This window comes from Halichondria panicea, chromosome 4 (genome assembly GCF_963675165.1).
Source record: "Halichondria panicea chromosome 4, odHalPani1.1, whole genome shotgun sequence".
Lineage (NCBI taxonomy): Eukaryota > Metazoa > Porifera > Demospongiae > Suberitida > Halichondriidae > Halichondria > Halichondria panicea.
The window spans coordinates 1,402,261-1,513,319 of record NC_087380.1 but is presented as its reverse complement, the minus strand read 5'-3'; the positions used below and the strand labels follow the sequence as shown (position 1 = coordinate 1,513,319).

The 111,059-nt window shown below is 40.6% G+C and overlaps 15 protein-coding genes and 1 long non-coding RNA gene across 17 annotated transcripts in view; 10 read left to right on the top strand and 6 right to left on the bottom strand.

Moving 5' to 3' along the window:
- Nucleotides 1–3,351: 3,351 nt before the first annotated feature.
- LOC135334964 (uncharacterized) lies at nucleotides 3,352–7,415 on the top strand. Its single transcript, XM_064530354.1, has one exon. The coding sequence runs from the start codon at nucleotides 3,455–3,457 to the stop codon at nucleotides 7,316–7,318; it is 3,864 nt and encodes a 1,287-aa protein (XP_064386424.1). The 5' UTR covers nucleotides 3,352–3,454; the 3' UTR covers nucleotides 7,319–7,415.
- A 127-nt stretch (nucleotides 7,416–7,542) lies between these two features.
- On the top strand, nucleotides 7,543–68,607 carry LOC135334955 (HEAT repeat-containing protein 1-like). 2 transcript variants are annotated; one of them, XM_064530334.1, is made up of 39 exons: nucleotides 7,544–8,487; nucleotides 8,646–8,731; nucleotides 8,816–9,043; nucleotides 9,098–9,199; nucleotides 9,397–9,523; nucleotides 9,902–10,012; nucleotides 10,653–10,757; nucleotides 11,043–11,361; nucleotides 13,027–13,151; nucleotides 13,625–13,804; nucleotides 14,227–14,377; nucleotides 14,649–14,794; nucleotides 15,589–15,838; nucleotides 54,865–55,244; nucleotides 55,518–55,569; nucleotides 55,629–55,789; nucleotides 55,967–56,098; nucleotides 56,160–56,257; nucleotides 56,384–56,542; nucleotides 56,800–56,921; nucleotides 57,173–57,294; nucleotides 57,472–57,600; nucleotides 57,742–57,987; nucleotides 58,108–58,234; nucleotides 58,442–58,587; nucleotides 63,292–63,456; nucleotides 63,606–63,758; nucleotides 64,168–64,314; nucleotides 64,446–64,618; nucleotides 64,908–65,007; nucleotides 65,064–65,128; nucleotides 65,316–65,403; nucleotides 65,678–65,806; nucleotides 66,091–66,275; nucleotides 66,440–66,537; nucleotides 67,351–67,541; nucleotides 67,751–67,909; nucleotides 68,004–68,112; nucleotides 68,408–68,607. In XM_064530334.1, the coding sequence occupies exons 1-39, from the start codon at nucleotides 7,627–7,629 to the stop codon at nucleotides 68,494–68,496; spliced, it is 6,516 nt and encodes a 2,171-aa protein (XP_064386404.1). In that variant the 5' UTR covers nucleotides 7,544–7,626; the 3' UTR covers nucleotides 68,497–68,607. The 2 variants fall into 2 exon arrangements, 1 of the variants encoding a protein (XP_064386404.1); XR_010394405.1 differs by lacking the exons at nucleotides 64,446–64,618; nucleotides 66,091–66,275; nucleotides 66,440–66,537; ... (2 more) ...; nucleotides 68,004–68,112; nucleotides 68,408–68,607 and having other exon boundaries at nucleotides 7,543–8,487; nucleotides 65,678–65,730.
- Nucleotides 33,180–43,399, top strand: LOC135335005 (merozoite surface protein 2-like). The gene is made up of 2 exons (XM_064530407.1): nucleotides 33,180–33,261; nucleotides 42,668–43,399. The coding sequence occupies exon 2, from the start codon at nucleotides 42,680–42,682 to the stop codon at nucleotides 43,313–43,315; it is 636 nt and encodes a 211-aa protein (XP_064386477.1). The 5' UTR covers nucleotides 33,180–33,261; nucleotides 42,668–42,679; the 3' UTR covers nucleotides 43,316–43,399.
- Nucleotides 33,253–33,975, top strand: LOC135335008 (merozoite surface protein 2-like). The gene has a single exon (XM_064530409.1). The coding sequence runs from the start codon at nucleotides 33,272–33,274 to the stop codon at nucleotides 33,878–33,880; it is 609 nt and encodes a 202-aa protein (XP_064386479.1). The 5' UTR covers nucleotides 33,253–33,271; the 3' UTR covers nucleotides 33,881–33,975.
- Nucleotides 35,135–35,820, bottom strand: LOC135335021 (uncharacterized). Its single transcript, XR_010394416.1, has 2 exons — nucleotides 35,670–35,820; nucleotides 35,135–35,366 (listed from the first exon to the last, which is right to left on the bottom strand). It is a non-coding gene; the product is annotated as an uncharacterized LOC135335021 (long non-coding RNA).
- Nucleotides 43,963–54,399, top strand: LOC135334995 (uncharacterized). Its single transcript, XM_064530393.1, has 2 exons — nucleotides 43,963–51,231; nucleotides 51,395–54,399. Exon 1 carries the CDS (start codon nucleotides 44,317–44,319, stop codon nucleotides 45,238–45,240), a length of 924 nt encoding a protein of 307 aa, XP_064386463.1. The 5' UTR covers nucleotides 43,963–44,316; the 3' UTR covers nucleotides 45,241–51,231; nucleotides 51,395–54,399.
- On the top strand, nucleotides 51,553–54,399 carry LOC135334996 (uncharacterized). Its single transcript, XM_064530394.1, has one exon. The coding sequence runs from the start codon at nucleotides 51,610–51,612 to the stop codon at nucleotides 52,462–52,464; it is 855 nt and encodes a 284-aa protein (XP_064386464.1). The 5' UTR covers nucleotides 51,553–51,609; the 3' UTR covers nucleotides 52,465–54,399.
- On the top strand, nucleotides 53,456–54,399 carry LOC135335002 (merozoite surface protein 2-like). The gene has a single exon (XM_064530402.1). The coding sequence runs from the start codon at nucleotides 53,456–53,458 to the stop codon at nucleotides 54,137–54,139; it is 684 nt and encodes a 227-aa protein (XP_064386472.1). The 3' UTR covers nucleotides 54,140–54,399.
- A 20,143-nt stretch (nucleotides 68,608–88,750) lies between the features above and the next one.
- LOC135334991 (ELAV-like protein 1-B) lies at nucleotides 88,751–90,146 on the bottom strand. The gene is made up of 2 exons (XM_064530389.1): nucleotides 90,056–90,146; nucleotides 88,751–89,971 (listed from the first exon to the last, which is right to left on the bottom strand). The coding sequence occupies exons 1-2, from the start codon at nucleotides 90,093–90,095 to the stop codon at nucleotides 88,920–88,922; spliced, it is 1,092 nt and encodes a 363-aa protein (XP_064386459.1). The 5' UTR covers nucleotides 90,096–90,146; the 3' UTR covers nucleotides 88,751–88,919.
- Nucleotides 90,147–90,183: 37 nt separating this feature from the next.
- LOC135334992 (probable peptidyl-tRNA hydrolase 2) lies at nucleotides 90,184–92,117 on the top strand. The gene is made up of 3 exons (XM_064530390.1): nucleotides 90,184–90,445; nucleotides 90,712–90,846; nucleotides 91,267–92,117. The coding sequence occupies exons 1-3, from the start codon at nucleotides 90,250–90,252 to the stop codon at nucleotides 92,004–92,006; spliced, it is 1,071 nt and encodes a 356-aa protein (XP_064386460.1). The 5' UTR covers nucleotides 90,184–90,249; the 3' UTR covers nucleotides 92,007–92,117.
- Nucleotides 92,118–92,195: 78 nt separating this feature from the next.
- LOC135334986 (iduronate 2-sulfatase-like) lies at nucleotides 92,196–93,940 on the top strand. The gene has a single exon (XM_064530383.1). It carries the CDS (start codon nucleotides 92,254–92,256, stop codon nucleotides 93,826–93,828), a length of 1,575 nt encoding a protein of 524 aa, XP_064386453.1. The 5' UTR covers nucleotides 92,196–92,253; the 3' UTR covers nucleotides 93,829–93,940.
- A 71-nt stretch (nucleotides 93,941–94,011) lies between these two features.
- LOC135334984 (iduronate 2-sulfatase-like) lies at nucleotides 94,012–95,741 on the top strand. The gene has a single exon (XM_064530379.1). The coding sequence runs from the start codon at nucleotides 94,023–94,025 to the stop codon at nucleotides 95,604–95,606; it is 1,584 nt and encodes a 527-aa protein (XP_064386449.1). The 5' UTR covers nucleotides 94,012–94,022; the 3' UTR covers nucleotides 95,607–95,741.
- A 138-nt stretch (nucleotides 95,742–95,879) lies between these two features.
- On the bottom strand, nucleotides 95,880–98,834 carry LOC135334972 (CUB and sushi domain-containing protein 1-like). The gene is made up of 9 exons (XM_064530365.1): nucleotides 98,643–98,834; nucleotides 98,402–98,584; nucleotides 98,159–98,341; nucleotides 97,915–98,097; nucleotides 97,676–97,852; nucleotides 97,384–97,560; nucleotides 97,008–97,280; nucleotides 96,286–96,868; nucleotides 95,880–96,151 (listed from the first exon to the last, which is right to left on the bottom strand). Exons 1-9 carry the CDS (start codon nucleotides 98,707–98,709, stop codon nucleotides 95,974–95,976), a joined length of 2,004 nt encoding a protein of 667 aa, XP_064386435.1. The 5' UTR covers nucleotides 98,710–98,834; the 3' UTR covers nucleotides 95,880–95,973.
- A 1,354-nt stretch (nucleotides 98,835–100,188) lies between these two features.
- LOC135334982 (iduronate 2-sulfatase-like) lies at nucleotides 100,189–102,182 on the bottom strand. Its single transcript, XM_064530377.1, has one exon. The coding sequence runs from the start codon at nucleotides 102,146–102,148 to the stop codon at nucleotides 100,562–100,564; it is 1,587 nt and encodes a 528-aa protein (XP_064386447.1). The 5' UTR covers nucleotides 102,149–102,182; the 3' UTR covers nucleotides 100,189–100,561.
- Nucleotides 102,183–102,596: 414 nt separating this feature from the next.
- On the bottom strand, nucleotides 102,597–106,449 carry LOC135334983 (P-selectin-like). Its single transcript, XM_064530378.1, has 9 exons — nucleotides 105,556–106,449; nucleotides 105,259–105,441; nucleotides 104,796–105,204; nucleotides 104,550–104,735; nucleotides 104,325–104,501; nucleotides 104,098–104,274; nucleotides 103,677–103,949; nucleotides 102,988–103,549; nucleotides 102,597–102,829 (listed from the first exon to the last, which is right to left on the bottom strand). Exons 3-9 carry the CDS (start codon nucleotides 104,827–104,829, stop codon nucleotides 102,655–102,657), a joined length of 1,584 nt encoding a protein of 527 aa, XP_064386448.1. The 5' UTR covers nucleotides 104,830–105,204; nucleotides 105,259–105,441; nucleotides 105,556–106,449; the 3' UTR covers nucleotides 102,597–102,654.
- Nucleotides 106,450–107,220: 771 nt separating this feature from the next.
- LOC135334994 (uncharacterized) overlaps nucleotides 107,221–111,059 on the bottom strand; it is a 4,552-nt gene continuing 713 nt past the window's right edge. The window contains exons 2-8 of the mRNA XM_064530392.1: nucleotides 109,080–109,179; nucleotides 108,874–109,031; nucleotides 108,663–108,804; nucleotides 108,379–108,552; nucleotides 108,149–108,261; nucleotides 107,941–108,018; nucleotides 107,221–107,499 (exon numbers count right to left, since the gene is read on the bottom strand). Of these exons, the coding sequence (XP_064386462.1) occupies nucleotides 107,374–107,499; nucleotides 107,941–108,018; nucleotides 108,149–108,261; nucleotides 108,379–108,552; nucleotides 108,663–108,804; nucleotides 108,874–109,031; nucleotides 109,080–109,179 (891 nt within the window). The 3' untranslated portion in view covers nucleotides 107,221–107,373. The remainder of the gene's footprint in view (nucleotides 107,500–107,940; nucleotides 108,019–108,148; nucleotides 108,262–108,378; nucleotides 108,553–108,662; nucleotides 108,805–108,873; nucleotides 109,032–109,079; nucleotides 109,180–111,059) is intronic.

The window sequence follows — 111,059 nt, the reverse complement described above, 5'->3', positions numbered from 1 at the left end:
GTCTTCCTGTAATGCTCGCATGTCAACTGTCCGAATGAATAAGACTGTTTTGTGCAAAGATAACAGTTCACCGACAAATCTACCATCTCAACCAACAAATTGTGTGAGACCGGCAAATCTTTTGGAAGCTGAAAGGTGTGGCATATCGATACAAAGGGTTTCAGATTTCAATGCTGTATTTAAATTGCACGGTAGTACTTTCTATATCGTAAATTCTGAGTTCTACAGAAACAAGAACAGCTTTGTTTTCGAAGCTATTGCTAGCGACATGTATTTTTCTGGGGAAAACAAATTTGATGGCAACACTCGTGTGATTAGTGCACGCTCATCGAGATTAATATTTGTAGACTATTTGGATTTCTCAAATAACAATGCTGATGGAACCTCAACATACAGTGCTATCCACTTAGATCATTGTCAACTGCTCCTTTACGCCAACTTTACGTTCAAAGGAAACACCAGACCATACGCAGATGGAGGAGTTATATTTGCTCAAGCAAGTAGTAATATTATTGTCGGAGGCAATGGAACTTTTGAGGGAAATTCAGCTAGACTCGGTGGAGTGTGCTATCTTCAAGATGATTCTTTCGTAACTTTACTACCATATGCACATGTCTCTTTTGTTCGGAATTTTGCTGAGAAACATGGTGGTGTAATGTACATATCCAAATTCAACTTATTTTGTGGCTACAATACATTTTCATTACAGCTACCTTGTTTTCTTCAATTCGTCGATGAAGCAAGCAATCAGATAACATTTTCAGAAAACTTTGTGCATAATAATGGTACCGGGAGTTTGCTTTACAGTGATGTGCAAGCTGATGTACTTGAAAATGTCCAATTATACAACTATACATATATAAATATAAATGCAACTGACCTCAACAACACAGTTCCATTGCTAGACTCGGAGTTTTATCGACTGTACTTTTGTGACAATGAGACTAGACTGAGCAAAAGAAAAATCAGTAGAAGTCATAAAAGAGGTGAAAAGTTTAAACTTACAATGGCTGCTTCTGCTTTTGCTTTTGATAGGAACAGTAGTAGTGAAACGACCGAACGTGAGGTTAAAAGTTTTTTAAACGATTCTAGCAGCACAACAATTCATTACATCTCTATGTTGTCTCAAATGGTTACTGATAATTGTTCTGAGGTAACTTTTCAGGTATTCTCACCTCATCCGTTTGAAGAAATAGCAATCACTGCAAATGGTTACTGTAGATCTACCGATGATGTGTATTGCCTATTATTGAATCTCACATTTACAGATTGCGACAATGGATTCAAGCTAGCAAGTAATAATCTGTGCGAATGCGACAGTAGACTTCAAACCTACAACACTTCCTGCGATGTTAACACTGGTGAAATAAAAAAGTTTTCACTAAATCCCTGGATTGGAGCCCACTATCAAAACTCGTCTAATCCAAACTCCACTTATCTAGGTCTGATTCTCTACCCTAAATGTCCACCTGACTACTGTCAAAATTCAACAGTGGCTGTAAGCTTGAATAATCCGGATGCACAATGTATGGAAAATCGTGGAGGTCTACTCTGTGGAGCATGCAAAGGCACTACAAGTCTAAAATTACACTCTTTGAAATGTGCTGACTGTAGAGACAACTCTGCATTTGCTGTCATAATTGCAATGTTTGCTCTCGGTATTCTCTTTATTGCTTTTCTCTCTCTTGTTCAGTTCACAGTCTCAAGCGGTACAGTACACGGACTTTTATTTTATGCCAATATTCTAAGTGCCAACACCTTAATGCTTGGAACACAAGCATTTGATGGTGTCACGTTTTTTGATGTGTTTATTGCTTGGGTCAACTTGGATTTTGGCTTTCATGTTTGTTTCCACGATGGCCTAAATCAACTTGGTTACATCTCCTGGCAGTTTGTGTTCCCTCTATACTTGTGTGCTATTGTCCTGATCATTAGTATCATTTGTCATTACTCAATCAAGGCTTCGAGTTTTTTCGCTAAAATACATGATCCTGTAGCAGTGCTCGAAACTGTTCTATTGTTCTCATACTTCAAGTTTATTCGAAATGTAATCGATATCCTCTCCCCTGCTCACATGACGTATCCACCTAACGCTACTAATCGTACTGTATGGTTACGAGATGGAAATGTGCATTTTGCAACAGATCTTCATGCTGTCTTGGTGATTATAGCAGTTATATTTGGTGTGATTATGATACTGGGAACAATTGTGACCTTCCTCTCTCAGTGGCTTTACAAAAGTGAGACCATCTCTAAGTTATTCAGTCGGTACTATATCACAGCATCCCTTAATACCTATCATGCTGCTTTCAAGCCTGAGAGTCGATATTGGGTCAGCTTCTGTAACATGCTCAGATGGGTGCTCATGCTCACCTTCGTTCTCAGTGAAGATTTTAATGTCAGTCTATTGGCTATCTGCACAGTATGCACTCTACTACTGAGTATTATAGGTGTGTCAGGCGGAATCTACAATAGCCGATGGTTGGATTTACTGGAAGTGTCATTCATTGTCAATTTGCTTCTATATTCTGTCGGTACTTATCATGCAAGAGCAACAGTTGGTGGTCCGTCTAGATCTGTTGTACTGACTTTCTTGTCAGTTGGATCAGCTTTTTTGATATTTGTGTTAGTCGTTTGTGTACTATTATATCAAAGACTCCAAAAGGCGTGTAATTGGGAATTTCTAAAACGATTAAAAAAACCAAACAAGCAAATCGATGTTTCAGAAAGTTTGAAAAGTGACTCTGGGATTTCTTGTGCTAATTCTGTTGAATTGAGGCAACCCACGAGTCAAACATATCATCTGATGCGGTTTTCCAAACTCAGAGAGACATTGCTCGAAGAGTCAGTGTGAGAACTATGAACCAATTAAACAGTTTTTTTACAAAGGTTTACAGTTTTGAAGTGTATGTAATAATTATATAATTTATGGTGTTGATAGGAATGTACCAGCTCTGAGAAAAGCTTATCAGCGTCATTGTAGTCTCCAAAGAGGGCAGCTAATTCTTAAGACTACAATGGCGGCGCCCTATTCCAGGCCGAGGCTGATAACGAAACACATATGGGCGGCGTTGTACTGAGCACTCACGTGATCCCGGACCGAGTTTCGCTTTTATAACCTAACCGTTATAAAAGCGAAAACTCGGCCTTAGATAAAGGCTAGCACAGGAGATGACCATTGCCTTCTAGTGTCCGCGCGCACAACCAGGCCCAATGTTGTGCGCTTTTCAGTTACCTGTATAAGACCATTGTGACAATACACATGGACACAGCTGGCAGCAGTATTGTAACAATACAATGCAATGGTTCCTGTTAGGGAGAGTCATGTAAACCATATAGTATGCTCACACAATAGGCAGTGTCATTTATAGTAGACTGCTTGTTATCAGATGATGTATCTTTAAGTTTACCTCACATTGTCGTAAAGTATTACACTGTTCAACTTTTGCAAGCAATGAAGCTAAGAATTGGAATACTCTGTTTTATTGTGATTGCTAGCTACTCTTGTTTTGCTGAGGAGATTCGTGTTGCACCAGATCACAATGCTACCAACGGTTCAACTTGTGTCTCCCTGACAGACTGTGCAAAGCAGAACCACACCTCTCACACCAAGTTCATTTTACTACCAGGGAACCACATTTTGGAGACAAATTTCTATATTTTCGGCCTTGATAACATCTCGTTTAGTGGTGAGAATGTAACGATAGACTGTGGCTATCAATTTGGACTTACATTTGAGAATATTTATGGATTGAGAATTGAAGGCCTTTCGTTTGTTTCTTGTGGCAATTCAGTTAATCCTGGGCTGCTAGTCAGTCATGTGCAGTATGGAACATTCAGTGACATTGTTATCATGAGCAGTACATCCACTGCAGTGAACATAAGAGATAGCACGGACATTGAATTTTCAAACTTGTTAGTGACAAACAACGAGATTTCGCACATGAACAACTCAGTAATTATGTTGCTTCAAAATTCTCAAGTGAATTTCACAGAGACCACCACTTTTTCAGACAATCTCTTGGGAAATGTTTCTCCTCCAAACAATGTAACTCCGATTTGCCTTACACCCTCATATGAACGAACAATGTCAGCTGTCTTACTGGCAGGGAGGTGTAATATTTCTATAGACGGATATTTTATGGTATTCAACAATACTAGCCCTACGGCTATCATAAGAATCAATGAAGCGGAGTCATTTCAAATTATTGGAATCAGTGACTTTAAACAGAATAGCGTGGGTATTTATGGAGTGTTGTCTTTGTTTAACTCAAAAGCAATAATTGCCGGGTCGAGTAATTTTTCTTTGAACACTGCCACCTCAAATAATATCATGGAATTTAAAACTGTGGCCGGTATACACATCTCCTGTAGTATTTTGAATGTCACTGAGCACATCGAATTCAATAGCAATACTGCTGGTGTGTCTTCCTGTAACGCTATCAACTCAATTGTCCGGATGAGTGAACACGTTTTGTGCCAAAATAACAGTCCACCGACAAATCTGCCATCTCAACCAACAAATCTGCCATCTCAACTAACAGATTGTGTGAGAAGAACCCTTTTCAATTTGGAAGCTGAAAACTGTGGCACATTGATGACAGATCTCAATGCTGTATTTAAATTGCACACTAGTATTTTCTATATAAAAAATTCTGAGTTTATCAGAAACAAGAACAGCTTTGTCTTAGAAGCTATTGCTAGCGACATGTTTTTTTCTGAGGAAAACAGATTTGATGGCAATTCTCGTGTGATTAGTGCACGCTCCTCGAGATTAAAATTTGTGGACAATTTGGATGTCTCAAATAACAATGCTGATGGAACCTCAACATACAGTGCTATCCACTTAGATCAGTGTCAACTGCTCCTTTACGCCAACTTTACGTTCAAAGGAAACACCAGACCATACGCAGATGGAGGAGTTATATTTGCTCAAGCAAGTAGTAGTATTATTGTCAGAGGCAATGGAACTTTTGAGGGAAATTCAGCTAGACTCGGTGGAGTGTGCTATCTTCAAGATGATTCTTTCATAACTTTACTACCATACGCACATGTCTCTTTTGTTCGGAATTTTGCTGAGAAACATGGCGGTGTAATGTACATATCCAAATTCAACTTATTTTGTGGCTACAATACATTTTCATTACAGCTACCTTGTTTTCTTCAATTCGTCGATGAAGCAAGCAATCAGATAACATTTTCAGGAAACTTTGTTCGTAATAATGGTACCGGGAGTTTGCTTTACAGTGATGTGCAAGCTGATGTACTTGAAAATGTCCAATTATACAACTATACATATATAAATATGACTGCCCCCAACAACACAGTTCCATTGCTAGACTCAGAGTTTTATCGACTGTACTTTTGCGAAAATGAGATGCGTAACTATAGCAAAAGAAAAATCAGTAGAACACATAAAAGAGGAGAAAAGGTTAAACTTATGATGGCTGCTTTTGCTTTTGATGGGAACATTAGTAGTGGAACGGCCAAACGTGAGGTTAGGGGCCTTTTAGATGATCCCAGTATCATCACAAGTCATTACATTTCTATGTTGTCTCAAATGGTTACTGATAATTGTTCTGAGGTAACTTTTCAGGTATTCTCACCTCATCCGTTTGAGGAAATAGCAATCACTGCAAATGGTTACTGCAGATCTACCGATGATATTTATTGCCTATCATTAAATCTCACATTTGCAGATTGCGACAATGGATTCGAACCAGCAAGTAATCCTTGCAAATGCGACAATAGACTTTTGACCTACACCACTTCCTGCGACGTTGACACTGGTAAAATAAACAAGTCTCCCCTAAAAAATCCCTGGATTGGAGCCCACTATCAAAACTCGTCTAATCCGAACTCCACCTATCTAGGTCTGATTCTCTATCCTTACTGTCCACCTGACTACTGTCAAAATCCAGATGGGATTGAAACAGTGGCTGTAAGCTTGAAAAATCCAGATGCACAATGTAGGGAAAATCATGGAGGTCTACTTTGTGGAGCATGCAAAGGCAATACAAGTCTAAAATTGCACTCTATGAAATGTGCTGACTGTAGCGACAACTATGCATTTGTTGTCATAATCGCAATGTTTGTTCTGGGTATTCTCTTTATTGCTTTCCTTTCTCTTGTTCAGTTCACAGTCTCAAGTGGCACAGTACACGGAATTTTATTCTATGCTAACATACTAAGTGCTAAAAACACTCGGTTTGGAGTTCACAATGAAGACGACATCATCAAGTTCCTTGACATATTTATCGGCTGGGTTAATTTGGATTTTGGGATGAATATTTGTTTCTACGATGGCCTAAATCAACTTCAATACATCTCCTGGCAGTTTGTGTTCCCTCTATACTTGTGTGCTATTGTCCTGGTCATTAGTATCATTTGTCATTACTCAATCAAGGCTTCGAAATTCTTTGCTAAAATACATGATCCTGTAGCAGTGTTCGAGACTGTCATATTGTTCTCGTACAGCAAGTTTATTCGAAATATTATCGATATCGTAACCCCTGCTCACTTGGAGTATCCATCTAACAATACTAGCACTGTATGGTTACGAGACGGGACTGTACCATTTGGAACAGGTGGTCATACTGTCTTGGTGATTATAGCAGTTATTCTTGGCTTGATTATGATATTGGGTACAACTGTGACCTTTCTCTCTCAGTGGCTTTACAAAAGTGAGACCATCTCAAAGTTATTCAGTCGGTACTATATCACAGCCTCCGTTAATACCTACCATACTGCTTTCAAGCCTGAGAGTCGATATTGGGTCAGCCTCTGTAACATGCTCAGATGGGTGCTCATGCTCACATTTGCTTTAGATGAGGGCTTTCATTTCAGTCTTTTGGCTATATGCACAGTATGCACTCTACTACTGAGCATTATAAGTGTGTCGGGTGGAATCTACAATAGCCGATGGTTGGATTTACTGGAAGTGTCATTCATTGTCAATTTACTTCTATATTATGTCGGTGTCTATCATGTAAAAGTGGCAAAGTTGGAAATGTGGGATTACTACTCTTTTTTTGTGTTGCATAACTTGTCAACTGGATCAGCATTTCTGATATTTGTGCTAGTCATTTGTATGCTAATATATAAAAGACTCTACAAGGTGTGTATTGATAAGAATTTGGAACTACTAAAGAAGAGATTCAAAAAACCAAACAAGCAAGTCAATATTTCAGAGACTTTGGAAAATGACTTGGAGATTTCTCAAGTTAATGCAGTTGAATTGAGGCAACACACAAGTCGAACATATCGCTTGATGCGGTTTTCTAAGCTCAGAGAGACACTGCTCGAAGAATCAGTGTGAGAAAAAAACTATAAACTTACTAATTGTTGTGTGTGTGTGTGTGTGTATAATTATAGAGTGTTTACAATGTATGAATATCGAATGTAGCCTGTCAGAACGCATTTTTTGTAAGCCGCGCAAGAGAGCGCGCGAACTTTAGCCTAGCTTCAACTAGCCTCGAGACCAGGTTGATTAACTACCTAACTGTTATAAAAGCGAAAAATCAATGCTATAACCACACATGAGCGGCGTTGCACTGAGCACTCCACGTGGTCGAAAAAGCTGAATTTCCAAGATATAATACCAATTCTGGCTATATATCTACTACAATGTCTTCATTGGCTAAACAGTTACAAAAGCTTGCCATTCCTGGTCAGCCATCCCTCCGTCAGGTGATCTCCAAGAAGCGTCCCTCTCTGCTGTTCGACCGAGATGTCGCCGCGGATATCGACATCGACTCCATTCACTCCCTGGGTATCAATGGACTAGAAGAACTCATCAGTATTGATCAAAGCTTTGAACAGTTTGAGTCCACTCTTTTCCAAGACAGCTGCAAGGACTTTGAGCGTACAGTGCAGACGAAAGAAATTCTAGAAGAAATCGACAATATAATAGCGACGTTTCTCCAGAAACTTTCCCCATACTTTCTGCTCAAGCCTGCTCAGAAATGTCTCGAGTGGCTTATTCGTTCGTTCCGAATTAATTCATTCAATGTCGATTCTCTCATGGAATGCATCCTCCCTTATCACGAGACAAATCTATTCGCTCGAGTTCTCCAGCTGCTCCCAATCAAGGACCCCACCTCCCCCTGGCATTGGTTGCGTCCATCACAGAAGGCTGGCTCTCCCCTATCAAAGCTCACTATAAAACAGCACTGCATCTCAGTCCCCTCGTTTCTAGTGTTCCTCTGTGAAATGGTAAATAAATCACTCAAGACGCTTCGTACCTCAAGTTCTACCACAAACCACCCCCTGCTGGGCCTGTATACATCCACAGTGTTAGCAGTGATGGAGGACACGGGTACCATCACTGAAGAGTTGTTGTCCCGTCTGCTCCCCTATCTGGTGAAGGGTCTGAAATCATTGAATGCAGACTACAGAGCTGGAACTTACATGGTGGTCAGTCAGTTGGCTGCTCGATCCACCCTGGACACGTCACTGTGTCATTCATTGCTGGAGGTTATTGCTAAGGTACCGATATATAATTATAGTTACCAGTTAACTTGATAAATTATTGCACTGGTTTCATTATAATGAATTTCCCATGCACTTATATTACTTAATAGTTAGGTCCCATATTTTCATTCTCTAATAATTAACTATAATTATTGTCGTTCTCCTACTGACAGCACTTGGGTCCAGAGCTACTCACTGAAGGTGTTAGCTCTATTGCAGTGATCTGCCACACACAGCAAATCAAGACTCTCACTAAAAGGTGCCACAATTAACTCACCAACCTAATAATTTATACTCTGACATAATCAACTGTTGTCCAGCAATTAATTATTTTCTCGTTTAGGGCTGTGAGGCATCTTGGCCAGTGCCATTCCTTGGTTCCTGTGCTGGCTGAGCTCTCTCAGTCTTACTACATAGCACCATTCCTCTCATCTCTCCTGACATCACTACTGGCCTCCCACTGCGAGGGTCTCCATGGCGATGGTGACCACGACGATGGATACTTGACGATGATTATCGGCATTTTGGACTCGATGCGATTGGAGGAAGAAACAGTCAGCGACTTCCTCAAGTAATTATCAAAAATAGTAGCGAGTTAATAATTTATTAATTTATGTTATTACAGGGCTCTCTTTGAGTGGTTTCTGGAGGTCAAAGGTCAGGACGTCTTAACGGAGGAGACTGTGCGCTTGTCAGTAGCTCCTTTAGTGCAGTCAATGGATGCCAAGTAAGTGTGTGTGGGGAGTCAATATACTCTATTGCACGGGGTAACTGCAACTAATAAGAGTTATAGTCTATGATGAATTTTCCATGTGAAATGTTTGGTGTGTGAGGACAACCCATGCAATAATTATTCGTTCAAATTAGGAAAATGTTTTGTTGTTCTCTGTGAAAAAATTACTTCATATAAATCACTCCTTTCAGGTACCCTGTGATCATGGACAGGGCTATTGAGGGTGCTCTAGCAGCCACTGGTGACTCCGCCCACTCAGGGGGTGTGGTCAACCTCACTGGCCTTCTCACTACATCACTACCACACTCAAGACATCAGGTACGTGTATACTCACCCGTACGCCCATTTCTTTCTTTGCTGCCTCAAAACATCAGGTACATGCATGTATACTCACTCGTATCCTTAGCTTGTACCATCCAGTCAGTATTCATTTAGCTAGTACCTGCAAGACTATAATTATAATAGAGAGAGAGTATTGAAGTAGGCATACTGTGCGTCAGATGTACGCGGAGAGTGATAGATAACATCACCCACGCTTGGATTGGTCAGTGGGCAAATTCCAAGCCCATGACAGATACAGGAAGTTACGTTACTCTCTGCATACATCTGATACACAGTATGCCTACGTTCTCTCTATTATAATTATAATACTCCTGATACTTGTTGTGTGTGACTGTGTAGTTACAATCATTGCAGGTGATGACTGACCTTGGGAGTACCCTAGCATTGAGTGTTCACCACAGCAACCCAGCTCTGAGGGCAGCAGCTGTCAGGGAGATGGGTCAGAGCCTCAAGAACTCAGCAAAGGTGAGGGGATGCCTGGTGCAGTGGTAGTCTTACAGTAGTGTAGTGTATTGTGGTTCGTATGATGGTACCATTTTCCAACAATTGTTCTTCATGCTACGGAGACTTGAGGTTGTTTTATATCTTAAGTCAAATTGATCCCAAAAGCAATATTTGATTATTATCTGGGATCAGGGATGTGCCCTAGGCTGAAGTTTCAAGTGACGGCTATTTCAATCCCCAATCTCGATCCAACACACAAATTTGCCTTTTGTTATATCGTAGGTGATTAGTACCCACATATCCATGTATTGACACTAACCCTTGTGCCCCCCCCCTCCAGACCTCCCCTGCTGTGGGGGGGGGGGTTAGTACCCACATATCCATGTATTGACACTAACCCTTGCCCCCCCCCTCCAGACCTCCCCTGCTGTGGGGGGGGGGGGGGGTTAGTACCCACATATCCATGTATTGACACTAACCCTTGTGCCCCCCCCCTCCAGACCTCCCCTGCTGTGGGGGGGGGTTAGTACCCACATATCCATGTATTGACACTAACCCTTGTGCCCCCCCTCTCCTCCAGACCTCCCCTGCTGTGGGGGGGGGGGGTTAGTACCCACATATCCATGTATTGACACTAACCCTTGCCCCCCCTCTCCTCCAGACCTCCCCTGCTGTGGATAGTGACTTCCTCTCTTCTTCTCTCCTAGCTCGGCTCAGAGATGATGATCCGTCAGTTGTGGCAGCTGTACTCGCTATAGACACACAGGTGACCAACCTTGTTGCTATAATTATGTATTGTCTAAAACTACCTCAACTAGTTGTTGCTCTTAATAATAATATAGAGACCAAATGTTTGTATCTATCTGTATTATTATGAATAGTACTGTTACAATAGTTAAAACTTGCTTGTGCATAAGTAGATTGTACTTTACAATGTACCGTACGGTAAACAGTACAATGGAATATTCTGTCTCTATACAATGTAGTACTTTGTGTGAAATCTATAATCATTGCTGCTTATAATACTCCATTCCCCCCTCTCAAATCATAGGACCTATTTGCAATCCTCCCCGCTAGTCAACTGGTGCCCTCCCTCCTCTACCATCTTCGTAGGAGGCGACTGCACAAGTTACCCCCCACAGTGCAGGAGAACGCACTGTCAGCACTCAGTAAGCTGCTCTCTCCGAGTATGATGGACTGCCACGCCCCCCAGCTCGTGGGTGATGTCATTGCCACGGTGATTCCGCTCCTTTTCACCGGTCGTCATAGCAATCTTCTCGCTGGAAAGGTCGGAGAGGTGATAGTTCAGAGTGCAATGAGTGGCGTACATCATGTGCTGAAAGGTCTAACGGACATCTTCAGTGAAGAAGGTCAGAGTTGGTGTTATAGATGCTGTGGTTTTTTTCTATCCCTTGGTTTTCTTGCCTTGGGAGAATATTAATCAGACTGTGGCCTGTGGTATTTTAGACTTCAACTTTTTAATACAATATCCGAAAGGGCTTATTCTAAGCTTCCAAAACATTAATTAATGTGATGCAGCCTTGTATCATAGTGTATCCACATTATTGGCCTTTATTCAAGGCCTTACAATCTCCATCGACATTTAACCGCATAAATTATTAGTAGCATAACGTTTTCGTAGCCTTATAATTGGTCAAAAAGCAGCTATTTTATAGCCTCGATCCCAGGCCTTACTTTTTCTTGCTGTTGTCACTGTTCATCCATATGGCCATGAAAGACATAGTGAGGCAGCAAAGAAAGAAATGAGCGTACAGTTAAGAAAAAGTAAGGCCTGGTTTGGGAAATCGCGTGATCCACAAGGATTTTTATGAACGTGGGCGATATGTAGCCCACAATCGGAGTTAATAAAACTGTACTGAGACAACCACCAAGTTGTGCTGCAAGTCAGATCAGAGAACCAGCGTGGCCAGCTCTGGTGGCAGTAGCTACCTGCTATATGATAATGATGACTAAGCTATTCTTGATCTATACTATCAGTAGACTATATAATAGCATGACTGTAGAAAGACACAAGAAAAGGTGATAGTCTGATAGAATCTGAACACATAACTAGTAGATCATCTAGCTAAGCCTAAGGTATAGCTAGCTCTAGTGCTTGCAAACTTCCAGTTCCAAGTCCATGTCCAGCTTGCTGCAGGCAAAGTTTTATTAGTCATAGATCTCTGCGTGGGCAGTCCAACATCTCTAGCTCAGCATGCCCACGCTCATTTTCACCCTTCTACCACCCTTCTACCCTCACGCGACTTCCCGATACAGGCTCTCCTTTTTCCTAACTCTACCTCTATTTCTTTCTTTATTCCTCCAATTAATACCGTATTTTATCTCATTGAACGATATAATACAGTATTTTATCTTATTGAACGATTGTGATAAAGAACAGAAAAAGGAGAGCCTGTGTAGAGGCTAGCTATTTTATGCCTGCACACAATTATTTCTAGCACTATGGAGGTATTTACATGTATTAACTATATTCAGAGACCAATTTCCCCATTCTTGTGTTTCCACACATATGTGAAGAGAGCCTTGCCTATAAAACTAAGGCCTTTGTTTAGCAAACTTCAGTTATGACGAGAGGTTAGTGAACACTAACAGAATTTTTGGAAGGTTCTCTCCCTAGTAGCTCAGGCACAGTGTAGTGTGTCTAGGCTTAATGGAGGCCTAATTGAAGTAATTGAACAAAATTCTCAATGTCGTACTGATGTCTGGTTTAGTGTGGGTATGCTTATGATGACAAGTGCCTTGATTTAGGAATTAGCCTCTGCAATAATGTGTGTGAGCATCAATTATCCGCTCAACCTTGTTATTTCAGTGGCAGTTGCTAAATCAAGGCACACATGTGTCGTGTCGTACCTCCTCTGGGGTACCATGTATATTTCGAGGATATAAATGTTAGTGTTTTCGCATGTACCACAAACATTTATACCATGCATGCTGCAAAAAAGGCTGCCATTCTGTGGAAGTTTATACCCTCAAAATAATTACCCTGTACTGTATACTGTACTGATTGTGTGCAGTGTGGAGAGTAGCGGTGGTGGACACTGATAGGGACCCGGCTGTCCTAGCAGCTGCCTGTGAGGCTGTCTTTGATCGGATTGGTCGGCAAATAGTCACCATGGGAACTGACGAAGCTCACAACCTGGTATGTTGTCGTTCACTTTACACTACTCTACATGCATGTTGTCTATGCAAGGGCTATGTAATCATAAAATTGTTGACTTTGGATCAACGGTACTAAAGTTATGACTGTTGAATGTTAAACTACAACCCTTCCCCGTTTAATCAACGGTTCAGAGACTATTTCAGCTGCATTAACTTGATCCAATTTCACCGATTAAATGATTTTCTGAAAGTTTAAAAGGAAACCTTTGAAATGGTGTCACCAAAATCGATAACAGCTTTGCCAATTTGGACATAATACCATGGTGGTCCAATTTAGACCAAATTTTGGCCCCAATGAAATTTTGGATTAAAACACATCATTTATTTAAGATGTTTTCTAACCCTTTCAGTCACTCAACTATCATTGTGGCTATTACGCACTTATTGATACACATAATTATTAGTGCCCTCATGTGACCCCCCCCACACACACACACACACACACACATGCAGTTGACTACGCTACTCTCCACGCTGGCAACGGCTAGTCCTGATCAGCCTGCCTACTTTGCACTGCTGAGTGTCCTCGGGTCGGCCGTGAGTCACATGACCTGTGATGACATCATTACACAGCTACACCTCATCTGGTACCTACTGGATATGACCAGGGACCAACTCTCTTGTGTACCCGAGGTGTGCGCATGGAAACGTGCTGTACAGACTATTGTCAGCCAATTATTTTTCTCGTGCACTTGCATGTGTTCATCAATAATTATTGTACAATTTATTTATTCTCGTTACAAACATTGTGCATTTTTTAAAGCATTGGAATCAACATTACTGTTTTCTTTGATACATTTTATGGCTGTTTTTGCCCCCCCCCCCCCCCCCCCCTCTGAAATGTTATGATAAATATGAAATTTGGTGCATCTACATGATTGTAATAATATAATACCTGCAGGCTGCATAAACATGTAGACCACTCCCCCTTTTTTAACATGCCACGCCCATTAATTAACCACGTTCTCCCTTCAATAAATTAAACACAGGAGAACTAGGACATTATTTAACTATTATCGACTAATAAATGTTACGCCTCTCCCCTCCCCTCCCAGGGTGTGAGTGTGAAGGTGTGTGGATTGTCAGAGTCCCTTCAGCCGCTCATGTGGAAGCATCCCAGCAAGAACCGTAGCCATGGCAACATGCTACTGTGGGTCCTGAACATCGTTACAGAGCACCTCCTGACACCAGACAATCTAAGCACAGGTATATTTCAGCAAATTGATCAATTAACCCTCACACAACATTCTAGTAATACGGTATTAACGCTAGAAACGTCAAATATGCAAAACTGAAATATGCACTTAGTAGCTGTAGTACTACAATAATATTATGGTACGTAATGTGACCTCTCTCACCGCCCACACAGCAATATTGTGTGCAGTGTTGTGTTGAAGTGTGACCCCTCTCACCGCCCACACAGCAATATTGTGTGCAGTGTTGTATTAAAGTGTGACCCCTATTACCGCCCACACAGCAATGTGGCTGGAGGTCCCTCGCAAGTGTTGCAAGGTAGAGGACCTCTACTATCAAGTGTTGCTATCACTGTTCTCACTCATCACTTCCTGTGTGGAGGGTGTGGTCTCAGAGGCCGCCCGACCTCTCCTGACCAAACTCAACCAGGTGAGTGGTGGGCGGAGACTAGAACTGAGAGATGAGATTTATGTTTCATTGCTGGGGCTGTATTATATACTAGCTATTCACAGCATAGATTGAATAGGGAGAGGGATTGGAAACGAAAGTTACCTTGAATTATATCCGCGTTACGCCGGGGTGTAATCGAGGCTGTGTATCTGAAAGTAAAATCTAGGCTAGATAGTACCTTGCCTTGACTGTCTGCTACATTTGTACTAAAACTTGCACTTCAAACTGACACTTGAGACCATATGATGGGATACAGTACACCGATGGGTTGCACAGTCTTAGCTATAATTATTAGAAGCATTATATATAGGTACATAAAGATCTCAAAGAACGTTTTGTACCTCTAGCTATCTTTACAAAAGTCAAAAATGTGTTTTTTCTTTTCCAACTGATGCTCACCGTTAGGAATGACATTTTAGGGGGGCTCTGAATATCTTGTAGTGATCATAATTCATGAAACATTGCTTCCCGCGTGTTGAGCAACCGTAACACGGATTGACATCAAAGGCTCTCCGGTGCCATGCTGCAAATTCAATGTAAAATGTCACGTGACACTACTTCCGTTTCAAATCCCTCTCCCTATTCAATCTATGGTCACAGTAATGTTAATGGTATTAATAGTGTAGTATTTCAAGTGGTTTGGCGTAGGAAACTGCACATGAGCACTTACATGTATAACTAGTGGGGTTTACCTATTTTAAATACTTGCATATGCATGCTCTGTACAGAGATTAAGGTTATGTACTGTTCTATTACGATATCCCATTCTTTAGAGGCAATTTGGGCAATCTGGCTCATTGATGCGATTCCTAGCCATGATCTGGACCACACCCACATTTGGAACGGAACCTGATCATCTGTCAACACTCCATTCCGATCGATTCAGATTTCGAAAGCTGCCACATTCCAATGTCCAGTTCCATGTGACCCCGATCCTTCAAGCGAGGGCTCTGGCAGTGGCAGCTGCTTACGTGAGGTCACTGGGCGGAGGAGCTGCTCATCTTCTAGGATCACTCTGTCCTAGTGAGTGGGTGTCAGCATGTAGTGCTTATATGAATATAATTATAGACCTTTTACACGTAATATGTAATTGGCATGAGGTACATATGTACTGTACGTATATATGGGTTATACTGTCCCAAAGTTCAAATTGTAACGTACGTAAACCATAAAGTTATAATTGGTTTCGATATTATTGTGGTCAATTGTATACTTGTGGTGCGCTAAGCTAATCCTATTTGCAGATTAGCCCATTATCACTAAATTGGTTAATTTTTGGTAGCCAACGAATAAATTTCGATGTAATAATATGTAATAATGTGTGCGTGCGTATATGTATAGACATCAATGTTCCTAACTGGTTTACAATGTGTGAAACTAGATATATATGTTGTGTTCTCTTATTTCTCGATTTCTTATTTCCCATTCTAAGTTCATGAAGCATAATAATAGTATAAAAGCAGGAGAAGTCAGTATGATTAATACTTAAGTTGATTGACCTATAAGTCCATGAAACAAATATAGAAGTCAGTATTGTCTTTCTAACGTATTACTCCTGGACCATCAGTTCATCAGAACTCATACGCCACAATAGTAATACAAATAGCGTATAATCATAATCATCAGGTGCTTTCTAACAATCATTGTCAAGGTTAGAAAGCACCTGATATATTCGGCTTCACATGACAATGCACATTCATCTATGATTGTACGCATTAATACTTTCAGTACACATGCTACCTACAGGTTTATAGTTAAACTCTTTTTAACATAATTTGATAGCTTTAATCCTCCTGCAATGGCTAGTAAGGTCAAACCTGTCGATATTGAAGATGCACTCTATTTTCTCATTTGCTCTTGATAATATTAATCAACAAAGAGAATTAATGACAAAACACTATAGCTGCCTACAATCAAGTCACAAACAACCTCTGAGACAATAACTCACTTAGTGTCTCAGAGGTTGTTTGTGACTTGATTGTAGGCAGCTATAGTGTTTTGTCATTAATTCTCTTTGTTGATTAATATTATCAAGAGCAAATGAGAAAATAGAGTGTATTACTACGTGGAGGTACGACATGCAGGAGCAACTAGGCTTGATTGAGCATTAATTTTTAATGACATTCCATTCATGTGTAGGCCTAGGTCTGAGTCAGCTAATCAAGTTTTATAATTAGAAAATTGATCCTGCATATTGTACCTCCTCTGCGTGGATTCTGTATCTCCTGCTGTGTACAAACATTAATTGCTATGTCAAACCGCTTAGTGCTGTACTCATTGTACTTAATGATATTCACTATTATTAGATCAACCACGTTATCAGCCACACATGTATAGAGCACTTAGCACATTACACAAAATTAGTTGGCCATATGGAATCCGCAATACTGTGTATAGTAAAACACTTCATCTCCTCATAATTATGCTTCTGATATTATACATGTGGAAATGAACTATTGGTACATGCAGGAGCCCATAAAGAGAAGGAGCGGCTAACTACGGGATCACGTTTCGTAAGTGGTTATGACCGCATTTCCATATATGCAGAGTCACTAAGTGGTTGAATCCCTACACGTGTTATACGCAATGCAGGGATGCGGTTTGCAAGCACTTAGTTGCTTCCATACAAGGAAGTGCGGTTTCACCGGCAATTACGAAACGCGATCCCCGAGTATACGTGGAAGTTAGCCGCTCCTTCTCTTTATGGGCTCCTGCATGGTACATGTATATGCATGTGCATGTGTAAGTGTGTATGCGTGCAGTAATTAGATCACACTTGATCAGAGTGTTTAGTAGTGAATTATGAGCTATGTATAACTCCCAGGGAACTTGAGATGTAATGTTGCTTCTAGTTAGTCAATGAAAAAATGAATTAGTTAGATCATGGGCGTGCATGACTGCGGTATCCATGGGGTTTAATAATGTCCCTCAGCTTATTGGTAACTATTACGTAGCCACTTTAAGTATCAGAGTATTGTATCCCCCTGCCCTATATAGAGGTCTGTTGATTCAGGCAAAGAGGTCCATTGTTGTTCTAACCCCAGCTGTCAGTTTTTACGTATAGGTACGTCACCAATATACTTGATTATGTAATGCATATAACGTACAATCATGTAGATTCCTAGGTCTGCTAGCAGTATTAAATGGCTAGTAACAAAAACAGTCTCATTGAGTACGAAGCTAAAGTATACAGTTGCTTGGAACTTGCTCTGAAAGCCACTGGTACAAGTCTGCTGGGTGAATATTACAGTATCAAGACGTTACAAAAGGAACAATTCTTTCAGAATGTATCTATTATCTTACTTGATTGCCAATTCAAGCTCTTTATTCCATCGAAAGTTTACGAAGAAAGTAACGGCTTAGACACTGCCTTATAGGAGATCCCATTCGTTGCAAAGGATCCAAGAGCAACGAACTGCAATTAAAAGGTGATGTTAAAGCTGGTGTTCCTAGTTTTCTTGCGAAGGTTATAAAACTTGGTGCTGATATCAATGCTTTTGTGCACAAGAAATCGAGTGAAGAAAGCGTTGTCAGTAGTGAGCCCATTCTCCCTGGGGCAAAGCTACGTCGAGAGAAAGGATACGATGTGTTTGTCTCTGTAAAGCTGAGATATCTCTTCGTGCTCCGAGCCTGCAAGTTGGTTTCTATGTATGGAAATTGTTTAAAGAGGAGGTGAAGACTGCTCCTGCTCGCACCATACTTAGTAAGCTGGGTGGGATGAATCAAGAGGTACCGCTATAATCGAGATTGAACACCAAGTGGAAGCTGAGCGTCATGTGATTACTAATCTTGAGACTTAATGCAATCTGACCACAACACTGATGCAAGCGTATATAGACAAACTGTGTATTGTTCACTGTATGTCTCTGCTTGTTAATGACATAGATTGTAGTCAGTGTTTTGTCATTCACATGTAGGCCTGAGCGTGTGTTGCCTGAGCGCGTTGCCTGAGCGTGTCTTTTAGCCGTGTGTTGACATGACTTTATATAGGAAATAAATTCTTGGTGTGTGTAAGTGTGATGTGTTGTGTAATAAGTATACTTGAGTGTGTTCAGTATAGGGAATTATGAGCCATATTATAGTTTCCAGATAACTATAGATTTTTCTTGTGGTCACAAAGTATAATAATCAGGTGAATATAATGTTATTGAAACTGAATCGGTTGTTGTATCTCAATTTGTTAGTACTCGATCACTCGTTACTATAGAGCTCCACAGCCTTTAAGCAATATTATATGGCTAGAAATAATTTGATTGACTATGAAGTTTGGAACTTGCTCTAAATGATTACATGATCAAGAATTCACAAAGAAACAATTCTTTGAAAAGGGGGAAGCACATTTCGTTCGAAAGAAATTTAAAAAAGAGGGAATGACCTTGGCATCGAGTTCCAGCTTGCTTTTGACATAATATATGAACAAAGACACATGGCTGATATGAGTTTTAGTGCGCATATGCATCGATCATAACTATGATCTTTGGCCTGCAATATTTGCTAATGAAAGGAGACTGTGACCGAGCAAGTAGTTAAAATGGCCGGTCAAATGGCTAATTAGTCGGAAATTGACTGATGACGTACTGTTATTTATACCTCTTTAAAGGATAGCTGTAGAGACATAGTGGAAGATAGCCTCGTCCCCCACGCCCACTTGAGGTATGTAGCTCCTGTGGAATGTTTACCTCATTAGCTAATTAAGTTACTTTCTAAGGCCATATGGGTTGTGGGGGCCTGTGTGTTTTTGGCAGAAGTCATTTTATAGTTCTAACTCTTGTTACATATTGATAGCTTTAATCCTATGAAATGGCTAGTAAGGTCAAACCTGTTGATATTGATGCTGAGTTCTCTCCTTTCTGAAACTTGCTCTGGATACCGTACGTACCGATCTAGGTGAAAATTACTGTATCGAGAAGTCACAGAAAGAGCTATTCTTTGAAAACATATCCATCAAGGAACTCGAACATGAACATAAGTGTTTCCGTTCGATTAAGGATGCCAACCAGAAGAATGAAACTGACACTGATTTCCATGTTGAAAAGGCACCAGCTATTCGCACAGGATCAACAGGCCATGAAGTACAAGTGAAAGGTGGCTCTGAATCTAGTTTTCTCACTGTCATGGACCTTTGGAAACTATCTGCTAAAGCTAGTGGATTTATGAATAAAAAGTCGAGTGGTGACTATGTCGAGTGTAGTCAGGCCATTCCCGGTAAGGCAAAGCTACGCCGACAGAAAGGATACAGTACTTATGTCTGTAAAGCTGAGGTATCTCTTCGTGTTCCAAGCCAGCAAATTGGTTTCTATGTGAAGAAAGGGTTGGGAAGAACGGCGGTGAAAAGTGTTCCTGCTCTTGCTGTGCTTAGTTTGCTCCAAGGATGGGACAAATTAAAAGGTATTGCTGTGGTCGAGGTTGGATACAAAGTGGAAGCTACTCAGAATGAGATTGTTGTTGTCAAGGCATAATTTGATAATTAATGTGATGTAATTACACCAATTTTGTTTTTAGATTGCTATAGTGATAATTGTCTTAGTTTGTTAATCACTGAATCACGTAGACTGTAGGTGTGCCTAGTATTCGTAAGCTAAATATGCTCTAAAATCAGTGATGTCATTGTGTAATCGCTTATTGTTTTATTTTTCATGGGTTTGCAAAAGTTAATTGTTCTAAGTGTTTATTAGGTCATTGCTAGCCTGTCAATTTCAAGCCACTTACTATAAGCCACTGTCATTTTTAATTCGATTTTTGTTAGTGTGGCAACCTTTAGCCTTCAAGCAGTGTCATGGGTATTATCATGGCTATTGTTTTGGCCAGTGCTATGGCTATAATTTACCCAGGGCCCTTTTTTGCCTTCGGAAATGAATCGTGTGATACTAAATTTACCTCTTTAATGGAAGCTGCTCTGAAATATGCTGGTGGCAAAGATTACCATGTAACATCAGCAGGAAAGGACAATTTCTTTAAGAGTCTACATCGTAAGACGATTGGATGCCGAGAAATCGAATTCGTTCCTTCGTTTCAAAGTGTCAAAGTGAACAACCTAGACATTGAGTATCAGCGTGAGTCCATAAAAACAGTCAGCAATGAAAAGCAAGTGAAACGTATTGCTGCACATTCAGCCAATGGAGACGTGAAAGCATTGTCAGTGGTCAATGCGGGAGTTCACAATGGTGCCAAGGAATGTTCACGAAGTAAGTCGGGTGAGGAGTGTGTCACACATGGTCAATACCTCCCCCCTAAGACGATGCTAAAGCATATGACAGGATCCACTCTCCTTGACTGTAAATTTGAGGTGTCTGTAAACGTTAACTGTGACGTTACATTCAGTCATTCGTCGTTAATCTGGAGCTATTCGAAAGAACTTACTGCTCACAGTGTGCTTAGTAACCTTAAAGGGTGGGACAAATCAAGAGGCACTGCTGTAATCTATTTAGAATGCGAAGCGAAAACTATGTGGGATATAGTTAGTAGCGTATAGAAACAAAGAAGTTGTAGCAAAGAAGTGTGTTATTTTATATTAAGTGCATGTAGTGAGAATTATATCTCAGTTTGTGTATCGCTTCTATGACCAAGATTACTTTTAATTTATAGCCTTGACTAATTCATAACAGTGGTATATAATTTATGTTTGTAAATCAAGTGTTGTAAATGAGAATTTTGTTACTAACGTACCTGGTGTCAGTGTGTGTGTTTTTCATTCTCTTTCTTGATTGGCTATGTGTGTGTTAATTGTGCAGTAATTAGATCCCACTTGAGTGTGTTCAGTAAACTACGTATTATATAGATGGCTTGAGGATACAAATTATTGTGCTGCTGGCTCTAGTTAGCCAATGAAAAGTACGTAGGATCTAGTTAAGTCATGGGCATGATGTATCTATGGGTTATAGTGTCCCTCATCCATAATTACTAATCATTACTTAGCCACCTAAAGTATAAGCGTATTGTACTAATACAGAGGTGTTATAATTATGCAATCTAGCGCTCGAGGGGAGTACCCTAGACTACTATTTATAGACACAATAGGGGCGTGTCACCAATGATTATGTAAACAAGCACACATGCATGCAGTGTTAAATACAAGCAGGTCGTTCTCCACCGGCAATGGCCACGGCTCTAAAACCAAAGAGGGCTACAGGACCTCAAGGCAAAGGCCTGGACCAAGGTGTTGGCTGCCTTGGAAACGTTGAGTCGTGGTCACTATCCTAATTATGCCCATGTAAATATAAGAGACAAACAGCAGCTGAAGGAAATTATAACGATCACGGTTAAACTGGAAGCTGAGTGTACTGTTCCTGAGTCACAAGTGGTAGATGCCAATCACTTGTTGGAAGGACACAAGTTTGCCCACCACCCAACACGAAAAATTGAACATGTCGACCAAATTGATGTAGTGCTAATGGTGGCCTTGTCAAGCTTCTAAAACTTGTCAGTCCATTTGCTGCGAAGGCCGGCATTCATATCAAGAAAGGTCAGAAAGAAGAGCAAAAGTTGAATAGAGAAGTTCACCCCCTGAGGCAATATTGGAACACGCACAAGGGAAGAACTATTGCAACTATCGAGTTAAAGTTTCTGTTTAAGGGAATTTCCCAATACGTGTGCATCAGCACTGGCTGTCTAGACATGCAACGACAATATTAGCTCAAGAAGTGCTGGCTTCCTGAATTCAGCTGTGACGAAGCAAACAATTTAGCTAGTTGTGTTGTCGTAGTTGACTCTATATGTTCTTGCGATAGTACTAGGATTAGACCAGTGTATGATTAGATGTTTGGTAACTCTGACAGTGTGTGTGTGTTGTGTGGTTATTAATTGTTTGTGTGTTACGTATGTGCGTGATGTGGCTCTGTGGCTACTGTATATTTTATGGTGGTTGTCATTTCCTGCACTGATCAATGATTTTACCGTATATAGCGGGCAATTTCCAATGGTTAATATTCTAAATTGGAACATTTTTGTGAATTTCAAGGATACAAAATTACCTGCTTATACGGTATGTACTATCATGTGACAGCGTAGCTTGTTTCACTGTGCGTGTAATACATCTATAGCTGTATAATTATAGGAACTCCACAGAACTTGCTATTCTCATAGCACTGAATGAATACACTTTAAATAGTGGCTTCTACGGAATAGTTAGATCATGGACACGAGGTATTGTATCGTTGTGTTGTAGTGTCCCAAAGTCCGAGTAATGCACATAACGTACAATCATAGAATTATGATAGTGGTTTCCATGCAACTCTGAATATGGTATAGGTACATATTATTCTCACAATGATATTCTATACTGTAGATACATATGTATTCCAGCGAAAATGTTATGTATTTAATACTTGCGTGTGCTTGCCATTGCCTCGTTTACTGGTATCAGGCTCGCTGTGTTTATCCCATCATTACCAGCTTGTATTTGGATTGGTAGCCATGCAACCATACAAAATTGAATGCATGTTGAACTGAAGTTCATGTATTGAGTTACTTCCTCCGCATATGCCTCGTATACAAGCTAATTTTAGGGCACTGACTAGTCACTGCTAGCCTGTCAATTTTTTCAAGCCATTACTGTAAGCTGTGTTTTAGCAGTATTATGGTAGTGTTATAAATTACCCAGGACCGCGTTGGTGGTGCATGTGTACAGTATAATTTTGTTTGCAGATCAACTGTTGTAGTGAGAGTTCACTCTGTTTGACAAAGCACAAACACTGCTCTTTATTGATTACCTAATTATGACAATGAAATGTGAAATGTTGTTATTGTTTATAACCGTAATAACGCATGTGTTGTATTGTGGACTAGTTAGTACCAGTGTGTGTGTTCAGTAGTGAATTATGAGCCATTATTTCCAGAGGTGGTTTAATTGAGGATATATACAAGCCAAACCCCATTTATGTTTAGCTCTGAGGGGAGTACCCTTAACTGCTATTTTTAGAAACAAAAGAGTGTGTCACTATGATAATGTAAACAAACACACAATGTACACATGCAGTGTTTTGTTGTAACAATAGAAGCTCCACTAGTACTGCATGGCAATGGCCACGGCTCTACCACAAAAGAGGGAAGTTGACCTCAAGGCAAAGGCTTTGATCAAAGTGGAAGCTGCCTTGGAAACATTGAGTCGTGGTCACTATCCTAATGCCCATGTAAATAGAAGTGACAAACGACTGCTGGAGAAGATCATGATGATCACGGTTGAGCTGGTAGATGAGTGTACTTTTCCTGAGTTACAAGTTGTAGATATCAATCACTTATCCGAAGGACACAAGTTTGCCCACCACCCAACACGAAAAATCGAACATATCGACCATATTGATGTCGATGTTACTGCTAATGGCAGCCTCATCAAGCTTTTAAAGCTTTTGAGTCCACTCGCTGCAAAGGCTGGTATTCATATCAAGAAAGGTCAGAAAGAAGAGCAGAAGTTTGATAGAGAAGTTCACCCCCCTGAGGCAATATTGAAACACGTACAAGGGAAGAACTATTGTAACTATCAAGTTAAAATTTCTGTTCAAGGGAATTTCTCGATACGAGTGTATCAGAACATGTTGTCTAGACATGTAACGACAATATTAGCTCAAGAAGTGCTGGCTCAGCTTCCTGAATTCAGCTGTGACGAAGCAAACAATTTAGCTAGTTGTGTTGTCGTAGTTGACTCTATATGTTCTTGCAATAGTACTAGGATTAGACCAGTGTGTGATTAACTCTCTGCATGTGCGTGGTTATTTTATTGTGGTCATTATAATGTGCATTCATGCATATAATTATGTTATGTGATAGTGGCTAAGAATTCCTAGCTTACATTCATTCCTTGGCTCTATATGGTATCATGTGACAGTTTGTATGTTTACCTAGTATACCTACCTAGGCTGAAGTTATAATAACTGAGCTGTTGCCATTGTTGGGACATCTTTACGAAATGTTTGACTCCAAAGAAGACATTAAAGCTCGCATTCAACCCAAGATACTAGCAGCTCTAGAGACAGCTGCAAGAGAGAGACATCCTAATGGATTCCGCATAAACACAGTTGACTTTGAGAAGTTCATGGAAATCATCACGATTGAAAGGATAAGATCTAATGAGAACTGTTGCTCGTCAATGTCCCCACACGCACACAAAGTGGATCTCAGTGTTCAAGCTAATTTCGAAATTGGTGTATATCCACCAGAAGTAATTATTGGAGGTGTTGCTGGTGCAGCTGTTGGTGCTGTCGGAGGTACCACTGGAGGGGTGGCTACGGGGGCTGCGATAGGATCGATTGTGCCTGTGGCGGGGACCATCATAGGTGGATTTATTGGTGGGATTGTCGGTGGTATAAGTGGTCTTTTTGCAGGGGCAGGTGTTGGAGTAGGTGCTGTTTCTGGTATTAAAATGATTGGCACTAAGTACAGAGAGGATTTAATTTTCGTTCCCATTTCTGAAGTTTTTGCAAAGTTTGAAGAGTATTCAAGTGACAAGACTCATAACATTTGTCGCTGTGTACTGACCGCACCCACCCAGTGCCCAAGTGGCGACAAGGGACCAGACATTGAACGATACTAGCACGAACTCTAAATGTTGAATTCGTTCTCACATGCATGCTTGTATGTTTCGTTTTGTATTTGGATAGCTCAGCAAGTGCTATTAAATCGTGTGGAAGTGAACTATATATATATTATATAGCTAGTTATGTTGTCATAGTTGACTCTCGCTAGTCTAGCATTTATGCTAGCCTTTCAATAGCTATTACCGTAGGCTATTGTTATGCTAGTGTTATTCCCAGGACTGGCTTTGGTGGTGCATGTGTACAGTATAATTTTGTTTGCAGATCAACTGTTGTAGTGAGAGTTTACTTTGTTTGACAAAGCACAACACTGTTCTCGATCTTTATTGGTTGATATAAATCACCTATGAAATGTATAACCGTAATAACTCATGTGTTATTTTTTATATCGTAGTGATAATTATATCAGTTGCTGTCGCTTCTATGACCTAGACCAAAGAGATTACGAAGTACATGTACATAACTGTGACCACAAGGGCTTTAACCAGAGGAGGGTTGCATGGCCACGCCTCATCATTCATGTGACATTCCTAAGCCTAAGATGTCTGCTCTCTGTACATGTGTAACTATAATTATGTACATATGTACTGTGCAATAGATACAACTATGTAATCTTGCTAGTTTTAGTTAGTCCATGAAAGCTAGCACCTAGAATTGATCATGCATGCATCTAGGAGCAATTAGGCTAATTAAAACACTTAATTAGCTGGCTCAGCATTAACAAACCTATAGGCCTACACGTGAACGGAATGTAATTAAAGTGCTCAATCAAGCTTAATTGCTCCTTCCTGTCGTACCTCCTCTGATGGATATCTGTGGGTGTATTGGATTTGTTTACCCTAGTACAGTTCTATGTATTCGAGGGAATACATAGAATTGCACGAGGGTAGTACAAGTCCAATACACCCACAGATATCTATGGTACATACGCATAATGTACATCAGTACATCATTGTAAACAATATGAGAGTGAATAGTGAAAGTAAATTGTTTTGTTCCTAGGTCTGTGTACTATTTATTTTGCAAACCCTGCAGGAAACCACCAATTGCACGGTCACTGGTTTAGAGCATGTGCTGCATGTGTTAGAGCAATTAGTTCTCTGATTAGCTTCAATGTTCATAGTACATGAGTGGAAGTTACATCCTCCACACATGTCTCATACTTCCTTCACGTGAGTACAGTGCTTATTAGGGAACTGCTTAGTCATCGCTAGCTAATCTGTCAATTGTTTTCAAGCCCATAAGCCAACTGTCATTTCTAAAACTCGTTATAGTGCAGCTATCAAGCAGTATTATGGCTAGTAAGGATACATGCCCGGCACTGATGCCGATTATGGGTGATACTGAAATTTTATCTGATCTGGAAAATGCTCTGGAACGTGCTGGTGGTGAAAGTTACTCTCTCTTATCAGAAAACGAAAAAACTAAGCTCTTTAAGAACCTAGATCGAAAGTTTATTAAAAAAGAAGAAATAGATTTCATTCCTTCAAAGATTTACGAAGAAACAAACAACCTTGACACTAAATTTCAAGTTGGAGGTGATCACACTGGATCAGACAGCAATGAACAGCAAATGAGTGGTTCCGCTGAAGGCTCAACTAACGGGTGTGTGATGGCAGCTAGTACTAATATCAGTGCTTCTAAACAAATAAAGTCGAGTAGTGAGTGTGTCACACGTAGTCAGCCCCTCCCTGCTAAGTCATCACTACGTCGTGAGACAGGATATTACACCTATTCCTGTACATTTAAAGTATCTTTAAGAAATGATTGTACCGTTCGTTTCACCAAGTGGAGAAATTTGCATTGGCTGTACTTCTGGTTGTGGGGGAGCTCTTCGATTGACCCTGGAAATTTAGTTGACTCTGTGAACGTGAATGGCTATATAAAGACTGTTTCTGGTCAACATGTGCTTAGTAAGCTCAATGGGTGGAATAAAGAAGACAAAGCTGCTACAATCACGTTTTATACCATAGTGGAAGGTGATCGTAATAAGACTTATGAACTTGACGAGTTCGGTAAAATAAAAAGCGAGAGCATATGGAGGAAAACTATATAGGTAGTTGTGTTGTCTTAGTTCACTCTATAAGTTATTAATTGTGCTATTACATTCACCAGCTAGTACCGTATAGCGGGTATATTTCGAGGGTATAAATGTTCGTGATTTTCGCGGATTAGGCATGTACCGCGCACATTTATAACCACACATTTAATATCGTATGCATGCAGCCACTATTCCACTAAATCCGCAAAAACCTTTCTGAAGGCATTTCCGCGAAAATTTCTACCCTCGAAATACACCCGCTACCGTATTACTAGAATATTTTGCGGATGAAAAACCTTTGTGAATGAGCCAAATCAGCAGAAAAAATTGACCTTTTGCGATCTAACTATTGAGTTCTGGCAACGATCGTATGTATTTACTAGTAATAATGTAGGTTTTGCGATTGTTGCGAATTGATCTAAGCTCGCATATATGTTTGATGCTCGCAAAACATTCTAGTAATACTGTATACGATTGTAACACTGTGTGCGTGTGGTTATTTATTGTTTGTATGCGTGCGTGTGGCTTGTGGCTATGTATATCTGATGGTGGTTGACATTCCTTGCACTGATCAATGAATATAATTATGTACTGTTATGCCATGTCATGTGACAGTTAGCTAGCAAACAAACTAGGAAATCTATTCACGGTTTTATACTAGCTATAGTTGTATCAGTCTGCCCTAAGACCCCAAATGTTGTAAGACAGGAAGTGCTACAAGTTGCCTCATGAATATATTAATGAAAACAGTTTTTCTTTGTTTCTGATAAAAGTAGAGCTATCTAAGTTGAAATATGTAATAAGAAGACAGTTTAACATACGATAAACACTTTAAAATATGAATTTGGGTCAAACTGGCATTAAGTTGTGAAAACGATTGCGGAAAGTTCGAGAGTTTGAGCAAGCTGTTCACCATCAACGTAGCAAGCTAAAAATTGGTTGATCAAATCAAAAGGATCTAAATTACAACATATTCAAGGTAAATGCCATACAAATGAATGGTGTTTGCAAAGCAGTTACACAAACTTTGAAATAAATACACAACTTGGCAATAGCATAGAACACTTCATGAATGACTTCAAGCCTTCTAGTTTGCTGCTAAGCATGCACATGCATCAGATGCACTAGTTGATACTTTAGGCAGTCACTGGTTCCATTTACATCTGGAGATATGCAGCCATGAGTTCCACCAACCACAGAGATTATTCAGAATGAGCTAACTTTGAGAGTTTGCGCAAGCTGTTCACACTATCTCAATCCAGTCCAAACTTGCTGAGGCAATACATTCCATATTGAACTAATTTATCTCCTAGTAACAGGTTCTAGTTCAGTAAATGGTCTGTGTTATGAGCTTTGGAAATTCAGAAAAAATCACCCTTCACTACAATCTGACAGAGTTGTAGGGTGTCATCATTATGAATCTCATTATATAATTATGAATTTCATTAAAACAATGTTTTTGTGATGTCATCCTTATGAATACCATTAAAATACTTGTGGTATGTATATTTCCTGTCTTGTCTGGGGGTCTTAGGGCAGACTGTATAGGAACTCCACAGTTAGAGAACTATAGTCCTGAACTGAACTTTTGGGACATTAGTTTACAAAATGTCTGATCCTGAAGAGGATGTTAAAGCTCGCATCCAACGGTGGGGACCATCATAGGTGGATTTATTGGTGGGATTGTCGGTGGTATAAGTGGTCTTGTTGCAGGGGCAGGTGTTGGAGTAGGTGCTGTTTCTGGTATTAAAATGATTGGCACTAAGTACAGAGGGGATTTAATTTTCGTTCCCATTTCTGAAGGTTTTGCAAAGTTTGAAGAGTATTCAAGTGACAAGACTCATAACATTTGTCGTTGTGTACTGACCGCACCCACCCAGTGCCCAAGTGGCGACAAGGGACCAGACATTGAACGATACCAGCACGAACTCTAAATATTGAATTCATTCTCACATGCATGCCATATTTACTTGTATATTTCGTTTTGTATTTGGATAGCTCAGCAAGTGCTATGAAATCGTGTGGAAGTGAACTAGTTATATATATGGCTAGTTATGTTGTCATAGTTGATAATTGCGCTATTGCTATTGGATTAGACCAGCTAGTAATATGTTTTGTAACTCTCTGTGTGATGTGGTTATTTATTGTTGTGGCTTGTTGATGATGGTTGACATTCCTAAATTTAATTTGCACTGATCAATGAATATAATTGTAATGTTACGCTATATCAACCGCCATAGATTGTAAGGAGTTTTTTATTTATTTATTGTCATTCTTTTTATAGATTGATATTATAATTATGTGGTATGTATACTTGAATTGTATATATAATTATAGCATGCATGTGTTGTGTATAGTAATTCATTTGAATGTGAGTAAGAACTACGAGTTGTACATACAGACCGTGTAGTGCGAACTTTTCAATAAATTTCGTGCTACCGTTTACTAGAATGTTTTGCAGGTAAAACCTTTGCGAATGAGCTAAATCAGCAGAAAATTTGACCCTTTGCAATCTAACTATTGTGTTCTGGCAAGGATCGTGTGTATTTACTAGTAATAATTTAGGTTTTGCGATTTTATTGTTGCGAATTGATCAACCTCGCAAAGTTCGCATTATGTTTGATGCTCGCAAAACATTCCAGTAATTAATACGGTATACGATAAATAGCAATGCACGTTGCGTCCGTCCGCCATTAGCTTAATGTCGTGGAGCCATTAAATTTTTTTCTGGAGGATTATGTAAGTTAAGTATGTACGCATGTGTTGTGCACTAATTCAATCGTGTGCTCAGTAGCCTGCAGGGATTATAATATGCTAATAACTTGTGAAAAATTAATAGCTTAGCTTTCAAATTTCTGTAGTAAGTTTACAGATAAATGGGCTACATTTTGATACCAAGAACATCCCCTATGCTTATTCCATTGCTGAGATAACACTGAAAAACTACATATTTTTTACTGTTTTGATGACATCAGCAGCTGCAAGCCACAAACCATAAGAGTAGGCGTACAGTTATTGTACGCCCACTTACGTGGTTAATTAAAGTGTCATTGGTTTGTGGTTAGCAGCTTGTGATGTCATCAAAACGATAGAAAATAGTAGAATATATAGTTTTCAGTGATATCTCAACAATGGATATCTGTAAACTTACTACAGAAATTTGAAAGCTAAGCTATTAATTTTCAGAAGTTATTTCTCTAACCAAAAGTGTACCTAAAAACCAGTAAATCATGAATTGCATGCACTGCGGAAATTATGTAAACATGGGCTTAAATTATGAGAAGAGGACATGCAACTCACTATCACATTACACGATAGAGTAATGGAATGTTAGGAAGAATAAATGAATATCAGTTTAACTGAACCGATATTCATCCTCCGCACGTGCCTGGTACAAGCTAATTAGGGCACTGCCTTGTCATCACCAGCCTATTAATTTTATTGCTAGCCTGTCATTTTTTATTTACTCAATTCTCCTTAGTGTAGGCAGCCTTTAAGCAGTATTATATGGCTGGTATAGACACAGGCAAGTCTCTGGGGCCAACTGTGGGTGAGGCTGAAATTTACTCACTAATGGAGGCTAAAATTCACTCCTTGCTGAAAGTGGCTCTGAAACGTGTTGGTGGTGAAGGTTAATTACTATTACGTATCAGGAAAAGAAGATTTCTTCAAGAGTCTATCTATTAAGCTTGTTGAATGCCAACAAAAAACATTCCTTCCTTCAAAGACTTACGAAGAAAGGAACGGGCTAGCATTTATGTTTCAAGTTGTAGGTGATCGCAGTACTGGATTAGACATCAATTCCACTGGATTAGACATCAAAAAAGAGCCGGTGAGCGATGCTGCTGAAGGTTCAACCAATGGGGCTGTAACAATTGGTGCTAATAATGACAGTGCTTCTGTACGTAAGAATGAGCATGCCATGAGTAGTAAGCCCCTCCCCCCTAGGTCAACACTACGCCGTGAGACAGGGCACGAAGTCTTTGCCTGTAAGTTTGAGGTCTCTCTAAAAATTTGCTGTGACATTAAATTCAGCAACTGGACATGGATTAATGTGTTGGCCTCTTCGAAAGACCCTTCGAAATCTAATGATTCGTTGAAATCGAATGACATTGCGAAATCGAACGACTCGTTGAAATCGAATGATATTGCGAAATTGAATGACTCTGTGAAAATGAATGGCCATATGAAGATTGTTTCTGCTCGCTATGTGCTGAGTATGCTCGAAGGGTGGGATGATTCAAGAGGTATTGCTATTATCGAGTTACCATGCCGAGTGGAAACTGAGCGTCGTGGGATTTATAGCCTTGACTAATTCAATGTTTCTAACAGTGGTATATAAGTTATGTTTGTAAATCAACTGCTGTAAATGAGAATTTTGTTACTAACGTACCTGGTGTCAGTGTGTGTTTTTTTTTCATTCTCTTTCTTGATTGGCTATAATTATATGTGTTAATTGTGCAGTAATTAGATCCCACTTGAGTGTGTTCAGTAGAGGATTATATAGATGGCTTGAGGATACAAATTATTGTGCTGCTGGCTCTAGAATGTAAAGTACGTAGGATCTAGTTAAGTCATGGGCATGATGTATCTATGGGTTATAGTGTCCCTCATCCATAATTACTAACCATTACTTAGCCACCTCAAGTATAAGCGTATTGTACTAATACAGAGGTGTTATAATTATGCAATCTAGCGCTCGAGGGGAGTACCCTAAACTACTATTTATAGACACAATAGGGGCGTGTCACCAATGATTATGTAAACAAGCACACAATGTACACATGCATGCAGTGTTATAATGCATGCAGTGTTTTACAATACAAGCAGGTCGTTCTCCACCGGCAATGGCCACGGCTCTAAAACCAAAGAGGGCGACAGTTGACCTCAAGGCAAAGGCCTGAACCAAGGTGTTGGCTGCCTTGGAAACGTTGAGTCGTGGTCACTATCCTAATTATGCCCATGTAAATATAAGAGACAAACAGCAGATGAAGGAAATTATAACGATCACGGTTGAACTGGAAGCTGAGTGTACTGTTCCTGAGTCACAAGTGGTAGATGCCAATCACTTGTTGGAAGGACACACGTTTGCCCACCACCCAACACGACAAATCAAACATGTCGACCAAATTGATGTAGACATGGGTGCTAATGGTGGCCTTGTCAAGCTTCTAAAACTTGTCAGTCCATTTGCTGCGAAGGCTGGCATTCATATCAAGAAAGGTCAGAAAGAAGAGCAGAAGTTTGATAGAGAAGTTCACCCCCCTGAGGCAATATTGGAGCATGCACAAGGGAAGAACTATTGTAACTATCGAGTTAAAGTTTCTGTTCAAGGGAATTTCCCAATACGTGTGCATCGGCACAGGCTGTCTAGACATGCAACGACAATATTGGCTCAAGAAGTGCTGGCTCAACTTCCTGAATTCAGCTATGACGAAGCAAACAATTTAGCTAGTTGTGTTGTCGTAGTTGACCCTGTAAGTTCTTGTGATGTTACTAGGATTAGACCCGCTAGTGTATGATTACATGGTCTGTGTTTGTGTGTGTGTGTGTGTGTGTGTGTGTGTGTGTGTGTGTGTGTGTGTGTGTGTGTGTGTGTGTGTGTGGTTATTTATTGTTTGTGTGCGTACGCGTGTGTATGCATGTGTGTGGCTTGTGGCTACATTGTATTCTATGATTGACATTCCTAGAATTTGCACTGATCAATGAATAATTATAAACTGCATGTGATGTACTGTAGTGTTTATATGCCATATCATGTGACAGCTAGCTAAGCAAAAAAAGTACACGTGTTTGTGTGTTTTCTAGCTGTATAGGACTCCATAGTTAGAGAACTAGTCCAGAACTGAACTTTTGTTAACTGTTGGGACATCTTTAGCCTTGTTTAAAATGTCTGACCCTGAAGAGGACGTTAAAGCTCGCATCCAACCCAAGATACAAGCAGCTGTTGAGACTGTAGCCAGAGAGAGGCGACCTAATGGATTCCGTGTAGACAAAGGTGACTTTAAGAGGCTCATGGAAGTCATCACGATTAAGAGAATAAGATCTAATGAGAATTGTTCCTCGTCAATGTCCCTACATGCACACAGAGTGGACCTCAGTGTTCAGGCCGATCTACAAATTCGTGTATACCCTATGTCTCCAGTCAAGAAAGGAGCGGCCATTGGAGGTGGTGCTGGTGCGGCAGTCGGTGCTGCCGGAGGCACTGCTGGAGGCATAGCTGCGGGGGCTGTGATTGGCTCTGTTGTGCCAGTGGCAGGGACGATTATAGGTGGAATTATCGGTGGGGTTGCCGGTTTCTTTGGTGGTCTTGCTGCCGGGGGAAGTGTTGGAGCAGGCGCAGGTGCGGGGATCGGAGCAGCTGATAGTAACAACAGACACACTATTATTTGTGCTTCTGAAGTTTTTGTGAAGTTTGAAGAATACTCGACTGGCAAGAACCACAACACTTGTCACTGTGTACTGACCGCACCCACCCAGTGGCGACGAGGGACCTGACAACGAGAAAAAATAATGATACTGTAGAATCTAGTACAGGACTTAATTGTATATTGTGCTCACATTTGCCTCATTCATGATAATTATTATACGAATGTGTTGACTGCATGTGAATCAGTAAATTTCATGACAACGTAAGCACTAGCTGGAAGAGCTCTTAATATTAGCTTAGCAATTGCTGTGAAAAAGCTCCTGAATGAATACATGTAGTTTTATCGTTTAAGAGCTTAATTGGAATTTTGATTGGTTTGGAACGACCACTAATTACTTCCGGTATAGCTTCCGCAGTAAAATTTTGCTGCAGTTAATTGACCAATCACACTGTTTGTATGGATATACAGTGCATTCTACCCTCGATCAGGTATTGTGCACCATACAAACGTTTTATTATATAGTCTGCTATAACGTGTGCTAATAATTATATAATAAATTATATACCTTTAATAGCTGTTGGATTGTTACTGTGTATGTTAATCTAATTGCTTGTGTGCAATGTGGAAGCTGAAAATTAACCTTGACGATTATTTTTCATGTGTACCGATATCAATATCGTTATTAATTTCGGTGCACGTGCTAACTTGGAGCTGCTACACCATAATAATTATGTATATAACTAGACTGTCTGCCAGTATAATCATTATGCCGCAAGCGAGGTATACGGTAGTGTGTTTGTGTGTGTCTGTGTGTGTAGACTGCTACAGCTGCTCAAGGATCAATGAAGTGCAAGTATAAGAGTTTCTATAGGCTTCTATAGTCATGTTTTCATTCGTGGATTTGCAAAATAATGCTTCGTTCTCGAGTTATGCCTAGTTTTGCTTACTTGGAATGCCATTGCAGCCTTTTCAGAAGAGCACGTAGCCAAACTTGTTTACCGAGTGTTGCTACTCTACTTAGTAGTTAGCTCTGCACTAGAACGCTAGCTATTGGTAGCTGCAAGAGTGAGAAGAGAGCTGCAAGGCTCTGCTACTAGCCATTAATAAGAGAACGGTTAGCCAGGCAATTTAACCGTTTCGCTACGCACGATTCAGCATGAAAATTAGGAGGTGGGGCTGGACATTACTGCACACACATTGGCAGCTTATGCAAGTGAATTCCATGACTTGTACATGTAAGTCTTAGCTTAGGCAAGGGTGCAAAGACTTCTAGTGGTATTTTTCTTCTATAGAGGTAGTCTTCTACGTCAGCAGACCAAAGGAATCCAGAATGCTGGAAATACTTATGCAAGCAGTGTGTTTCAGTGTTTAGTTAACCATGCATGGGCATCAATTTTTATGAATATATGGTGAGGCATATTGCAGAAAGCCACTGTGCAATTCAGATAACACATGCACAATAATTAATTATAAGGAAATTATAATTAAATCTTAGCTAAGACTTAGCGGCTATACAAATGTTATGTTGTAGCATAGCTACAAACGTTTTGTTGTATAGCAGTAAATCCACATACAGTGCAGTAGAGTTTCTGAGTGGCGTCGACAATGTGTACCTGAAAGGAAAGCAATAAAGACATCAAGTGTTTTTGTGTAGTCACTGTATTTATATACAGACATTAATATTTGCTTGTTGCTGGACGTCCTGACAATGCACATGCTTTTTTAAACCAAATGGACAGTGCAGTTTGTGCAGGGCATAACGAAGGTAATAAGATTTACGTTACATACGAAAGTGTTCGATAATGCTACGTCTTTTAGATCAGAGAAGGTGCTAAGGAGTCTTGCTTTTTATGGTACATACAGAACTAATCTACAGACACACATGCACACGTGCAGACACACACTTTAAAACTTACTTTAATACCAAAATTTCAATCCATCAGAGAGTCCAGTAGATACAAGGGCTTAGCCTGTCCATACAGTCATAGAGATGACTAGCTCTTAGTAACAAGAGCAAGCTGACGCCTGGCTATCTCCCAGCTGAGCCCAGGGCTGAGACAATCTCCACATACACACACACAATGCACAGAGACATTCCAGAGACATTCCATGGTAGTGCTGACTCAGCGTTGAAAAAGGGTTAAATTGCCTGGCTATATAACCGTTCTCTTATATGGCTAGTGCTCTGCTGATGGCAGCCATTAATTTTAGACTTGAACTTTGGCATCGATCGTTTTTAACAACAATCATGGTCAATCATTACCCACTCTTTGAGTTTGCATGCAGCAAATTGTTCATCATGTGTAAGCATTAGTAGCTTTATGTTATGTAGCTTTGGCACCTCCACCGAGGCATCAGCACCTGCGGTGCACGTGTGTGAGATTAAATGTATAGATAGTAGGAATTGACAGTAATAATATTCATATCAAGGGTATAAAGTCAATGAATTTCACACTTGGTTTTAGGGCGTGTTTCAGTTTATAGATAGTTTAAACCCCGTTATAAAGGAGCCCCACCTACCCAGGTTGAGGAATTCCCTTACATAAACAACAAACACTGAACAAGTTTATTTTGAGCCATAGAGTTATTTTTCCTATGTAGAATCTCCATTGTTTATCATGCTAGAATAAAATGGCTGAAGATCGTATAGAGCTCGGATTAATGCTGAAATCAAAAAGAAAGTGAAGCCTACTGTCGAAATTGTGGCCAGAGAAAAATTTAAATCATGTCACATTGACAGAGATGACTTGCAGACATTCCTCGATGCTATTAGTGTGACAAGAATTGAGCCTGCCGCCCCATCACGTGTACTCCAGGGTCAAAAATATGTTGAGACAAATCTAACTGGTCAAGAATACTTGTTTCCAGGCAACCCCTCACGACAGAAAGAGAAAAAGTTTAAGGCGAGTGCAGGAGCACATTCAAACTTAACTCACCCAGTGGTAGGTGCTAGAGCTAAAGGTAAAGCCAGTTGGACTGCAACTGAACAGCTTCAAGAGCAACCAATAACTGTTTCACGTATGGCCCAAAGGACACTTGCTCAAAACTCCGTACATCACGCTTATAAGCTTCATCTAACGGTTAAAGCTGACTGTGAGATTCGAGTGTATTGTACTACGCCACTTGTGATTGGTGCTTCAACAGCTGGTAGTCTTGGTGCTGTCGGAGGTACTGCTGGAGGGATAGCTGCAGGGGCTGCGGTTGGATCGATTGTGCCGGTGGCAGGGACGATTGTGGGTGGAATTGTTGGTGGTATTTTGGGTGCTGTGGGTGGTCTTATTTTAGGCAGCTCTGCTGGAGCGGGAGCAGGTGTGGGCTTTGGAGCTGTCCATAGCAGCAGAACATACAAGGTGATGCAAGCTAGCGATATTTTCAAAAAGATGCGTGATTCGCCAGGCAACAAAAACACCAGTGCTTTGCAGTGTACTATTGTTGCTAACTTTGTTGACCCTTTAGAGGAACGTGCATTAACACCTGCTACAAATAAAGAATAACTTTTGAACTATTTTACGCTGCTAGTTATGTTAGGGCTATTGAGTTAGCATGCTAATACATTCATAGGAATTCCTGCACTTACGTATACTGTTGAGCATTATGTTCATTGAGTATAGATAGCCTATAATAATAACTAATGCCCTAAGGGACTTGAGATTTCAGGGAATTCATTCATATGCAGACATGCATCTATCTATTAGCTTGTAGTTTCATAGCATGTGTTAGCATTTGTACTGTGTTATAATTATAATTATTAAGTTTCAGTGATATTGTTAAAGTTCTCCAGGTGTGCAAACAAAATAATGAACGATACTAGCACGAACTCTAAATGTTGAATTCGTTCTCACATGCATGCTTGTATGTTTTGTTTTGTATTTGGATAGCTCAGCAAGTGCTATGAAATCGTGTGGAAGTGAACTATATATATATTATATAGCTAGTTATGTTGTCATAGTTGACTCTCGCTAGTCTAGCATTTATGCTAGCCTTTCAATAGCTATTACCGTAGGCTATTGTTATGCTAGTGTTATTCCCAGGACTGGCTTTGGTGGTGCATGTGTACAGTATAATTTTGTTTGCAGATCAACTGTTGTAGTGAGAGTTTACTTTGTTTGACAAAGCACAACACTGTTCTCGATCTTTATTGGTTGATATAAATCACCTATGAAATGTATAACCGTAATAACTCATGTGTTATTTTTTATATCGTAGTGATAATTATATCAGTTGCTGTCGCTTCTATGACCTAGACCAAAGAGATTACGAAGTACATGTACATAACTGTGACCACAAGGGCTTTAACCAGAGGAGGGTTGCATGGCCACGCCTCATCATTCATGTGACATTCCTAAGCCTAAGATGTCTGCTCTTTGTACGTGTGTAACTATAATTATGTACATATGTACTGTGCAATAGATACAACTATGTAATCTTGCTAGTTTTAGTTAGTCAATGAAAGCTAGCACCTAGAATTGATCATGCATGCATCCAGGAGCAATTAGGCTAATTAAAACACTTGATTAGCTGGCTCAGCATTAACAAACCTATAGGCCTACACGTGAACGGAATGTAATTAAAGTGCTCAATCAAGCCTAATTGCTCCTTCCTGTCGTACCTCCTCTGATGGATATCTGTGGGTGTATTGGATTTGTTTACCCTAGTACAGTTCTATGTATTCGAGGGAATACATAGAATTGCACGAGGGTAGTACAAGTCCAATACACCCACAGATATCTATGGTACATACGCATAATGTACATCAGTACATCATTGTAAACAATATGAGAGTGAATAGTGAAAGTAAATTGTTTTGTTCCTAGGTCTGTGTACTATTTATTTTGCAAACCCTGCAGGAAACCACCAATTGCACGGTCACTGGTTTAGAGCATGTGCTGCATGTGTTAGAGCAATTAGTTCTCTGATTAGCTTCAATGTTCATAGTACATGAGTGGAAGTTACATCCTCCACACATGTCTCATACTTCCTTCACGTGAGTACAGTGCTTATTAGGGAACTGCTTAGTCATCGCTAGCTAATCTGTCAATTGTTTTCAAGCCCATAAGCCAACTGTCATTTTTAAAACTCGATACTTGTTATAGTGCAGCTATCAAGCAGTATTATGGCTAGTAAGGATACATGCCCGGCACTGATGCCGATTATGGGTGATACTGAAATTTTATCTGATCTGGAAAATGCTCTGGAACGTGCTGGTGGTGAAAGTTACTCTCTCTTATCAGAAAACGAAAAAACTAAGCTCTTTAAGAACCTAGATCGAAAGTTTATTAAAAAAGAAGAAATAGATTTCATTCCTTCAAAGATTTACGAAGAAACAAACAACCTTGACACTAAATTTCAAGTTGGAGGTGATCACACTGGATCAGACAGCAATGAACAGCAAATGAGTGGTTCCGCTGAAGGCTCAACTAACGGGGGTGTGATGGCAGCTAGTACTAATATCAGTGCTTCTAAACAAATAAAGTCGAGTAGTGAGTGTGTCACACGTAGTCAGCCCCTCCCTGCTAAGTCATCACTACGTCGTGAGACAGGATATTACACCTATTCCTGTACATTTAAAGTATCTTTAAGAAATGATTGTACCGTTCGTTTCACCAAGTGGAGAAATTTGCATTGGCTGTACTTCTGGTTGTGGGGGAGCTCTTCGATTGACCCTGGAAATTTAGTTGACTCTGTGAACGTGAATGGCTATATAAAGACTGTTTCTGGTCAACATGTGCTTAGTAAGCTCAATGGGTGGAATAAAGAAGACAAAGCGGCTACAATCACGTTTTATACCACAGTGGAAGGTGATCGTAATAAGACTTATGAACTTGACGAGTTCGGTAAAATAAAAAGCGAGAGCATATGGAGGACAACTATATAGGTAGTTGTGTTGTCTTAGTTCACTCTATAAGTTATTAATTGTGCTATTACATTCACCAGCTAGTACCGTATAGCGGGTATATTTCGAGGGTATAAATGTTCGTGATTTTCGCGGATTAGGCATGTACCGCGCACATTTATAACCACACATTTAATATCGTATGCATGCAGCCACTATTCCACTAAATCCGCAAAAACCTTTCTGAAGGCATTTCCGCGAAAATTTCTACCCTCGAAATACACCCGCTACCGTATTACTAGAATATTTTGCGGATGAAAAACCTTTGTGAATGAGCCAAATCAGCAGAAAAAATTGACCTTTTGCGATCTAACTATTGAGTTCTGGCAACGATCGTATGTATTTACTAGTAATAATGTAGGTTTTGCGATTGTTGCGAATTGATCAAAGCTCGCATATATGTTTGATGCTCGCAAAACATTCTAGTAATACTGTATACGATTGTAACACTGTGTGCGTGTGGTTATTTATTGTTTGTATGCGTGCGTGTGGCTTGTGGCTATGTATATCTGATGGTGGTTGACATTCCTTGCACTGATCAATGAATATAATTATGTACTGTTATGCCATGTCATGTGACAGTTAGCTAGCAAACAAACTAGGAAATCTATTCACGGTTTTATACTAGCTATAGTTGTATAGGAACTCCACAGTTAGAGAACTATAGTCCTGAACTGAGCTTTTGGGACATTAGTTTACAAAATGTCTGACCCTGAAGAGGATGTTAAAGCTCGCATCCAACGGTGGGGACCATCATAGGTGGATTTATTGGTGGGATTGTCGGTGGTATAAGTGGTCTTGTTGCAGGGGCAGGTGTTGGAGTAGGTGCTGTTTCTGGTATTAAAATGATTGGCACTAAGTACAGAGGGGATTTAATTTTCGTTCCCATTTCTGAAGGTTTTGCAAAGTTTGAAGAGTATTCAAGTGACAAGACTCATAACATTTGTCGTTGTGTACTGACTGCACCCACCCAGTGCCCAAGTGGCGACAAGGGACCAGACATTGAACGATACCAGCACGAACTCTAAATATTGAATTCATTCTCACATGCATGCCATATTTACTTGTATATTTCGTTTTGTATTTGGATAGCTCAGCAAGTGCTATGAAATCGTGTGGAAGTGAACTAGTTATATATATGGCTAGTTATGTTGTCATAGTTGATAATTGTGCTATTGCTATTGGATTAGACCAGCTAGTAATGTGTTTTGTAACTCTCTATGTGATGTGGTTATTTATTGTTGTGGCTTGTATATTTGATGTGGTTGACATTCCTAAACTTTGCACTGATCAATGAATATAATTGTAATGTTACGCTATATCAACCGCCATAGATTGTAAAGAGTTTTTTATTTATTTATTGTCATTCTTTTTATAGATTGATATTATAATTATGTGGTATGTATACTTGAATTGTATAAGTATTATATAATTATAGCATGTGTTGTGTATAGTAATTCGTTTGAATGTGAGTAAGAACTACGAGTTGTACATACAGACCGTGTAGTGCGAACTTTTCAATAAATTTCGTGCTACCGTTTACTAGAATGTTTTGCAGGTAAAACCTTTGCGAATGAGCCAAATCAGCAGAAAATTTGACCCTTTGCAATCTAACTATTGCGTTCTGGCAAGGATCGTGTGTATTTACTAGTAATAATTTAGGTTTTGCGGATTTAATTGTTACGAATTGATCAACCCTCTATATTATATAGATGGCTTGAGGATACAAATTATTGTGCTGCTGGCTCTAGAATGTAAAGTACGTAGGATCATTCTAGTTAGGTCAGGACATGAGGTATCTACGGGTTATAGTTTCCCTCATCCATAATTACTAACCATTACTTGGCCACCTCAAGTATAAGCGTATTGTACTAATACAGAGGTGTTATAATTATGCAATCTAGCGCTCGAGGGGAGTACCCTAAACTACTATTTATAGACACAATAGGGGCGTGTCACCAATGATTATGTAAACAAGCACACAATGTACACATGCATGCAGTGTTATAATGCATACAGTGTTAAATACAAGCAGGTCGTTCTCCACCAGCAATGGCCACGGCTCTAAAACCAAAGAGGGCGACAGTTGACCTCAAGGCAAAGGCCTGGACCAAGGTGTTGGCTGCCTTGGAAACGTTGAGTCGTGGTCACTATCCTAATTATGCCCATGTAAATATAAGAGACAAACAGCAGCTGAAGGAAATTATAACGATCACGGTTGAACTGGAAGCTGAGTGTACTGTTCCTGAGTCACAAATGGTAGATGCCAATCACTTGTTGGAAGGACACAAGTTTGCCCACCACCCAACACGAAAAATCGAACATGTCGACCAAATTGATGTAGACGTGGGTGCTAATGGTGGCCTTGTCAAGCTTCTAAAACTTGTCAGTCCATTTGCTGCGAAGGCCGGCATTCATATCAAGAAAGGTCAGAAAGAAGAGCAGAAGTTTGATAGAGAAGTTCACCCCCCTGAGGCAATATTGGAACACGCACAAGGGAAGAACTATTGCAACTATCGAGTTAAAGTTTCTGTTCAAGGAAATTTCCCGATACGTGTGCATCGACACTGGCTGTATAGACATGCAACGACAATATTGGCTCAAGAAGTGCTGGCTCAGCTTCCTGAATTCAGCTATGACGAAGCAAACAATTTAGCTAGTTGTGTTGTCGTGGTTGACCCTATAAGTTCTTGTGATGTTACTAGGATTAGACCTGCTAGTGTATGATTACATGGTCTGTGTTTGTGTGTGTGTGTGTGGTTATTTATTGTTTGTGCGTGTGTATGCATGTGTGTGGCTTGTGGCTACATTGTATTCTATGGTTGACATTCCTAGAATTTGCACTGATCAATGAATAATTATAAACTGCTGTGATGTACTGTAGTGTTTATATGCCATATCATGTGACAGCTATAGCTAAGCAAAAAAAGTACACATGTGTTTGTGTGTTTTCTAGCTGTATGGACTCCATAGTTAGAGAACTAGTCCAGAACTGAACCTTTTGTAATACTCATCTTTAGCCTTGTTTACAAAATGTCTGACCCCAAAGAGAACGTTAAAGCTCACATCCAACCCAAGATACGAGCAGCTGTTGAGACTGTAGCCAGAGAGAGACGACCTAATGGATTCCGTGTAGACAAAGGTGACTTTGAGAGGTTGATGGAAGTTATCACGATTGAGAGGATAAGATCTAATGAGAATTGTTCCTCGTCAATGTCCCTACATGCACACAGAGTGGACCTCAGTGTTCAGGCCGATCTACAAATTCGTGTATACCCCATGTCTCCAGTCAAGAAAGGAGCGGCCATTGGAGGTGGTGCTGGTGCAGCTGTTGGTGCTGCCGGAGGTACCGCTGGAGGCATAGCTGCGGGGGCTGTGATTGGCTCTGTTGTGCCAGTGGCTGGGACGATCATAGGTGGAATTATCGGTGGGGTTGCCGGTTTCTTTGGTGGTCTTGCTGCCGGGGGAAGTGTTGGAGCAGGCGCAGGTGCGGGGATCGGAGCAGCTGATAGTAACAACAGACACACTATTATTCGCGCTTCTGAAGTTTTTGTGAAGTTTGAAGAATACTCGACTGGCAAGAACCACAACTCTTGTCACTGTGTACTGACCGCACCCACCCAGTGCCCAAGTGGCGACGAGGGACCTGACAACGAGAAAAAAGAATGATACTAGAATCTAGTACATGCAGGACTCTGTTTCATTGTGTGTTGTTCTCATAATTATTTGCCTAATTATTATACATAATTATTGTGTTGTCTTATGAATCAGTTTTGTTGTGTTGTGTTTAACATGTACAGTTATAATTATTAACACTCATGACAACGTAAGCGCTTGTATTGGTATAGTATTGGCGCTGCAAATGCTGTGAAAAACTTCCCAAATTAAACTGATGACATAATGTATAATTATAGCATGTTATTATTAGTGACTGCTTGTGTGTAATTATAGGATTGTTGTATTTTGTGTGTATGCGTTTTATGTTACGTACCATCTGTGGCTACTGACAGGATCAATTTCTCCTGCTAATGGCCATTAGATAAACATTAACTTCCTGGAAAGCCTTTATTGTGATATTAATATAGACTTCCCTAGTGTGGAATCTCTATGCATTGTCTATATATATATATATATATAATTATATAGAACAAAATGGCTGAGAATGAGATATCAGAAAGAAAGTGCTGGCTGCAGAGTAAATTTTAATGAGTCATCTCACTCGCATTGACAGAGCTGACTTGCAGACATTCCTCGATGCTATTACTTTAATGGGAATTTAGCCTGTCAATTGCCCCATCATGTGTACTCGGGGGTCAGCAGCACGTTGAGACCAATCTTACTGGACAATAATACTTGTAACCCCTCATGCACGACAGGAAAGGGAGGAGCTTAATTTAATGTGTCTATACTGGCTGTTGGATTGTAGCTATGTTACATTCCTAGACTCTAATTCAGACCCGCAGAGGAGGTTTGGTAGTGCACGCTAAGTTCTAATAAATTATTCGTATCAAGGGTATAAAGTCAATGGATTGCACACTTGTTTTTAGGGCGTCTGTAAACGTTTGTGTTTGGGCTAAATCAATTTATAGATAGTTTAAACTATTGCTCCAGTATACATTCCTATATGTATATGTGCATGGAATCTCCATTGTTTATCATGCTAGAATAAAATGGCTGAAGATACGTTTAGAGCTCGGATTAATGCTGAAATCAAAAAGAAAGTGAAGCCCACTGTCAAAGTCGTGGCCAGAGAAAAATTTAACTCATGTCACATTGACAGAGATGACTTGCAGACATTCCTCGATGCTATTAGTGTGACAAGAATTGAGCCTGTCGCCCCATCACGTGTACACCAGGGTCAAAAACATGTTGAGACAAATCTAACTGGTCAAGAATACTTGTTTCCAGGCAACCCCTCACGACAGAAAGAGAAAAAGTTTAAGGCGAGCACAGGAGCACATTCAAACTTAACTCACCCAGTGGTAGGTGCTAGAGCTAAAGGTAAAGCCAGTTGGACTGCAAATGAACAGCTTCAAGAGCAACCAATAACTATTTCACATATATCCCAAAGGACACTTGATCGAAAGTCCGTACATCACGTTTATAAGCTTCATCTAACGGTTCAAGCCGACTCTGAGATTCGAGTGTATTGTACTAAGCCACTTGTGATTGGTGCATCAACTGTTGGTATTCTTGGTGCCCTCGGAGGTACTGCTGGAGGGATAGCTGCAGGGGCTGCGGTTGGATCGATTGTGCCGGTGGCAGGGACGATTGTGGGTGGAATTGTTGGCGGTATTTTGGGTGCTGTGGGTGGTCTTATTGTAGGCAGCTCTGCTGGAGCGGGAGCAGGTGTGGGCTTTGGAGCTGTCCATAGTAGCAGAACATACAAGATGATGCAAGCTAGCGAAGTTTTCAAAAAGATGCAGGGTTCGCCAGGCAACAAAAGCACCAGTGCTTTGCAGTGTACTATTGTTGCTAACTTTGTTGACCCTTTAGAGGAACGTGCATTAACACCTGCTACAAAAAAAAAAAAAAACTTTTGTGCAATTTTACGCTGCTGGTATATAATAGTTATATCAGGGCTATTGAGTTAGCATGCTAGTATTTTGTGAGATGTTAAAATTCTGCTTCTGCAAATAAACTAACTCTGTATATGTGGTTATTTAGTGTATAGTAAATTTAATGTGTGCTGTTGGATTAAATGTTCATTAATTATTATATTGTTTACATTCCTATAGACTCCGCACTTTTTTGTATTGCTACTGGGCATGGGAAGCATATATGGTATAGCGGAAGGTATAAACTTTCGCGGAATAGCAGCCTTTTTGCAGCATGCATGCATGCGATATTAAATTCATGGCCACGGAACGCTTCCCGAATTCAGCGTTGGTAGTTACCTCAATAATTATGTTATTGTGATATTGCTAGGATTAGACTGGTAAGCCAGTAGAATTTTAACCGTGATCAAGTAAATAATTTAGCTAGTTGTGTGTCATAGTTACCTCAATGCTATTACAGTTAGAACAGTGTATAATTATAGATGTTCTGTATTTTATAACTCTGTGGGTGGTTATACAGCGTATATAGGGTGCTGTGATTAGAGATGCTGTATTGTTACCATGGAGTTTTTTGTAGTTGTAATAACGACCATCAGATATGTACATGCTAACTCCATAGAAAACCTTCTTGGGGCATGTGCTATTGTTATACTAACGTTGTTTGTTTGGCTTACATGCATATGTGAGATTGATAATTCTACTGGCGTGCAAATAAATGTTGTCATAATTATAATGATTGAGTTTGTCATTCTCCTATTATAATATGAATAGCTATTGAGCTACTACCGTATATACGTACATTTGTTGGGGCATGGGAGTAGCTATAGCCTACAAGTAATGCCCTAAGGGACTTGAGATTTCAAGGAATTTAATCACGCAGGCATACATTCATCTATTAATTGTGTCTATATCTCTATTGAAAAGTACTTGCTACCTATAAGCTACCTCACCTTGGATACAACTAGCTAACAGTCTCAAAAACTATTGAAAACGAACAAAAAGCTTGTGCGTATATATAGCTTGAAGCCAGTGCTAAGCTTTTAGCTCTGCGCACTAACTTGTTAATGATAATACATAGGTATAATTATGATGATAATCACCTTAATAAGTGTGTGTGCGTGTGACAGAATGGAGTAGCAGGATTGTTAAAATACTACGGTGAGCAAATAGATTTTGTAACTGAGTGTGTCATTACATATTTAGTGTGGTGATAATCACCTTAATAAGTGTTTGTGCGTGTAACAGAATGGAGTAAAGATTGTTAAAATACTACTGTGTGTAAATATTGGAACTGAGTGTGTCATTACATATCTAGTGTGGTACCTTTAACGTGCACGTGTTGGGTTGTGTCTATAATTATGTTAATGTGCTTACATCTACAAATTCCTGCACTTAATGTGTTGGCAGGAAGTGGATGTGTTCTTTCACTATTACTAGCTATATACGTATCTGTGTTCACTTTAGGCTACAATTAAGGAACTCTACGTTAGATATCTGTTAAGAACTGAGCTGTTGCTACTGTTGAAACATTCAGTTGTGTTTATAAAATGTCTAATCCTGAAGCGGATATTAAAGCTCACATCAAACCCAAGATACGAGCATCTCTTGAGACAGTTGCAAAAGAGAAGCATCCTACTGGATTCGAAATATTAGATGAATTCGAGGAGCTCATGGAAATCATCACGATTGAGAGGATAAGATCTAATAAGAACTGTTCCTCATCCTTATCAATGCCTAACTCCCCTCTACACGCTCACAGAGTTTGTATTAGCGTTCAAGCCGATTTCAAAATTCGTATATATCCCCTGCTTCCAGCCGGAGTAGGAGCGACTGTTGGAGGTACTGTTGGTACTGTCGGAGGTACTGTCGGAGGGATAGCTGCAGGGGCTGCGATTGGCTCCATTGTTCCGGTGGCGGGGAACATCATCGGTGGAATTATTGGTGGGATTGTCGGTAGTTTAAGTGGTTTTGGTTTTGGCGCGGGTGTTGGAGGTGGAACAGGTGCTGCAGTTGGATTAGTTCGTGTTACCACTGTTTGCGCTTCTGACATTTTTCTGAAGTTAGAAGAGTATTCGATGGACAAGAACCACAACATTTGTCGCTGTGTATTGACCGCACCCACCAAGTGCCCAAGTGGCGACGAGGAACCTGACAATTCGGGACCATAAAAATAATTATGTTGCAGAATGATTGTGTTGTTTTCGAATGCCTCAAGTATAGTTGTAAGTTAGCACTCATATAATAACGTGAACACTATAGAAGAGTAGGATTGTCTCAGCAAGTGCTGTGCAAAAGCTTCCCGATTTCAACTGTGATCAAACAAACAATTTAGCTAGCTGTGTTGTCGTAGTTACTTCAATAAGTTCTTGTGCTATAGAACAGTGTATAATTATAGAACATCTATAATTATGTGGGTGCATGGTTATATAGCATATAGGGTAGTGTGATTAGAGATGCTGTATTCTGTGTATAGGTGTGATGCTGTTACCATAGAGTTTTTTGTAGTTGTAATAACGACATCAGATATGTACATGCTAACTCCATAGAAAACCTTCTTGGGGCATGTGCTATTGTTATACTAACATTGTTTGCAGAGAACCATGCATGCGCCTTCTATCAAGGCTCTTGGTCTGCTAACCAGTATGCGCCTATTTGTTGATGTGCGCTTGACCAGATTATACGTTATGTACTTACTGTTGTTGGGGCATGTGAGTAGTGATAATGGTGATTGTGTGGTAGCTAGCTAAAATTAATTATGTTCATTGGGTAGATAGCCTATATAAGTAATGCCCTAAGGGACTTGAGATTTCAGGGAATTCATTCATACATCATCTATTAATTGTGCCTACCCTCTATATTGTAAAGAGCCATGCAGGTTAATAGGCTTCAAAGTCTCCATAGCAGCTTGTAGTTTCATAGCATGTGTTAGCATTTGTACTGTGTTATATAATTATTAAGTTTCAGTGAGATTGTTAAAGTTCTTCACGTGTGCAAACAAAATAATTTTTTTGACTCTGTGTAATTATTTAGCAGGTCATAATTTATACCATAATCGCATGTTGTCCTATTATTCACTGTGATTCGTACAGTGATTAATCGCGTATCAGTAATTGCACGTCGTCAAGGCAGTAATTGCACGTTGTCATTAACGACGTGCAATTACTGCCTTGACGACCGCACGTTCGAATAACGGCCGCGGTTAATCTTTTTACTGAAACTGTAGCTAAAACCTTAAAACTGCATCACAAACGATTAACAATCAATAGTATGGCTACTCGAGTAACAAGCACTGGCAAGGTTAATAGCACTACTAATTATATTATATCCCATGCATGCAGGGTCTTTTCCAAAACTAGGAAATTATGGCCCATTCCAAATTTGATACCATCTAAAAGAGCTCCTTCTAAGCGATCATAAAATCGTTGAATTTGACTTTAGACACTAGTTGATAAGATCTACATGGGAAGTACATGGGAAAAGTGCCGCAGAGCAGGTATACTATGTAACTTACTTAGTGTATACCTAGTATTCCGTTGTCAAGTAATTGTATTGTAGTCAAGCCTCGAGGGCAAGGTTTAAATGAGTTAGACACTGTTTTGTCAGTGTCCATGTGATTTATAGTACTTTTGTATAATCTGTTGGATTGTGGCTATATTATTATGCTGTTTACTACAGAGTCAGGTGGCTGGCTATAACCATCAGATTAATTATAGTTTCAGTATTTCTTCTTAATGTGGAATCTCCATAATATTATACTGCTGTTGGGTTGTAGCTATGACATTCCTAGACTCTGCACTTTTAGGGGGAGCGCTATTAATTACAGCAGCAGGAAGTAGATATGAGTGTATGTTTACAAGCTACGTATATATATATGTGTACTGTCTTAGAAACTCCACAGTTAGAGAACTAGCCCAGAACTACACTGTTGCCTGCCACTGCATGTTGGACATCTTTAGCCTTGTTTACAAATGTCTGACCTTGAAGAGAACGTTAAAGCTCGCATCCAACCCAAGATACGTGCAGCTCTAGAGACATCTGCTAAAGAAAGGCATCCTAATGGATTTAGGATAGACAAAGATGACTTAAAGAGGCTCATGAAAAACATCACGATTGAGAGGATAATATCTAATGACAACTGTAAACCAAACGCCCTCCCACACGCACACAAAGTGTGTGTCAGTGTTCAGGCGGACTTCCAAATTCGTGTATATTCTTCAATTCTGGTCAAGAAAGGAGCAGCTATTGGGTGTTGTGCTGGTGCAACTATTGGTATTTTCGGAGGTACCGTTGGAGGGACCGGTTCAGGAGCATTTTTTGGATTGGTGGTCTTAGCATCGTATAGGGTATTATTTGGACTTATTGGTGGGGTTGTCGGTGGCATAGGTGGTGTTATTGTTGGCAGTGGTTTTGGAGCTTATATTGGTGCGTATGCAGGGGCGGTTAATGGAGCAGCTGATAGTAGCATGGTTTGTGCTTCGCAAGTTTTGGTGAACTTTGACGAGTATTCGAGTGACAGTAACACTTGTCACTGTGTACTGACCGCACCCACCCAGTGCCCAAGTGGCGACGAGGGACCTGACAACGAGGTTCAGAACGATACTAGCACAGAACTCTAAATGTTAAATGTTGAATGATTTTGTTATTATGGCAATAATGATATTTGTAATTGTCCTACCCAAATAAATAAAACTATTATATTCACCTTGATAAGTTAATATCTGGATTAGACAGGTATGCCGCGCCAATACATGTTCTGTAGCGGTTGTAATGTGTGTATGTGATGCCACCATAATTATGTATTTACTTTTCTAACTTCCTGGAAACCGCGGTATTCTTTATTGTGGTATTCATAGACATTCCTCATGTAGAATCTCCATTGGTTATCCTCAGGTGCATTAAGGACTGGGACCAACATAAAAAAGACATTTATAAGAGGCACTTCAACCTGCTGCTGTTTACTGTGTATATTAATCTGTGCAAAACTTTTATGATGAAATGAAACACTGGCTTCCATTCTCTAGGAAAATATTAAAATGAAGCCCCGCCCACTAATTGATCAGTGGGGGTGGTCCGTTTTGTCGAAGCACTATTTCACTTTTCTATTGAAAAATCGGCGTTTAAACACTAAGTCTACTAGCTATTGCTGCTGCTCATTATACTTAGTTCTATCTAAGCTAACAACTCACTCTAGCGCTTAGCCCTCCTGGTCTTTGCAAGGGAGAAATAACAGAAAGTTGTTTGATGTAGCAGTCTCATCTTGGATAGTAGGCTTCCCAGGGACATGGTCAACAATTTTTTGACAAAGTACAGGGATAAATCAGCTAAGGAAGGTTTATGGAAGTCATCTATTGCCTCGCAAGCTTTACTAGAGGGTGTTTTAAACGCCGACTAAGTCACTTCTCTAAACTAGCTGAATAATAATCAAGCTGGCGCTGTGCTAATGCCTCTCGCCATGTTTTTGCTTTCGCTGAAAAGTATTAGAGTGTTATATTAGTTTCTATAATGAATATTAAAGTTAGCTTATCTATATAAAGTCACTGAGAAGAAAAGACTTATTTACATGCATCTATTGCTGTATTATGTGGCTTACCAGGACCTCAAGAAAGAAGAAAATTGATTCTTCCAGGATCTATGTAGTTCAGTGTATATAATATCTAAGAAGAAAAGACCTGTGTACATGCATATTGTTATCTATATTGTTATATGGTGGCTTACCAGGCCTTCAAGACAAAGATGATTCTGCCAGGAGGATCTGGATCTGGATCTTGGATATTATTTCTCACACATGGGGAATGAGCGCGCATGCGCATTACATCCACAGGAATAATTAAAGGGTGTGTCCAAAGAGATCAATTTTCACAAATGGCTACTGCATGCTAGCTAGCTGTTTTAACAGATATTTTCTGAGTATTGTAGCTAACAAAAAGCTAGCGCTTTAGTGCAAGGCCAACTCATATGTTGAATAGAAAGTTTGTGCGGACAGATGATGCTATGAAAGATTCTGAAGAGACTGCAACAGCCTTCAATGTGAGTCAAACTAGCCATAACTCGAGAAAGAAGCTTTAGTTTGCTAATCCACGAATCAAAATCCAAGAGAACGTGGCTAGAAGCCTATAGAAGCTGTTAGCTTTCGTCGCATTGCAACCGTTGAGCAGTTACAGCTGGAACAGACACACACACAGACACACAGTCAGCTTTACCGTATCCCTCGTGCGGCTACGCCTCGAGGCATAATTACTGCAAAATGAAAAGGGAGTTGTATGTTGAAGTAATGAACGCGTGGGCGGAACCATGGCGACCGTGTGGGCGGGGCTTATAATTTGCAAATTCAGCAATAATTGAAGGTCCCAGTCCTTAGTGCACCTGAGTCATGAGTTCCTCGAGTCATTCTAAGTATAGAACAAAATGGCTGAAAATGAGATTACAGCTGAAATCAGAAAGAAAGTGCAGGCTGCTGTTGAAGCTCTGGCCAAAGAAAAGTTTAATGAGTCATCTCACATTGACAGAGCTGACTTACAGACTTTCCTCGATGCTATTAGTGTGATAAGAATTGAGCCTGTCGCCCCATCTTGTGTACTCGAGGGTCAACAACTCGTTGAGACCAATCGTACAGAGCGAGAATACTTGTTTCCAGGCAACCCCTCATTGCAGAGAAAACGGGAGAGTAATGCTAATGCAAGTGGACATTTAAACTTAGTTCACCCACCGTTAACTGGTGCAGTTGAAGGTAGTGTCAGTTTCACTGCAAAGGAACAGCTTGACGAGCAACCAAGACCTATTCCACCTAATGCCCAAAGAACACATGAGCAAAATACCTCAACTCACATTTATAAGCTGTATCTAACTGTTCAAGCCGACTGTCTGGTTCGTGTGTACGGTAGTAAGCCACTTGTGATTGGTGCTTCAACTGGAGGTGGTGTTGGAGCTGTTGCTGGCACTGCCACAGGGATTGCTGGAGGGATAACTGTGGGAGCTTTGGCTGGTTCCGTTGTCCCTGTAGCGGGTACGATTGTGGGCGGAATTATCGGTGGTGTTGTCGGTGCTGTGAGTGGTCTTGTTGTGGGTGCCAGTGCTGGAGTTGGATCAGGTGTTAGCGTTGGAGCTGTCCATAGCAAGAGAACGTACAAGATGATTCAAGCTCGCGAAGTTTTCAAAAAGTTAGAGAATTTCTCAATTGACGGAGCCAATGCCTGTCAGTGTACTATTGTCGCTAACACTCTTAGCTCTTTGGATCACCATATCTTAGAACCTGCTACATGATTAACTTTGTATTCTCCTGAATAAATTGTTGTGTTAGCTATTGAGCTGCTACCATAATTACATTTGTTTGGGCAGGGTGTAGTGATGATGACAATCATGTGGTATATACAGCTTTAGCTAATTATGCTCATTGAGAAGATAGCCTACAAGTAATGCCCTAAGGGGCTTGAGATTTCAGGGAATTCATTCAGACTCAGACATGCATTCATCTGTTGTTATAATACAGCCAGGTTAATGGGCCCGCTAGGTCTCCAATGGCTACCCTCTATAATACAGCCATGCCCTCAAGATCCAGCTTGTGTTTTCATAGCATGTGTTTATTAGTATTTCCTGCTAATACAGTATTTTTTTAGTCTACTTATAATTATTTGTAACTCTATGTGACCATGTGATTATGTTTGGTGTATGTGGTATATGTAGCCTTAAAATAGAGCATCTTTGAACGGCCATAACATTAGTTTCATTGGTCTAATAACGTTAATTAAGTAGAGGCCTTTTAGATAATGTGTTAAAATGAACAGTCTAGTTTGGGCCTGTTTTTCAAAATACCATGGGCTATTTATAGCTCATCGTCTTTTCCCGAAAGTAGGAAAGTATGGCTCGTTCCAAATTTGAGGTTTGAGCATACTATCTAAAAAAGCTCTTTCTAAGCTTTCAGAAAAATCGTTGAATATGGACCATCGGAACTTTAGTTACAAAGCTGACTCTAGTACTTTCAGAACGAAGGGGAACTGCATGTACGTACCATGCATGTGTGTATGCTGTTGGATGTGGCTATTTTATAGATATTGTTTACATTCTTAAACTCTGCACTTTTATGTACTGTTACTGGGAAGCATATACATTACAATAACAGGAAGTGGATGCATGTGTTTGTATGCTTGCACTGTTACTAGCTACGTATATATATCTGTGTGTATACTCTACAAGCAAGAAACTCCACAGTTAGAGAACTAGTCTAGAACTGCTACTATTGGGACATCTTTACAAAATGTCTGATCCTGAAGAGATCATTAAAGCTCGCATCAAGCCCAAGATACGAGCAGCTCTAGAGACAGCTGCAAGAGAGATGCATCCTAATGGATTCCGCATAGACAAAGACAATTTTGAGAGGCTTATGGAAATTATCACGATTGAGAGGATATTACCTAACGACAGCTGTAAACCAAACTCCCCCCCACACGCACACAGAGTGTGTATCAGTGTTCAGGCAGACTTTCAAATTTGTGTGTATCTCGCACTCCCTGTCAAGAAAGGAGCTGCCCTTGCAGGAGATGTTGTCACGGTGGCTGGTGCTACCGGAGGTACCGCTGGAGGGATAGCTGCGGGGGCTCTGATTGGCTCCGTTGTGCCAGGGGCGGGGACTCTAGTAGGCGGACTTATCGGTGGGATTGTCGGTGGCATTGGTGGTCTGTTTGCCGGTGGAAATATTGCGGCAGAATCTAAAGCGGAAGAAGAAGAAGCTAACGACAAACATGACGTTGTTCGCACTACTGAAGTTTTTAAGAAGTTGGAAGAATTTTCGAGCGACAAGAACAACAACACGTGTAGCTGTATGGTGACTGCACACATGCAGTGCCCCGGTATTGTTGACAAGGGAAACCCCCCTGAGGATGTCGTTGATAAGGGAAACCACCCTGAGGACCACCAATCTGACAATGATAAAACAGAGTGATAAATAATCTGCATGAATGGTAGTATATAGATAACTTACCGCTTGAGCTAGACTGATTTGTTTCAGAAGTTACTGTGTATAACCATTCTCATACGAAAACTCTAATGCTGAATGATATTGTGTTGTTCTCATTTGCCTCATTAACTTTGTAATAATTATTCTGAATTATTGATTTTGTTAGAATACTTATGCTTCATGTTTTGAGCAAAAGATCAAACACATGTGTAAAGCATCTAACATTCTTATTATTGACTTTTTAATGGTTACAATAGTACGTAATAATTTTATAGATACACAGATTGGGGTAATCTTAGTGTGTTGATTCGTGGGGTAGATACCCTGGTTCTAATATGGTGTGTATTGTAGACTAAGCCATAGGTCTATTCACCACAAACAAAGAATCTACAGTCTTAATATTCATATATTGCATGGCTTCAGATCAAAGCTATAGGGAAAGTCCTTATATATGTATTATCGTAGGGTGGCCCACGCAACTAATCAGTTGTTGCATCATCACTGGGTGCAGCATGCCAGTTGTGTTGGCTGGAGTTGTGATTAGTGGTCTAGCTGTGTCATCCTAATACACCACTGGTTTGGCCGTGTCATCCTAATAGCATCACTTTATTAACACATACATACCTAATTATAACAATGCATATAAGCACTTGAAGATTTTATAGAACTTGCGTAATCACCCCCCTCCCCCCACACACACACATATTCAGTTGTACCCTCGCTGCTGTTCCCGCTGATGAGTCCCATCAAAGCTCTCCGAAGTTCTGCCGTCTCTTGTCTCTCTCTATTGAACTCTACCCAAACCACCATCCCCGGCGAGCCCCTTCCTTTCCTTTGTAACCTCTTCTGCGGGTCTGAGTTAAAGCTAACCAGTGATCCCACCTCCCTTGTGGATTTGTTCGGTCAGTTGCCCATCGAAGAAAAGTCGGCAAAAAGCAAAAGAAGGCAACTAAGAAAAAGTGTGAAGAATGACAAGCGAGCGTTGGGGCTAGCGTGTGTGGAGGGTGTGCTAGGTCATGTGGTAATGTTCGGTATGCCTCGGCACATCCAGGTGGTGCTACTGAATGTACTGGCTGGCCTGGATCATCAGGTACGTAGATCATGCGACTCTATCTCTATATACCGTATAGCAGGTAATTTTCGGGGGACAAAATATTCGTGGTTAAGCAGTATTTAGTCATTTCATGGATATTATTTTCGTGGTTGCTGCTTGCACTGTAGGTAAAGGTAGGCAAAGTCGCTTTATCGTGGGTAAAATATTCGTGGTCAGACCTTCAACCACAAAAACCACGAATATTTTGCCCCCCACGAAAATTACCCTCTATACGGTAGTCATGTGATAATACTGATATCGTTTGTATAGGTGAAACTGGCGGCTTGTACGTCACTGTTGACGGAAATGTTCAATAAAAAAGGTACTTGAATATCGTTAATTAATTATCATCCAATTAATTGCTTTTTATAAATTATATAGATTCCACGGTGTACGACACTGATCTCCTCCAGCTGTGTGTGTCCTCCTACTCTCCTAAGATGGCCGCCACTCTCTCCTCCGACAGTGAGCCCTTTGCCATACTCCTCTCTCTGGTGATGACCGAGGGAGAAGCAGGCACTCAGAACATGGCCATACAGCAGGTGGGGGAGGGGGAGGGGTTAGGGACATGGCCATAACAGCAGGCGTTATAGTATCCCTCATCCCTCGGGATTGAGACACTATAACACATAGATATACCTCATGCCCATGTGTATACTAACTATAACGTATTCTATAGAGTCTAACATATTCTAAACGGCTCTCACCTCTTCCTATAGATTACCCCAGAGTTCTTCTCCTCCCTCCCTGAGGCAGGGCTCAAGCAATCCCTCCTCTCCACACTCGTTGCCACTCTAGTCAGCTGTAACAAATCATCCACTGCATCCCTCGCCAAGCAACAGCTGAGAAAGGTGTGAGAATTAACACTTTCACTTTCAGTGCAATAATTATACGTTGCTCTGCTCTCTCTAGTTGCCATTGACTGGTGAGATGATGCAGACTGAGCTGATGCTTCAAAGCGAACAACTGGGCGGGGCTAAACCACCACCCACTCCTAGCAAGAAAGCTAGGTACTTGTGTACAAACTTTTGGGTCAAATTTTGCCAAAATATAAACTATAAGGCCTTCGCTTTTGGCTGAATAGAAGACCTAATATAACTTGAGAAGATTCAATTTACATTTTCTGTTGTTTCCAGACGTTCCAAAGCTCCAGTTACTAAGACAACTTTTTCCGATGAGTCTGTCGGTGTACCATTGCCGTGGAAACGAGTGACAGTGATCCTGGAGCTTCTACAGCAGATAGCTGTGACCACTCCTCACCTCCTCGTGCCAGACCTTTTCAATCTACTAAACAGGTCTGTGTGTGTATATGACTACACTGGCAGTGGAGTATCATGACTGTTTAAAAGTTTTGTGAGATACGTATACTGCAACGGCCTTGTACAATTGTAATCAATTAATGATATTGACCTGAAAACATATAAAGCACATACCGGTACTTAGATGGCAAGAACCTCACTGATCATTTTTGGAGTAATAACTGATCAATAAAGAGCCCAGATAGGCTACCCCTTACGTATACATGTACTATACCCCCACCCCCCTTTTTCAGATGTCTGGATAGGGATGGTGATGGACGACAGGTGCTCGAGTACACCCAGCAGCTGCTACTCTCTGCTCTACTGGACGTGTGTACCAGGCTCAGCAAGGAGGGGGGCCCTGAGGGCGCTAGAGGTCAGTCTATATTATACCATTAGCTAATGTATATAGTCTATAGCTATCATAATTATTATACGTTGCTATAGTATTATGCATTAAACTAGTAGCACTAAATGAAGCATCTTTGAACGGTCCTTTTTTGTTTAGGTGGTAAAGTTGTTCCAATAGATCTTTATAGGACTGCATGGATCCTATAGTGATACATGTTAATGCTGTTGAAGACCCATTGCATGCATAATAGTACCCCATGCATCTCTTTGCTCCAGAGCTGCTCCAGGAGTCTCAGTTCAACGTGGAGCTGGTGGTCCAGTGTGTGCGACTGTCACCCAACCCACAGACCCATCACCACGCCCTCCTACTGCTCAGCACAGCAGCTGCTATCTTCCCGGTAAGTGTGCGTGTGTGGGGAGGTCGGCCTGTCAGTGTATCTGTATATATATTATGCATATCATACGTAACATGTTGAGCACCTCTAAACAAAATTATTGTGACGCATACATTTAAGCCTAGCTGAGTATAATGCCCATTCTTTCCTTAATTGAATAATTGATACTATTTCTCACAGGGTCCAGTGCTACACAACATCATGCCCATATTCACGTTCATGGGAGCCAGCGTGCTTCACCATGACGACCAGTACAGCTTCAGGGTCATCACTAATACCATTGATAGTGTCATACCCGCCCTCATTCAGGTAAACATCAGCTATATGTAGCTATACTAATTATTATTAATAATGATTAGTGGTAGCCTTGCATGGCTAGGAATTAATTGCTGCCATGCAGGTTTTTAAAATCAATCTCATAAGTGAAGAATTTATAATCTCTCTCATCAGTCTGGACCATCCCTACTGGCAAGTGTTTCTGCCTCCAGTCGTCGCAAGTCAGCCCCGCCCCCCTCTGTGGGGGGTGTGGTCAAGGAGATCATCCAAGTGTTTGTCGACTCCCTCCCTCATGTTCCGGCTCATCGACGCCTCCCACTTCTCACACACCTCCTCACCAGTGTGGGTGTGGGCGGTGTGGAGGGACAGCTGCACACTGCTCTCGGACTGTTGCTTGAGAAACAGGTGGTAGGAGAGGAGGTATGTACATTTAATACTTAAACTATTTTAGCAATTAAGTTTATTTTACTATGATGCTTTTTTGCTTTCGCCACTCTGTTTGTCTTCATTCCATACTTTTCTTTATTGCCTCCATTGTAGGCTTCGGCAGAGGTCGATGAATCGTTCCCCACTCTGCTGACTCAGCACTTCTCCCCAACTGTACAGCTGTCAGCACTGTTCAAACTCACCCTGTACCTGAAGCAACTGCCCCAAGAAAAACCAGACAGTTGGTCACATGCATGTATACATTGTTACAGTAGTGTACAGTACAGTACGTATAATACCAAGTAAATTATGATGTCAAGTACATACTATTTACAAAATCATGCATTTCAAAGTTCTCCAAAGAAATGTACGTACAACATAATGTTTTAGTGTAGTTCTGTACTAGCTAGTATACTAAAGTGTCTGTGTTCTCTCTCTGTGCATGCAGCTGCCTCCAAGCTGCGTCACTTGTCAGCTGCCTCTGCTGCACTGTTCAATATAGCGGCCCACACTGAGAAGCAACTGAGACAGTTCAGATCCACTGCACTGAGTTTCATGATAGCACTGCTCTCTGGCAAAGGATTCATGGAGAAGGTACGTAAATTGTGTGATATTGAATTATCATAAGTTGAATTTGTACGTATTACTGCAGTAGGGAATTTTCTACTAATTACTCCTGAGACACACTTTTAAACTCTTTATGCAAACTGAAGCCTGCATGTTTTACTCGATCATTTGCAATGCTTAATAAGTATTTTTAATTCACTATAACAGCTGCGACTGGTATTACATGTACTTGTACCATACCATGATGTGCTCTGACACTAAGGAATATCCATTAAAACTCTCAGGATACTCCAGGGTACAAATCCCATGTACCCTGCTACAGTGTACATTCATGTACCCTAGGGTATATTGACTTGTGGTCAGCCTAAAGCCCACCCCCTCCACCCAGGAGCCACTCTTTTATAGATCACTACTGTGACACACTAGGATCACGTTTTGAAGATCAGTATCCATCACTAAAACTACCGGACCACATTGGAACTGGGTTGTGTAAAGTTGTAAATGTGGTTTGTCAAGTGCAAGCACACGCACACAAAATGTGCACAGTGCATGCATGGGGGGGGGGGGGGGATCAAAGAGTGTTTACTACTACTCAGTTGTAAATGGGTTGGATAACAGCTTCTAAATCAATACGTGTTCATAGTACAAGCTACCTGTACCATGGATATCTGCGTGTGTATTGTTATTGTACTACCTCAGTGCAGTTGTATGTATTCCCTGGGTAGTACAAATCCAATACACCCTTGATATCCATGGTACAACTATTACATGTACTTCTAGAGATTACTCAGATTAATTACTTTTGTCGAATTCCCAGGTGGCTCCACATAATTATGACAATTATTATTAAGACGTTTGTGTAAGTATTATTTATACAGTTTCTAAGTCAAGCACAGCATCTCAGTAAAAACAATATGCCCTAGTTTAATTATTATCCTTTTACGTTAGTGTTTGGGTTCAGTGCAGTTGATTGCCTATACTCTTTGTTCTATACGAGAAAGTCAACTACATCGTTTTTTTCGCGTACATGGCTTACGCTGAGTTTACCGGTTACGCTGAGCGTGCCGATTTTTACGTTGAGTACTTCAAATACGTGGTTTTTGTTTACAATTACGTTGAGTTTACCGGTTACGGTGAGTACAGGGTTTTCATTGAGTAAATCGTTTACTGTGAGTTTGCCTGCTACATTGAGTTCACCGTCTACGTCGAGTACGTTGAGTACGTTGACTACAGGGTTTTGGTGGTTTACGTTGAGTTCACCTTTTACTTTGAGTACGTGGTTGTCGACGGTGAAATTCCCCTTTACCCTGAGTACGAGTCGTACTTCGCGGGGTGCGCCGTTTACTTTGAGTACGGGGTTTATATCGAGTTGGCCGGCTACGTCGAGTATGGCAGGTGCGTCGGAGTGTACATAGATTGACCCATTGAGTACGGGGCTTACGTCGAGTTTGCTCGTTATGTTGAATGCAGGGTTTTGTTTCAGCACATGCCATGGGGTAATCGTTGTTATGATGATCGAAGTTGCCACTGCCACAAACTTGAGTACAAGACCGAGTTCTTTCAAAACGGTATAACTTTCACGAGTGTACATGTACATGAGGACATGCATTCCAGCTACAATTAGGAATAATACTATGGAGGCAAAAACTTTGCAGATGTACAGCACACAAACATTAGTACACCTGCTTTTACCACAGTAGATCCATATCTTTGTCATGACAACTACTCCAAGAGTTGCCACGGCTAGAACACCTCCCGTGTCCGCGAATGCTTGAAAGAAATCAAATATGAATTGGTAGCAAACTATTTTCTTCTTTTGGTTAATAAAATGTGAACAGTTGAGGAGTTTGGTGTTATTGCTATCTGCAATGTAGCAGTCAAGATTTTCTGAACAGCCCAAATTAGACTTTACAAAGAAAGTGTCACTGAAGATCATGGTGAGTAGTGTTGCAAGGGTTACGGCATTTGCCGCCAGAAAAGAACGTAGGACTTTTAGCCGGCCTGATTCGGGAACTTCAATATTGTCAATGAACAAATCTCCATTTTCTGCCACTCTAGTGACGTGGCCTCCGTACAGCCAAACAATGAGAGTGTTTCCAAAATTCCCACATTTGCCACACCCTACCAAAACTACAAGTATCACTAGAGTTACAAAGCCAAAACCGAATGAAATTCCTATCGGTACAAGGTCCCAAAGTAGATAATGCCGTTCCGTCATTTCACTTATTGTGCTGTTCATTTTTGCTGTATCTGTTGCACCTTCAGAACTTCTTGATATAGATAGAGAGTTAGTAATTGTTAGTCTCTGTACTAAGCTTGCTGACACTGTAGCAATATTATTTGCTTGAGGAAAATATATATGTAGCTATAGCGGGGAGCTTACTGTATATAATTATTACGTCACTAGTCTGAACTATATATAGAGTGTTCACATGATTGATGTGCGTCCGCTCAACGTTGACATGAGCACTATACAATAATAGAGGGTTCAAACAATTGTTTGTTTAACACCATTATATACATTTTCACTTTTGCAGTTATGTTATTCCTGCATATGGGGAACATTGATGACTGTGCAGATTCTGTTAGGAAATTTTCCAAAAAGGCTTTTAAGATTAGGGTTAGAAGGTACATGTATGTACGATGGCTATATACTATAATTATGTACTGAAAGAAAGTTTTATTGATGTATATTCAGGGTGTCATACAGGATTTTGAAGTAGAGGGGAGAAATGAGAAAAGTAACCAGAAAATGTTGCTAAAAAAAGGTCAACTGTTATTTCAATACCCAGCTATGGACACTCCAGTCATCATTGAAAGGGGGGGGGGAATTGGAGCTAGGGGGGTATCCCCCCTTTCTCCCCCCCCCTGTATGACACCCTGATATTGTTCCATTTTTTTCTATTTTTCTGCTGTAGTTGGGACCTAGATATAGAGTTAGCAATTGTATAGTCTCTGCATGCTGCTTATACTAGCTGTGACTGATCTACTCGTGGTGGGTGGCATTATTGCATTCATTTGCAGGAGACTTTCAAAAGTTGATGACTCGATCACGTGGCATTGTTATATACAAGTCATGAATGGACAAATGTTACTAATTGAGCCACAAGCAAATTGTTTGTTCTGCTTTTCTCTCCGATTGCAATAGTGCTACAAAATACACAATTTCCTCATACTCGTCGCTCATCCCATAATGTTACACATTCCTAGTTAATAATTACCGGTATAGGCTGTCTATACAATAAATATTAATATCTAAAAGTTCAATTTCAAATTAGTACAAAATAATCTATGGACAAGCATTTGTTAGTCACGTTGCTATGGTATGGTTATGTTAAGGCACGTCCAAGTCATTGTGTGCTATGATTCGTGATCTCCGAGTAATGGTTTAGCATCTTCTTTATTGCCTCGATCCTCTTTCCGACTTATATTTAGGGTTGCGTTTGGCACCTAGTATCTCGAGTAGGCTTTGTTCCTTGGCAGGTGGTCCCCCTCCACCCTCCAGGTTGTGCCCCACCCGATCGACTCCTGCCACATGGTTGTCGTCCTCCTCTTGATCGACCCCCGCAGCCTGGTTGTTTGCCACAGGGCCGTTCATCACATGCAGGCTTGTTCACCGGGTTGTTTGCCACAGGGCCGTTTATCACATGCAGTCTTGTTCACCGGGTTGTTTGCCACAGGGCCGTTCACCACCAGGCCATTCACTACCAGGTCGTTCACCACAGGGTTGTTCGCCGCAGGGGTGTTCACATTTTGTCTTATCAACTTGTACCATGGGGTAGGTATTGTTATGCTGAATGAAATGTCCACTGCTATATACTTGAGAATATAGCCTGCAAATCTGAAAATAGTATTTTGTCTACGATTATACATGTTCATAATTACAAATAGACACCAAAAGATTGCCGATGTGACCAGTACAAACACAATTTTCAATCCGTTCAGCCACAAAGGTCTTATTTTCCGAACAGGGTTTGTTTTATTGCAACGAATTAATAGGAAATATACTCCAAGAGTTGCCACGGTTAGAATACCTCCCATGTCCGCGAATGCTTGAAAGAAATCAAATTTTAACTGGTAGCAAACTATATTCTTGTCTTCATTAAGAGTATCTGAACAATCAAGAGGCGTTTCATTATAGTTGTTATGTTCAATGTAGCACTCAATATTATCTGTACAGCCATAATCGGACCGTGTTATGACTGTGTCACAGAAGCTCATGAGGAGGAGTATTGCGAGTGTTACAACATTTACCATCAATACACGTTTTATACAATTTCGGTTTCTAACTGCATTTTGTAATTGATCATTTTCTCCGTTCACTTCAATAAGTTTGCCTCCATACAGCCAAGGAATGAGACGGTTTCCAAAGTTCTGGAAACATGTGCTGTTTACGAAACAAAGTATCAGTAGACATATGATACCTGCTATTAACGATATTCCTATTGGTAGAACGTCCCAATAAAAGTATTCAATCTCCAGATATGTTCGGTTACGCATTTTTGCCGTAGCTGTTGCACCTTTAGATAGATTCTTCAATAACTGTAGTTGTTGACGCTGTGACAATAAATCAGTCATTTTATAGGCTAGTATGGAGACACTTGTGTGAACTACATCGTTATTCATGTGTTCCCTGATCGCAGATCAATTGAATGCAATGAATTTTAACATCAGATCACTGAGTGTTATTGACTGTTTTAAAATGTCTTAACTATGGCTTTATCCTCACAGATGACTTTGTGTGACCCCAGTGCCACAGCAGAGGTGGTGTTGAAGCTCCTCCAGACAGTGTTGGGTTACTCTCTAGCCCTCAACAAGACCAGGTCCACTCTCCCCCACAAGGAGGGAAAGTACTGGCAGGGACTCATCAACAAAACCTACACCATCACTGACAAGGTACGCTATTAGTAACTGATCAATACCATGCACATACACTCCTTATGAAGTACTAGCAATATGCATAATACACTGGGATCACTCACTTGCAATTGCCAATTACCCTCCTATTTTTATAACTCCCCCCCCCCTCCCCACCACCTACTTAGGTGATTTCTCTGTTGTCTCCGCAAGCCTTCCTGGACATTATAGCCCAGTTGGTTACTGAGGAGACAGTTGCTACTGGCGACATACAAAGGAAGGCATTGGAGATACTCAACAAGCGATTGGAAGAAAACAAAATGAGATTCACAGCCGAGCATGTGAGTGGGTGGGTGGCGGTCATCTTGTCAATGATTATCACTTACATACCCTTCGCTAACACGTCACAACTATATAATGATATTCATAAATTACATGATTTCAGGTTAATTTGGGTTCCTATTCTCATTAAATCATTATCATAATTATTACAAACCTCGCTAACATGGCGCCATTGTAATGATAGTCATTAATTGTGTGACTTTAGGGTTAACAATAAAAGTAGATAATGTGAGAAGGTTCACCTTGTCGATTATATCATGCATACATACCTTTGCTATTGGGCGCCACTAACCGTAATGAATATGCAGATTCCAAATAATTATGTGTATAACAATAATTATTATTGTGTGCTATTTCGATGCATATATAATGTACAATTTGCCATTCATAGCTGTACTCTCTCTGCAGGATCCCACAATGCTTGAGCTAGTGGACGTGTTGGTGGGTGTGGCATGTAGTGACCACACCCCTTCAGTGACGAGGCAGACAGCTCTGTACAGTGTCAAACTTCTCACTAGAAGATTAGCCAGCAAACACCACGAGCACTTTGTCAAGGTAAGTCTAAGCAAAAATGGCCCGATGATTGTATAGCATTATGTACAGTAGCTAAATGTTTATTGCTCTGTACTCTTCCTATAAGCTTGGAAACTAACTGCACCACCCATGCACACACACACTCTCTCTAGACTGCACGACCATTGCTTTCCCTCTTGAGTCAGCCCACTCCTCGTGAGGTGAAGTCCAATGCCCTGTTAGCAGTGGGAGAGACCACCTCCTCTCTCGGCCCCCATTCAATCCCTCTACTACCCTCAGCACTACCACTGATACTGGTCTCCCTCGGGAAGACACAAGATGACAAGTAAGTGTAATCCTTGAAATTAGCTTCCCCCTGAGTGGAGCTTAATTCTGTTGTGTGTTATATACTATCCTCTCTCTTTCCCCTTTCTGCTTATACTTGTTAAACATTTAAGCTGTCAGTATACCAAATGATATTTATTGCATTCTGTAAGATACATGTACGTACCCTCTCCAACCTCCCCCCTCGCCTCCACTATAATAAGCCGCCAGCCTTGAAGTAAGCTATATACATGTAGCTTCCATTACTGTCGGTATAGTATTACAGAACCAACCACCCTCACACTGTACAGTGCTGGTCTCCTCCAGTTGAGTGCTGCTACTGCACTGGGTATGATTGTGAGTGCACTACCAAAGTTCCTCAGCTCTTACATCAACGACATTGTTACCAAGGTGAGCTGTGCATGGCCATGAAACCATTAACTCTCACTCTTTACGTGTGTCTATAGTTATGCCATCCCTCTCTGACCTGTGGAGATAACGCTGACCTCAACAAAGAGTCCGCTGCAGTGAGGTATACAAGTCTAGCTACAATGTCATGTGTGTATCATCTCTTGACCATGGGAAAGGAAAGGGGCGTGGTTCCAGTCTTACTCTTAGTACTTCGAACTGTTGTCAGAGTTATGTGATGTAACTGTCAATATTTTGCGCTGAGTATACATGTTGTACCACCACTATATAATCTTTCACAATTGCTCTAGGCAAAGTGTTGCTAAGAGTGTGCCCAGTCGAGTGTTACTGCCTGCCTACCTCAAGTGCTACCCAGCTGTGCTGCAACATGGGAAACCAGTAAGAGCTAGTGACCTCCTCTATATAGAAGGAATTGGTAGCTATAGCGATGTTTTGAACTAGCTCAATGTACAGTTTGTGGGGAATGACTTCTAAAGCTTCTGTGTACAGTGAAACCTGTCTAGTATGGTCACCAATAATACAGCCATGTACTGTTAGTCTGCCCATGTTATAATATCATTATATAGGAGAATTTGTTTTGTCTCATTTTTCATGTAAACGTTGGGAATGCTAATGAATTATGTTATGTCGTGTGCATCACCTGATGCTATAGGAGAGTGTGGTTGCACTACTGGGCATGCTCAGTACAACAATCGAGCATATGAACAAGGACGAGGTCAAAGGTCACAGCACTGTCCTCCTAAATGTTTTTACCGCTACCCTCGACTACAGAGCAACTCAAGTGAGCAACTTTTACAATTTTTTAATAGCATACCGTATTACTGAATGTTTTGCGAGAATCAAACATTTGCGAATTTTGCGAGGGTTGATCAATTCGCAAGAATAAAATCCGCAAAACCTAAATTATTACTAGTAAATACACACGATCCTTGCCAGAACACAATAGCTAGATCGCAAAGGGTCAAATTTTCTGCTGATGTGGCTCATTTGCAAAGGTTTTTCACCAGCAAAATATTCTAGTAATACGGTAGTAGATAAGGAATTATTCTGAATTGTTTGTTTTAGGATGACCAGTTACCGGTGGTTGCCATAGAGACAGTGGAGACGGAGTGTGTGCGTGGTTTCTCTTTGTTGGTGGTCAAACTATCTGAGGCTTTGTTCAGACCGATGTTCATCCAGCTCTTGGACTGGGCCACCCAGACCAGCGCTCCCAGAGAGAGGCTCATCACCTTCTACCATCTGGCAGATAAGTACGTGGGACAATGGGATCCAGCGTTATATAGAGCATCTTTGAACGGCTATTAGTTCCATTGTTGGTCTGCCAAGGGTGGCCTCTATCACTGTACTATTCCTGCAGTATTACAGTATATCAATGCTTCACTGTTATGGTTGTTATGTGTTGTCCTATATACAGTATTGCTGGAAAGCTGAAGAATCTGTTTCTGCTATTTGCTGGCCACATAATCAAGAACATCACCACCCTCCTGACCGCTCTCCATGACGACAGAGAAGGTGAGCGCACGTGCTTAGTACATGTAGCTAAAGAATATTTGGTATATAGGAGCTGTTCGTCAATGAACAATCTGAAGTCTGTGAATAGCTGATAGGGAGTTAGTGACTGTGTGTTTATCCCTTTACCGTTCAGCCGCACACAATCTGGAAAATCTGGAACAGTTCCATCACTTTAGTTTGCATCTGAGCCCAACCCACCAAATTAGCTTGATGTTATCTCCGCCCCAAATGAAGTGGCTAATGGCTTGTAGAGATGGGCGTGGGTCAATGGCTGTGCACAAACTAACCATCGATTTTATGCCTTGCTGCTGCCTCGATGGAAGTATGTGTGGCCTTTAAAAGCTGCACTCTGGTCAACTAAGCTGCTTAGCAAGCATGTAGACTATTGTAGAGCTTGTGTCCACTTGTGAAGTGCCTGTGTACACAAATGGCTTGCTGCTTCCTCTTCGAAAATATTCTATGGCTACCAAGATAGTCCAGAGGGTCTACCAATGGATACTACTCAGTCCTACATGCTGTATAGCTTGTTTTAAACCTTTTTTTTTTTTTTTTTTTTTAAGTGTCCTAATTGAACAGCTCAGCAGAACATCAAAGGATAATCGCATTCATGATACTATCCAATCTGCCACAGAATCCAATATCATGCAGCATTCACAAGTTGATAGCACGCTCCCTCCCAGATTGTTGTTGTAAAAATTACAACATTTTGACCGGTAAAGGGTTATAAATCCAAATCGCTTTTAGCAAAGTTTGAGAACCGAACCCTTTTCCTCCGAAAGTTATTTACTATATATGACCAATCCCCATGTGCAGACTCCCTGTTCAATGCGCCTGATGAGGATATGGAGGATTTGGAACTTGACCGCGCCTCCCCCGTCACCAAGAGTTGTCAGCTGCTGGACCACATTCTGCACACCCTCACCAAGTGCTTCACCTACGATAGAGGGAGTGGCTTCCTCACCAAGGAGCGGTTCGATACTCTCATGCAACCTCTTGTGGACCAGGTACATACGTATATGTATAGTGACTGAAAAATCACTAATAGCCTTGGTGATTTTTCCAATGTTTTGACAGCTATAGCTTGATAATATTTAAGATTCTGCATTTTTACAGTTGAAATGCATTTTGTGGCTCTCTGAAAAGCCGTCTAATGAGTTTCGAAAAAGCACAGATATATAGCCACACCTCAATGTCTGATCATTCCCCTACACAGGTGTCCAACACGATGGGTGGCTCAGAGTGCTACTCCAAGAGAGTGGAGACTAACTTGGTGCCTTGCTTATCACACTTTGCAGTGGCAGCTGGAAAAGACTCGCTATGGAAACCACTCAACTATCAATTGCTACTCAAAACAAAGCACTCAAAATCAGAGGTGAGTGATCTCAGTTTCACCAGTTATGTACATGTACGTAGCATTCCAATTAGCTACGTTGGCTAATGTAATTAACTGTTTTATTGTTCCCCAGATTCGTTTGTCTGCTCTGAAGGTGCTCCAGGAGACGTACCTGAGTTTGGGGGAGGAGTTTATGGTCCTACTGCCCGAGACTGTCCCCTTCCTGGCAGAATGCATGGAAGGTGAGGGTCTTGTGTGCATGGCAACGCTCTCTGTATTGATTGCTACATTAGATGTACTGTATATAGAGGATTTTCTATTTGGCTGCTTAATATTGCTCGTCAATTGGCGAGCCTTCATTCCATTGCTAATGGACAACTTGTAATTCAACAATACTGTATAAATACAGTATACTTCACAATTCTCAGTATGCAAGCATCAGTTCGATTTGTATAGCTGATTCTTGCCAAAACAATAGAGGTGTTTTGTTCATTTTATTGGAAGGTGTGTTTCATAGTGATGCTTGTTTCCGTGCAGACGAGTGTGAGGGGGTGGAGCAGCTGACTCAGAGGGTGGTGGCCACCATTGAGCAGATACTAGGAGAACCAATACAACAGTACTTCTAGAGTAGCTAGGAAAATGACACATGTACATGTGTGCTGTATAATTATTTTGTAAATTGGGAATTAATTACTGTGTGGAGTCACACTCTGATATAATTTATTTGAAGAATGACATTCAGTACAAAATGAAGAGTCCATTCTCGATGTTTATTATAAGTTCACAAGGAAGGAGGCACAGCTATAGCTGGGAGGTACCTTTACCATTCATCATCTCTACAGTCTATGACAGCTCTGACAGCACAACAACTGACACAATCATCATTAACACACTGACAGTACATGATGTTCTCACACACACCTCCTCACTAGTGTGGGTGTGGGCAGTGTGGAGAGAAACAGGAGAGGAGGTATGCAATGCTAATTATGTGTTTGTCAATAACTCTACTTTTTGCATTCCTTTATTGCCTCCATTGGTGGATGAATCCAGATGACTTACTCTGCTGATTCAGCACTTCTCCCTTACTGCATTCCTTCAAAAATTCTAGTGCCCAGGCAATACTGTTGTGTCAGGAGCTATATATAGTAAAAGTTTACATAAATTTTGTACCATGCACATTTATTTGAATTATAGTACTATAGTTGACAGTGTCTGTGCATCCAGCTGCCTTCGCTGCACTGTTCAATATAGCGGCCCACACTGAGAAGCAACTGAGACAGTTCAGATCCACTGCACTGAGTTTCATGATAGCACTGCTCTCTGGCAAAGGATTCATGGAGAAGGTACGTGTGTGCATGGGATATTGTACATAATTATTACTGTTGATGGGACAATGATTGTATGGACAATTCAGTTTACATGACTGTGTACAGTGTAATAATCATTATGACACGTACGTATGTAAAAAGTTTAATTTCAACATTTACAAGCACATGCATGTAGTACAAAATAATTTGCAGACAAATATTTGTAGGTCAATTAATTAGCTGCTACTATGGTAAGTTTATAAGACACGTACAATTAAGTCACTGCATGTATATGAAGTAATGGGCTCCCTTCTTCTTTGCCTCGACTTTCCTGCTTTAATTTACTGATGTGTCATGGTCGCGTAGTCCTCCGCTGTGTTGTCCTTCGTCTACCAGGGGTGGGGAGGTCTGTCTACCAACTTGTACTATGGGGTAAATATTGTGATGACGAATGAAATTATCACCGCTATACATGCTGGAGTATATGGCCTACAAGTCTGAAACCTGTAAGCCTTCTACGAGTAGCCATGTGTATAGGCACAAGTAGTCCACCTGTGATTCCAAGTACACTCACTACACAAAGAAGTTTCCAGCTACACAACGCACAACAAGGATATTTTCTATTGCTAATGCACTCGCGTTCACCGCAGCGGATCCATAGTTTTGTCATGAGAACTACAGCAATGGTTGCCACAACTAGAATACCCCCCGTGTCCGCGAATGCTTAAAAGAACTCGAAGTTGAACTCGTAGCAAATTATTTTGTCTTGATTAAGAGGATATGAACAGTTGAGGGGATGTTCATTGTAGTTGTTATCTAGAATATTGTTTTTGAACACCCAAAATCAGACTTTATTATGAAAGTGTCACAGAATATCATGGTGAGGAGTGTTGCAAGTGTTGCAGCATTTATTACTAAAACAGAATGCAGGCACTTTAGTCTGGGCGTTTTTTTAACTTCAATATCATCAATGGTTAAGTCTTCTCCATTCACTTTGACGACGTCACCTCCATACAGCCAATAAATGAGATAGTTTCCAAGAATCCTGCCCCGTTTTGAGCACGCTGCCGAAATTCCAAGTATCACAGCTATTATGATACCTATACCGAAAGAAAGTATTATTGGTACAATGTCCCAAAGTACGTATGTAATCTCCGGTGTTCCATTCATTCTGCTACTCATTTTGCTGTATATAGTTGGGACACCTTCAGAACTTGTTATAGATAGAGTTAGCAATTATGTATTATATAGTCTCTGTACAGCTTGCTGTGACTGATCTATACGTGGCACTGCATGTATTGGGAGGGGACTTTCAAAAGTTGATGACTATGTGCATTGTCACAGCTCTGTGAATTTCTGAATGACATCTGGATCATTTTATGATAGTACAATGTTACTAAATTTATAAGCTCATTGTTTGTTTATAGCTGCTCTCTCTCGGATTTTCAATACCATAGTGTTAGTGTAGTGGGAAGACACTGGTGTTAGCTGCATACCACCATGACCACAACCACAACCAGTACATGCACACGTATAGTATATCATAATTATGTTTCTGTTTATGTTGTGGTTGACTTAATCAAAACTTCACACCGGTATTTCACATGCACAGCTATTGGTGGGTGTGGTTTCCTAGCATTGAACCGCGAATATAGAACCCACAAACATTTCTGCTGAGGGCTCTGGAGCCAAACAGTGAAAATTTCCCGCTATTACGGTATGTGAGTGTACTCACCATAGCACTGCGTTTAGTCCAGCACATGCATGTTGGGGTTAAGGCCGTTTCACAAATAATTATAGGCCATAAATGAGGGTGCATTGCAATCTATTCATTGTAATTGTGTAATTAATGGTTTCATTGTGTACCTTTCAGATTCGGGATTCATTATATACGTAAAATGGATCAGGGATTATAACATCGTTACCATGGTTACTGCCTTGTTGCGTACGTTAACTTGCTATTTACTTTAATCAAAGAACGCTGCCTCCAATAATCACTTTCATGGTATTAGTATCAAAAGAAAGCTCTTACTATACAGTGTAATAGAAACAAGGGTGGATTTAGGGCTGCTATCACGTATTTTATACAGTAGGCATTCAAATCATACGCATTTTTTTTCAATAAAGTTGCTATAATAGATAAGTTCACACCAAATATCCAGTAGATCTCACTAAGAGCATTCTTTTGATACCAATGTTGCTTTCTACAACTTGGTATTGGAGGCAGCATTTTCAAAACTATTGGTAAGGTAACTTAGTCATATTTGGAAGATAGTAACCATGGTAATAATGTTATCAGATGAATGGTATTCATGTTTTCAATACATTTTAGGAAAAATAATGTGCAATTGACGAGGTTTTTACAAATCCCTGAGGTTGTCAAGGGACACCTAGAACATAATTATGTTTTTATTATCAACCTTTTTACTTTCACTTGTTTTGTAGCACAACTAATATATTATACCCCGGTACATGACTAACTTGCATAACTATTATTGTCGGACCCTTCATATGCGCATAAGCTTATTCTCATGCATGCAACACCTGAAAAAAGTGATGCTTGGTTGTCGTATAAAAGTATACTACGTAGTATCAATTTTTAAAGTATGGCCCGCGAGACTACGAGATAGGACTATTACGTATTTACAGCTGAAGTGATCCCATACCATGCAGGAACAATGGAAAAGGGTCACTAAAGTAGAAAGCTAGATTGTGACTTGGTTTTGTTGTCTCGGGAGGCTTTTTTGCTTTTTGTTAATTTTGCATGGATCCTAACACCAAGGACCATACTTCTCTAAGACTCCAGCTACACTATATAAGTCTAAGAGGTGGTTATTTTGTCTATATAGAGATGGTTAGTATCAACCACTATACGTATACCAACCAGTGTGGGCACATACATCCCTGCATTACTGATATCACGTATGTAAGATGAGAAACTAGCTCCAACCTTAGAAATTTGCAAACTGTGCACATAGCTATCATAATTTTGTACAAAAAACAAAAAATGTGCAACCTGACCCGATAATTGTTACAACCAGTAGGTTGTATATGGATGATTGACAGTGCTGTTATATGTGTGCATTTTTTCGTGTGTACAATAATTATATTGGGTGTATAGACAGTTCAGTTTTATTATAATTATATGACTTTGCTTTAACTACTTTAAGACACGTATGTACAACATTTACATGCACATATATATATATACAGTACAAAAGACAAATATTTCTAGGTCAATTAATTAACTGTTACTATATGGTAAGTTTATAAGGCACGTATATATACAAGTCACTTTTTACTTTTACTAAGTAGTGACGATGTCTCTTTTTCCTGCTTTTGTGGTTGTACGGGTTGTATTTTGCCGTCTTGTATCATGCCAGATTCTTCGTCTACCCCTGGGTCTACCAACTTGTACCATGGGGTAAATATTGTAATGACGAATGAAATGATCACTGCTACGTGCTGGAGTATATGGCCTACAAGTCTGAAATCTGTAAGCCTTCTATGATGAGTAGCTATGTGTATAAGCACAAGTAGTCCACCTGTGATTCCAAGTACAATCACTACGAAAAGACATTTCCAGCCACACAACGCACACCCAGGATATGTTCTATCTCTAATGCACTTGCGTTCACCACAGCAGATCCACATCTTTGTCATGAGAACTACTCCAAGAGTCACCGCAACTAGAATACCTCCCGTGTCTGCGAATGATTGAAAGAAATCAAAATTGAACTCGTAGCATATCATTTCCTGCTCTTGATTAAGAGGATATGAACAGTTGAGGGGATGTTTGTAGAAATCATTATTTTTGATATAGCAGTCGATAGTTTCTAAACAGCCAAGATAAGACTTTATCACGAAAGTATCAAAGAAGATCATGGTCAGAAGTGTTGCAAGTGTTGCGGCATTTATTACCAAAACAGAACGTAGGCATTTTAGTCCGGGCGTTGTGCCAACTGTATTATTATCAATGGTTAACTCCTCTCCACTCACTTCGACAATGTGGTGACCTCCATACAGCCAATAAATGAGAGAGTTTCCACGAATCCTGCCCCATTTTGAGTATGCTGCCGAAATTCCAAGTATCACAGCTATTATGATACCTATAACGAAAGAAAGTATTATTGGTACAATGTCCCAAAGTACGTATGTAATCTCCGGTGTTCCATTCGTTCTGCTACTCATTTTGCTGTATAGTTGGGACACCTTCAGAACTTGTTATAGATAGAGTTAGCAATTATGTATTATATAGTCTCTGTACAGCTTGCTGTGACTGATCTATACGTGGCACTGCGTGTATTGGGAGGGGACTTTCAAAAGTTGATGACTATGTGCATTGTCACAGCTCTGTGAATTTCTGAATGACATCTGGATCATTTTATGATAGTACAATGTTACTAAACTTATAAGCTCATTGTTTGTTTAGCTGCTCCCTCTCGGATTTTCAATACCATAGTGTTAGTGTAGTGGGAAGACACTGGTGTTAGCTGCATACCACAAACATTTTATTTGATCTTGACCACAACCACAACCAGTACATGCACACGTATAGTATATCATAATTATGTTTCTGTTTATGTTGTGGTTGACTTAATCAAAACTTCACACCGGTATTTCACATGCACAGCTATTGGTGGGTGTGGTTTCCTAGCATTGAACCGCGAATATAGAACCCACCAACATTTCTGCTGAGGGCTCTGGAGCCAAACAGTGAAAATTTCCCGCTATTACGGTATGTGAGTGTACTCACCATAGCACTGCGTTTAGTCCAGCACATGCATGTTGGGGTTAAGGCCGTTTCACAAATAATTATAGGCCATAAATGAGGGTGCATTGCAATCTATTCATTGTAATTGTGTAATTAATGGTTTCATTGTGTACCTTTCAGATTCGGGATTCATTATATACGTAAAATGGATCAGGGATTATAACATCGTTACCATGGTTACTGCCTTGTTGTGTACGTTAACTTGCTATTCAAAGAACGCTGCCTCCAATAATCACTTTCATTGTATTAGTATCAAAAGAAAGCTCTTACTATACAGTGTAATAGAAACAAGGGTGGATATTTAGGGCTGCTATCACGTATTTTATACAGTAGGCATTCAAATCATACGCAGTTTTTTTCAATAAAGTTGCTATAATAGATGAGTTCACACCAAATATCCAGTAGATCTCACTAAGAGCATTCTTTTGATACCAATGTTGCTTCTACAACTTGGTATTGGAGGCAGCATTTTCAAAACTATTGGTAATGTAACTTAGTCATATTTGGAAGATAGTAACCATGGTAATAATGTTATCAGATGAATGGTATCCATGTTTTCAATACATTTTAGGAAAAATAATGTGCAATTGACGAGGTTTTTACAAAGAAATGGTAGTTTTTTATAGTACATTTTTCCCTGAGGTTGTCAAGGGATAGTGCAATTCAGCATAAACTGCCAAAATGTTGTTTTACAATCAGACATAATAACTCAGTAATGAATTACTAAGGCCACTATTCAACTATGCAGGTCAACTAAGAGGTGGGCCTACATTTTGTATGGATTCAATTTTCATGAATACACTTAACGCCTCACTAATTGATTTAAACAATGGTTTTGCTTCAAAAGGATTCAACTCCTTTCCCCTGCTCAATTTTACAACACCAAATTTGTTATGCATGCCTTACATTCCATTGCAAACCATTCTATGTTGAAAATGTCAATGCAGTGAACCACAAGTCACTTTTAGGGTTTTTTCCTATAAATGGCTTCTAGTCAATCACTGTACACATACAGACATCAAAACTTCATATAGCATTATAAGTGGATGAAGAAAATGTGTATGCTTAAGGCTTGCGGAGACAACAGAGATATCACCTGCATGCATGTGGAGAATATTTTAGGGCGGTGGGAAGGGCATAGGGAAATTACAATTGAGGGAAATTACAATTGAGTGATACCAGTGCACGTATTCTATTAGACCGGTAGTAATTTTACCCTTTTCACTGTTTTTAGGGTACTAATTTTGGCGGATTTGCAGCAAATTCATTAGCATAATAATTATTTGTCAAAAGATGTATAAGTGTGAGTTTTAAGGTTGAATGTAAAGTTTGGGAGTCAGATGAAACAAGGGCTAGCTTAAGTCTTACTCTCAAAAGAACATTTTCATTAAAATGTTTATGATATTATTAGCACATTTAGTGTAATACTAGCTAATTCGCTATAATTAGTAACCGTTTATAATAGTAACATTAAGGTATGCAGATTGCCAGTACTTCCTAAGGAGTGGTATATATAATTATTCATTACAATAACTGCCAACTCCATCAATTGCTTGCTAATAGCGTACCTTGTCAGTGATGGTGTAGGTTTTGTTGATGAGTCCCTGCCAGTACTTGCCCTCCTTGTGGGGGAGAGTGGACCTGGTCTTGTTGAGGGCTAGAGAGTAACCCAGCACTGTCTGGAGGAGCTTCAACACCACCTCTGATGTTGCACTACTGGGGTCATCTGGGGGTAAAGCCATACAATAGTGGTTAGAAATAATTATATGGCGTTTGGCCAATTTTAAGGCTATGAAAACGTTAACGGCCGCACAAGCACTTGAGATACAAGGCGCCAGCAATAGCAATTGTAATACAATCTCAACCACCGTCTATAAATGTAGGAAAGGCCATGAATAATGTCAGTGGTGATCCATTCACATTCAGATTTCACAGTTTATACAACATTTTTGACGTACAGTTGCGTACTTTTCTAGGTATCACGCATACATTTTTATTTATAGCACTACGGTAGTTAATGATTCAGTGATCTGGATGCTTATAATTATTATAATGTCAAAAATTCATGGCATTCAATTGATCTGCCAATCACCAACTTCTGGGAACACATGAATAACGATATAGTTCACACATGCAGGTGTCTTCGTACTAGCCTATAAATACTGGTGAACATTTATTGTCACAGCGTCATCAACCACAGATATTGTGAAGACTCTAGTTCTGAAGTACTACCTGTTCTACAGCTACAGCAAAAAATAATGAACAACACAAGCACAATATTAACTGGAAGGACAGAAGTTCATTATCTAACGGGTGACCTTACACCAATAGGAATTTCATTTCTTATCGGCATTGGAATAATTGGATGTTTAGTGTTGTGCCGTTGTAGAAAATGTAAGAATAATGGCAACGTTCTCATTGTTTGGCTGTATGGAGGCCACCTCACCAGAGTTGAAGGTGGAGTTAATGAAGAAAAGGTGTTATACATTGATGATAACAAAGTTGGGGAAACAAAAGAACTAAAACGGCTACGGTTTTTTCTGCTGGTAAATGCTGTAACCCTTGCAACACTCCTCACCATGATATTCTGGGATAATTTCATCGTAAAATCTTATTTTAATTCGGGCTGCTTGCCAAATCTTGACTGCTACGTAGCAAATATAACCTATACCAAATCACCGATTAACTGTTCAGATTATTTCAACCGAGATGAACAAATTGTTTGCTACGAGTTCATACTTGATTTCTTTCAATCATTTGCAGACACGGGAGGAATTCTTATTGTAGCAACTCTTGGAGTAGCTCTCATGACAAAGCTATGGATCTACTGTTGTCCTCAAAACGTAAATACCCGTCGTAATTGGTGGGGGCTGCATCTATGCAAAATTTGTTTCTTGGTCGTATTATTAGTACCCACAACTGTAGCGCTTTATTTCATACACAAGAACACTCATGAAAGTTACAGTTTTTTGAGAGATATCGGTCATGTACTCAAGTTTTTGGCGGTGATTTTTTCAATCTTCATAACAACGTTTTCCCCATGGCATGTGCTGATTAATGTGGATCCCGTAATTAATGCCCGACTCAACGTAAACGCTGTACTCGAAAACAACTCACTCATGGTAAACCCTGCACCTGACGTAAATCCAGTACTCAACGTAACCGGCCAACTCGACGGAAACCCCATACTTAACGTAAACAAGGCACTCAATGTGAGATTCGTACTCAAAGTAAAGGGAGACTTCAACGTAGACCCCAACCAAGTACTCGAAGTAAAGGGCGAACTCAACATAAACTTCGAAAACCCCGTAGTCAACGTACTCAACGTAAGTGGCGAACTCAATGTAACAGGAAATCTCACAGTAAACAATGAACTCAACACAAACCCCGTACTCACCGTAAGCGGCCAACTCAACGTAAACCCCGTACTCGAGGTAACCGGCATACTCAACGTAAAAACCATACTCAAAATAACCGGCCAACTCAACGTAAGCCACGTAGAGGCAATCAACACGCACTGAACCCAAACACTAATGTAAAAGGATAATAATTATACTTGAACTCAGTAGTAAGGTTGGATAAACATGACATAGCATAAAGCTACACACATTATCATGATTTTTGCATTATTAATCTTGCTACATGCAAACTCAAAGAGTGGGTAATGATTTATTTTTTTTGAAACATGTGTTGAATATTGTGAGTGACAGAGGCTGAGATATGGATAATGTGAAGCTATAATTATTCAGAGTTCAGACAGAGAGGTTGGAGTCCGCATGGTGAGGTCCACGGAAGCAGTTAGATGGCCGTTGAAATGACTTCGAAGATCTGGTACCTCTCAGACACATGATACTTGACTACCAGTATGATTGTTGTTAAAACAATCGATGCCAAAAGTTCAAATCTAAAATTAATGTCTGCATCAGCAGAGCCTTGCAGCTCTCTTCTCACAGACGTTTTTGCATAATATAGAAACCAACCGATAGAAACCACTTGTTCGAAGATATGAAGTAGTTTTTTGCTGGAATTACAATAGTATAGCTGCATCGAAACCGTGCATATGCTGTCTATAGTAAATACCTCACTGAGTATAAAAGCAGTGATTTGATGGTTGGGAACTTCACTGAAAGGATATTTCTGTATACAACTGACCACAGTGCAATATGCCATAATATTGGCACTGCTATTCCTTTGATCTTAGAGGTCAAATGGCAACAAGTACTAGTTAATGCACCGTTGCTCGTGCTCTATGGATATTATTGGCCAAGCGGAAGTTCGCAAAACTCATGAAGCTCGAGGCGAAGCCCATGCAGTGCTACATGATGCTTCGAGAACTTCCACGAGCCAATAATATCCATAGAGCACGAGCGTAAAACAGTGCATTAACTGGTTTGTAGTTTGCAGCTTCTTGCAGCTACCAATAGCTATCGCTCTAGTCTAGAGCTAACTACTAAGTAGAATAGCAACCTTCTACAAACAGATTTTGCTATTCCTGATTATGGAGAGATTGCAATGGCCTTCAATGTACTGGTGGTAAGCAAACTAGCCTTTACTCGAGAACAGAGCCTTTATTTTTTGCAAGATAGCATTGCTAGAAGCTTATAAAATTACTTAATTAGCGGTACTCGCATTGCAACCATGTCAAGAGTGCATGAATATATGGCTTAAAAATGAATTATTTTGACCACCAATCGAACTACCAAACTGTTCCAAAAATGCCAACAACAGAATAGCAGTGGTTTACTACGGTTGTAGATCCAATCGTTATCTGAGCTAGGTAGATCATCCTAGTCTATGGAATTTGTCAACATAGTTTTCCTTTGATCTCTATGGCTTCCGTTCTATTTACAAGCACAAGTAACTATTTAAGAAGTTTTAAAGGTCAGTTATTAAGACCGTTTCACAAATAATTATAGGCCATAAATGAGGGTGCATTGCAGTCTATTCATTGTCATTGTGTAATGGTTTCTGTGTGTACTTTTTTATTCGGGATTCATATTAGATGCGTAAAATGGATCAGAATGATAACAACGTTGCCATGGTTACTGTCTTGTTGTGTACGTTAACTTGCTATTTACTTTAACCATAGATCTAACTCTTCAATCTATGCTTTAACCAAAGAATGCTGCCTCCAATAATCACTTTCATGGTTCAATCTTAGTATCAAAAGAAAGCTCTTACTACAGTGCAATAGAAACAAGGTAGATATTTAAGGCTGCTATCACGTATTTTGTACAGTAAGCATACAAATCACATTAATTTTTTTTGAGTATTTTCTTGCTCACACCAAATATCCATATTGTTTCTAGTAGATCACTAAGATCTTTCTTTTGATACCAATGTTGCTTTCTACAACTTGGTATTGCCGGAGGCAGCATTTTCAAAACTATTGGTAATGTAAGTCACAGTTAATGCACATAACAAGATAGTGACCATGGTAATAATGTTATCAGATGAATGGTATTCATGATTTCAAAACATTTTGGATGTGCAATTGACGACATTTTTTACAAAAGAAATGCACTTTTCCTTCAATTTCAAGAAAAATCAGCCTTAACCTACTGAGAGGTTGTCAAGGGACACCTAGAACGTAGTTGTTTATTATAATTATTATATTATACCCCGGTACATAAGCTTATTCTCAATACCTGAACAAAGTTTTAGAAGTGATGTTAAAGCTTGGTTGTCGTATAAAAGTATACTATGTAGTATCAATTTTTAAAGTATGACCCGCGAGACTACGAGAAGACTATTATGTATTTACAGCTGAAGTGACAATGGAAAAGGGTCACTAAAGTAGAAAGCTAGAATTTGTGACTTGGTTTGTTGTCTCGGAAGGCTTCTTTGCTTTCTATATATACAAAATACGTGATAGCAGCCCTAAATTTAATATCCACCTTGTTTCTATTACACTGTAGTAAGAGCTTGCTTTTTTGATACTAAGATTGAACCATGAAAGAGATTATTGGAGGCAGCGTTCTTTGATTAAAATAATAACAAGTTAACGTACACAACAAGGCAGTAACCATGGCAACGATGTTATAATCCCTGATCCATTTTACGTATATAAAATAATTATGAATCCCGAATCTGAAAAGGTACACAATGAAACCATTACACAATGACAATGAATAGATTGCAATGCACCCTCATTTATGGCCTATAATTATTTGTGAAACGGCCTTAACCCCAACATGCATGTGCTGGACTAAACTTGCTGTATAAACGCAGTGCTATGGTGAGTACACTCACATACCGTAATAGCGGGAAATTTTCACTATTTGGCTCCAGAGCCCTCAGCAGAAATGTTGGTGGGTTCTAATATTCGCGTTTTAATGCCAGGAAAACACAGTCATCCACTTTGCATGTGAAGTACCGGTGTGAAGTTTTGATTAAGTCAACCACAACATAAACAGAAACATAATTATGATATACTATACGTGTGCATGTACTGGTTGTGGTTGTGGTCAACCAAATAAAATGTTTGTGGTGGTATGCAGCTAACACCATTGTCTTCCCACTACACTAACACTATGGTATTGAATCCGAGAGAGAGAGCAGCTGAGCAAACAATGAGCTTATAAGTTTAGTAACATTGTACTATCATAAAATGATCCAGATGTCATTCAGAAATTCACAGAGCTGTGACAATGCACATAGTCATCAACTTTTGAAAGTCCCCTCCCAATACATGCAGTGCCACGTATAGATCAGTCACAGCAAGCTGCACAGAGACTATATAATACATAATTGCTAACTCTATCTATAACAAGTTCTGAAGGTGTCCCAATTATACAGCAAAATGAGTAGCAGAACGAATGGAACACAGGAGATTACATATACGTACTTTGGGACATTGTACCAATAATACTTTCTTTCGTTATAGGTATCATAATAGCTGTGATACTTGGAATTTCGGCAGTGTGCTCAAAATGGGGCAGGATTCGTGGAAACTCTCTCATTTATTGGCTGTATGGAGGTCACCACATTGTCAAAGTGAGTGGAGAGGAGTTAACCATTGATTATAATACAGTTGGCACAACGCCCGGACTAAATTTCCTACGTTCTGTTTTGGTAATAAATGCCGCAACACTCGCAACACTTCTGACCATGATCTTCTTTGATACTTTCGTGATAAAGTCTTATCTTGGCTGTTTAGAAACTATCGACTGCTATATCAAAAATAATGATTTCTACAAACATCCCCTCAACTGTTCATATCCTCTTAATCAATTAAGAGCAGGAAATGATATGCTACGAGTTCAATTTTGATTTCTTTCAATCATTCGCAGACACGGGAGGTATTCTAGTTGCGGCGCGACTCTTGGAGTAGTTCTCATGACAAAGATGTGGATCTGCTGTGGTGAACGCAAGTGCATTAGAGATAGAACATATCCTGGGTGTGCGTTGTGTGGCTGGAAATGTCTTTTCGTAGTGATTGTACTTGGAATCACAGGTGGACTACTTGTGCTTATACACATAGCTACTCATTATAGAATAATTAAGGCTTACAGATTTCAGACTTGTAGGCCATATACTCCAGCACGTAGCAGTGATCATTTCATTCGTCATTACAATATTTACCCCATGGTACAAGTTGGTAGACCCAGGGGTAGACGAAGAATCTGGCAGGATACAACCCGGCGTAGAACCACCAAAGCAGGAAAAAGAGACATCGTCACTACTTAGTAAGAGTAAAAAGTGACTTGTATATATACGTGCCTTATAAACTTACCATAGTAACAGTTAATTAATTGACCTAGAAATATTTGTCTTTTGTACTGTATATATATAATTATGTGCATGTAAATGTTGTACATACGTGTCTTAAAGTAGTTAAAGCAAAGTCATAATTATAATAAAACTGAACTGTCTATACACCCAATATAATGATTGTACACACGAAAAAATGCACATATATAACAGCACTGTCAATCCTATATACAACCTAATGGTTGTAACAATTATCGGGTCAGGTTGCACATTTTTTTGTTACAAAATTATGATAGCTATGTGCACAGTTTGCAAATTTCTAAGGTTGGAGCTAGTTTCTCATCTTACATACGTGATATCAGTAATGCAGGGATGTATGTGCCCACACTGGTTGGTACACTGGGCAAAAAGCCAAATTTCCTGAGATGTACAGGACAGGGCGCAATTTCCTACACATATATCCTGAAGTTTTGCAGGATAGGTGTACAAAAGTATACAGTAAATTGTGCCCTATACTGCTACAGGATGGGTCAGAAAATGTGATGTTCTTCGAGAAAAGTGCAAGATTTCAGGCCTGCACTGTAGCAGGAAATTTAACGTTTCGTCCAGTGGTAGTGGTTGATACTAACCATCTCAGCTAGACAAAATAACCACATCTTAGGCTTATAGTGTAGCTGGAGTCTTAGAGAAGTGGTGTTAGGATCCATGCAAAATCAACAAAAAAAGCAAAAAAGCCTCCCGAGACAACAAAACCAAGTCACAATCTAGCTTTCTACTTTAGTGACCCTTTCCATTGTTCCTGCATGGTATGGGATCACTTCAGCTGTAAATACGTAATAGTCCTATCTCGTAGTCTCGTGGGCCATACTTTAAAAATTGATACTACGTAGTATACTTTTATACGACAACCAAGCATCACTTTTTTCAGGTGTTGCATGCATGAGAATAAGCTTATGCGCATATGAAGGGTCCGACAATAATAGTTATGCAAGTTAGTCATGTACCGGGGTATAATATATTAGTTGTGCTACAAAACAAGTGAAAGTAAAAAGGTTGATAATAAAAACATAATTATGTTCTAGGTGTCTAGTGCAATTCAGCATAAACTGCCAAAATTGTATTTACACTCCAAAATAGAGTATTCTACAACAGCTTCATTGAAGGCTCATTAGTGATTACTTATATTATTAGGAGTGTAGGGGCTTATTTCTGAAAAAAATAACTTACGGAAGGCGTTAAAAATGGCACAAAAGGTTGGTCCAAACGAATGTTAGGCCATGCCCACTCCTAAACTATGTCAGAACTCGTTCTCTGTACCATCTGCGCAAAATTTGTGAGCTTCCCATAGACGTTAAGCCCACTGGCGACAAGGAAAGGCATTGAAGATTCAACAACAGAACAAATGAGATTCACATGCAGCCAAACACAGTAGGGTGGGGGGGGGTCATCTTGTCAATAGATTGTGATTATCACTTGCATACCTTCGCTACCATGGCGCCACTGTAATTGATAATCATAATCATATCTCAATTTGGAGTATAATTTTGTCATTATCACATTTACGTTTTTTATAGGACCCCGTCACAATAGTGCACATGTTCTATTGTACATGTTCCTACTTCTACTCTAGGCCTAGGTAGCTATAATGCCTATAGGTATAATTTGAAATAGTCCCTAATGTAAACCACTGTCAGTACAAAATAAGAGTTGGTGTGTTAATTAATTGCATTCTGTACCCGCTCCAACCTTCCCCCTCCCCTGTAAGCCTCTGAAGTAAGCTAGCTTCCATTACTGCCATAGAATTACCCTGTACAGTGCTGGTCTCCTCCAGTTGAGTGCTGCTACTGTACTAGGTATATGATTGTGAGTGCACTACCAAAGTTCCTCAGCTCATACATCAACAATATTGTTACCAAGGTATATAGGTGTCATAGTGATGCTGAGAATTTTGAAGTAGAGGAGGGAAATAAAGGCACACGCAGGGGCAGATCCAAGAATTATGAAGATTGAAAAATGGAGGGTCTAAAAGTTATCCAGGTCAACTGTTTTTAATTCAGTGATCATAGTGATGCTTAATTGTTTCCATGCAGACGAGTGTAAGGGGGTGCAGCAGCTGACTCAGAGGGTGGTGGCCACCATTGAGCAGATAGTAGGCGAACCAATACAACAGTACTTTTAGAGTAGCTAGGAAACGAGCTATATGACGCATTGTGTGCTGCATGTATATATAATGTTACAAAATTATTATGGTGTGAATCGAGACACAATGTTGATTGGTTTTTACAGGCCATGGAATTAGTATAGGCAACAACATAGAAACTGACAATTACTGATAATGTATAATGTTTGTTTGTGTCATTAAAATATTGCACTATCAGCATAATGAATAAGAATAGTGACCTCATGGCCTCAAAAACCATGTGATGGACTATAATGGTATAATGAAGAATACAAAATAAAGAGTCCATATATAATTATAGCACTATAGCAGTTCGAATGCATACAACAGTATACAGTATACATGCAGTCCATGCACGTATGCTGCGGAGCCATTTTTGCTTTACTAATGATCTTTACCATTCACCACCCATCTCTACACAGGAGAAGAGGGACAACACAATTACACGTACACGTATACACACATACAATAGACATACACAATTCAATTTAAAGTACTACATACACACATCTATACAGCCTAAATAATAATAATTATGCATATATACCTATGCTGGCACACATTTTACATTTAGAAATAAAATGCGTGGGTATAAAATATTCGCAGTACATGTATGCTCAGCGAAAAACACAAACATTTTTATATGCTCGTTATACAACAGTCAATACGTCATTTAAAAATGAATTATCCATAATTCTCTATATAATTATGATAGCAAGCAACCTGTGTGGGAGGTATATATATATAATTATACTGATAGCCTTTATCTGGATCATTGTAAATGTTTTGCTCTCTCCGGATTTACAATACTGCTATATAAACATCCATATATAGTATACACAATAATCTACGGACAAACGTTAGTAGTCACGTTGCTATGGTATGGTTATTTTAAGGCACATCAAGCTATATATATACAGTTAGTGATCTCATAGCTCTTGGAGTAATGGGGTCAACTCGTCTTCTTTACTGCCTCTTCTTTCAGGCTTATGTTTACTATCTGTTGCTGTGTCACATCCACGTCATTATATGCTATAATTATACAGTTATACAGTCAGAAATCTGAAGATGGTACTTGGTCTACGAAAAGACATGTGTGTATATATAAATAAACCCCACAAAATTACCGATGCGACCAGTAGAAAAAAGATTTTTATAGCGTTCAGCATATAAGTGTTTATCTGTCGAATACGGTTTGTTTTACCACAGCAGATTAATGCATAAGTTAAGAGATACACTCCAAGAGCTTCCACTGAATGAATACCTCCTGCGTCAGCAAATGCTTGAAAGAAATCAAGGTTGAATTCGTAGCAAATTATCTTAAACTCTTGGCTGATATTATCTGAACACTTAATGGGTGTTTGTTGTATTTATGATCTCCAATGTAGCAGTCGATACGTTCTAAGCAGCCATATTCAGACTTTATTATGAAAGTGTCAAAGAAGATCATGAAAAGGAGTGTTAAGAGTGTTACAGCGTTTACCAGTTTTTTTATTTTTTTATATACTCGCTATACGGCAGTCAACATACGTCATTTAAACAAGTGTACAAATTGAATTGTCCATTCTCTATGATAACAAGCAACCTGTGTGGAAGGTAATTATACTCGGATGACAATTATCTGAATCATTGTATTTTACTTGACGATGGTAGATGTTTTGGTCTCTCCCGATTTACAATTGCTATAAACATCCATATAGTACACAATAATCTACGGACAAACGCTAGTAGTCACGTTGCTATGGTATGGTTATTTTAAGGCACATCCACGTCATTATATGCTATAATTATACAGTTAGTGATCTCCTACTTCTTGGAATAATGGGGTCATCGCTTCTTCTTTACTGCCTCTTTTTTCAGGCTTATGTTTACTATCTGTTGCTGTGTCAGGATTGCGTTTAGCACCTGGTCTCTCAGGTTTGTTTTGTCCCTCGGGCGGTGGTTCCTCGGCAGGTGGTTCATTACGACGTGGTTCCTCGGGAGGTGGTTCTGGTTGTCTTATCAACTTGTACCATGGGATAAGTGTTGTTATGCTGAACGAAAGGTCCACCGCTATATACTTGAGTATACGCCCTACAAGTCTGAAGATGGTACGTGGTCTACGAAAAGACATGTGTGTATATATAAATAAACCCCACAAAATTACCGATGCGACCAGTAGAAAAAAGATTTTTTATAGCGTTCAGTATATAAGTGTTTATCTGTCGAATACGGTTTGTTTTACCACAGCGGATTAATGCATAAGTTAAGAAATACACTCCAAGAGCTGCCACTGATAGAATACCTCCTGCGTCTGCAAATGCTTGAAAGAAATCAAGGTTGAATTCGTAGCAAATTATATTAACATTTTGGCTAATATTGTCTGAACACTTAACGGGTGTTTTGTTGTATCTGTGATCTTCAATGTAGCAGTCGATATGTTCTAAGCAGCCATATTCAGGCCTTATTATGAAGGTGTCAAAGAAGATCATGATAAGGAGTGTTAGGAGTGTTACGGCATTTAGCTGCAGAATACGTTTTACACAAATTTGGTCTCTAACTGCAGTCTGTAAGCGATTGTTTTCGTCCACTTCAATAATACGGCCTCCATACAGCCAAGGAATGAGACGGTTTCCAAACGCCTGAAATTTTTTTGGGGGTACCACAGAGCAAAGTGGTATCAGTAGACATATGCCTACTATGAACGATATTCCTATTGGTAGAATGTCCCAAAGTACATACGTGATCTCCGGTGTTTCGTTTGTTCTGTCACTCATTTTTGCTGTACAATGTAGTTGGGACACCTTCAAAACTTGTTAGCAATTAGATCTATAGTCTCTCTGTGCTGCTTGCTGTAACTGTTATTCTTTCAATATGACTGTGCAATATGGTTTTTCCCCAAATGTGGTTTCACTGTGCAATAATTATTATAGTTTCTCCCCAAATGTGGCTTCAAATGTGGCTTCACAATAATTATATATGATTGTGGTTATGTGGCATACCAGATCTTTATACATGTTTGTGTAATTTTTGTCATGGGGAGCATGCACCTAGAGCTATTGTGCAACCCTTTCCAATCTGGATGCAGATTCGTTTGTCTGCTCTGCATGCAGACCATAATGGAATCTTGACCCACTTTCTGATGACAATGGAGACCCTTGCATCAAAGTCTTTGTCCCCTGGCTCTAAGGCGTACTCGAAGGTGCTCCAGGAGACGTACGGGAGGAGTTTATGGTCCCTATACTGCCGGAAACCGTCCACTCTGTCTGGAGTGAGTCTTGTGTGCATGACAACGCTTTCTGTATGATTAAGGTGTACCTAAATATGTATATATATATACACCTATAAAGTTGACCATTACACAAAATGAATGTATGTACATTGTATGCCCGGTACATAGGGGATTTTCTCCTTTTACTGGCACTAGTTCATATTGATAGATACACAATCATTCTAATGTCTTTTTTCTAGTGTGCGAGCATCTTAGTGTAGCTGACTAAGGCCCTGATAAATTATGCTTTTTTTTTACCCCATTATTCTAACTCTTGATATTATTCTCATAAAAAATACATCAACACAGCACACAACGACACAAGACATAATTACGATTCTCAGTGTTATCTTGTTGACTTAAACTGATCCATAATTCCCCTATATAGAGCCATTTTTTGCCATGAGAAACATCGTTATGCAAAACTTAGTGTAATGATCTTTACCAAAAATGGACATTCTTTACAGTCCCTTTAGCTAGACACCTAATTATTCCGAGCATAATCAGGGCCTATAATTATAGCTGACTCTTGCCAAATTAATAGCCTGGAGGGTATGTTTAATCATAGTGATGCTTGTTTCCGTGCAGACGAGTGTGAGGGGGTGGAGCAGCTGACTCAGAGGGTGGTGGCCACCATTGAGCAGATACTAGGAGAACCAATACAACAGTACTTCTAGAGTAGCTAGGAAAATATATACGACGCATTGTGTGCTGCATGTATATACATGTATAATTATAATTAATGGTTTGAATCGAGTTACATTGTTGATTGGACAAGTTAGTTTTTACAGGCCATGGAATTAGTATAGGCAACAACACGTTAAAAACGTTAAACAAATTAACACATCAGCATAAGTATACAAAATAATGAACATGTGTACAAAATGAAGAGTCCATAATACAACGAGAATGCATGAATACAACAGTATACAGTCCATGCCAATATGCATGCACGCTGTGACATCGATCATCTGGAGCCATTTTGCTTGGGAGGTACTGATGATCTTTACCATTCACCACCCATCTCTACGCAGGAGAAGAGGGACAATACAATTACACGTACACGTACATACAATGTCATATGATAGTCAATTTAAAGTACTACATATCAGCCTAAATCATGGCACACATTTACCATTTACCATACACAGTACTACAACACAGTGTACATGTACAATACAATACCTTAATTTAATTGGGTGTCTGAAAGGAGCTTGCTTGTTCCCTTGAAACAGTCAACCTGGGGAAAGGTAAATAATTATAGAGAAGGAAATAATTATTTTAAACATCATACAATGTATTCTAATTATAGAGCAAAAAGAGGATAATTATATTGAACTTAAATAACAAAAGCTGGATTCGGCAAAAAGTTGATAAAATAATTAATTAAAGTATAGATTGAGACAAACACAACAAAATAAAATACCTGACTTTTTTTGCACTGAAAAAACGCAACGCAAAAGATAAGGACGTCGTTACATCTCTTCCGAAAAGAAAACAACGAAACACTTCATCTAAACGTGAGCCATCAATAAGTGTCCTCAAGACAAGAAAATGCTAAAAACTGAAGAGCAATTGATGTGTACAACGTACGCAAGAAAATAATGAGACATTTCGTCCCCTTAAAAAAAACATGCAAATCTGAAAAGTTGAAAAATGTTGAAAGTATAATAATAATAATATTCAAATGGGGGTAAGACACAGTACACAAATGCACACACACAGACACAAGTGCTGGCATACAATACACACTATTATACATCACTATACATTCAATATTATATAGTACATGGGATTCATTCAAAGCTCAAAGAGATTAACACAGTCTAGCTGCCTCCCTTCTTAAAGGACACTTGCAGTTTCTTACCGGGCTCTATCTCATGGCTGTCCAAGCTCTGAATTGCTTGACAAGCTTCAGCATAATTGGCCATGTTCACAAATCCATATCGCTTGCATTTCTTGGTGGCAGGATCGATAATCACCTTGACGCTGTGAATCGCTCCGTACGGTGCAAACAGCTGATACAACAGACTCTCCTGTGCTGTCTCGGGCAGGTTGTACACAAACATACAGAAACTGCTACCAGTAGATCCCCCTTGCATGGACCCCTGCATAGACCCCCCTTGCATGGACCCCTGCATAGATCCCCCCTGCATAGGGGCGACGACAGTTGGTGAAGCCACGGGTGACACAAGATTTGTGAGAGAAGACATTCCGGCTACGGCGCCAAGAACTGACACGGGGTTAAATCGAACGTTAGCTAGAGTGTTTCTCATTGGTCCAATACTGCCCGCAGTTGCACGGCGAGGGTTAATGGTGGGCATACTCGATTCTCCGGCCCCAGGGCGTGGTTGGTTGGCGAATTTGACAACAATCGGTTGCGTACATCCAGGGAGCATGTTACCATTCAGAGCGAGAGCGTCCTGGGCCTCTGCATTGGTATCGAATCGAACAAACCCCACCCCCTTGCTCATACCGTTATCGGTGTCGATAAGAATCTTGGAGGTAATGATAGTTCCGTACGGACTAAAAAGAGCTTCCAAGTCCAATTGAGAGAAGGTTTTGGGGAGGTAGGCCACATACAGGTTGGCGTTCTTTATGGAATTCGAGGAAGGACGAGCGTAACTGACTTTGATTGTCTTGCTGTGCAGGGGAAGACCGTTCAATTTTTGAATTGCCGTCCTGGCGTCTTCGGCTTGTGCAAAGTTGACAAAAGCGTAGCCAAGGCTCAAGCTGTTATTTTTGTCTTTGATTAGTTTACAGCTGAGAATGGTACCAATCTGACCGAAAAGGTTGCGGACTTCGTCTTCGGACATCGTCTGCGGTAGATAGTTGACAATGAGGTTCGTTTGGGCCTTTATGTCTGGATTTTGGGGCCCTGTATATAAAAGAAAAGAAATATGGTGTGTATTAATTGGAGTAACTTTAATTGTGACAGCTTAAGAGCTGGAATGGAGCTTACCTGGATTCCCAATAGATCCTAAGACAGGTACAGCAGACATTCTTAGTGCGATTGAAAGAATAGATCTAGTGTGTTTCAGTGGTTTGTACTTTAATAATGAGGGGTCAAAGTGCAGTTATGGTTGCTTTATTGTTTGAACTTTGACCTTTATTAGCGAAGCTAAAAAGCCTAAATAAACAAACTTGAGAAAAGTGATGGAAGATGATCAGGACATGGGCTTCACAGAGGAGCAGATGGTTGCCCAGGCTATAGCTCTCTCGCTAACACCATCTCCTCAAGTGAGCTATGAGTCCCAGCCTTCTAGATCAGCTACAAATCAAAGCATAGATTCTGCGGTCCTATCCATTGATTCCCTACCCAGAGGACAAGATTTGAGACAGAGCAGTCAAGGTGAGTAGTGGGGGTTAAGAATAACCTGCAATTGCGCAAATGGTGTGGCTAGCAGCGTATATACGGTATCATAGAGCATCGTGTTACAGGCTATTTTGTAAGTCACATTTTGTATGGTTAATATCCACATTAGATCACATTAGATCACATCATGCCAGCATTGGTAAGGAAGCGGGTACCGGGTTAGGGTTAGCTAAGGCATAGCTTGATCCCCTGTGTCTACATGCATATGTTGATCTCTCTACGGCCACTTTGTGTTGCTCCAGGAACTTCGGGAACGTACTCCTCTATCAGTTCATCTCCTGATCTGGGTATATCCACTGGAGACATGAGTCAGGGGGAGGGCATGGACGTGAGGACGGGAGGAGACGGTTGTCCAGCTGCCGAGGGAGCTGCTACAAGTGCGTGTGTGTGGGAGGTGTATGTGGGGGAAATGTAGTAGCATAATTATACATCAGTATATGCACGATGAAGCTTGTCTATACAGTTTATACTGAGAGTTGACATGTAAAGTGCTGAGGTTTTGTTGTACAATGATACCTATCTGTCGTGGTCACCCTATAAGCACTATAACACAGCCAGGTTAATGGGGCCCAAAGTCTCCCATGTGTTTGAACCTATGTTAAGAGGATACCTCATGCAGCCATTGTTGGTTTTCCCAAGAGTGATCACTATAAATAAGTGTCACTACAATACCATAACTGTATACACTCGTGACATGATAAAAAAGAATTTCCTAGTATAGAAGCCTATAAAGAATATATTTATTGTTGATGGTGATATAGTGCATTACATAATGGCTGTTGTTTCCTCGTCTACAGTACCCCCTGATTTGGTTAACAAGAGTACCCCCTGTGCTACTGACCTGCCCCTTGCAAGACTCTCCAGCCTACATGACCAACCAAACAGTTTTGATAACACCATCTTGGACCCGAAACCATCCCACGCAGTCACTTGGAAACCAAACAAGGAATGCTTGGAACTGATTGTCGGAATGGGAATTAGCGAAAATGCAGCTAAACGAGCACTCTACTACACTGGCAATTGTAATGCAGAGATGGCTATCAGTTGGGTATTTGAAAACATTAACGATCCGAACCTACACCTGGAATTTGAAGCACCTTCGATGATTAATTCCGGCCAAAACAGTCAGTTTGGGCCTGGACCAGTATACCATTCGTTTGATGATCTGATACAAGCTACGGAGATGTATAAAATGGTATTTGTCGTGAACAATTCACTGAAAATGGGCGTTGGAAAGATTGCTGCTCAAGTTGGACATGCTACACTGGGACTGTATCGATTCTTACAAGGACAAGCCGAACAAGTCGAGGGGTTGAAAATATGGGAGGAGAGAGGATCCAAAAAAGTGGTGCTGAGAGGGGAAAATGTTGATCAGTTACTCGATTTGAAACGGAAAGCATACGAACTGAAAGTGGCTAATATTGTGGTCCACGATGCCGGCCATACTCAAGTCGAACCGGGTTCTCTCACAGTACTGGCTTTGTTCGGAAGACTGGAGGCTGTCGATCAAATAACTGGACAATTGACTCTTTTATAGCTAATTTACTAATTATTAGTATGATTCCACACAATTTTCATGACTTTGTATAAACAATGTCTATTATGATCACATAACTTTAGTAATGCCATGATTTTGTTTTACTGATGACATGTGGTTGACACATGCATGTATAATAGTACCCTATATTGGATTCATTGCTATTGGAGGTCATGGGGGATGATGCAGGAATGCATGTTAGAATGCACGGTTAGAGCTTATAGTGTAGCTTCAAGCCTAGAGAGATATGTTTGCAATGAAAGGATTACTCTGCATTTTAGTTACCCTGCTTGCTGTCAAAACAACTGCTGGTGTGAAGAATGTGTTATTCCTTGCAGTGGATGATTTTAGACCTGAGCTCGGTAGTTATGGAGTTGATTTCGTAAAGTCCCCCAATATTGACAAACTAGCTTCCGAGTCACTCGTCTTTGATAAAGCATACTGTCAGGTAGCAGTGTGTTCACCATCTCGAGCTTCTCTCCTCACTGGAAGACGTCCAGACACTAACCATGTTTGGAGAATCGCTAGTGACGAATATTGGAGGACAACTACGAATGCTACAACTATTCCTCAATACTTCAAAGAGAATGGGTATGTGAGTGCTGGAATGGGAAAGATATTCCACCCTGGTCCCCCAAGTGGAAATGATGATATACAATACTCATGGAGTGTGCCTTACTTTCATGCTGATGCTGATTTTGCCAACCACACATCATGGAATAATTTTGATACAGATGCTAGCGACCTGCAAGACGGAAAAATTGCTGACAATGCTATCACCACCATGAAAGAGATCAAAGAAAACAGGACCAAAGGAGACAACAGGCCTTTCTTTCTCGCTGTCGGTTTTCACAAGCCTCACCTTCCGTTCTATTGTTCCGAAGAGTTCTACAACATGTACCCGTCAGCTGATCAAATAGCACTCCCAAATAATCCAAATGTACCAAAAAACTTTCCCCCAATTGCAAGAGGTTTCACAGAGATCTTTTCGTACAGTGACATTAGAAAGTTGTACCCTGATATAATGAAGTGTAGGACTGACGCACAAGCATCGTTGTATGGAGATGAGTGCCGAATCCCTGACGATTACACTCGTGTGCTGAGGAGGGGTTACTATGCATGTGTGAGTCAAACAGATGCACAAATTGGGAAGGTGATCAGTGAAATGACATCACTCGGGTTAGCAGACGATACTATCATTGTCTTATGGGGTGACCACGGCTGGCAACTGGGCGAACACAATCATTGGTGTAAACAAACTAATTTTGAAGATGCTACACGAGTACCCTTTATGTTGAGGGTTCCTGGGGTCACGGACAAAGGCATGCGTACTAGCGCTCTGGTTGAACTCATTGACATATTCCCGACAATCACTGAGCTAGCTGGTATTAAGGTACCTCCAATGTGTCCTGTTGGAAACAAGCAACCTCTGGCGTGTGTGGAGGGGACTAGTCTAACCCCTCTGCTCCAGAACCCCAAAATGGAGTTCAAGAAAGCAGCCTTTTCTCAATACCCACGTCCTTCAGCCGGACTTACCTCTATACCAAATGAGCCACCTTTTGACAGAACAGATGCTGAAAGCGTAATGGGTTACTCCATTCGAGTCGACCAGTATCGTTTCACAGAATGGTATCGTTTCGATCACACAACAGCAACTCCAAATTTTACAGATATTTGGGGGACTGAACTTTATAACCACACTGAGCCTACAATGTCCTTCAACGATGAGAATGAGAACATGGCCGGTGACTCAGACAAGCAAGATTTGGTTGAATCTCTACGAAAAATACTACAAGCTGGTTGGAGGGCAGCTATGCCTTGAATAACAAAATGTACATTCAGTGCTAGATTTAGTAGATCAGCAAGTGCTTAAATTATACAGCTATTGTGTATACATATTCATATCGTGTGTGAATATTTTGTTTACAGCTGAACACCTGCTCTGCATAGCCATAATTTTAAATAAAGGTCACATTAGTAGCTAGCCACTGTTTGCTTGGTACAAAGTTGAAAGACATGCCTCAGCAAATCTTCGGTATTATATTTTCCTTGCTTGTAATCAGCTGTGTTGTCAAAACAACTGCTGGTGTGAAGAATGTGTTATTCCTTGCTGTGGATGATTTGAGACCTGAGCTCGGTACTTATGGAGCTACTTTCGTAAAGTCCCCCAATATTGACAAGCTAGCTTCCGAGTCACTTGTGTTTGATAGAGCGTACTGTCAGGTAGCAGTGTGTTCACCATCTCGAGCTTCTCTCCTCACCGGAAGACGTCCAGACACTAACCATGTTTGGAGAATCGCTAGTGACGAATATTGGAGGACAACTACAAACGCTACAACTATTCCTCAATATTTCAAGGAGAATGGGTATGTGAGTGCTGGAATGGGAAAGATATTCCACCCTGGTCCCCCGGGTGGAAATGATGATAGGAAATACTCATGGAGTGTGCCCTACTTTCATGCTGTTGATGACTCTGCCAACCACACATCATGGCATAACTTTGACACCAATGCTAGCAACTTGCGAGATGGAAAGATTGCTGACAATGCTATCAGCACTCTGAAAGAGATCAAAGAAAACAGGACCAAAGGAGACGACAGACCATTCTTTCTCGCTGTCGGTTTTCATAAGCCTCATCTTCCGTTCTATTGTTCCGAAGAGTTCTACAACATGTACCCGCCAGCTGAGCAAATAGAGCTCCCAAAGAATCCAGATGTACCAAAAAACTTTCCGCCAATTGCAAGAGCTATTACAGAGATTGTTTCATTCAGTGACATCAAAAAGTTTTATCCTAATATGACAAAGTGTAAAACTGACGCACAAGCATCATTGTATGGAGACGAGTGCCGAATTTCAGACGATTACACTCGTGTGCTGAGGAGGGGTTACTATGCGTGTGTGAGTCAAACAGATGCACAGATTGGGAAGGTGATCAGTGAAATGACATCACTCGGATTAGCAGACGACACGATAATTATTCTATGGGCTGACCACGGCTGGCAATTGGGCGAACACAATCATTGGTGCAAGCATACGAATTTTGAAGATACTGCACGAGTGCCCTTTATGTTGAGGGTTCCTGGGGTCACGGACAAAGGCATGCGTACTAGCGCTCTGGTTGAACTCATCGACATATTCCCGACAATCACTGAGTTAGCTGGTATTAAGGTACCTCCAATGTGTCCTGCTGGAGACAAGCAACCTCTGGCGTGTGTGGAGGGGACTAGTCTAACCCCTCTGCTCCAGAACCCCAACATGGAGTTCAAGAAAGCAGCCTTCTCACAATTCCCTCGGCCTTCTGCCGGAATGACCTCTATACCAAATGAACCTCCTTTTGACAAAAAAGAGCATTCTGAAAATGTAATGGGTTATTCCATTCGAGTGGATCAATATCGTTTCACGGATTGGTATCGCTTTAATCGTACAACAGGAACACCTAACTTCACAGATATTTGGGCCACTGAACTATACAATCACACTGAGCCGACAATGTTTTTCAACGATGAAAATATTAACATAGCTGGTGATCCAGACATACAAGACATTGTTGGTCTTCTCCGAAAAATGCTGCAAGCTGGTTGGAGGGCTGCTATGCCATAAATTAAGATATAGTGTATAATAGTGTTATTGTATGCATGAATGTGTCCTCAACTTATATGCTGTTAGCTTGCTGAGTGTGTGTATTAGTCAAAACATTTTTGAACAAATCATTAATTGGTCTTTCTTGTAAAATTATGGTTGCTGAAAGGCGGTTAAACTACAACCCCCCCTCCTCCCGTTTAATAAATGCTAGATGCCAGTATAGAGAGAGAGAGATCTACACTATACCAGTATGATTATGCGATGTGGGTCAGTTTCAGTTAAACACCGCACTAATATCAATTACACACTGTAGCTATAGTTACAGGTCATGCGGATAACAACTACATGTATGATTCATATATAACAGTACGTGTTGTATTAGTCTCTATTTGCTGTCTGTGTTGAAGTCAGTGGATTCATAAGCTGCACTGGTGGTGAAATAGTAGTCTGCAGGAGGAGGGGGGCGTGGCTGGCCCACTACCTCATAGGTAGCCTCCTTTTGTAGTTCGCTCAACTCCATGAAATCTTGGGAGGGGAGACGACTCATCACCACTGGGGGTAGGCTGCAGAAAATAGAATGGAACACGACAATATACTTAAAATTAAACATATACACATGACCTTTCTAACGCCATGCATATACATATATAATACAGCTAATTTCAGTTCACAGAAGACCATGCAAACTAAAACTCACTTTGTTGGTTGGCTGCCTGTCCTCTCATCACTCATGTCCTTGGATCCAGACCTCCGTTGCCTCAACATAACCAGCACTATTACGATTAGTACCAGCACAGCAATGGCCAAGACTCCAGCAACCACCCCACCAGCCACTGCACCAACATTGACCACTACACTCTCTGTGAGTGAGGTAGTAGCTATGGAAGAAGTTGGAGTAGCCACCTGTGTCCGATTAGTGATGTCCTCAGGGCACTCTGGACTGTCTCTGTCAGTGATCACCACAGGGCAAGTGTTTGTTAAACCAAGTCGGGTACTTTGTACTATGATGCTTCGAGTGTCGCTGATCCATTGTTCAATTAAAGAAATGAGTTCCACAGCAGATACAGTTTCTGTTCCAGTCAGTACAGCTCTGTAGGTCACATGACTAGAGGAACCGTCAAAACAATCGATAAACTTGTCAGTGAGAAGGGAGGGGCTGAACCCAACACCTTGAGATAGTCTGTTAGTGATGTCACCAGCTAAGCCAGTTCTTCCTGACACTGACTCAATGTACACCTCACAGTTTGTTATTCCATCCAATTGAAGTTGAATGTTGAGTGCTAAAAAAAGAGTAAACTATTAACAAAAGAGAGTGATCCAAATTGGCAACACAATAAAGCTTTATTTTAACAATTTAACCTAAGTATGTAATTGGCTATAATGTTACAAGGAAAAATTTCAAAACACCCCTCCACTTACTCATGAACTCAATGGTGTAGTGAGCAGCTACAGTGTGTTCCCCCTCAAGCTGACTGGAGGTGAGGATGACCTGACAGCTGTACTGACCAGCGTCTGACAAGTAGAGAGTGTCAAAGTTGAGGGTTGCTGTGCTGGTCATGAGTGACCCTCCCTCCCTCGTCCACTGGTAGGAGAGGGTGGGTTGTAGAGAGGCCCCTCCAGTCAGGGAACAAGTGAGGGAGAAACTCTGACCAGCCATTGGAATACCACTGGGGGTCCCTTCTGCTACTAATTCTGTGAACATCATAAGTTATTATAACAAGTCGACCACAACAACAAACATGCACACTGCTAACGAAAAATTAATATACAATTGATGTTGCTATAATTTGCGTACGTAAACAGGTTGGAGCATCTGGAGTCCACTGTCCACCACTCCCACAAGTCCGAGTGTTTGCTCCAATGAGAGTGTATCCAGTGTTACAGGTGTAGGCAGCTATTTGGAGGTAAGTGGTTCCAGAGGATGTGTTTACTGCTCCATTGGAAGGGTTGATAAGTGCTCCACAGTTGACAACTATAAAGGAATTATAATAAACAATATGTGTTTGTTTAACTAACGATTGCAAACAGGTAGAAATGCACTCCATCCACTGACAGCAACACTATACACTTGACTACACGAGACATACCGGTACAGGTGGATGCAGTGAGGCTCCACATTGCATTAGACAGACATCTTCTAGTCACAGTTTCACTGAGAGTGTATCCAGTGTCACAGGTGTAGGTAGCAGTCATCATGAAGGTGGTTCCAGAGGATGTGTTCACTGTTCCATTGGAAGGGGCGTCCAGGGAACCACAGTCAACAGCTGTGGAGAGATGTTTGATCAAGAGACATGAAATTGATGACATGGACAATTGTATGACTTACGTGAACAACTTGGTACAGTCTCCCACATCCTATTAGCCATACAGGTAGCCGTTGCTGTGGTTACTCCTGGAGAGATCCAATATCCAGTAACACAGGTGTAAGTCACTGTCCCTTGGTAGGTTGTTCTGGATGGTGTTCCAGGAGATGCATTGGTGCCAGGAGGAGGGTCACCACATGAGACACCTGTGTTCATTAAGCATGCAACGTAATCTAGTATACGGTATAAGTGTGTGAAAATACATACCTGAACAAGTTGGTACAGGCTCCCACATTCCACTAACCATACAGGTAGCCATTGCTGTGGTGACTCCATTGGAAACTTCATACCCACTGACACAGGTGTAGGTCACCATCCCTTCAAGAGTTGTGATGGTTGGTGGTTCAGGAGATCCATTGGAAATGGAGAGAGGTGAGCCACAATCCCCAACTGAGTGGGTGAGAACACAGTCAATGCAGTATGATTACCGACAGTATAAAATTCCCATACGTTGACAAGTTGGTAGAGGTCCCCAGTTCCTATTAGCCATACAGGTAGCCGTTACTGTGGTAACTCCTGGAGAGATCCAGTATCCACTGACACAGGTGTAGGTCACTGTCCCTTGATAAGTTATTTTGGTGGGTGTTCCAGAAGATGCATTGGGAACAGAGGGAGGTGTCCCACAATTCAAAGCTGAGACAACAACGATCAGTTATGCTTGCATTGCTCAAGTGCAGCTTGCAGTACTCACGTGCACAAGTAACTGTAGGTGGTGTTCCAGTCCAGTTACCAGCACTAGTACCATCACTCTGACACATCCTCTGTGCTGTTCCATTGGTGATGGTTGGTGCGTACCCAGGGACACAGCCGTAGGTGGCTATGTTGGTGTCAGGGTCGTATGAGATCCCTTCATTAATGTCAGTGAGGAGACTCAGTGTGGGGCAGGGAGCTGTGGGGGGTGGGGGTTAGTATTGGACATAGACAATATAGTCAGCACTCACTAAAGGTGACACACAGCCTCTGTGCAGGGCCATTAGCAATCCTCACACAGCAGTGTTCTCCATCAGGACTGAAGTGTGTAGGTCCACGATGCAGAACAACAGCTCCAGGATTTATAACACCACTGATGAACACTTCGTCCCCAACTGCAACCCTTTTGGTTAGGTTTATGGGCAATGCACTCCCATCAGGGAACTGCCACACTACACCACCAGTTTTTGAGGTGTAGCAATACCAGGCTGGTGGATCAGTACCATATCCTGATCCAACATCAGAGAACGAGATGATCTCTCCAGTGTGGTCAGTGCCATCGGGATCATTGGATGCTGCCAGTCGAACTGAGTCCATGGTAGTGCATGCATGTGTGTTTATAATATCATAATAATTATAGTCCACCAAATCATATTGCCAAGAAATTGACTGTATTTATAGAGCTTATAGCTTGCACCATATCTATATGCAAAGTGGATCTATACACACAATAACTCACTCAGTGCTGCCTGTGCATGTGCCCATCCAACAGACACTGTTAGTCCTAGTAGTAGGCTCAGAGCAAGTCTTGAGAAGGCCATAGCTTAATTGTGAGAAATAATTTAAGATTCACTGAAATCATAGATATAAATACAAAAGTTATGATAAGGAAGTGAATATTGTAGAATAAGCTGTAATGTTAGATCCCTCCATGCAGGAAACATGTCCATTTTATTGACCAATAGGAATAATAAATCTACTGCCTGGGTATGTCAGTCCAACAGAGCATGGAGTGGAGATGTCATCACTTGTCAAAGTGAGTTGCTGACTCTTTAAAGTATTGATCTGACGATTCTGTGGCAATCCTCCCACAACCCCAAATGTCAATTTTCTGCCAGTCTATTGTGGTCACCATATAAATGCTATAACACAGCCAGGTTGGCCCCGAAGTCTCCATACAATATAGTGGTTGGTAGATTATGTTCAAAACATTGCCTATTATGCTATATTCTTTTATCCTCCAAATAGATATATCACTATATTATTCCCACATTATTTCTCCAATGCACAACATAGACCAACAACATCCTGTGCATGTTGTCGCACAAGTAACATCAAACTTTAAATAATGGCCACATGACTATAGCATGTGTTTGGATCTGTGTTACAGGAGGATACCTCAGCCATTGTTGGTTAAGGGGGATCGACATAAATATATCATAACTGTATACACTCGTGGCATGATAAAAGAATTTCCTAGTATTAGAAGCCTATAATGAATGTATTTATTGTTGATGCTGATATTGTCATATAATTATTTGTATATATCATTCAACTGAACTCCACGTGGTACAAAAACAGGTTATAACATAGAAAACAGGATAAGCAAGTAAAACAGGTAGCTAAAATAAGAATAACTATTCCGTATACAAAATGATGTAATCTACTACTCTATTCTAAGTAATGCTAGTTTACCACAGATATATATTGCATTAGACACATAATTGTTGGACCAACCCAATAGTTTAAATAACACCATCTTCGATTCGAAACCATCGCATGCAGTCGCTTGGAAACCGAAGTTTACTACATTGAAAAGCTACATTTCTACAATGTATACTCCAAACTCCTATATATACACAAACACAAACATAAAACACTACTAATACATAAGTACAGTACACACGTTCCGTTGCATGGTCAAGGCATAGCTGCCCTCCAACCAGCTTGTAGTATTTTTCGGAGAGACTCGACCAAGTCTTGCTTGTCTGAATCACCGGCCATGTTCTCGTTCTCATCGTTGAAGGACATTGTCGGCTCCGTGTGGTTATAAAGTTCAGTCCCCCAAATATCTGTAAAATTTGGAGTTGCTGTTATGTGATTGAAACGATACCATTCTGTGAAACGATACTGATCCACTCGAATGGAGTAACCCATCACATTCTCTTCACTCTCAGAGTCAAAAACAGGTTCATCTGGTATCACACTCATCCCATAATATGGTCGTGGGAATTGTGAGAAGGCTGCTTTCTTGAAGTCCATGTTGGGGTTCTGGAGCAGAGGGGTTAGACTAGTCCCCTCCACACACACCAGAGGTTGCTTGTTTCCAACAGGACACATTGGAGGTACCTTAATACCAGCTAGCTCAGTGATTGTCGGGAATATGTCAATGAGTTCAACCAGAGCGCTAGTACGCATGCCTTTGTCCGTGACCCCAGGAACCCTCAGCATGAAGGGTACTCGTGTAGCATCTTCGAAGTTACTCATTTTACACCAATGATTGTGTTCGCCCAGTTGCCAACCGTGATCACCCCATAAGACAATAATCGTGTCATCAGCTAATCCGAGTGATGTCATTTCATTAATAACCTCTCCAATCAGTGCATCTGTCTGACTCACACAAGAGTAGTAGGCTCTTCTCAACACACGAGTGTAGTTAAGAGGAATTTGACAGTCTTTTCCGTGAAATGATTCCTGAACATCAGTTTTACATTTATTGAAATGTGGAAAGAATTCTTTTGTGTCATTGAACCTATTAATTGCACAAAGTCCTCTTGCGATTGGTGGAAAGTTTTTTGGAACATCAGTATTCTTTGGAGGCTCTATCTGCTCAGCTGGTGGGTACATATCAAAATACTTTTCAGCACAGAAAAATGGAAGATGGGGTTTATGAATACCGAGTGCAAGAAAGAATGGCCTGTTGTCCCCTTTGGTCCTGTTTTCCTTGATTTCTTTCATGGTGGTGATAGTATAGTCGACAAGTTTGCCGTCTTGTAAGTTGGTAGCGTTATTGTCAAAGGAATGCCAAGATGGGTTATTACCTGTAGTGTCTGCAGGGGCATGAAAGTAAGGCACACTCCATGAGTATTGTATATCATCATTTCCACTTGGGGAACCAGGGTGAAATATCTTTCCTATTCCAGCACTCACATACCCATTCTCCTTGAAGTACTGAGGAATAGTTGTAGCATTCGTAGTTGTCCTCCAATATTCGTCACCAGCTATCTTCCAAACATGATTAGTGTCTGGACGTCTTCCAGTTAGCAGAGAAGCTCGAGATGGCGAACACATTGCTACCTGACAGTACGCTCTATCAAACACAAGTGACTCGGAAGCTAGCTTGTCAATGTTTGGAGACTTCACAACATCAATTCCATAAGTACCGAGGTCGGGTCTCAAATCATCCACAGCAATAAACAATACATCCTTCAAACCAGCAGTTGTTTTGAAAACACAGCTAGTTACAAGCAGGGTAACTAAGATACTGAGCTTCTTCCCCTGAGGCATGTCTGATCAAAACACTCAGCTACTAAACAGTCATGTGAACGCTATGAATAATTATAGACACAAATGAATACAGTCACATCCTATACAAAAAAAACTAGCCCACTTTACTGCCTGTGCATGTTGGTAAGAATAATTATATGTATATGACAACACAGATACCTGTCCTACCGGAAAGATCTCTGAAAGATTTTCGCGGAATAGCAGTTTTGCAGCATGCATGCATGCGATATTAAATTTGTGGGTATCATGCATGTTCACGGTACAGGCTTTTACAAAAACTGCAAACATTTATACCCTCGAAATATACCCGCTGTACAGAATTAATATCTCACTCATGCAGTTTAAACAGATAGAATCATAGCAGTATCTTTTGCATGCTTTGCATGCTTGTGTTAGATAAACATACACTATTGCGCAAATCACTGCACACACCGTGGCATATGGGAGTTACATAACTTGCAATAACAACTACATGATATTCATAACAGTCTGTGTTGTTATAGTCTCTATTTGTTCTCTGTGTTGAAGTTAATGGGTGCATAAGCTGCACAGGCAGTGAGCTGGAAGTTTCCTCGTGCAGGAGGAGGGGGGTCCACCACCTCATAGGCACCCTCCTCTTCCAGTTCACTCAACTCCTCGAAATCATGGGAGGGGAGATGACTCGTCACCACTGGGGGTAGTCTGCAGGACATTTAATTTATGCATGGATCACCATTGTGAGTGTCTTTGTGGGCTTTACATTTAATGTAACTATATATTTTATGGAAATGCAGTGAACACAAGAGCACTCTAAAACCATGCATGTAGAGCATTCACAGACCATGCACACTAACACTCACTCTGTTGGTTGGCTACCTGTCCTCTCATCACTCATGTCCTGGGATCCAGACCTCCGTTGCCTCAACATAACTACTATTACAATCATAACTAGCACAGCAATGGCCAAGACTCCACCAGCCACCCCACCAGCCACTGCACCAACATTGACCACTACACTCTCTGTGGGTGTAGCAGTTGTTCGATTAGTGATGTCCTCAGGGCACTCTGGACTGTCTCTGTCAGTGATCACCACAGGGCAAGTGTTTGTCAAACCAAGTCGGGTACTTTGTACTATGATGCTTGAAGTGTCGCTGATCCATCGTTCAATTAAAGAAATTAGTTCCACAGCAGATACAGTTTCTGTTCCAGTCAGTACAGCTCTGTAGGTCACATGACTAGAGGAACCATCAAAACAATTGATGAACTCGTCAGTGAGAAGGGAGGGGCTGAACCCACAAGCACACAATCCTTCAATACCTTGAGATAGTCTGTTAGTGATGTCAGTGGCTTTGGCCATTGTCTCGGACACAATGAACACCTCACAGTCTGTTATTCCATCCAGACGGAGTTGAATGTTGAGTGCTATAGAGCAAAACATAAGCTGTTACGATAATTGATGTGATCGAAAAATTGATCTTAAAAAGAGCATAACTAGATATAAATTATACACAATCTCATATGAAATTTTTTCGGGAAAATTTTAACTTACCCATGAACTTAATGGTGTAGTGAGCAGCTACAGTGTGTCCCCCTTCAAGCTGACTGGAAGTAAGGATGACCTGACAGCTGTATATACCAGCGTCTGACAAGTTGAGAGTGTCAAAATTGAGGGTTGCTGTGCTGGTCATGAGTGACCCTCCGTCCCTCGTCCACTGGTAGGAGAGGGTGGGTTGTAGAGAGGCCCCTCCAGTCAGGGAACAAGTGAGGGAGAAACTCTGACCAGCCATTGGAACACTACTGGAGGTGATCACAGCTAGGAGCTCTGTGAACATTATAACAATGTAACAACAAATTGAATGCAGTTTCACGCAGTTTAAGCCTGATGAGTAAACACATCTACTGAGATGACAAAATGATGACAACAGGCAGACCACATCAACAAATATGAATATGTGTAATAACTTGCGTACGTAAACAGGTTGGAGCATCTGGAGTCCACTGTCCATCACTCCCACAAGTCCGAGTGTTTGCTCCAATGAGAGTGTATCCAGTGTTACAGGTGTAGGTAGCAGTCATCATGAAGGTGGTTCCAGAGGATATGTTTATTGCTCCATTGGAGGGGTCAGTGAGGACACCACAGTCAACAGCTAAATGTTACATGTACTATTGGTTCCAGCTATAATTATAACGAGCTTACGTTCGCAGGTTGGAGCTTCTGGAGTCCAGTTTCTATCACTCCCACACGTTATGTTCTCACTACCAATACGCATGTATCCATCATTACATGTGTAGGTAGCAGTCATCATGAAGGTGGTTCCAGAGGATGTACTGACTTGTCCATTGGTTGGATTAGAGAGACCATTGCAATCAACAACTGTAATAGAATCCATAAACAATTTAAACATGTTTTAATTCAACCAACGATTGCAAACAGGTAGAGATGGACTCCATCCACTGACAGCCACACAATTCCTCGTACTAGCACCACTCAGTTCATAGCCAGTGTCACAAGAGTAAGTGGCCACTGCTCCAACTGGTGGAGGGCCATCAGATCTAGAAGTGGAGTAGGTCACCATTCCATTGGAGAGGGGCTCACGAGGACACAGGACTGTGGGGGATATCAGATAATAATGGGGAATCATAAAAAATTATACTTTAATCATCTCACCATCACAAGTTGGTGCAGCTCTACTCCACATCATATCTGCCTGACAAGTTCTGGTGGATGGTCCATTTTGAATGTATCCCGGGTTACAAGTGTAGGTAGCTATGCTCTCAAAAGTGGTTCCAACTGTTGTACTGACTTGTCCATTATTAATAGTTAGAGGCCCACAGTCACCAACTTAACAACAAACATGGTTGTTAATTTTCAGAGATTACAGTGTACTCACTATTACAAGCAGGTTCTAACCCACTCCAGTCTCTATTAGCCTGACAAGTCCTGGTCTGATCTCCACTCAGTGTGTAGCCACTATCACAGCTGTGTGTTGCTATAGCTCCATCTCGCCTGATCATGACATTATTTGGGCTGTAGCTGATCATTCCATTGGCCAGAGTAGGCAGCTCAGGACAGATAGCTGTGGGGGTACACACACTCCACATCAGTTCAGCAACACACTAATAACTCTCACCAATACAGACGGGGTCATCTCCAGTGCTCCATCCACTAGCAGTACACATCCTCACTGCCAGTCCAGTCATCAGGTAGCCAGGGTGACAGGTGTAGAAAGCCGTGGAGTCCACAGCTCTCGGGATGGTGGTGTCACTGTAGGAAATTCTTCCGTTGGTTGGTACAGGGAGGTCTGGACAAGCCGCTGTGGAGAACAAACATTCATGCACATTTACAAGTGGGCTAAACGTCCTATATCCACACACTCTTTAAAATTAAAATAGTCTCTAGTCTATAAAAATGTACCCACAGAACTCACTTATAGTCTGCACAAACAAAAATGACACACTTCCCAGTAGCCAGTACAATCGTATCTTTAGAGGAAACATTCTTGTTCCTGTATAGATCTCTAGCTAGTCTAATATTGAATTGTACCTGATATGTATGCAAGATTCATAAAGGACACTGTGCAAAATAACAACCTACAAAAGTCAACTGTGAGAATATGGAGTAGAAGTGTGTCTAGATCTACATGACATGCAGTTATATAGAATTATATAATAGTGTGTTCAGTCATCCCAGTAGATTTAATAAAGTTAGTGTGTGCAGTGTTTAATATCTCCCTCCATTGTATCCAATACTGTCTGTAGGGATTTGTTGACTGTCAAGGCAGAGCCTTTATAAATCCTCGCACAGCAGTGTTCTACATCAGCTGTGTGAGGGTTGAACAACGCCTACTTTACCAATCCTCCACTTCTGCAACCCCTTTGAATTATTCAAAATGCAACACATTCGCAAATGGCTTGGCCCAGAGAGGTTGAGAGTGTTTGCAGTGCCTACTGAGAACAGAGCCGTGTATGGTGAGTGGTTCCTTTACATGTATCTCACTCGTATCATAAAAACAACACCCACATGACGTCATGGATTAGCATACTGATAGGCCAGAGGAGGCACGACAGGCGCAGTTCAGCTCAAGCAGTTAGCCTCTGATTGCATTCAGCAATAACACACTGCGTGGGCGGGGCGTGGGTGAATAATTAGTATTCAATCAAAGGCTAATTGCTTGCCTGTCTGCTGATAGGCTGAGCAGCTAATCTGCCACGCCCACTATAGCGTGGCAGAGTGAGTACGTATGGGACAACTCCACACACAGACCCTTCTTCAAGTGAAGGGGCGTGGCTTGCGAGACTAGCATCTAGCGCTAATCTTCACGTACTGGTTGGGCGTGGCTCGACCTTTATTATTATTATTATTATTATTATCAAATTACAGCATTACAGCATTTTTAACGTGGTCAGTGTCACTTCCTGCAGCATGGTTAGCCCAAGCAATTAAAATTGGCACCTACATTCATAGGCAATCATAGCTGCTTATCAGACATAATCTCGACCTCCTTTTTTTAACGGAAGGACCACACCCAATTACCATAAAGAACATGCAGCTAGTGTAGAGTAGGCCTTGGCAAATTATGCTTTTTATTTTGCCTATTATTCTGTTTAAAAAGTCAGCCTATCATTCCAGTTTGGTGTACCCATTATTCCAGTCAAAAAAGATACATAGCCTCATTCCCAGCCTGTTGTCTCTAGCTAGTATTTTTATTTAAAAAATCGTCCCGGGACCGAGGCTATACCTGAGGTATATAGCATTACGGAAAGTGAAATATAATCCTCTAGTGCTGAAAAATAAAATACTCCCCCATGCCTGCCTAGTGGCTAGTGCTTACAGTACAGATGTACCGTATAGCTAGAAATTTCTGCGGCCCAAAAATGCTGCGTTTACTTCTTCATTCATTCGCAGAATTCGCAGAATTTTTGGGCTGCAGAAATTTCTAGCTATACGGTATTGTAATAATTATGTCTATCTAGCTACATCATAAGATGTGAAATTAGGTCTAGGGTTAAATTATGTGAATTTAGTGCTCAATTATGCTAGTTGCTAGAAATCTCCCAACATAATTTACCAAGCCCTAATGTAGAGTTCAAGATTTAATTTAGTGCATGTGCTGCACATTCTATATAATAATTAAGAGCCTGGTGGTCAAAAATAATAGTTATAGTTCCAATACTGTCAAGGCAATAAATGACTGTGAAATAAATGACTGAGTTTGTTGTGTTTTCATGGAGTTGTGAGAGAGGGGTCACCTCCCAGGGCCATATGGGTTGTCATCGTCAGGGCTGATGCTGCCGAGTGTGTGGTTGACAACCCTGTGATGAGCCTCGTCTGCTCGGATGGCTAACAACACGTCACGCATCATTGCATCCTCCTGGGTAGGGAAGGGGGGCATAAACAGTTGCAGAGCAAGGCCACTACAATGCTTAGCACAAAGCTACTTTAACCAGACTCTTTAAACTAAAAACATGTTACAAAACAGAACCCATCCATTAGGAAAATCGTACACTGAACAGTTTACCGAATTAACAGTACAGGTATAGTTCTGATGAAGTGTGTAGTTTCAACACTGATGCAACTGTCTATTATGAGATGGCAATAATTATTAATGCATGGCCTGACTGAGGGATGGGGGTTCAGGGTTCACATGCACATGTGTTTCTATACAGTTTTTTAGCCTTGGCTCGCATGCAGCTACTGTATACGTTGCTGAGTGGTGTTAATTGGAGCAGAGGGTCACACGTGGTATAGTAGCTAGTATATGCATGCATAGGATTTGAACTTACTAACTCAATGCCATGTCCCCTCCTCTCACCTTGAGGTTCCAGTAGTTCACTGCTATGGAAGGGGCTGCCATTTTGGACCACATGGGAAGATCACCTTTGTCCATACACTGCAGTGGTTGGGTACATACGAGTGAACAACCTTCTTATCTACACACTACACCACAACAAAGCTTCTCTAGACTACTCTACATAAAGCATGCAACTGAAAGTAAATATGGCAAACAGCCGCTGTGTCACCTGGATACAGTGAGTGTAGGTGATGACGGCTTCCTCCTCGAGATAGCCAACAAAGCGATGGCAAAAACGAGCATTTATGAAATAGGCTGCCCCAAACAGAGTCACAAACACACCTGTGCACAAGAGGAACATAATTATAATCAAAATAATCTCAGCTAAGAGTTATATATGGGCAATCAAAACAGGCAGGTTATTTCTCTCACTAAAATGGTAGTAACGGAGCAACTTACCTTGGCTGCAGATAACCATTGCTTTAAATAATGGCCCGGGTCTCCGCAGCTCTAGGAAGGTTAGAAGATGCATTCGCTCATTCTCAGCTTCCTCTAGCAATGTGTGAATCCACCCGTGGTCACGCTCCATATAACGTAAGGAATTCATATGTCTTATCATAGCCCCCATCATACCTACACGAGTGGGGGAGGAGGAGGACATGATTTGAGTGACTTTAATTAATTAACTGCAGTATAGCTATGTATATATATGGATTAAATTACAGTGTGGCATATAGTCTCACCTGGGACCCCGGCAACCGTCTCTAAGAAGATAAAACGTTTGATCCACTTCCTCTCACTCAGCGTACCCCTCCACTTGCCCCAACCATATCCAGAGAATAGATCGAACATAAAGCGCATCAACTTCATAGTATAGAAGGCAGCCTGTATATAGATAACATAATATTATTGGCATGACATAATTATAGTATAGTGGTGATAGGTACCCCTCACCTTGTCAACCCTATCTGTGGGGGGCCGGTGGGTTACCTCCACCCCATCCACTTCGGCCGCACTCCAAATCGGGTGAGGTAGTGAGTACGAGTCGCTGCGATCGCCTGTGGCATTCTCAGCATTCTCAACAGGAACATTCTCGTTAGACGTAAGCTTGCCTGTGTGAATATAATTATATAGGTACAGATTTACGTATGCCCCCTCACTTGACAGGGGGTGTTTAATGGACGAGTTCTTGAAATGAGAGGCCCCCTCCTCTCCGGACAACACCGTCCAGCTGACACTGAGAGCTCGAGCTCGTACTGACTGTAGCCAATTAATTAGATGCATGATTTGTGGTATAACTGGAACATTATTTTGGTAGGTTTTTTTTATTTGGCGATTTGATGGATTTACCGAAGATTGCCAAATTAATACAACGTCATTGCTGTATAGCAAACTGATAAAAAAACGCCAAGTTGCTCAAATGCATAATTATAATTATAGCTATAGCTCCTTTGCCAAATAATTATATTATATAGCTATTATTCGGCCAGTTATACTAATACTATGATATTATCCTATGGATACTGAAGATTATCACGAGTCTGTGCCAGTAACTGCACGAGTGCCTGCAAGGCACGAGTGACAGTTACTAGGCACGGACGAGTGATAATCATCAGTATCCATGGGATAATGCATTTATTGCTTGGCAACCAAAATGCAGGTTGAATCTGCGCATGCGCAACATGCGGTTGCTTTATCAACCAGAAGAATGTGTAGCAACAAAATTGAGTTATCCCAGTTGAAGACGAGTTTAAGAGAAAGAAAACAGCTAGAAAGACAAAGAAATAAGACTCTAGAACACCAAGAGAGCTTGCAGAAGGCTACTTAAAGATTTTGTAGAGAACAGACAAGAAAAAAAGACAAGACAAACGTTGACAACCAGCAACCCGTTTTGAAAATGGATAGTTCTGAAGGATAAACAGCATGTGCTTGCTTTCTATCATGCTCCAGTGTATCAGATGAGGAAACATGCACCGTTATAGCTGAAGAAAAGTGTGACAACCGTTTTTGAAGCCAAAACGACTTTATACAAGCCTGAACAGGCTTATATGGTGGTGCAGTACACTTCTACATGTGCAATACTCCGCTCAAAGCACCCACTCCCAACACTGATGCCTGTTTGATGCATTAAATATGAACTCTGACAACCTCCTGACCCTCAGCTTCACTGCAAAAAGAGCACAGAAGTGATACAGAGCATCAGAAAACAAGAAAAGAGACTGATAAACATTGCAATGCATGATTATAAGTGTGTAAACTATGTTTTTCTTGTTCTCTCACTGCTGAAAACGTTTTATTCCAAATAAGAATCACTTCCTAGTGTGCAATAATACTTCCGGGTGTGCGATATGGAAAAATATCTGCACAGTTGGTGATGAGTCGCTTCCTGTGCAATTTGAATGTAAAACGCTGATGTCAGCACTTATTAAAAAGCAATAATATAATATAATACTTTAAGGTGACATATTTTCGAGTATTTATTTCTGCTATTTCTGCGAATGAAAGTAAAATCGCAAAAATGTGTACTCGCAGATAATTGGAATGCCACTTGCAAGTAATTAGAAACGCTATGAATAACATTTTAATTTCATAACTTGAGCAAGATTTTAATACCAGCAAACAGTGAACGCAAACAAATCTACCTGTGAAAATATGTCACCTTAAGCAGTGCATGAGGTATTTATCACCTGTTTACACAAGGCCTTTACCTAACCACGTTTGGGTGGGTTCTTTGTTTGTGTGGGTTCTTTGTGTGGGTTCTAATCAACCCACGTCTGGAGGTGATTCAGATTGTGTCAGAAGTGTGGCTAATTCGGAGGTGTTTTACATGTTTGTGGGTGTTCCCCTATCAGTCAATGTTTGCACAAATATGGTCCTTTTACTATAATTATTATTATCCACTACTCAGAAAAATCTGATTTGACCCCTCCCCCCCCTAGATTAGGTGCCAGATACCGAATGCACATGTACTATATAGATCCCACTTTTCATTGTCTATGTACTAGCCGGAAGAAGTTATCTGTAAAAGCAGCAAGCCTAGCAACAGCGTTATTGTCCTGTTCAGGAAGAGTGATTTCTGCTTCTCTGCTAAAACCTTTGCATTGGCCCTGAATTTCCCTGCTTCAACATTGGAATGGACA

Coding starts and splice junctions, on each gene's coding strand:
- LOC135334983 (XM_064530378.1), bottom strand. CDS start 104,829: ATGATGTGGAGTAGAGCTGCACCAACTTGTGATG. Junction 103,950..104,097: donor AGATGCTCCAACCTGTTTAC/GTACGCAAGTTA, acceptor TAATGTTCACAG/AGCTCCTAGCTGTGATCACC. Junction 102,830..102,987: donor ACAGGTAGCCAACCAACAGA/GTGAGTGTTAGT, acceptor AATGTCCTGCAG/ACTACCCCCAGTGGTGACGA.
- LOC135334986 (XM_064530383.1), top strand. CDS start 92,254: ATGTTTGCAATGAAAGGATTACTCTGCATTTTAGTTACCCTGCTTGCT.
- LOC135334972 (XM_064530365.1), bottom strand. CDS start 98,709: ATGTGTCAGAGTGATGGTACTAGTGCTGGTAACTGGACTGGAACACCA. Junction 98,098..98,158: donor GCCTGTACCAACTTGTTCAG/GTATGTATTTTC, acceptor TAATGAACACAG/GTGTCTCATGTGGTGACCCT. Junction 97,853..97,914: donor GACTGTACCAAGTTGTTCAC/GTAAGTCATACA, acceptor ATCTCTCCACAG/CTGTTGACTGTGGTTCCCTG.
- LOC135335008 (XM_064530409.1), top strand. CDS start 33,272: ATGTCTGACCCTGAAGAGGACGTTAAAGCTCGCATCCAACCCAAGATA.
- LOC135334996 (XM_064530394.1), top strand. CDS start 51,610: ATGGCTGAAAATGAGATTACAGCTGAAATCAGAAAGAAAGTGCAGGCT.
- LOC135335002 (XM_064530402.1), top strand. CDS start 53,456: ATGTCTGATCCTGAAGAGATCATTAAAGCTCGCATCAAGCCCAAGATA.
- LOC135335005 (XM_064530407.1), top strand. CDS start 42,680: ATGTCTGACCCCAAAGAGAACGTTAAAGCTCACATCCAACCCAAGATA.
- LOC135334991 (XM_064530389.1), bottom strand. CDS start 90,095: ATGTCTGCTGTACCTGTCTTAGGATCTATTGGGAATCCAG. Junction 89,972..90,055: donor AGGATCTATTGGGAATCCAG/GTAAGCTCCATT, acceptor TTTTATATACAG/GGCCCCAAAATCCAGACATA.
- LOC135334984 (XM_064530379.1), top strand. CDS start 94,023: ATGCCTCAGCAAATCTTCGGTATTATATTTTCCTTGCTTGTAATCAGC.
- LOC135334995 (XM_064530393.1), top strand. CDS start 44,317: ATGGCTGAAGATACGTTTAGAGCTCGGATTAATGCTGAAATCAAAAAG.
- LOC135334982 (XM_064530377.1), bottom strand. CDS start 102,148: ATGCCTCAGGGGAAGAAGCTCAGTATCTTAGTTACCCTGCTTGTAACT.
- LOC135334955 (XM_064530334.1), top strand. CDS start 7,627: ATGTCTTCATTGGCTAAACAGTTACAAAAGCTTGCCATTCCTGGTCAG. Junction 8,488..8,645: donor TGCTGGAGGTTATTGCTAAG/GTACCGATATAT, acceptor TCCTACTGACAG/CACTTGGGTCCAGAGCTACT. Junction 13,805..14,226: donor AACTCTCTTGTGTACCCGAG/GTGTGCGCATGG, acceptor CTCCCCTCCCAG/GGTGTGAGTGTGAAGGTGTG.
- LOC135334992 (XM_064530390.1), top strand. CDS start 90,250: ATGGAAGATGATCAGGACATGGGCTTCACAGAGGAGCAGATGGTTGCC. Junction 90,446..90,711: donor TTTGAGACAGAGCAGTCAAG/GTGAGTAGTGGG, acceptor GTGTTGCTCCAG/GAACTTCGGGAACGTACTCC. Junction 90,847..91,266: donor TGCCGAGGGAGCTGCTACAA/GTGCGTGTGTGT, acceptor CCTCGTCTACAG/TACCCCCTGATTTGGTTAAC.
- LOC135334964 (XM_064530354.1), top strand. CDS start 3,455: ATGAAGCTAAGAATTGGAATACTCTGTTTTATTGTGATTGCTAGCTAC.